Source organism: Pipistrellus hanaki (assembly GCF_964339955.1).
Source record: "Pipistrellus hanaki genome assembly, chromosome: 11".
NCBI lineage: Eukaryota > Metazoa > Chordata > Mammalia > Chiroptera > Vespertilionidae > Pipistrellus > Pipistrellus hanaki.
The window spans coordinates 26,519,053-26,620,570 of record NC_140513.1 but is presented as its reverse complement, the minus strand read 5'-3'; the positions used below and the strand labels follow the sequence as shown (position 1 = coordinate 26,620,570).

General features: G+C 48.4%; 5 protein-coding genes and 1 long non-coding RNA gene across 16 annotated transcripts; 3 read left to right on the top strand and 3 right to left on the bottom strand.

The window, feature by feature from the left end:
* The first annotated feature begins 15,410 nt into the window (after positions 1-15,410).
* On the top strand, positions 15,411-41,092 carry PHF24 (PHD finger protein 24). Of its 6 annotated transcripts, none has more exons than XR_014796312.1 (9): positions 15,725-16,130; positions 30,995-31,376; positions 32,252-32,437; positions 34,130-34,208; positions 34,484-34,689; positions 35,239-35,399; positions 35,655-35,750; positions 36,349-36,996; positions 37,260-41,092. XR_014796312.1 is itself a non-coding variant. In XM_084898847.1 (9 exons), exons 2-9 carry the CDS (start codon positions 30,999-31,001, stop codon positions 36,443-36,445), a joined length of 1,092 nt encoding a protein of 363 aa, XP_084754973.1. In that variant the 5' UTR covers positions 15,726-16,130; positions 30,995-30,998; the 3' UTR covers positions 36,446-41,092. The 6 variants fall into 6 exon arrangements, 5 of the variants coding, with proteins under 5 accessions (XP_084754972.1, XP_084754970.1, XP_084754973.1 ...); XM_084898847.1 differs by having other exon boundaries at positions 15,726-16,130; positions 30,995-31,046; positions 31,158-31,376; positions 36,349-41,092; XM_084898848.1 differs by lacking the exon at positions 15,725-16,130 and adding an exon at positions 20,748-20,928 and having other exon boundaries at positions 30,995-31,046; positions 31,158-31,376; positions 36,349-41,092.
* A 2,333-nt stretch (positions 41,093-43,425) lies between these two features.
* On the bottom strand, positions 43,426-47,430 carry LOC311629767. Its single transcript, XR_014796253.1, has 3 exons — positions 47,385-47,430; positions 46,268-46,413; positions 43,426-44,444 (listed from the first exon to the last, which is right to left on the bottom strand). It is a non-coding gene; the product is annotated as an uncharacterized lncRNA (long non-coding RNA).
* Positions 47,431-47,788: 358 nt separating this feature from the next.
* On the top strand, positions 47,789-56,647 carry DNAJB5 (DnaJ heat shock protein family (Hsp40) member B5). Of its 4 annotated transcripts, none has more exons than XM_084898839.1 (5): positions 47,789-47,912; positions 48,791-48,935; positions 51,223-51,467; positions 54,471-55,072; positions 55,224-56,647. In XM_084898839.1, exons 2-5 carry the CDS (start codon positions 48,868-48,870, stop codon positions 55,455-55,457), a joined length of 1,149 nt encoding a protein of 382 aa, XP_084754965.1. In that variant the 5' UTR covers positions 47,789-47,912; positions 48,791-48,867; the 3' UTR covers positions 55,458-56,647. The 4 variants fall into 4 exon arrangements, with proteins under 4 accessions (XP_084754965.1, XP_084754966.1, XP_084754967.1 ...); XM_084898840.1 differs by having other exon boundaries at positions 47,793-47,912; positions 48,794-48,935; XM_084898841.1 differs by lacking the exon at positions 48,791-48,935 and having other exon boundaries at positions 47,795-47,912.
* Positions 56,648-62,107: 5,460 nt separating this feature from the next.
* Positions 62,108-71,100, top strand: SPATA31G1 (SPATA31 subfamily G member 1). 2 transcript variants are annotated; one of them, XM_084898812.1, is made up of 2 exons: positions 62,108-63,015; positions 63,385-71,100. In XM_084898812.1, exons 1-2 carry the CDS (start codon positions 62,785-62,787, stop codon positions 66,532-66,534), a joined length of 3,381 nt encoding a protein of 1,126 aa, XP_084754938.1. In that variant the 5' UTR covers positions 62,108-62,784; the 3' UTR covers positions 66,535-71,100. The 2 variants fall into 2 exon arrangements, 1 of the variants encoding a protein (XP_084754938.1); XR_014796309.1 differs by lacking the exon at positions 62,108-63,015 and having other exon boundaries at positions 63,048-67,662; positions 67,693-71,100.
* A 1,538-nt stretch (positions 71,101-72,638) lies between these two features.
* Positions 72,639-89,259, bottom strand: VCP (valosin containing protein). The gene is made up of 17 exons (XM_084898817.1): positions 88,944-89,259; positions 84,073-84,184; positions 83,716-83,888; positions 82,486-82,628; positions 81,556-81,686; positions 80,914-81,045; positions 79,124-79,226; positions 78,350-78,483; positions 78,134-78,269; positions 77,451-77,563; positions 76,875-77,039; positions 76,659-76,781; positions 76,186-76,398; positions 75,696-76,004; positions 75,267-75,422; positions 73,468-73,622; positions 72,639-73,294 (listed from the first exon to the last, which is right to left on the bottom strand). Exons 1-17 carry the CDS (start codon positions 88,958-88,960, stop codon positions 73,189-73,191), a joined length of 2,421 nt encoding a protein of 806 aa, XP_084754943.1. The 5' UTR covers positions 88,961-89,259; the 3' UTR covers positions 72,639-73,188.
* Positions 89,260-90,343: 1,084 nt separating this feature from the next.
* Positions 90,344-97,287, bottom strand: FANCG (FA complementation group G). 2 transcript variants are annotated; one of them, XM_084898818.1, is made up of 14 exons: positions 96,780-97,285; positions 96,478-96,568; positions 95,417-95,548; positions 94,955-95,163; positions 93,963-94,098; positions 93,712-93,842; positions 93,465-93,611; positions 93,188-93,339; positions 92,589-92,655; positions 92,051-92,340; positions 91,845-91,891; positions 91,492-91,650; positions 90,946-91,069; positions 90,345-90,789 (listed from the first exon to the last, which is right to left on the bottom strand). In XM_084898818.1, the coding sequence occupies exons 1-14, from the start codon at positions 96,873-96,875 to the stop codon at positions 90,681-90,683; spliced, it is 1,890 nt and encodes a 629-aa protein (XP_084754944.1). In that variant the 5' UTR covers positions 96,876-97,285; the 3' UTR covers positions 90,345-90,680. The 2 variants fall into 2 exon arrangements, with proteins under 2 accessions (XP_084754945.1, XP_084754944.1); XM_084898819.1 differs by lacking the exon at positions 95,417-95,548 and having other exon boundaries at positions 90,344-90,789; positions 96,780-97,287.
* Between the last annotated feature and the right edge of the window lie 4,231 nt (positions 97,288-101,518).

Genomic DNA, 101,518 nt, shown 5'->3' with positions numbered 1-101,518 from the left:
AATCAAAACTATACTTATTTTTTTGTCAGGCTGGCAAAAAAGTATACTTTTTGGTGTGCTGCAGAATTTTAGCAATTAGTTTATGAAATGAAAACGGTTAAAAATTGCTGGTCTAGAGACTTCATCCAAACCCTAAGCCTAGGCTCTCAGCACCTGAGATGAGTGGTTTGTCTGTGCAGGTTTCTCAGTGTACTTACGCACTGCTGTTGCCTTAGGTCTGGGTCTCTTCCTGTTAGAGGATGGCCTGGTTGACTTTTCCTTTGATAAAACAGAAGGAATCCGAGAGTTTTCTCTGTAATGATTTAGCATCACTTGCTCCTTACTCTTCCAGGATTTTCCAGCAGAGGGGCAGAGTGTGGAGGCCTTCCTATTAAAGGTGCAGGAAGCCTGTGGACCCAATGTCCAGAATAAAGCATAAAGAGGGTTTTGTGACTAGTGCTCACCTGTAGAGCAGAACCAAGGGAATATCTCGGGAAAGGGGCTAGAAGGAAGCAGGAGAGACCCATACACATTTCCATAACGATCAAGTACATTGACTCCTGGTGTTTATCAAGATATCTAGTGATTGAGTACTGTTATTATTTTATGAAATCTTGCCATCATGGTACTGACATTGTAAGCAGGACAAACTCTTCAGACAGAATCAGGATATGGAAAGGAACTTCTCAGATGACATTTTTGACATCTTTTGTAATTGTATAATTATAACCTTAAAAATCTAAAAAACTGCCCTGGCTGGCATTGTTCAGTGGTTAGAGCATCAGCCTGTGCACCAAAGGGTCATGGGTTCGATTCCTAGTCAAGGGCATATACCTGGGTTGCGGGTTCACTCCCCACCCCACAGTGGGGGTGAGTGCAGAAGGCAACCAATCATACCAGTCATGTGTCTCTCTCACATCAATGTTTCTCTCCCCTCCCCCCCCTCTCTCCACTCTCCCCTCTCTCTTTCTCTTCCTCTCTCTCCCTCTATCTCTATCTCTCTCTCCCCCACCTTCCTCCTTCTGTCCCTTCCTTCCCCTCTTTCTGAAAGAGCAATGGAAAATATAGTCAGATGAGGACTACCAAAAATATATATATTAAAAGTGTTTGTAAATTCATTTCAGCGTCTGAAGAGTAAGGAATAATTTAGGAAACTGCATTCTAACTTAGATGCATCTAGGTAAGAACCCAGCCTGAGAAGACACTGGAAAAGACAGCAAAAGGCCAAATCCACTGTCTGTGGAACTCCGAATTACCTGGTGTCAGGGTTATCTTGGAAGGGACTCTCCCTTGCATCTCAATCCATGGCCCCAATAATATCCTAAACAGAAAGAAAAGTGTGGGTCTTTATGTTGGGATGGGAGGGCAGCTATTTCCCCAGAAATCACCTGAGGTTAAGAAGGCAATGGTGAGAACCTGGTCTCCTCTCTCCTCTGGAACCTTCTCTCCAGGCTCCTGACATGTCCCAGGGATATCATCCTGCTTCGGTCTACTATTCTTTACCTGCTCCTTTCAGCATGGCTCATCGTCCCCTCCCTTTATCTCATCCCTTCCAAGCAGGCCCTGGGCTAGGGGAGTTCAGGATGTCTTTCTGTGATATTGTCTCCCACTCCCGCCATCCCACTGAGCTGTCTGCAACTCCAAGCCATGCCCAGATATCGGGAAACTGAGCCTGTGCAACAAAGGGTCGTGGCTTTGATTCCTGAAGCAGCATGGAAAATGCTCGGTAAGTGGGTGCTGAGCAAACGATGTGCAAATACATGCGAAGGCAATTTAAAAGAAATGATATTGTGATGAAGTTATGAGTAACTTTTCTATTTTTAAATTTTTCAGTGTAGTGGCATTCTAGCTTTTTATATTAGTAAATACTATTTTCTTTTAAATATTTTATAAGTTCTTAAGTATATTTTAAATAAAACATGTGTATTTAAATACTTTTATAAAAAGTGAATAGCTTATATATACTTAATCTATTTCTAGAGAAAAATGCTGCTTTATATGAAAGTTCAGGGGGAAAAAATTCCCCACACATTTTCTAAATATGCCCTAATCATGCTTCTGTCCTCTCTATCTCAGCCTAACTCCCACTTAAGTGTAAGGCCCTCCGCCATGATAATGTGAGTCCTCCTCCTGCTGCCAGAATATAAGATTCATGAGAGCAGGACCTCCCTCCCTTATTGTTCACCAGTGCATCCCTAGCTCCAGGAACAATACCTGTAAGTGATGGTCACTCGGTAAATACTGCTGAATAAGTGGATGTACAGCTGCCTCTTTATCCAAAGACGGGAAGACTTAAAACAATGAAGTGGGTGCATATGTAACATGGGTCTTATTACAGTATAAATAATGGATAGCATTTATAAAGCATTTATTAAGTAAATATGCTAGGCACCACGCTAAGCATTTGATATGTAAAAATATGATATATTTTTATTTTTTAAAAACCTGTAGGAAACTGTATTGTAGAGGGGTTGGTCATTGCATCCCCACATATGATGTCCTTTATTATTTAGCAGAGCACTGAGCCATCTTCACAAATTACTCTTCATAATAAAATTATTGAGTAAGACAATGTTCCAGTTCTCGTTATTTGGCTCCTTAAAGCCACACAGTGAGTAAAAAGAGCTGCAATGAGGATTTTGATTCCTTAATTCTAGCATGCATCCAAAGCAGCTCAGATTTCCTCCCAGAGGACAAACACAAACATCTGTAATACTGCTGCCCGTGTCAGAAGGCTCTGGTGGGAGAGAGTTAATAAGTGATTACAGAATTCTTTGTAAACACAACGTGCTGTAGAAATACAAAACATCTATAGCAGTAATTAATCCTAATCACCATCTCTTTCTCTGTGTGCAGCTGTCTCTCAAAACTCACTTTGGGAGCTTAATCACCCCATCGCAACAAATAAAATAACCTCCCTCTATCTCAGACCCTGCTCAGAAACTGCCCCTCACTCCCCGCCAGCTGTTGAAGCTCTTTCTTTCCTCCGCCTATCCCCACTCCCCGTTGATTAACAAAGGCTAAATGCTAACATTAGTAAGAAAAAGTTCCGACCGAGCCTTTCGCCTTTCAAAATTCCCGAGCTTCAAATAAAATGGGCAAAAGGGAGAAGTGCATAGACAATTCAAAATAGAATTCCCTTCCCGCCACGTCACAGAAGGAAACCTTTTCTCCCTCTGAGCTCCAGTCATGCTCGTGTAATTATGCAGAAATACCAGGTTGACAAATTATTGTTTATTTAGCAATACGAGGCACATAATAAGCTCTGATGACAACGATCAAGTCAACATTCATTTATGTCTATGACTTCTTGAGTAATTGCAACAGAAACCATATGGCCCCCAAACTGGAAATATTTACTATCCGGCCCTTTATGCCAACCCCTGTTAGGCTGAGTGCTGAGTCCTGGGGCACTCCGATATAATAAGAAATATGAGATAATAAGAGCTTCGAAAAGGAGCCATTCATGATATGGGCAGAAAACCAAGGGAATGTTGTGTCTCCAAAGTCAAGTGAAAATTGTCCTTAAGATGGGAGGGAATGGCCAACAAGCAAGATGGGACCGAGAACTGAATGTGAGATTTCATTCCCGGTGGGTCATTGGGGCCCTTGGCAAGTGCATTCTTAGTAGGAATGAGTCTAATCGATGTGGTGGGTTCAAGAAAGAATGGGAAAAGAGGCCATGGAGACAAGTGAGAGTTTGCTACAAAGAAGAACAGAGAGAAAAAAGTCATTAACTGAAAAGCGTCCCAGAACACAGTGTGTTGGTTTTGTGGTTTTTGTTTTTTAGATGGTATACATAGCATGCTTATATGCCGGTGGGGATATGGGAATGATCCAGGAGAGATGAGAATGGTGGTACAGATGGAAGAGGAAAAGAGGTTGAATTATGATACAGCTACACTATGGAAGCTGCATCCCTAATCATAAGGGAGGGGGTTCCAGCAGTATGTGAAGTGGTTCCTTATGTCAAACATCCGGGATAAATAAAATCAAAACAATGGAAGGCCCTGCGGCAGGAAGCTTGCTGCAGGAAAGGTAGTGATCATCACCTAGTCGAGGCTCACCGAGGGCCAGGAAGGTTAGAACCTGGGTGAGCCACCGAGGCATGGGTGCATCCTGCAGGCTGAAAATGTCATGGCGCTCTCCAGATTAGTTTCCCTTTTGTTATCCTTTACTAATGGCTCATTCAGAGATCGCAGCTTTTTATAGAGAATCTCACAAAAACCCTATGTCCGCATGAGAATCAGAATGTTAACAAGAGTGTTGTCTCCTGGAGGCCAGTGTGTTGAAGGAAACTGTAATCAGGAAAAGGTGAAAGAATTCCACAGGCAGTACCTGCATGTGAAAGCACAGCCAGCCTTTGGTTTTCATTCCAGTGCCAAACCTTAGAAAGTTTGTGTTTTGTTTAATTAAGAGGAACCTGCCCTGGCTAGGTGACTCAGCTGGTTGAAGCATTACCCGGGATACCAAAAGGTTGCAGGTTCGATCCCCAGTTGGAGTGCGTACAGGAGGCAACTGATCAATATTTCTCTCTCACATTGATGTTTTTCTATCTCCCTTCCTCTCTCTCTCTCTAAAATTCAATTTAAAAAATCCTCGGGTGAGAATCAGAAAAGAAGAGGAAAGCTTACAAAACTAAGGAAGCGTTTGAATAAAGGAGAGATGTGTTCTAAGATAATGGGTATAATGGCATATGATTTCTCTTATAAAACAAACCGTGAACTTTCACGGTGTAACTCTCCAGGAAGACTCCTCGGGGAGGAAGGGGAAGCTCAGAAAAGCTGTCCCAACAATATCCCCTGAGTTTCTCCTTTCCCAGGGGAACTCTTACCTCAAGAACCATTACAGGCCTCAGGAGTGCAATGTTCTTCCTTTTATATTATGTTATAAGTATAGTGAAAACCTCTTCCTGCTTTTGCAGGGTAGAGACAAGACTAGAATATTCAGAAGCCTTTCCAGGAGACTAAGAGGAGAATGCAGGGAACAGAAACTGCAAGAGCAGAGAAACAGGAATATGAAATCTAGGCACAAGGGCTTTGAACCCAGATAATCCTGCTTTAAATTCTGGCTCTGCCCCTTACTGGCTGTGTAACCTTGTGCAGGTTAATCAATCTCTCTGAAGAGTCGTTTCTTCATCTGTAAAATGGGTGTATTTATACCTTTCTCTGTTAGTTCAGGTCCTCTGAGAAGGAGACGCCAAGATCAGATTTGCAAGAAACTGAGGGAAATGCCTGTGAAAGAAATCGGGGAGGGAGCCAGAGAAGGCTGAGATCGGTCAGACCCATGGGTCAGTCTGCACATGGACCCGTGAGAAGGGGAGAGGGAAAGAAGGAAGGCGTGATGGCAAGAGCCTTAGGCTGTCAGAAAGTTTCTGCAAAGCCAATGTAGGATCCTCAAGCCAAAACAGCAGCCAGAGGAGGCCTCTGTCTCACGGGAATGGGCCTCCCATGGTGTGCTGTCTCTGGCTGGAAACTGAGGGGAAACATGGTCTTGGAGGAAATTAAGTGTTGTGTCGTACTTAGAACACAGCAGCTGGGGGCATCCGCCAATTGTGCTCTTCACAGGAGCGTCTCTGAGAGGCACATCCTCCTGGTTATACACATCTTCTCCACAGGGTTTGGAGAGCAGCTCCTCCCGGGCTCCCAGGGGCCTCTCTTCCTGAGGAAGAGCCAGTTTAGTGGAATGAACCACAGCCCTCACGGCTACTGTTGATGTACAATTGGTACTCATCCTCGGCCTTCTCCAGTCTAACTTCCCCTCACTGCCGTCTATCATCTCGGCTGGTTTGAAGAGTGTAATAAATCACACTGTTAGTAATCATACCTTCTGAGACTGGAGTTGTTGCCTGTGTCTGTTCAAGGGGGAGAGGGAGAGGCCCAATTGCATCACAAAGACCCCACACTGCCGAAACCAGTTTGGCTTCGCTGTAAAGTGGGTCCCATGTTTTGATGCTGTGGTGTGTGAGAATCCCTGCCAGGCTGTGTTGGTATGTGACCATAAGTTATAGGCTCAGCAGCCCGAACAGGAGGTAGGGCTCCTGATGAGGAGGGCGTCTGTTGCCTAATGGCAGGAGGGATTCTATCACTTATATTACAATGTCTACCAAAACAGATCTATCAAAACAGCTCTTATTATGGAAAAGTAGGCCACTTCTGCAAGTTTTGAGCATTCAGAGGGGTCTTCAGAGCCAAAATCCTCTGAAGCATCTATCCATGTGTCCCTATCCCATGTCCCAGGTATTCCCAGCCAGGACCCTGGCCTTAGCATAACAAACCTGCTTTGACTGAGCTCTGCCATTCCATCAGATCATGTTTGCTGCTCAATTATGGCCTCTCTTCCACTTCAAAGTTTAAGTGCTGTCGTACTTAGACTGTTTATTAATAACGCTCTGATTCTCACATTCAGCTCAACCCCTGACATCCCAATTACATAAGCCTTTGCTCAAATTTGTCTGAATTGGGTTTCTGTCATTTGTAAGTAAAAGAGAACTTGGATATCTGAGGAGAGAATTGATTTGATGAATGGAGCTTGAGGTAATGGGAGAAAGATTTTAAAAGGAGTGAGTCAATGGCAGAATAAGAAAGCTTATACTGTATTTCCAAACTAACTTGTAATCACATAAAGTGCATAATAGTATACACCACCCCTACTATGCCCATGTAGCTATAGGTTTAAGAAAATATTATATAAAATACATAGCAATGCTTGTGAAATTTGTTCCAGCACTGAACAATTTTATAATCATGGGCAATATAAGAACTGACATTTATTAAATGCATACTGTATGCCAAACATTATACTAAGAGCTTTATATGCATTATTTTATTTAACCACTATTTCACAGAAGACTAAGATTCAGTGATATTATCATAAGAAACCATTGCCAAGGGTATATATCAACTTAATGCAATTTAGCATCCTGAATACAGATCGCTCTGACTCCAGAACCAATGTCCTCTACCAATGTATTTATATGACTTTTCTTGAGGTCAATTAGTGTCTAACACAAGCACTGACACATAGTAGGCACTCATTAACTATTTGTTGAAGTGCATGAATGAATAACTAAATCTTTATTCAGCTGGATTCAGTTCAAGAATGTTCACAGTTCAATATGCACTCTGCCTATTTTGTGCCATTTTACTTCCTAAATTGTTGGTTGGATATGTTCCCTTATCTATAATGCTATTGTCTTAGCTCAGGTTCTAATCATGTCTTAATTGGACTACTGTAATAATTCCCTAATTCAAACCTCAATCCCCTCTGCTCTAATCTCCACACAGCTTCCAGAATAATCTTTCTAAAATCAAATTAGGAAAAAACATCAAATTAGATCATACCACTCCCAAGGTTAAAGACTTCAGTGAGTACAAAACCTAAGCCTGGTATAACGGAAACCCCCGTGGGCTGGCTCCTGCTTACCTATTCTCCAGCCACATCACCCACCACTCCCCCACAGGTACCCACCTCACCAGGCTGCTGGACTCCTCACACATACACTCTCCAACTATCTACTCTCACTCACTCCTATGTTTTTTAAATGTTTATTGACCACTTGACTTGTGCCTGGCAATGTTCTAGGTACTGGTGATGGCATGATGAATAAAAAGACAAAAATACTTGCTCTCCTAGTGAATGAATTCTCTCCCTACTCGAATTCACCTTCAGCAGGCAGCCTTTCTTTAGTGCCTCCACAGAACTATAATAATATCTTTATGATACTCTATCACAACATGCGATAGCTGTGGATGTACTTGAATACAAGGGCAGATCTAGGTTTCATGAGACATCTAGGCTCGTGTCTGTTAGTGTGTGTGTGTGTGTGTGTGTGTGTGTGTGTGTGTGTGTACATTTTTAAGAAAAATCATTACTAATATAATATTCCTAAGCCCTTTCCAAGGTCTTGGAATGAGCCTGTGCAAGCCACTTCATGGCACATCCACTCCTATTTACCCATCTCCCTCTAGACTGTGAATTTTTCATTTCTATACCCCCACTCCACTTACACTCATGCAGCTCAGAGAGTCCTTTATCCCAAGTGTATTATCATTGCTTACTGCTTTCCCAGAGAGGCCGCTAAGTAACAAGAACCTTGCCTAGAAGCACATCGGCCTGTCTTATCTTAGGGGTGACAATGCCCTGGAGCTTGCTTTTGAGCTAGTGGACCACTAATTCTAACATTTCAATCCAATTCTTGCATGCTTTACTGGAAGTAGGAGTCCTCTCAAAGGACCACTCACTGCCTCTCCAGGGTCTTCCAGACACTTCAGTTAGTTCTCAGACAATCCCATAAGGCATAGGACCTCAGAAAGCAAATTAAAAACACGTATAAGAGTCTCCATAACAATCACCAAAGGATTTAAAAACTATTTACAATAGGGACTGTCACATGTACAGAGAACAGACCCACAGTCCAAACTTAGATAAAGTTTTTCTAGCTTCTTTACTCAGTTTACATAAGACGTTAAGGCTATCTAAGTCTGCAATCTTCCTGGTCCAAAATCATTTTGTCTGCTTCTTCTAGAAATATATATTCTATTGGTCCAAATATTTTTCTGAACTGCCCAAAATCAGAGAATCAAAAAAAAAATTAGAATAATGAGAAACTTAGAGTAAAATTAATAAAAAGATTCATATATGTATGTGTTTATCTATTATGTTCAAGTTATTGTGAGAAATCAAAGAAGAATAACATGATCCCAGATCTCAAAGAGCTTATAAACAAGTATTTCCATGGCCAGATTTATATTACCTATATTATCTGCCCCCTCTTTTCTATAGCTCTGAACATTTTATTTTTCTAGGGTTTTACTGAACATGAACCAAGTCTCATTAGTAACACACATGCTTCGGCACAAATTAGAAGTAATTGCAGAAAAAATAGCACACTTACCAACTATTCTCCTAAATGGGGAAGACATACTCCAACAGGGAAAATTGACTTTGTAATGTCTTAGAACCAGGCAACATATCCTAGAAATTAACTAAATTTCATTTGCTGGAAACTAAGCAACTGCGTTCCAAGGAATGACTAAGGGTTTCCATGGGCTACTATGGCCCCTGTTTAGAGGCAATACATAAATAAAATTAAAAATTAAAATTAAAAAATAAGGACATAAAAAGTAATAACCACCAAACATTTATGTTAGTACCTTTGAGTACTCACTAAATCTCAGATAGTGAGAGTAAAACATGGTCCTTGCCTTGAGAAATTCATAGTCTAGTAAGAAAGACAGAAATCCAGATAATGATACTACCGTGTTTCCCTGAAAATAAGACATCCTCCAAAAATAAGACCTACTTACAGGTTTCCTTCTGAGTGAAATATAAGGCATCCCCCCGAAAATAAGGCCCCCCTAGGCTCTGTCTCAGAATGCTATTGCTAAACATGAGAGATTTGGTCCACTGATTCTGAAAGAAATGGAGTCACAAGAAATTCACCAGGAAATTCAGGAATTGGATTGTTATGATGATGTTCCAGAAGATGATAACATGATTGTCATTGAATAAATGAGTAAATTCTTGATACTGTAGGATTCATAGTTTGTCTGGTTTGTGTTGACAACTACCGTACTACCATACCGTATACAGGTAATAAATTCCCTTTATTTTCATTTAAGAATAAATGTGTACTGTATTCTTCTTCATGGAAAAATAAGACATCCCCTGAAAATAAGACCTAGCGCATCTTTGGGAGCAAAAATTAATATAAGACACTGTCTTATTTTCGGGGAAACAGGCTACAAAATGTAGAAATGATCATAGGGACAAGCACGGGGTGGGGATGGGGTTAGTTATTTCCTTCACTAACCTACCTGGTGAAGGAAATAATATCTGGCCTGACTTTTAAAAAGAACATAGGGTTTAGAGAGCAAAGCTGTGAGGCAAGGTAAGGCAGGGTACGTATTACCAGTAAGGTTACCAATCAGTAAACAGAAAACAACTGTGACTGGTTTAATTACAAAAGGAGTTTATTAGAAAAGTACTGTGTAGCTCAGAGGATCCCTAGAAAGACTGAAGATCCAAGATTTAAAAAAAAAAACAGAAACAAAAGGATACTTCTCAGAGTAAAAAAGTCAAAATCACACGAGAGAACCAAACAAAGGACGGTGCTGCGGTGCAGTCACGGAGCCCCGGCTTCTCCAGCTGAACTGACCCGGCTATCACACGGGGCCCTGACATGCAGGTACTAGACAGTGAGTCCGGGACTGGACACTGGGTGCTCAGTGCAAGACAGTGGCTGCCCACTGGCACCCTTCAACACCCATAAAACTGGTGATTCCTAAGCCACAGGGGGGAGGTTCCGATGCTGACAGTTTAAAGAGGAGCACTATGGCAACATTCCAAGGAGATGAGAAGGCAAGAAAGAGAAAATGTACAAGTGCAAGCCTTTATTGAGGAAGAATGAGCCCAAGTCAATCACTTACGCTTTAAAGTTAAACTAGGAAAAAGACGAGCAAACTAAACCCAAAGCTAGCAGAAGAAAGTAAATAATAAAGAACAGAAAATAGAAATAAATGAAATAGAAAACAAGGAAGTAAATCAATGAAACCAAAAGTTGGTTCTTAGAAAAGAACAAAATGGACTAACCTTTAGCTAGACTCATCAAGGGGGGAAAAAGGAGAGAAGACATAAATTTTTTAAATATATATATATATTATTTATTTTTTACAGAGAGGAAGGGAGAGGGATAGAGAACTAGAAACATCGATGAGAGAGAAACATCGACCAGCTGCCTCCTGCACACCCCCCACTGGGGATGTGCCTGCAACCATTGCACATGCCCTTGACCGGAATCGAACCTGGGACCTTTCAGTCTGAAGACCTACGCTCTATCCACTGAGTCAAACCGGTTTCGGTGAGAAGACATAAATTATTAAAATAGAAATGAAAGAGGAGACTTCACTAGCAATCTTACAGAAATTAACAGGTTTTTAAAGAAATTATATAAACTTTATGCCAACTTATATAACATAATTAGGAAGATTTATATAACATAATTCTATAGAATTCCTAGGAAGACACAAATTACCAAAATTAACTCAAGAATAAATGGAAATAGACCCATAACCAGTAAAGAAGTTAAATCAGTCATTTAAAAGCCCTCTACACAATGGTAAGATATGTACACATATAATACCTTAATTTAAAAAAAAGGAAAAATAAAATAAAATAAAATAAATAAAAGCCCTCTGCAGATAAAAGCCCAGGTTCAGATAACTTAAATGGTGAGTTTTATCAAAAATTAAAGAATAAATAACATCAATCTTTCACAGAGGAAGAATCACTTCCCAACTCATTCTATTAAGTCAGTATCACTGGAATACAGACAAAGAAATATCCCTCACGAATATAATCACAAAAACCCTCAACAAGATAATAGGAAAATGAATCCAACGAAATATAAAAAGAAATAAACAACAAAATCAAGTGCTGGCAATGATGTGGAAAAAGGAACCTTTGTTCACCGGATGTATATTGGTGAAGCAATGGAAAACAGTATGAAGGGTCCTCAAAAAATTAAAAATTAAACTACAACATGACCCAATAATTGCACTTCTGGGTATTTATGTGAAGGAAATAAAAGTACTAACTCAAAAAGATATATTCACCCCCATTCTCATTGCAGCATTATTTACAATAATCAAATGCGGAAATAACCTTAAGAGTCCATTGGCAGATTAATAGATAAAGAAAATATATAAATTTAGCCATAAAAAAATGAAATCGTGCCATTGGCAACAACATGCATAGACCTTAAGGTCATTATGCTAAGTGAAATAAGTCACTTATATTCAAACTTCCAGTTAAAAAATAAATAAATCATGAGGACATAATGTACGGCATAGTGACTATAGTTAATAATACTGTATTGCATATTTGAAAGTTGCTAGAGAGTTAATCTTAAAAGTTCTCATCACAAGAAAAAAAAACTATGTAACTATATATGGTAGTGAATGTTAAAATAAATTTATTGTGGTGATTATTTTGGAATATATACAAATATCAAATTACTATGTTTTATACCTGAAACTAGCATGATGATGTTTCTCAGTTATACCTGAATAAAATTTTAAAAAATAAGGATCTTAGCCGAACTGGTTTGGCTCAGTGGATAGAGCGTCAGCCTGCAGACTGAAAGGTCCCGGGTTCGATTCCAGTCAAGGACATGTACCTTGGCTGCAGGTACATCCCCAGTAGGGGTGTGCAAGAGGCAGCTGATTGATGATTCTCTCTCATCGATGTTTCTAACTCTCTATCCCTCTCTCTTCCTCTTTGTAAAGAAAAAAAAATCAATTATATATATATATATATATATATATATATATATATATATATATATATATAAGGATCTTAAAATGGGGAGATTTTTCTGGGTTATCTGAGTGGTCCCAATGTAATCACAAGGGTCCTTATAAGAGACAAAAGCAGGCAGGTGAGTGAGAGAGATGTGACAATGGAAGAAAAGGTTAGAGTTATCTGATGAAAGATTTGATTAGCCATTGCTAGCTTTGAGGACAGAGGAGGGGGCCACAAGCCAAGAACACAGTGGCTTCTAGAAGCTAGGCAAAGAAGTGATTCTTCCCCAGAACCTCGCCCAGCGGATACTTGGATATTAGCCCTGTAAGACTCATTCTGGACTTCTGATCTTCAGAACTGTGAGATAAATTTGTGCTGTTTAAACCACTCTGTTGGTGTAAATTTGTTACAGCAGCAATAGGAAACTAATCATCACTGAGGAAGAACACACTTAAAAGCTCACTCAGATTATTGGCAGAACTCATTTCCTATGGCTGCAAGGCCGAAGCCCTGGATTCTTGCTAGCTATTGGCCAGAGGCTTTCTTGAGCTTCTAAAGGCTTCCTTAAACAGATAAAGAACATCTCTGAAAAACCTCTAGCTAACATACTTAATGTTAAAAAAAACTACATGCTCCCGGCTGGCATGCTCAGTGTAGAGCAATGGCCTGAGCACCGGAGGGTCAAGAGTTAGATTCTCAGTCAAGAGCGTGTAATTGGGTTTGATCTCTGGCCCTGGGCAGGGTGCATGTAGAGAGAGGCAACCAATCTATGTGTCTCTTCTCTCCCCCCTCCCCCCCCCCCCCCCCCGCCTCTCTCTCTCTCTTCCTTTCTTGCTTCCCTCCCTTCCACTCTTCCTAAAAATCAATGGAAAAAATACCCTCAAGTGAGGATTACAACAAAAATTTGTGCTTATTAACCTCTCCATACTCTGAACAATCCTTATAGTAAAAAGCTGTCTTTTCTGAACATGAGAACTTTGCATGGAATCTTTTTAAAAAGGAATTTAATAAATCTTATACTGTTAGTAACACTGTAATATCAACAAAAGTTAAATAATAATTACGCATTTTCCTTAACCCACACACCTCCCTTCATGAAGTGATCTGTCTCTCTCCTCCTTGGAACTTCCACTGCATTGCTTTCCTCTGTGGAACACGACTCATTTTCTGTTTTGCATTAGGTTCTCCGTGTTTCCCCTGTGAGATTACAGTTCCTCGAGGGAAAATGCTGTGTCTGACTTTTATTTGCATCCCTTCTGGTTCTCAGCACAATGCCTGGCATATTATCGGTGTACAATACACTTTTTTTTTTGAATGAAGAAAGAAATGAACCAACAGAGATTTCTATGGTGATATTATTACACCCTTGTCTTCCATAGAAGCCTAACACACAGCCTAGAAATAAATCACTCACTGAAAACAGTCCAGAGAATCTTATCTGTGAGAACTGTTGGCGTGATATAATTCTAAAGAATGTCAGGATCCTCCAGGTTATATGGAAAGCTGTCTGCTCTCTTGTGTTACTTTCACAAGCAAAAAAAAAAAAAAAGGGGGGGGGGGTGGAGGGGGGGAAGTGTAGTAGTTCCTGAAAAATATGTTCTAATTTTAGAACTTCATATATCCATGGCTAGCAGCCTTTCCTCTCACCGTGGTAGTACAGTAAAATGGTGGAGAGCTTGTAGTCTGAAGTCAGAATATCCGTTTTTCAATCTCACCTCCACCACATGGTAGCTATGTAACCTCAGGCAAGTTGTTTAACCCACCTGCGTCTCATTGTCATCACCAGCAAAATGGAGAAACTCACAGCACATACCCTCCAAGATATGGGGTGAAAATGAATGGCTGACATATTTAAAGGGTCCAGACTAGTACCTGGCACTTTGTTTAAAAATGATAGCAAAGCCTGGCTGGTGTGGCTCAGTGGTAGAAGTTTCCAGTGTACCTAAGGGTCATGGCTTTGATTTCTGATCTGGGTACATACCCAGATCACAGGTTCGATCCCAATCCGGGTGCATGTGGGAGGCAACCAATTGATGTTTCTCTCTCACATGGATTTTTTTTTTTCTTTCTCTCTCCCTCTCCCTCTCTTTCTAAAAATGAATAAAATACATCCTCTAGCACATGTGTCAAACACAAGGCCCGCGGGCCAAATCCAGCCCGCCAGGCCTTGCAATGTGGCCCGCACCGCGCTGTCATCACTGCACTCCGCTGTCAGTTTATGACATTGTCAGTTTATGACTGTTCAGTAAACCATTCGGCCCGAGATTTAGGCTGGATTTTAGATTTTGGCCCCTTCTCTGATTGAGTTCGACACCCCTAAGGCTAATATCAAATTATCCCCTTGACAGGGAGTTCGACAGAGGTGGGGCCTGCCTGCCAACTGCCCAAAGGGCCCCCCCTCCCACACCATTCCACGCACGGGGCCTCTAGTATTTAATCAAGAAAAAAAGAGCCCTAACTGGTTTGGCTCAGTGGATGGAGCATCGGCCTGAGAACTAAAGGGTCCTGGGTTCTATTTTAGTCAAGGGCACATGCCCAGACTTGATCCCCAGTAGGAGGAGTATAGGAGGCAACCGATCAATATTTCTCTCTCATCATTGATGTTTCTCTCACCCTCTCCCTTCCTCTCTGAAATCAATAAAAATGTATTTTGGGGGGAAAGTGATAGCAATAGGTAGTACCATATTTACCTTATATCCCTCATTGGTTAGTTCCATGTTGTTAAGGACAAAGCGGGCTGTTTTTTTGTCCTCTAGAACAGTGTGTAACAAATACTAGATGTTCAAAAAAAAAAATAGTGATGTGAATTGTATTTGAGATACAGAAGCTGAATGCACCAGAAAAATGAAAGTATGCATAAAATGCCCATGCACTTCATTCAGATAAAAGGGTTCTTGTCACAGTATTTACACGTCTTCAGCTATTTCTTTGGGACTAGTTGCCAGGTGCTCTGTGACCTGACCTTTTCCTCGCCCTCCCCAGAGCATGTAGCTTGGTGTAGGGCATGTTCCATGCGTTACAGAACCGCTGGCCTCCTGGCGAGCTGGCTGTTCAGACAGTCTGAGGGAAGAGGCTGCTGCAGCAAAAAAAAGTGGGTGACATGACAGACAGAACCGCGGTGCTGCTGCTGGAAACACGAAGGCCCCTGATTTAAGAAAAAAACGTCCCGGGAAGAGTGGGGCCAGCCAAGCGTTTGGGGACGCCCATTTGGACCTTGCAGGGAGCACCGCCGAGGTGAGCGCCCAGGCCGGGGTCGCAGGCCAGGATGCTGAGCGAGTAGCTTGGCGGGGGAGGCAGCGCCCGGCCAGAGGGTGCGGGGGGAGCCCCTCTCACTGCCCCAGCCAGGCGCGCGCCCCCCGGGCGCCCACAGCAGCCCGGGCCCCCGGCCCGACCCTCCCCGGGCGCCCCCTGCCGGAGGCCACTGACCTTGCCGCAGTCCCCGCGCCGCAGAGCCGGGCGCTGGCCGGGGCGCCCTGCACGGCCCCCCGGCGTCTCCCTCCGGAGCCGGGTCGCCGCGGAGCCGCGGGGGCCGCGCCGGGAGGCACCGGGGCGGGGCGGGCGGGCGCACCCGGGCCCGGGTGGCCTCGCGCGGGCGCAGGCGCCGCAGTCCCGCAGCCGCGCGGGGCGGGGGGCAGGGAGGTGGGTGTGCTCCCGGAGCGCCGCCGCCCCAGCCTGCGCTCCGCCCGCCGCCCGCTCCCGGCTGGGCCCCGGCACCCAGCGCCCTGCACCCGACGCCCTGCACCCAGCGCCCCGCGCCCAGCGCGCCGGCTTCCCCGCGGCCATGGGTGACGCGGGGCCAGCGGTGTAGTCCGCCACCCCGGACCGCGCCCCGCGCCCTGACAGTCCGGGTAAGCGGGGTCGGGGGCGGCGGGGGCCCCGGGGTACTCTGAGGTGCTGAGGGGTCCCCGTGCGGATGGATGGACCTGGCTGTCCGCTGCCTCCGCCTCCGGGAGAGTCCCAGGCGGGCGCGGCGGCGTGGGAGCTGTCCCCGGTGCGAGCGGAGACTCCCGGGCTCGCCCTGCGCCTGCTGCCCCGGGAGGCCCGTGGCGTGGTCCCCCGAGAGGAGAGCGCCTGGGTAGCTGCGGGAGGGCAGGGGCAGGCTCTGGAGCTGCCTCCGGAAGATGATTTGGGAACAGGGGAGACCCTCAGGGAGCCTCCGAAGCCTGCGGGGTGGCGGGTGGACCCCACAGAGGACCAGTCCTTCCAGGAGGACCTTAGGCTGAGCCCTGGAACTGTCTGGAAGGAACCTCTGTCTGGGAGGAGAGGGTCCTGCTGTGGGATCCAGGCCAGGAGTAACTTCCCCTATGCCCAGAGGACTTTGGCCTTGACCGCCATTCGGACGGATGTGCCCTAACCTGTGTCCCTCCGGTGGGCACCTCGTGGGGCTGCTGCCTCTGTCCATGGCCCCTCCTCAGGATTTTTGTTCTTGGTGGTAGCCCCAATGGCTGCAAGCCGGATTTCAGTGGAGGCAGGAACTTCTGTTAAGAGCACAAGGCTCAAGGAAGGGAAGGAGCAGGGAGGCCTCTCGGAAGCAGAGAAAGGAGATTTGGATCCCTGGCTTTGAGCAGGAGGAAGAAGTAAACTCAGGTGCAACAGCTGAGTCTGGCAGGTCCTGGCAGGAAAGTCCTTTGAGGGAGGGAAGAAAGGATGTGTAGGATTCCTGAGCACGGGGGTGCCAGTTCTACACCAGGGATGGTTCGCGTCTTATATAATCCTTACAGCAGCCTTGAAATGATCTCCTTTTAAACGTTAGGCACTTCAGACTCAGAGAGGGTTAGCAATTTGCCCAAAGCTTGGAATCATGAAATCTGTGTGGTGTTTTTTTTTGTTTTGGGGTGTGTGTGTGTGTGTGTGTGTTTTAGTTTATTTGGGGAAAAGTACCAAGGAGAGGCAGAAACAAGAATGCATGTTTTTAGACAAGTTGCATTAGGGCACCAGGCACGGGGCTTTGCGATTGTATGTGCTCAGTGAGTGTGATGATTAAATAAGAGGATGAGATTTTCATTGAGGGTGAGATTGCTGCGGGACTGCTTTCCACTGAATCTCCAGATTCCAGGGTGTGGCTTCCCTCCCTGGCAGCCTGGCTGTGCCGATGCCTCCGGCCGCTCTGGCCACCGTGATTGGGTTTGGAAGAGGCCTCTGGGTGTGGTCTCTGTCAGGACTCGCTCCTCAGAACTAGGGGATCCCTTCAGAGCAGGAGTGTCCTGAGACAACCCTCCCGGCTACAGAATCCGTGAAGGAGAGAACGGGGAGACAGGATCCTTTTTAGGAAGCACGACCTACTGTCTGGGGGCCATCTAACTACATGCTCCAGCAGACATCGGCCCACAGGCACCGCTCAGGACACTTGTGCCCCCGTAGTGCCTCAGCGTGAGGAGGAGGAGGGTGGGAAAGGTGCAGAACCTGGGAAAGCTTAACGTTGTCTGGGGGACGGCAAAGGGTCTGCATCGGACACAGTAATGCACCCTCATCTTGCCCCCTCAGCTGCGGCCGTGCTTTCATTCCACCTGAATCCTAAGGGTGTGAATTTGGGAATCGAGGATAGACTAGTTTATTGTCCAAAAATAAAATAAAATAATAAAATAAAATAAAATAAATGGAGTTGTGCGGAAGCTAAGCAATGGAATTCTCCGCAGAGCTGTTCCCCGAGAGCTTTTCTGTTCCCCTTCCTCGCCTCTTCCACTCGCCCCAACGTAGTGACATCTTCCTGTGACGGAAGTGGCTTCCTCGGGCCAGGGTTACACACGGTGAGAGGAGAGAGCAGGCCTGTGAGGAAACGGGACCACCTGTGTGCCCACTGTTAGCTTCTCTTTTTTCACTCGATGGCCGCCTGGAGCCTGGGTGTGGCACCTCCTGCACAGCTCCACGGAGTGAACGGACCAAGGTTTATCTCAGCACCTCCCCATTACGGAGCTCTTTGTTATCCCCTTTCAGCTCAAACCCCTCTCATCCGTTTAAGACACCAAAATAAACAGGGATCTATATTTTTTAAGGAAGTCAGAAGAAGCAAACCGGCCAATATGATCTTTGCTCCAATTCGGAGACTCGTCGTTAGAGTTTGATTTCTAACCTGGCCTTTTCCTTGAGGGATCTTGGCATCGCCCCCGCTCATAACCCTGGGAAGTGTGCTGGATGGCTGGATGTCTCCAGATGCTCCCCAAATACTGGACCGTGGGTACCACCTCCTAGGAATACTGTCTAACCGTCCCTTAATCACAACGTGAGCGTGCACATCAAATCATTCCAGATGGGCGTGAAGGATGTGATTAGGTTTGGAAGGCCCTTAATCTTCTCAAAGCAAAACAAAACAAAAAAAATGATCTTTACAAAGGGAAAGACAAGGGGGAGAGAATGGCTCGACCAATTTCACTCGAGTGTATACCCATGTCCTGGGCAGTCTTTAATCTTCCAAATCTTCTCTGACCACATTCTTCTGATTTTCTTCTTCCCACATTTGAAATCTCTTTGACAGTGCTTCCTTTTTCTCAGACACGAACAGCGGGACCTTCCCAGTCCATCTCCCCCTACACCCCGTATTCCCCGCCCTCCCCCCAGTACACTGGTTCCTAAGTGAATCATATTCATGCAAATAGTTTCCTTTCTTATAGCTACAGAATCCATGGCCTCCCAGTCCCACATGCTTTTCTCCAGGAGTGGTTTATTCATTGCTGATGGGACCTCATTCCCCACTCCGACCCTCCATCTTAATGACCAGCTCTGACAGGAATTATTTACCAGCTTTGGACCAAGAAACCAAGACCATCAGTGTCCAGCTGGAGACACGATTATTTTTTTTCCATTATAACCTCTCCCTTCCCCCCCTCCTCCCCTCCCAGCAATCCCCTCAGAGAACCACATACATTTACTAAGTGCCACCTACTCACCAGGCACTGCCCTGGAGGAGTGCTCATAGAACCAGTCTGCATTTCTTTGACCATTTACTATGAAGAGTAAGAAAAGTAGGGGGGAAGGTACAGCTTTTCAGGGGATCCACAGGAATCGGGATGGAGGATGCTTTTCCCAAGCATCACTGAAATGCAATCTTCTGTGCCTCCCCTGGTCCCCCTGCCACTGCCCTGCCCACGTGACTTTTGCTCCTATGCCTTGAGTAAACTGGCCACCCTCTTGACTTCTTACGATAATATGACAGTACCTTGTGTTCGAATAACATGTTACAGTTTACAAAGCCCTTTTATGTACATAACCTCTGGTTTGAGAAACGTTTTGTCTTACTGGGGTTTTCTCACTAAAATAACAGTGTGTAGGTTGGCTCGCTTGCTTGCTTTCCCTTTTCTTTCTTTTTTTTCTTCTACTTTTTATTTTATTTTATTTTATTTTTTAGTTCTAATCAGGCTTATGGGTCTCCCAGAGGGAAAAGGAAAAGCCCCAATGATTCACTACAGTCGCCTCTTAACCAGCTCTCAGGCGATAAAGAGGAGTTTCCTGCGGGGTGGTCAGCCCTGGGACTGATCAGAGCTGTCCTGCTTCCTGCCCTCAGAGAATCCACTTCTCTGGGGTTTCCTTTCTCCCGGGAAATCGACATTTATATCCTCTTTTAAACAAGCACGTGTAAGCCTCCTCTCTCACACCACTTCTTTAGGCTGTTCCTCATGTTTCCTTGCCTATTGCGATTCAGCACCCAGCTGGCTGCACACCATCTGAGCCGCGATGGAGTCCCCATATAGCTCCATGCCTTGGCACGTGCTTTTACCTCTTCCTGGAATGCTTCCCCCCCCCCCCCCTTATCCACTGGGGTAACTCCCACTCATTTTTCAAAATTTAGCTCAAGCAACACCTTTTTTTTTTTTTTTTTTTAATCCCATACTTATGCCCCCTACACACACACACACACACTGCACTCTCAGGCTGAGTGAGGTTCCATTTGTCATTCTCCCGGCAGTTCCGTGCTTGATTTGTGCCTGGCACATAGTAGGCTGCATTCATCAGATATCTGTAGACTCGACAAACAAGCAAGTTGTGGTGATTGTGGTGTAATAAGTGCCTGAAACGGGGCCGAATAGGTGTTTCAGGGCCCCCGTGCAAACGACAGGAAGGAGGGCCTCTCCATCTCCCTGAAAAGCCCTGCTGGCGAAGTGCAGTCACACCAGCCAATCCCTGATGGTGTGCTGCTCCTTAACTGCTGCTCTGCTTCTGTGGGAAGCCGGCACTGTAGCTCCTCCTGAAGACTCATCCCCGGCCCCCTGAGGCTAAAGATCATGCCATAATCCCGTCTCATGGATATTAGAGCCGCGTGGGCTTTCAGACAATATTAGACAACAGTAGGGCCTCCCCCACATCGCATTCTCTTGAGCTGAGTGCAGGAAGACAGTTTTGCTCATCCTTCAGCCCTTCTCCTTGGAAACCCCCAAAGAGCCTGTGCAGTTGGAGTGACGGTGCCTTCCCGGGCTGGCCGAAGCCGGCGCTGCTGTGCCAGATAAACATCGGCGAGCAGAGGAGGGCAGGGAGACCCCGTGAGGGTCCGTAAAACATGGAAACGAACAGTCTATAGGCTAGTGCCAGGCAACAGCATGGCTGAGTAGGAGCAAGAGCCCTGGGTGAGGCTCCGGATTCCTAAGGCAGCACCCAGTCGCTGGAGAGCAGCCAGACCATCTGGGGCTTGAAATTTCCCCCAACGACCATCAAAAGGTAAGGGGACTCTTTCTTGGCGTTTTTTTGTTTAAGGTCTCAAGGGAGATGTTAATGTCCGCCATGGGTTTAGAGTCTGTGCCATGCATTTTGCGTTTTTAGGCCCCGGTTCTGCTTGTATTTCAATATCCTTGTGGCTGGTCACCGTCTGTGTTAGGTATGTGGCTTTCTCGGAGGCTGTCTTTCAGGCACATGCTTCCTGGAGCCAGCTGTCAAACGCCTTGAAGTTTTCACCTTATGTGCCTGCAGATGCTGCTGGTGCTGAATGTCGCCAGCCAAAACCCAGCCCACACCAAGCCTGAGGGCTTCCGGCAGCTGCCCTCCGCGGGCCAGGCCACCGTGCGGGGGACCATTGCGTTTGGTAATAGGAGTCTCTCTCTTCTTAGCATTGTGGTTGGAGACACTGACTGAATTTCAACATTCTGTAGCTCTCTCCTATTGTCAACGAAATCACCCATAACTATTGTATGGTCACCCGTTCTCACCCCCAGTAGCCCTGACTCACTGGTTAGGGTGGTTCGCCTCTGGGGAAACAGAGAAGATGAGCTGAGCCGGTGACTGTGCAGTTTCCGAACTGGGTTTTGAAAATTTTGCCAGATTGGTCTCTCTGGCCAACTCTGAGGAAGAAAAAGGCGGCTAATTGCCGAAGCCAGTTTGGCTCAGCGGATAGAGCGTCCCAAGTTCAATTTCGGTAAAGGGCCTTGTACCTTGGTTGCAGGCGCATCCCCAGTAGGGGGTGTACAAGAGACAGCTGATCGATGATTCTCTCTCATCGATGTTTCTAACTCTCTATCCCTCTCTCTTCCTCTCTGTAAAAAAAAAAAAATTTTAATCAATAAAATATATTTTTTTAAAAAGGCGGCTAATACCAGGATCTCAAGTAAACTTACGTTGCCCAGTCATCTCTGCAACGTTACTTCGACCAGGATTTCTAGAACACCCACTCCCCGGAGAGCAGGGAGACCATATCGACTTTTCTCCCTCTCCGTGTCAGTGAGACACTAGGATTCCTTTTCCCACTCTGCGCAACCCGCTCCGATTGGTTTTCCTGTCCCTCAACTCAGAGGTTTTCTTTGTCTTGTTCCTGCCTAAGGAAGCCCTCATAACCATCCAAGCAATCAGTTTCAGTTGCTTTTGAGCCTTTTCCAAACAGCTGCCATTCCCATATCAAGAATCAGCTGAAGGCGAATAGAGTAGGTCTCAAGCCAAGAGACTCCTGCCCAGGAGGAAGGTTGTGGCCCGGGCTCATCACAGCTATAAATCTTTATGGCCTTCCCGTTTCTCTACCAGCTCTGGCTGTGGAGCAGCCGCTCGTCTCCCATCCCCCTCCACTCTGCCCTTATAAATAATCCCACTGCCGGTGTAGGCACGGGCTCTGTGGAGAATGGGTGTGTCTTGTGCACACACTCCAAGCTGCACACATATGTCTCACCACCTGACAAACACATCTAGACAGACTTCTCTTCCCCGAAGAAAGATTCTGGTTGTCATCTATTTTCGTTTCCTCCAGATCATACAGTCAGACAGCCCTATTCTACCTTCCGCCTTCTTATCCTTCTGACATTCATGCCACCTGCTCCTGCCCCTGGGGGCTTTTCCAAGCTTTCCCTGGATACCACACATTCTCTGACAGTCATAGCATTCTTAGGACAATGTCTTTTTATCCCTCTCATCCTTGTTAGGAAGGCAGAAAACCCCAGTTATACCAATCAGCCAAACAAGTAACCATTAGGTATAATTTATGGACTCTTTGTAACTTGATTTCCTTTTAACTCTCTCCTCTTCCTAGGATTTCTTCCAGCTCAGGAGAGGCCAGGGTTTTCTCACCAGGTGTTTGCTTTTTGCCATCGCTAATCACTACCACTTGTTTCTCTGAAAATGAGACCTGACGTGGTTAATTTCTCAAACACTGATGGTACACATCGTGAATATTTCAGCACATTTTTGCTTTTAGTCAGGGTGTCTTTGGTATATAGGTTTGAGCCTCTCCATGAAGCATTAAGGATAATAGCCTCAGTTTTGAAGCCTAATTTTGTTGTGTCCTCACAATTTATATCAAAATTAAGCCATGTCAATTCAAATGACTTGGTATCTTGTTTGGATTTTGATGGTTTTCTTTTTAATGGTTCTGCTCTGTGTCATCTGTGTTATGGGCCCAGAAAATTGAACCGTCGCAGGTAAAATGAAGAGCAGCACACCAAGATTCTGTGGTCAGGACTGGAAAGTCCCTTTTTATTTGTTTTTATGTTTGTTAGTTTTGCTGGGGGATGTCATCTTCAGTCTTCATTGAAATTACTTTAAGGACAAACCCAGCATTATTGCAATATCATGATAAACAACTGAGGTGGCTTAATAGTGATTTGTGTTATCCTGACAGAAAATAATGGTTGTAGCAAGATTACATGGTGTGGGGGGACATCGGTGGTTAGTTTGCTGATTCTAGTACATTGTTAATGAGTCCGTTCACGTTCAGAGTAACCCTTCTAACTGGCTAGTCTTTGCTCAGAACTCGTATTACACATTATCCGAAAAAGCCAGCAAGAACCAAAAGCATATCATTGATTTTCCTCCAATAAATCAGTCTTGGAAACGAGTTGCATATGGTTATCCCAGGATTCCAAATAAGTGCTTTTGAACTTTTTTTTTTTCCAACCCATGTCTTCTTGCTGATAAATATAAATGTGATGACTGCTCCCTAAACTTCTGATGCTACTTCTGGCAGGGGCTTCCCAAACTATTTAGGGAGCTACCTTCTATGTATCCCCAACAACCAAGAAGATACTGTGAATATCTGCTGTGTTATAGAGCATGTTTCAAAAGAAGGGGGGTAATGGCTTTTAATGTTTGTTTTCCAAACAAATATTATAATCGGTGTGCTTTTCCAGTTCACTCATTTATCCCCCTCCTCTGGGAGTTTCCCTCTCTCTCTCTCTCTCTCTCTCTCTCTCTCTCTCTCTCTCTCTCTCCTCTTTAATGTTTTGAGAGAGAGAGAGAGAAAGAGAGAGAGAGAGAGAGAGAGAGAGAGAGAGAGAGAGAGAGAGGCACTGAACCTGCAACCTGGCATGTGCCCTGACCAGGAATCGAACCAGCAACCTTTCAGTTCATAGGAGGACGCTCAACCAGCTGAGTCACACTGGCCAGGGCACCTGGGGTTTCTTATAGACACCTCCCACCTGACCAGTTTGCCACGTAAGAATCATTGCTCTAGACTGGATTCCTGTTGAGTTTGTTTCCACCTTTAAATAACTGTAAACAATGCCCTAATAAATATTATTTTAAATATGTCTAAAGGGCAGAAGATCAGCCTTTCATAGAGTAGGGTTTTCCTCAAAGAGTAATATCAGCAGCTGTCCACCTCTGCTAGACCTTCCAACCACATAGATTCTTAAGACAAGCTTGAGAATTCTGTTCTTATATCACTTTAGCCAAGGGGAAAGTTACCTTATACCTTCACAATGTTGTCCTTGTCTTTTATAGGTAACCGTCTTTAAATCAAAAGACAAAAGTGTAGCGTAGCCTTGGCTTGTGTTTCTCAGTAGTTGGAGCATTGGCCCACAGACCACAGGGCTACGGGTTCAATTACTGGTCAAGGGCATGTACCTGGGTTGTAGGTTTGATCCCCGGCCCCAGCTGGGGAGCATGTGGGAGGCAACCAATCAGTGTATCTCCCTCACATGCTCTCTCGCTCTCACTCTCTCTCCTTCCTCCCTTCCACTCTCTCTAAAAAACAATGGAAAAAGTATGCTTGGATGAGGATTAACAACAACAAAAAGTGTAGTCCTCTATAATAAAAAATGTAAAACGATCCTAAGGCTGTGTTTTTTCAAATTGCAGGTCCAGACCCATTAGCAAGTCATGAAATAATTTTAGAGAGACACTATCAGGGTTATTTTAATGAAATAGGATAGAGGAGATAGAAAACCTCAGAGAACATATAGTAAAAGAAGGATTGTTTCACAAAAGTTTGGGTTCCGTTTCAGATCTATGAACATGTGTTTGTAACTGTGTGTGTTCAGAAATATTAACTATATTTCTTACTATGGGTCAACAGTTACAAATTTTGAAAAACATACCACCAAAGGTTTCTGAGGAAAACATTGTGCCCTTGGAAATAGTAACTGATCACGAGGAAGGTCTACAGTGAAGGTTGCGTGTCGTTTTGCACTGTCCCTCTTGGCGAGGCGAGCCGGTTCCTGCTCTTCTCTCTGCGGTTGGGACTTGCTTTCCCACCTAACTGTAGAGCACGGCTGTGCTTGTGAGGGGACCATAGGCCCTTCCTCTTCAAGAACCCCCTGGGTCCCTGGCCTCCTCAAAAGCTCTAACATATACACCTGCGCCTTCCTCTCCACCCAACCCTGACCTCACCCCGGCTAGTTACCCTCATTAGGTCACATTTTAAAGAATTGAAACCTATACAATTTCATTAACCAATGTCACCCCAATAAATTCAATAAAAATTATTTTTAAAAATAAGTCAGACATAACAAAACTTGTTGGGAGGATCCAAGATGGCTGCTCGGGTATACACCTAGCCGCAGCAGCTCACAACAATTTCAAGGGTATACAACTAAAATGTAGAGTGGACATTGCCCAGAGCTACAGGTAGTCGACTGACTGAAAACTCTACAATAGGAAGGAGGGAGAAAACCAGAAGGAAAATCAGAGGAGCTGAAGGAAAGCCTAAGGTACGGAGACATGCTGCGCGCTCGCACGCACGCTCGCGCGGAGAGGACGCAGCCGGAGAGGAGGAGAGGGCTGGGTGCTGCCTGGCGTTCCCTAGCAGGAAGGAAATAGAACCCCCAGCCTGGGCTGAACCCCCGAACCGGCAGCGCTGAGCCCCAAGTTATGTGCCAGACCCTGGGGACCCAGGCTCCGGCAGGGGGAGACAATCCCGGGGGACGGCGAAATGCGGGGCCCCCGGAGTCGCGCGCACATGGCACGCAGAGGACTGAATGTTGACTCTGATGCTGGATTACCCTAGCCGGAAGAAACAAAGCCTCCGGCGGCAGCTCTGAGCCTCAGTCCGGACCGCCCCGAACTCCAGGTCTGGGCCAGTCCCTGGGGACCCAGGCTCGGGCAGGGGGAGCTGTGAGGTGGAGTCCTGGGAGCGCGGCGAAAGGCCGAGCCCCCGGAGTCGCGCACACTGTGCGCAGAGGACAGTCTGTTGACTCTGATCCTGGACTCCCCTAGTGGGAGGGAGAAAGAAAGCTCCAGACTGGAGGAACGCCACGAGGAGCAGGAGCCCCTGCCGGACACCGGCCAGCCGGGCGCCAGCAAGGAGCCGGGCGACGGGGCCCCCAGTGGGGGGGGTGCCCCTGAGCCTTCGACTGCTGAGCGCTGGCAACGGAGCCAAGGACGGGGGCTGCTTTCTGGGAGGCGCCGACCCTGGTAACAGGCTGGAGCAGCGCGGGAGCCCACGGAGAACAAAGGGGTGCCACAGGCCAACCTGCTGAGCTCCCAGGACAAGGAGGAAGAAACCAAAGAAGTTCTCAATGTGAAGAAATCAAGTGAGAGCAAATGATAGTAAAATTACTTAAGAAAGAATACAAAGAAGATCTTGAAAAATCAAAGACTAAGTCAGAACTCAACGCACCAGCCAACATTGCAACATAAATGCGTTTTGTTTTGTTTTTTAAAAAGAAAAAAAAGAGGAGAAAAAAGGGACAGAATGTTGGAACAGCGGCGACCAGGCCTAGAGTGGCCAGGCACAAGGCAGTGGCAGCTGGGCCCGGAGCAGCAGTGGCCAGGCCCTAGAGCAGCAGCAGCCAGAACAAGAGCATCAACGGCCAGCACTGGAGCAGCCAGACCTGGGGCAGTGGCAGCCAGGCCTGAGGCAGAGGCGGCCAAGCCCAGGGTGGCCAGTCCAGGAACACCCAGACACGGAGTGGCTGGGCCCGGAGAAGCCCGGTCCAGAGCAGCCGGGTTGGGAGCAGCCAGGCCCAGAACAGCAGTAGCCAAGCACGGAGCATCCAGGCTGGGAGCGGCCAGGCTCGGAGCAGCCGGGTCGGGTGCGGCCAGGCCCGGAGCAGCAGCGGCCAGGCTGGGAGCGGCCAGGCCCGGAGCAGCTGGGTCTGGTGTGGCCAGGCCTGGAGCAGCGGCTGCCAGGCTAGGAGCGGCCAGGCCCGGAGCAGCAGCTGCCAGGCTGGGAGCAGCCAGGTCCGGAGCAGCCGGGTCTGGTGTGGCCAGGCCCGGAGCAGCGGCTGCCAGGCTGGGAGCGGCCAGGCCCAGAGCAACAGCTGCCAGGCTGGGAGCGGCCAGGCCCGGAGCAGCTGGGTCTGGTGCGGCCAGGCCCGGAGCAGCGACTGCCAGGCTGGGAGCGGCCAGGCCCCGAGCAGCCGGGTCTGGTGCGGCCAGGCCCGGAGCAGCAGCTGCCAGGCTGGGAGCGGCCAGGCCCGGAGCAGCCGGGTCTGGTGCGGCCAGGCCAGGAGCAGCGGCTGCCAGGCTGGGAGCGGCCAGGCCCGAAGCAGCGGCTGACAGGCTGGGAGCGGCCAGGCCCGGAGCGGCCGGGACCGGAGCAACCGGTCCCAGAGCAGCCGGGTCGGGTGCGGCCAGGCCTGTAGCAGCAACAGCCAAGTCCAGAGCAACTAGGTCGGGAGCGGCAGTGACCAGACCCGGAGCAGCTGGTTGTGGAACGAACCAGAGCAACAGAGGCCAGGCCCGGAGCAGCCAGGCCCGAAACAGCTTGCTCCTCGCCTGTACCTGCCCACGGCTGCCTCTCAGACATGGCTGGAAACTTTTGCGGGAACTTGAGGGTCTGCTGAATCAAGTGATGAAGGCTTAGATCTGGATGTGTTGAGTTAGTATAGCGCTGGGGTGTTGATCTGGGAGTGCCTTGGGTGGGGCCTGGATGAGGCTGGTTGACCTATTTGAAAATGTCTTTTGTGTGAAGTGTATCATTGGGCATGTGGAGGTATTATTGATATGAGAAAATGCTAAGTAACAGATTTACTATCTGAAAAGGGATTTACTATCGGGGAAAGGGAGGGAGGAAGAGACTGAACATAAACTGTGCACCTATGGATGAGGACAATGGGGGATGGGGAGGGGGCAGAGGGTGGGGTGGGAACCTGGTGGAGGGGGGAAGAAATGAGGAACCTTTGTAATAATATGAACAATAAAGATTGATTTAAAAAAATAAAATAAAATAAAAAATAAAAAATAAAAATACTTGCTTAAAAAAATAAAAATAAAAATAAAAATAAGTCAGACAGAGAAAGACTGAATGAAATACTGTATAATCTCACTAATATGTGGAATCTAAAGACATTGAACTCATAGAAACAGGGGCTGCGGGATAGGAGAAATGGGGAGATGCTGGCCAAAGGGTAGAAACATTCAGTTACAAGATGAGTAAGTTCCAGGACCTAAGGTACAGCATGATGACATTAGTTAACAATGTTGTATTATATACTTGAAAGTTGCAATAAGAGTTCAACTTTTATGTTCTCACCATAAGAACAATGTAATAGTTATGTGAGGTAAAATATTTAAGTAACATTATTATGGTAAAGCTTCACAATCCTATATAATAAAAGGCTAATGTGCAAATAGACTGAATGGCGGAACAACAAACTGGTCACTATGATGTGCACTGACCACCAGGGGGTGGATGGCTGGATGGTGGAGCAGGTTGGGGGGGGGGGCCCTCCAGACCAAGGTGAGCCTCTGGTGGTTACTGAAAATTCTTTGCTCCCACTCACCATGGTTCTGCCTGGCACTTGCATCTGCTGCCGGCGCTAGCCCTGCTTGCACCCTCTGCTGGTGCCCAGTGCCAGCCCCAATCACTTGGTGCCATCAGCAGTGTTAGCTGCGACTGCCGGTCCCAATTTCCCCTCAGGGCTTCTCCACCTCCTCCTGCTCCTGAGGGGCGATTGGGGCCAGCAACCACCTCTCGCACCTGCTGGCAGTGCCAGAGCCACTTCTTGAACTCACTGTCAGCACCAGCCCCACTCACACCCGAACCTGGCACTGGAGCCGTCGCTTGCACCCACTGCTGGTGCTGGGTGCCAGTTCCGATTGCTCACCACCAGCCTGATCGCCCCTGAGGGCTTCTCCACCTCCCCCTGCTCCTGAGGACGATCAGCAGCTGCCACTCACACCTACTGAGGGCACCGGCCTTCAGTGGGTATGGGCAGACCAGCACCTCAGCGCATGGGAGCAGTGGCAGAAGTGCGGCTGCTGGCAGAGAGGGGACTGGGGCCATGGCAGGAGGTGCTGGGTAGGGGCTTGGAGGATGGACCGAGACCTGCCTCTGTGCCCACAGCAGCCTTGTGGCCCAGTTCCTTTCAAGGTGCTTGACTTCGTGCACTGGGCCCCTAGTGTGTGTGTGTGTGTGTGTGTGTGTATCAATCTAATCATCACATTGTACACCTTAAACTTATACAATGTGGGAATTAAATATAAACTGCCCTCTCTCTCTTTACCCTTGACCAGTTAGTTATTTTATTCCTAAGTTTCTCCAATTCTATTTACATGGTATCAAATACACTTATTCATTATCATTCCTGCTGCCATCATTTCAATTTAAACCTTCTACATCTTGCCTGGACTATTATCATAGCCTTCTAATTGGCTCTAACCTTTCTCCAAACCCTCTGTCACCTTTTCCCACAAACAAAGGGTAACTTCCAACCCATCCTTCAGGATCCATGCTGACTCCCAGAAGTGTGGTCTCACCTTCGTTTAAGCACTTCAGAACCTTGTCTTATTCTTCTTTGAGTTTTGATATTAAGTAGCTTGAGTGGTAAGACTCTTCTCCTGTATTCTATTTCCTATGATGAGTGGTTAGTGCCTTGCACAAAGTACTATTCAAAAAGCCTTGATTATAATGGACAGAGCAGGGCTAAAATGGACTCTGCTCCACTTTAAGTAGAACAAGCATTCCCCCGCTGAATCCCACAAAGGCCCCTCAGGCTTGGAAATGGCAAACAGCTTTGCAATGCACTCTCACTTTCCAGTGCCACGCTCTGCAGAGGAAGAGCAGGGATGACGTTACTTTTTAACCTGTCCAGGAAATGACCTTTCTTGAAAGATTCAGAAAAATCAAAGCAGAAAATGTGGGAATGACATTAATGAAGCCTTACAAAGGTGAGAAGCACCTTAGAGCTTGTCATGGGCCAGTTGTCTGTTGTTGGGTCAGCTGAAAGGTAAACGAACCCTTAAAGAGGCACAGCTACTAATTAGGGGGCAAAGGAGAGTTTGTGACTTTGACCACATGGTAGTGTTTTCTGACTACCTATTCAGGAGTCCTCTGGAAATAGGAGTTTATTTGATGTGGCTTATCCCTGGATGGGTTGTACACAGCTCTTATCGGAGGGACTTCCCCTCACTCAGAAGGCTGAAATATGTGGCTTTAGTCTTACATTAAGCCTTGTGGGGCAGAAGAGACTTGGGCTCGGAGGTCTCCAACTGTCTCAAGGTAGCAGAGGCCTGGGATCCCTGAACCTAATTGGCTTTGGGACAGGAAGGATGATAGAATACCATCCTGCTTTCCAGTCTACTCAGCACAGGTAAGCCCATGAACTAATGTTATCTTCAGGGCAGCCCCATGAAGTGTGGTGAGCAGACAGCCTTCATTTCATAGATGGGGGGAAAAAACAAAACAAAAAACAAGTCACAAGACCAGTCAGAAGTAGAACCAAGGTCTTCTGACTCCTGAACAATTGCTCTCTCCACCCCACCGATACTGAGTTTAAAACAGAAAGAAACTGCAGTGGCATGTGTTACACAGTGGTTAGAACATCAGTCCACATACTAAGGGTCACAGGTTCAATTCTCGATCAAGGGCGCATCCCTGGGTTGCAGGTCTAATCCCCACACAGTCAGAGCATGTGCAGGAGGCAACAAATTGATGTCTCTCTCACATCAATGTTTCTCTCCTTCCCTCCCTTCCACTCTCTCTAAGGGAGAGAGAGAGAGAGAGAGAGAGAGAGAGAGAGAGAGAGAGAGAGAGAGAGAGAGAGAGACTATTTAATAACACTTGCCACTTAGGTAAATGCTTGACACTGATTGGCTCAGCATGGTCAGCCATTCGCTGAGCCCGGGCCCCTCTGCTCTTTGCTCCCAGAGCCATGGGGGTGTTGATGTCCAAGCGGCAGACGGTGGAGCAGGTGCAGAAGGTGAGCCTGGCAGTGTCTGCTTTCAAGGATGGGCTGCGGGACAGGCCTCCCATCCAACGCACAGGTGAGCTCCCGGGGTCCCACCATGACACTGCGGAGGGCTCTGTCCAGGAGGTGCAGGAGGAGAAAGAAGCAGAGGCAAGCACCTCGGCGCTCCAAGAAGAGAGCAGCGTCAACCGCGCGGCCTGGGAGAGGCTCCGAGACGGGCGTGGAGTGGAGCCTGAGGAGTTTGAGAGGAACAACCGTTTCACCCCTCCTGCCTTCATCCGCCCCACCCGGAAGCTGGACGATGACAAGCCTCCAGATATCTGCTTGGAACCCAGAGAGCCTGTGAGTGTCCAGTTTTGGGAAAATGCACCAAGTGTTAGAGCTTCTGAGGATCAGGAAGCAGGACAGGGAGGCCTTGGGTAATGGTTAACGTGAGACTCAAAGCCAGAAAGATGGAGTTGACTCTAGAGCGATCTTTGAGTTTCTTCCACAAGAATGAAATTGTTAGTTACATTCCGGATTAGTCTCAGTGAGAGACCTGGGGCAGTGGGTGACAAGGAATGATACGATGGCAGGTCTTCTGTCAGCCTTCCCACCTGCGGGATAGCGCTGCCCCGAGTAGGGAGCATTTGGAAGTGAGTGAGGTAGGGAGAATTTGGGGAGGTCACAATGACTGTGGGAGTTGCTAGTGGTATTTGGTGCCCAGAAAACCAGAATGCTAAGTGTCCTGCAAGGCCTAGGACAATCTCTCACAACAGAGTATTCTTTCCAAAAATGGTAGTAGCATTCCTGTTCAGAAACATGGCCACACAGGCCTGAGCAGCTGGGAGAGCCTGCTGGTTCTTGTCCTCCAGAGACAAGATGACAAATACTGCCTCCAGCTGTTCCTCTAGGCCAGTGGTCGGTAAACTGCGGCTTGCGAGCCACATGCGGCTCTTTGGCCCCTTGAGTGTGGCTCTTCCACAAAATATCACATGCGGGCACGCACGTACAGTGCGATGAAAACTTCGTGGCCCATGCCCAGAAGTCGGTTTTCGGTTCTCAAAAGAAACGTCAATCGTTGTACTGTTGACATTTGGCTCTGTTGACTAATGAGTTTGCCGACCCCTGCTCTAGACTGCTCCAGGGAGACAGCCCTATGGGAGTAGCTCTGGGCTTGGTGGCCGGAGGATCTTGCTGCACATCCCTGTTCATTCCTGCCTTCTTTCCTTCCCCAGGTCGTCAATGATGAGATGTGTGACGTCTGTGAGGTCTGGACGGCCGAGAGCCTCTTCCCATGCAGGGTCTGCACCAGGGTTTTTCATGACGGCTGCCTGCGCCGCATGGGCTACATCCAAGGAGACGGTGCAGCAGAAGTGACGGAGATGGCACACACGGAAACAGGCTGGAGCTGCCACTACTGTGTGAGCCTGGACCGCAGGGGCCGGGGCTGCTGCTCCTCAAGGACATGGCACTTTTTCTGGAGGCCCGGGCTTAGAACACTGGTTTCTAGGCAGTGACCTAGGAGTTCCCAATCCTGTCCCCGAGGAGAGCTAGGACCGGATCTCTCTACCTCAGGACTGTTGACATTCGGGCCACAATAATTCTTTGTTGTGGGGGCTGTGTGCATCGTAAGATTTTTAGCAACATCCCTGGCCTCCCCCGGCCACCATCTAAACACTAATGATTCTCAAATCTGTGTGTCCAAACCTAAATGTTCTCTGTCTCTTGGACTTATAGTCATCTCCGTGCTTTCCATGTACTTCATATTCAACATGCCCCGCCCCATGAACTTACCTTTCTCCCAAAACCTGTTCTCCTCCCATTTCTTACCTCTGTGAATACCACTTCACCCTACCCCCCAGGCACCCACCCCAACTTCCTTCTCTCTTTCATTCCTCACATCTAGTAAGTCAACAGGTCCTACTGGTTCGACTTCCTAATACCTCTCAGCTCTCCATTCTCATGCTTTCGTTTAGCCGCTCATCTTTCCTTATCTCCACTATTGCAACAGCCACCTCATTGCTCTCCGTGCCTCTGGACTTGGCCCCTCTCATCCACTTCCCACACTGCAGTCAAAAGTCTCCCCGTGGTACTCCACACTTCAAAACCCTTCAGTGACCCCCCTTTGCTCTCAGAATAAAGCCAGATTCGAGGGGTTCCATTAGGGGCAGTTGAGGCACTTCGTAGCCAGGCTTCTGCCTCTCTCCCCTCCGTTTTATCATTCCTTCCTGTGCTCCCCACACACATATTCTATGCTCCAGCCACAGTGCACAGCTCACAGTGTTACACACCACTGTGCCCGGCATGTACAACGTGCTCAGTAAGTGTTTATTGAGAGAACGGTTCGAGTTGTTTATGAAATCCACAAATGAATACTTATGAAATGTCTGCCTTCTATTCTTTGCTGGTATTTTAGGGGAGAGGGGAAATAACCTACTAGGAAGAATCTTTGATATTTTGAAGACTGTAATACTGTAAATGAATGTTAACAACATAACACATCAGTGCTCGTTTGAAATTAAAACTTCTATGGCACCACACACACACACACACACACACAAAAAAAAAAAAAACAACAACCCACCTCATTTGATTTTTAGGAACTTTGTCATAATGGCATCTCTTTCAAAACCACTGTGGAGTGATACAACCCATTAGGATCAGTTACAGTTAAAGTTATTTTAAGCTAAAACACTCTTGAGCGCAATCTAACACAGACGCCAGTACCCTAAAATGGATAAAGATGGAGCTTCCCTAGTGGATGGGCCAGGGATTCACAACTCCACCCACTTTCTAGTCCACTTTCTCCCTAGCAACAGCTTCCCGAGGCACTTCCGAAGGATCTCCGAAAATAATTTTCAGAAACTGTGTTTAGGGACTCGGGTCTGGGGTCCGGATTCCTGGGTTCTGGGGAGACCCTGCCCCACGGTTGAGCAACTCGAAGCCAGCCTTCCCCCTTTCTCCTCGATTGTGACTGAGAGACTCGTTTACATGAGCTCAGAACTGCCTTTCCGCGGGAATGCTGTTCCCATTTCTCTGGGTCTTTGGCCTTTCTTTCTTACTGGCCTATGTGGACACTGACTCAGCTCTTTCTTTTCTTCTTTTCTTCTCAGAACAATCTCAACTTGCTGCTAACCGAGGAGGAAATGTATAGCCTCACAGAGACCTTTCAGCAGTGCAAAGTCATCCCTGGTAAGGCCGGAGGGCGCTGCTGGGCGGAGCGGGGCCGGGCTGGTTTCTCCATCATCCTTTCCAGGAGGAGAGGAATGTCGTGGCATTTGGGGGTTCAAGGGTAAATAGGTCTCTGTTCCCACACCTGACCACAGCCTGAGTCGTTCTAGTGATGGGAGATAAAGACGCCACAAGAGCTGTGGATACAGGGGCTCCAGAGGGTACCCTAGAGGCGAATGGAGGTGCCCCCTAGGAGGGAGGAGCGGGCATGGCGAGCGTGTGGTGCCTCCCCACAGATTGCTCTCTGACGCGGGCGGACTTCCTGCGCTACCGTCACCAAGCAGCAAAGCGGGGGGACAGCAACAGGGCCTTAAGCGGGGAGCAGGAGGAGCAGGCGGCCCGCCAGTTTGCAGCCCTGGACCCTGACCATCAAGGACACATAGAGTGGCCTGACTTCCTGTCCCATGAGTCCCTCCTGCTTCTGCAGCAATTGCGTCCCCAGGTAAGGGCCAGCCGAGGTGGATGTCTGTGGGATGCTGGGTGGCAGCCTCCAGGGAAGCTTGCTGGGCAGGTTGGGGGGACACTCTCTGGGTAGGGACCAGTGCCAGAAAAGGGCTCAGGTTCCCTCCGGCGGCAGGCGACCCAGTGCCTAGGCTGAGGAGACGGCCCAAGGAAGACTGGGCTGCACTGGACCCCACTGCGAAGGTTGGTGTTCCCAGAAAGGCTCTGGGCTGCCGCAGAGGGAGGTTGCAGAGGTGGTGATGGAGGTAACATTCTCGGTGGCTTGACAGTTTACAACACATGTGTCAAACACAAGGCCCGCGGGCCAAATCCAGCCCGCCAGGCCTTGCAATGTGGCCCGCACCGCGCTGTCATCACTGCACTCCGCTGTCAGTTTATGACATTGTCAGTTTATGACTGTTCAGTAAACCATTCGGCCCGCGATTTAGGCTGGATTTTAGATTTTGGCCCCTTCTCTGATTGAGTTCGACACCCCTAGTTTACAAGCTATTTTCACCTCCAAGATCTTAACTTGTCTCTTCTTCCTCAGAACTCTCTGCTGAGGCTTCTGACAGTCAAGGAGCGGGAGCGAGCCCGGGCCACCTTCCTGGCCTGGGGCAGCGGGAGCGCCATCAGCGAGGCCGAGTGCCACCGTGCACAGCACTCGTGGTTCCACAAACAGCTCCCACAGGCTCCTTCCTCCAGTGTCAGGTCCGCTCCCTACCAGCCCCTGCCCCCACCTTTCCCACCTAAATGGCCATGAAGAGGAAATGCACCTCCCGTTTCTCCTGCCAACAGCCAGGAGAGCACCCTCCTGTGTGCAGCCAGAGGATTGGCCAAGGCATCGGGCAGTCTGTACTCCAACGTGCCGCCCCCGATCAGAAAGCCTAGACATGCACATGGGCTCACAGAGTGTGGGAGGGGCCAGGCTTTTCACTCCTAACTACATGCCCTTATGCCCGACAGCATCAGCCATGTGGGTCCCATAGCGGGCAGCAGCCCGGCCAGCGGCAGCAGCAAGAGTCAGGACAAGGCGCTGATGCCCACAGAGCATGAGTCCAGGTGAGTGGGATCTCCTCAACCAGCTGTGTACTCCCCCAACCGCCCAACACACACAAATGAGAGAGGGTATTGCCGAAACCGGTCTGGCTCAGTGGATAGAGCATCGGCCTGTGGACTGAAGGGTCCCGGGTTCGATTCCGATCAAGGGCATGTGTCTTGGTTGCGGGCACATCCCCAGTGGGGGACGTGCAAGAGGCAGCTAATTGATGACTCTCTCTCATAGATGTTTCTAACTCTCTGTCCCTCTCTCTTCCTCTCTGTAAATAAATAAATAAATAAATATATATATATATATATATATATATATATATATATATATATATATATTTAAAGAGAGGGTATTACCCATTGTCACCCCCAAACAGCAAGTGTCGACCCTAGAAACCAGGTTCCAGGAGTGCACATTTGACCACAGATCCTTAGGGCCTGCCAGCTGGTCTGTCAGCTTGGAAGCGCAGCTGGCCATAACCATGTCAGGCACAATCCAGGGCTCCTGCAGTTCTGTCCAACTCAAGCCGCACTGACACTGGGATGGGGTCCCATGAGCCTCCGGGCTCTGCAGCCAGCCTCACCAACCTGCCCTTTGATTCTATTCTAGATCTGTGGACTGGCCTACCTTCCTGCGGGAGAATGTCATCTACATCTTGGCTGCCCGCCCGAACAGCGCAGCCATTCACCTGAAACCCCCGGGATAGCATGGGGCGGAGAAGCCGGATTCTGGGACAGTGGCGTTCTCTCCTTTTCCCTTCTCCCTTTCCCCCCACCAACCTCTGGTACTGAGACTCAGGAGGACGGAGCACTGCCAACATCTCAGTTTGTCGCCAAGCTTGATGGCACCGAAATCACCATTCCCCCTCACAACAGAGGCAGGAAATCCACTGCTGCCGGGAGAAGCCCTGGGAGCTGTCTGTGGCAGCACCCAGTCCTGGACACACACACCCACCTCCACATGGCCCACCACTGCACATGTATATACCCGCACACTCACCCCTTGCGGCCCATGCCTTCAGAGACCTGGTTCTTTTGGCTTAAAAGGACCAACGTTCCTTTGAGAACCCACTGGTATAGATGAGGGATCTTGACTCACCCCATCCTATCGGCCAGTTCCAATTCCAATAGATAAGACGCTGGCCAAGCGATTCTTACTAAGGGGCATATCAGACTCACATGCTGTCCTGGAGATGCTGACACAGGTTCCCTTTCCCCCACTGAAAATCCCTCCTGTGCTGAGCCACTGTTCTCGTAGGTATGTGCTGTGTCCCTCAGGGTTGTTGGGGTGGGAAATGGTTAAAAACCACCACTGCACTTCAGCACATGGTTTACTTAAATTCCAATTCCCGGTAACAGAGAAGGTAACTAGTCAGTGGGGCCCTAATTAGAAAAGGGAGGCAGCCCCTCCCAGGGACCCAGAAGTCTAGGCACTTCTCAGCCAGGCCATCCAAGTCCTTTGAAAGTCCTTGGAAGAACTGTCCAAAATCAAGGTGAGCCATCCTGGCTCTTGTTTTTCAGCTGCGATCTCATGGCCCAGAGCCCCAGGGGCCTGAATGGAATAAGTATGATGGCAGGAGTCACAGCTCTCAGTGTTAGATGCTTCACCAAGTCAGCCACCACGGAGACCTGAAGCCTGAGCTCCAGTGAGGACAGGGTCTGGATGGAAGAGGCGAAGACTCATGCTTTTCCGTCCTTCCAGCTCAGCTCAACTGTAGGCCTAGAAAAGTGTGCCATTGTCTGGAGGACAAAGCCAGCCTCTTCCACAGACCAAGAAAGAACAGCTCCGCAGAAACTCTGAGGAGGGACTTCTTTCAACCACCCTGACAAAGAGGATAAGAGGCTGGATCTAAGAAGAGGATTTGCATCTCAGCTCTCTTAAGCAGACAAAATTCCAGCAAAGCCTCACAGCGGATTCCGCTTTCTCTTCTCCCCATCACTGAGATGTGGCCTGAGTTGCTACTTCTCCCCACTGTTTGCTACATGTTCTTCTCCACCAGGGTAAGGCCTGGGCCTAGAATGGGAGACCTTTGGGGACAAGCAGAGGCTGCCACAAGGCCACCAAGCCTGGCCTCCAAGCCCCAGCAACCTTCCTCGGTTCTCAAGTCAGTGCATGTTGCGGGTCAGCCCTGGTCCTTGGGATCAGGTTTCTGTTTTCAACCTAAGGACAGGTTTGGCCAGATCTGACTACCAAGAGTTATTTGAGAGGTGGGGTGGCTCTATATGCAGAAGCTAACATATCTCTATTGCTCCAGTAATTTGTACCAAATTAGGTGTTTACAAAAGCAGCAGCAGACAGCTCAGTGTTGAGATGCTTAGAGGACAGAGGGGAGCTACAACCAGGTATGGCATATGGTCTCCTGCAGAAACTGCCTGACCTGGAAGCAGGGTGAGAAGCTTCTGGGGTTGGATTATTTAGATCTAAAATGAGACAGATAGAAGATGAGACTGGGTTCATGTACATGACCCTGGAAAATTTAAAACCCACAGCTTTTTTAAAAAAATATATTGATTTTTCTTGTTGTTAACCCTCGCCCAAGGATATTTTTTTCCATTGATTTTTAGAATAGGAGAGGGGGAGAGAGAGAGAGAAAAACAAAACAAAACAAAACAAAAAAACAAAAAACACTGATGTAAGAGAGACTTGTTGATTGGTTGACACCCAAACACGCTCTGACTGGGCCCAGAGATTGAACCTGCAACCTAGGTACCTGCCCTTGACTGGGAATTACACCCAAACCCTTCAGTGCGCAGGCCATGCTCTCAGCCCTGAACGGACACCCTGGCCAGGTCCAAAACCCACAGGTTTTTGTAAATATTCCTTACCCGTTCTCTCAGGACTGACCAGGAGGAGGGCTCATTATTCAGTTCAGCCAAAAGGAAGAAAAGGAAGAGGAAGCACATGCCTCGGGCTAACGGACTGCCCCTGAAGCAGCCGGGCCTAAGAAGATTAAAGCACATTAAGCACAGGGCCTCCTGCTTACTCTCCTGGCAAATCACTTCCTACATCCGTGGCCTTGGGCTGCTTGATCTCGTGGACAGGGCATTTTGAGGAAAGACAAGCTCTGGGCTTTGAGAACGGAACAGCTTTTTTTTCCCCTCCTGCCTCATCCTCAGTCACAGGGACTAGAAGTCTACCCTCTTGTTCCCTGGCCTTTACAGGTCAAGGTGATGCCTGTCTCTCTGGAGGTGCAGCTTCTAGCTTTCTGTGGGTGAGTGTGAGAGACCATGGGCCCGGTCAGGCTAGCGGGCCCCGGAGTTCTTCCACAACAGGATCACCTCTCCCTAATCCAGGACAGCAGGCTTCCTTGGTAGGGGAATGCTGCAGAGGGCCCAGGAACACTGCCCCAGTCAAAAATGGAGTCCCCAGTCCATAGGAATCCCAGGAAGCAGAAAAGCATAGAAAAGCAACCAGCTTCTTCTCTGGAGGCATCTAGTGTTTCACCAAAGGAGAGGTTCCACAGTCCTCCCCGTCCAGTGTTGCAGAAGCCCCACCCAGCCCCTGTTCAGGATCCCCCTCTGTAGTGTCCTAATCCATGGAGCCCTCTTATAAACCTAGTGAACTCAGTTCTCTTTCCTTTTCAAACCCTTGCATCACTGTGACTGTCTGAAATTCTGCCAAGCACAAAAAAAAGTACTGTCTGACTCTAATAAGGATAAGAGAAAACGTTTCAGTCTTTTCTTGGCAGCCCCAAACCGAGATCAGTGCTTTTCCCAAGAACTCCCACCCCACCCCCCAACCTAGAGAAGCTGGAGTTACAGATATGCTCCTCTGAAAACCACCTGCCCTAAGCCTGTTTATCACCCAACAGTCCCGTTCCCCAGGCTCAAATTTAAGGACAGGGACCTCTGGATGACACAACGGAGCTGCAGCCACAGAGGGTCAGCTGAGACAGTAGCTATGGCCACATAGTGTCTCTAGGCCTGCTCTGCGGCTTCCTGTGCTAAGACCAGCCTTCCCCAACAGATCCAGGCCCTACACGTTTGAGCGATGACCGCTTTGGATCCCAGGGATGAAGCAGTTCCCTCACTCCTAGGTACTGACCCACTCTCAAGTGCTCTTCTTCCTCTGAGGACAGCCGCAGCCAAAGCCATGAGCACATTGCCTCTTCCTGCCCTCAGCCCAAGTGGCTGGGCCTGCAGGGCTGACACTGGCCTTTCTGGCCCTGGTGCTCCCTTGTGGGATGTCACCCTGGCCTTGTTTGAGTGGCCAACTCTGGGGGTTCCCCCATTCCTATCACCAATATGGAAAGCACAGAATCAAACTGCCTGGGAAGAGGACATCTCACGAGCGGGGGGTAAGCCCAGGATTGTGCCTGGGCCTCTGAGGCCAAAGCACAACCTCGACCACTGCAGGTCTCACAGCTTTAGTAAGAGTGATGCCAGGAAGCCCTAAAGCTGAAGGGAAGCTCAGCAGAAGCTGTCTGGCAGGGCCCCAGACCAGCCCTGACCACTCCACGGCCACGAGGAACCTCCAGATAGGACTGGAAGCAGGCTCTAGTGTGGTGTCCTCTTCCCACCAGCAGAGAAAAGGCACTCTAAGGCAGAACAACCTGGATGCCACAATTTCAGGACACCTGTAACCATATCCCGTTCACCCCTCTATTACAATGGAATAAAATTGCTACTATCTCCATGCCATTTAGTTTGCATTTGCCCAGGATCTCTCTCTGGGATCTTGCCTGCAGCCTGGACAAGAGAGATCTCCCTGAGTGGACGATACTAATGCACATGCCTGGACTGGCCACTTTCCCTGCTGTTGCTTTCCTGCTGCCATTGCTTTTGGCAACCTTGAAAGGAAAAAAAAACCCAAAAACTAACAAAAACAGCTTATAGAGTTTCCACCAGACCCAATGAGCACTAAGGAAAACCTTGTTCCCTCTGGGCCACATGCCCCGATGACCCAGACCATAGAGACCGCGAAAGGTCTGGTCTGGGCCACATAGAAGCCCAATCACAGTGTGTACAGAATGGGTTGGTGTGGCCACGGATATGAACAAGTTATAAGTACCAAGGCCTTTCCATAGCTGGTGAAACATGGGCCTTCAATCTCAGCCTCCTTTAAGAGATGGCCGATGCTCTGTCTCCCAGCCAAGTTCAGGCTTGTGAGTGAGGTGGGTTCTGAGAGCACTCAAGTAACAATGGGGGATCCTATGTCCTGTGGTCCTTCGTGCCCTTCCTACGTGCTTCTCTGAGGAAGGTGATTGGCAGGAGCTGAGGAGAACATCCCCAAGCCCTGTCTCCGCATCATCCCAGCTGCATGCTCCTCCCCACGCTCAGCTTTCACTCTAGAAGGAGCTGATGCTCCAGGGGGTGAACACCGTGGAAATCATAATAAAGAGATTGTGATGCTGTGTCAGCTTCCTGTTTCCTATTGTTTGGGGCATCTGGTGAGTTTCTGTGTGATTTTCTGTCATTGGCCAATTCCTGAGTCTGAGTATGAGACAGGAGCGGCTATGGCCTTCAAGAACACAATACACCACGGCTCTCTTTCTAAAGCTCTCTTGGCACTGACCTTCCCAAGAAATAGGTGATGTGTGGGAGTGGGAGGAGGCAAGGGTTCCATCACCAACACAGCGGGGACAGGGAGGCATTGAAGAGGCCCGAGTTTTGGGAGAAACTGAAAGAGGTAAGTCTGCTTTGTACTGCCCCACCCTTCCCATCAAGGCCCCATTACAAACACTTTCCTCTTCCCAGTTCCTTCTGAGCCACAAGTAGGGAAGCTAGTTGGCTGTGTTTCCTCCTGGTCTTCTGGGCCCTCCTTGGTCTGAGAGTTTCTTACCCATTTTTGCGAGTTGTTTTAAGGCGACATAATAGGTCTGGTTAACTGCAGTCTGGAGAAACTTTCAGAGGACTATGGAATCCCCACTCATCTCTCTACCCAGTAAGGAACACAACCAGTACCTGTAGCAGGAAAGCATCTCTAGTCTGTGGCTCAGAGGCAGATTCTCTACCTCCAAGCCAAATACAAATAATTGTTAACGTTTTTATGCACTGGGAAGTTCTATGCACTGGTATTCAGTACTTTGCATAAAGTAATCCATCTTCATAACAACCCTATGATATCTGTATTACAGATAAGAAAAGTGAGGGACAGTGATGCTGAAAGTTTCTCAAGGTTATACCATCACAGCTAGGAAGCAGGGGAACCAGGTAGTCTGGCCTCAGTACCCATGTTCTTAACCTGCCCACAATTCCAGGCATAGCTGGCGATACAGCCAATGGCCTCTGTCTAAAGTACACCTCACAGAAACAGCTGCTGTGTGGTCCAGCACCTCCCCTTTCTACCTACTGGGAATAGGCATATGCAAGTAGCCAGGCCGACAGCCATGTCACAGGATTTTTTTTTACCATCTGCACAATTCAACCCATTCACTCACAGGGTTCCCATACTCTCCTCCCTGGAGTTTCCCATGGAGGTCCGTCCAGCTCAGAGACAGCTTAATGACATCTCAGAAGTCCCTTCTCCTTTCTCCAGGCTCAGGGAAGCAAAGCATTGGGACAGGAAAAGGCATAAAAGCTGGGCCTCTGTGGACACACAAATGACAAGATTTCCCTACCCTCCCTCTGGCTGAGTCCTGACTGGAACTTCAAACCCTCAGAACCCTCCTACCAACCGCCACATGTTTCCAGGGCTGGCTGGAGCCTTGGTTCAGCCACACTCCCACCCACCCTGGCCTGCATTGGCTCTAGTGCACTCTCTTTTATCTCTAGGGAAAGCCATCCCCCCCCAGGGAAACAGCAGCTGCTACATTTGCTAAACATGGAGCAATGTGGTCTCTGTCCCACCCCACCCAAAGAGTTACTTGAAGTTTGACATCGCTAAACCTGTTCCCTCATCTGTAAAAATCTAGAAAATGGTCTCTTTTCTGTCTGCCTCCTAGGCTGATAGTTGAATGAAGATATAATGAGTTGGATAAGAGGATAGAGCTCTATACACTGCAAGGCACTGAGAGAGCAGCATGGATTTCTGGCCCCATCTGAAGGCCATGTGTCTATCATTTTCCTACCCACCCACAGGCAGGGCTGGGGGTGTGGCCATGGCCTCTGTCCACAGTGCTGAAGTCACAGCCAATCAAGCTGGTAATCTTCAGTCCCTCTCTCTCTCTCTTTTTTTTCCCTTTTGTAGTGTACTAATTTATTTATAAATAAATTTACAGTCTTACATTTTAACATTTATCAAAAACAAAAATAGAGAACACTTCACAAATTTGTGTGTCATCCTTACACAGGGGCCATGCTAATCTCTGCATCGTCTCAATTTTAGTATATGTGCTGCCAAAGAGAGCACTTCAGTTCATCCTTGTCCTACCTTTATGTAGGCATCAAGGTGAGATTTCCAAGCCCAGGGATTGCCCCGAAACTCAAAACATATTGCCAAAATGGTTTTTATTTCATTTATTTCAAGTACCTCTGTTTTTAGAGTAAATATAACACTCCTTTCAAAATTATAACCGGTACAAATGGGTCAGATGTAATTTGGAGGCTCAGAGAGAAAAGATATTGCAGTCTGCATTGGTTTGGGTGAACAGTATGAAGTGGCTACAAAAAGACTGATATAACATGAGGCCACATGGAACAAAGTTCTGAGTCAGAGGAGAGAGCAGGCTGGCCTATTTGTACACTGCACTGGCATGGGGGGGGGGGGGGGGCGGGGATCTAAAAGCTAAATCAGGCTGCACAAACTGAAGCCCAGGCAGGGGAGCATAATCTTAGTGCCTGGAGTGGAGCAAAGCAGAAGAGGAACCCAGGAAGGCCTGAGGGGTGTTCAGCCTGGAGAAGAGTGGATGTGAGGGATGCAGAGGCTGATGATACCTGGCAGTTGGGACTTATAAGGGCAACGTGACCTTGAGCTAAGGTCTAAGAGCTAAGACCAAAAATGGAGTAGAGGCAGATTTCTGCTCAATGGGACTAAAAGCTAACTGTATATCAAGGAAGGCAATGAAGCTATAAGCATATCAAAGAAGTGTTGAGCTGGGGAGGGTGCCTCACCAGGTATTCAGTACTCTTGAGACCTATGAGGCCAATAAATGGTTAAGTATCTTCTGGTGAGAGCCCAGCTGAGCTGTAGGGAGATCCATGCTTGTACAAACCTACATGACCCCCAAAGCATCAGCATAAGTTGGGGACTTTAATTTATTTAGTTCAACCTTTTAGACCAACTGTTGTGCCTACAGCTCAGGGTCCTGACCTGAGATAAATGATCAAAAGTTCTGGGAACCTTGCCTCCAGGGCCTGATGTTGCACGCCCTCTGCTGGTCATTCCTTGCATTGTCCTCTCACCCAAGGCAAGACACAACCCCTTGAACTTTATGGTACTGGTCAGTGTAGGTTTAGAACATGCAAGGAGATGCCAGGCAAGTACCAGGGAGTTAATGGCTGGTCATTGTTCAATCAGAGTACAGGATCAGAACTGAATCCTCAGATGAATTCGAAAATCTATCTAGATAAGGGCTCATCCAAGTCTAGGAAGAGAGCTGAGACTGAGACAGGGTTTGGCATACTGTCTGGTTCAGGATTAAGACGAAGGCCAGAATTAGGACTCAGTGTGGGACTGAAGTCTAGACTCAGGCGTCAGCATGAGGTATGTGTCCAGGTGAGATGCTATGAGTCTGACCTCAGGAAGAAGTCGGTCTGCATCCCAGGTAATGGGATCAATGTAGCATTCCTGTTCCAGGTGGAAGCATCCGGTGATAAGCACGAGCTCTGGAAAATGCAAGCACAGATATTGCCAGGGGATAAATATAAGGTATGGGGGAACAGAATGAGGTAGTCACTAATCTCTAAAGACCCCTTATAACTTAAAGATAGTAATGGGCAGGCGAGAGCCCCCTTTCTCCTCACAAGGTAAATCTCCGTTTCTAGTTCCTGTTAAAGCCCCTGACCAGCCCTAGTCCTGTCACATACAAATCATGAGTACAATCTGGGGACAGGAGAAGTCAAAGGGCTAGTCCTGTCACGGCAGAGAGCTGGCAGCTGTGGGGGTAGTCTTCTTTTCTCCCAGGGTTCTGTTTCTACTGGCAACAGTGCCTGGCAGCCTCCCACACCCAGACCTTAGCAACCAAGGGAGCCCCTGGCAACTGCTGCCATGGTAACAAGACAGAGAACTGAGCATGGGATGGAGGGGGAGCACTTCCTCTGAAGCTTTTAGGGTATGTGCAAGATAGGGGGTCCCCCCTCCCATACACAGTCTGGGGCGGAACATGTGCTCCTGTCTACCTCCCCATTGGCACCCACCCCCACCTGTGCCCCCACGTTTCCGGTTCCTTCAGGGTGAGGAAACGAGGGACACCAAGGATTATGACATCCCCACAGGCAGGGAGGGTAAATGGAGTGTTTGGAACTGACAAGATCACAGACGCATGCAGACTCAATGTCAGTGTGTCAACAGCCATGACACCTCACTTCATCCACTCTTTGTCTTCTAGACACAGGCTTACACAGTCATTTAATCACACGTGCACACTAACACACGTGCACACTAACACCCACATCAAAGAACACAGAATCAGGATCACTACCACACAAAACTAATCACACACACACACATACACACTCTTACTCACACGTCACATTATAGATATAACAGTACAAATAATTCCAAATTAGACAACCATTCACAAATGCACTCACACACCCAGATATCTGTGAACCTTCAGGCTAGCAGTTAATTTTGTGAGGATTAACTGTATTCCAGGCTCAGAACTAGGTGCATCATGTGTTACCTTAATTAACCCTCACAATAATCCTCTGAGGTACTGCTGTTGTCCATCCCCATTTTACAAAGAAGGAAATGAGGCACAGATGTAGCAAGTAACCTCATGAGGTTGACCATCAGTCTCCAGAGCTTCCATTTTCCTACCCTAGGCCTCACCCTGATTCCTCACACAACACGCTGGACACACCAGGGGCAATGGGACAGAGGGCAGCGATAGGGAACCCAGCAGACAACAGAGTCTGTGCCACCAACACCAGGAAGCACCGCCCTGAACCCTCAGAGTGCTCAGCCTACACGTCAGCATTCACAAGGACCAGGTGAAGGGCGGGTGGCGACATTTTCTGCCTCCGTGTTGGCACAGGCAAGGCTGGAGGAGGCAAATACACAACTGGAACAGGAGAAAACAGCCACTCACCAACCAGGCCCCCAGGAGTCGGAACTTAGGGGAGTGAGAGCCTCCAGATCTAAGGAGACTGCACCAGTCCTGGCTCCCTTACCCTATTTTGCCCATCTCCATGTCACACTATCCCATTCCCTCTTCACCCCACCTCCCCTCCCCGCCTCACTCTTCCTCACTCCATCTCTCCCACCCCTTTGCTGCTCACCCCATCTCCCCTCCCTTCTATTCCTTGTTCCCCACTTCCCCTTCTCACCTTCTCATCTTCAACCGTATCTCCCCTCCCCACCTTTCCTCACCCCACACACCCTGTCTTCCTGTCCTTCTCTCCTTATCCCCCAAACCCACCTCCTCTGCATCCCCCCACTTCCTTCCCTTTCTTGAGACCTCACACTTCTTCACCTGGATACCCACAGTGAGCACAGAAAGAAGACAGGGGGTGGAGACTGTGCAGTACCCCTAGGCTGCTCTGCTCTGTAGCCTAGGTACTGATGCTCTATACGCCTCAGCTTCCAGCTCTATCCAGTTTGCACGACCTCATGGGTGTCCAAACTCTGTCTCTGAAAAAAAATGGCCAAGAAAGAGAGGTGAGAGCGTCTACCCTGGCCCTTCCTTTGTCCTCAAACCCTCCAAGAATTCCTTCTCCCTCTTCACCCAGAGGTTACCTCCTCCCATCCCCCCCGCCCCCCACCCCCCCACCTCCACCCGCTTCTCGGTAGCACAGATGGGCCTGGGAGACAGTGACGTGGGCGCCAGGCACCGTGTCTGCTCAAGCGTCGGCTTCCGCTGGTGACCGCCCCCGCAGCCCTGCCTGCTCTGAACAGCGGGGACACCGGGTTGAGATTTAATGGGGGAAGGGGGGTGGGGTGGGACTGAAATGTAAGATTCTGAGGGTGTTAATAAAGGAGATCATGTGGAGCTCAGATGAAGGGCTAAGGCGGGGGGTGAGGATGGGAGAGATCATAGGAGCAGAAAGAATTAAGAATAGGATAAGCCGGAAGATCTTGAGGGGGAAGACTAGAGATCATATGGGGTCAAGAAGAGGGAAAAGTAAAGGATTTGGGGTGTAGCATGTAGGAATTCAAAGGGAAGGTGGGATGAAAGATCAGAGAGAGAAGTTTAATGGAGACGGTGGGCTGCTCATGCAGGAAGCAGCTAGGATGTGGGGATTATGGAGAAGGAAAAGGGGACTCAGAAGGGGAATTGGAGAGGCGCTACACGTGGGGAGAACCCCCAGATGACAAGGGAGAGCAGAGGGCACTTAAACTCTGCGTTGTCTCCGGGGCCTGCTTTGAAAGGTCACGTCAGGTAAAGCTAAATCAGGTCAGGTCAAAGACAGATCACGGTTGGATAAATTAAAAAACAAAAACAAAAACAAAAAAACAGGTTAAGAAGGGGTGACCTTTTGACTCTCCTCCAGAGACTACACCTCCCAGAGTGCACTCTTCTCTCTCCTACCCTCCTAAATGGGGAGAGGGAAAGTGCCCGGAGGCACCGCCAGCTGGTGGGCGCCCTTTTCCTTTAAGGCTACCTTTGGCATTGCACGGGTTCCAGAAGGTTCTCCCGGGATTCCAGCTGTGGCCAGCACGCCCCAAACCGGAGATGGGACTAATATAGGGGCGCACCCCCCCTCGGCCTGAGCCCCCACAGACCAACCAATAAGATCAAAGGGCGCGCGGGGCGGCCACCCTCTGGCCCCTTCGCCAATGACGGGGAGGGAGGCGTGGGTGACTGATCCCCGGGTGCACCAATCAGACCCCCGCCAATCGCGGCCGGGAGTGGGTGCGCGCGTGGCCGGGTGACAGGGATGGAGAATGGGCGGCTCTCGCCGAGCCACTCGTAGAAAACCGACCAATCACAACAGAGCTTGGCGTTGAGTGACGGGCAGGCGGCGCAATGGGAGGCGTGGGGGCGGAGCCGTGGGGGCGGGTCCCCGGGCCCGCTGTCTGCGGCCGCCGGGCAGGCGACTCCTGTCCCGAGCGGAGGCTGCGGAGCCGGAGCCGGGGGAGGGGGCAGCGGCTGTCAGACGGACCGCGGAGGCGCCCGCCGCTCCTCACCGGTGAGGGCGCCGACCTAGGACGCGGGGACCCCGGGAGGGTGGGCGTCGCGGAGTCAGGGGGCCTCGGGGACCGGGGGTTGGGACCATACTGAGGGCCCATCGGCTCTCCTGCCCGTAGGGTGGCGGGGACTCGGGCTCTGCAAGGGGCTCGTGGTCCGCGACCCCCTCCCAGGGCACGGCCAGCGTCTGGGCCGGGGGAGGGTCGGGCCAGGCCGGGTCGGATTGGGTTGGGTTCCGCCGGGAGGAGGCGTTTCTGAGCCGGCCCAGCCACCCAGCGCCGGTGACATCACCGACCCCCTCCCCTCTCCCCGTTCCCTGCTCGCCGCGCCTTTTGTCCCGGCTCCCGGCGGGGCTCGCCTCTGCCCCGCCCCTCCCCGCGCCTCTGCGAGGGAGGAGACTCCCTGCCAGTGACTTCATTGAGCAGGTTCTTGGGGATTGGATTGGGGTCGGGTCCTCCCCATAGATAGAGAGGCAGGGGAACTTGGTGCTTCTCAGGCCCTCGCTGACAATCACACCTGCCACAGGTACACACGCTGCCACACACACACACACACACACACACACACACACTCACACACGCTCTCACTGCCAGCCTTACTGTCACACTGTCACACAGCCATTCACAACCAGCCAGGCATTGCCGCCGCACCTAAGAGCAGGTGGCCCCTGGACCCCATCCCTTCCCGCTCCACGCCTGGGCTTCAGGTCCAGCTCCTGTTGCACCGGACAGGCCTTGCTGGGTAAGTGCCTCTGAGAACCTGAGGAGGTGACTGCCTGCCGGAGCTGCAGCCGTCCACGCAGGCTCCCGAGGGGCGAGCAGAGGCGAGGGGCTGGGCCGGGCATGTTTAAGCGCACGGTGCTCTCCTGCCCACCCCCAGCAGCAGCCCCACTGCAGGCCCGAGGAGCTTTCCGGAGCTTCCCACACTCCTGGGGAGAAGACTTCTTAGCCAGCTTGATGTTTAAAATTCAGCTGGAGCCCTTAAAACTTCGAGCGTGGACGCTGAATGGGTTTGTAAAGTTTCGGTAAGTCCCTCCGGAGAATGGCACCCGTGCCCATGCCAAGTCAAATTCTCCACCTCACGTCCCCCTTCCATTGCCTACCCGCCTCCTCCATTTCATCCTCATCTCATTCCCGTTACATATAAGTGCCTTCTGCCTCACCCCTACATGTGAGTGAAGTGTACCCCTTCCCATTCATCTCAAACCCTTCAGGCATCCATTTCTTTCCCACAAACATCTCCGGTATGTTAATTCTCCACATCTCTCTCTCAACACACGGGTCACCCCATTTTGAACCTCAGCCACTTCCATTTGTCACCCTTCACCCACCCTTTCCATCAGTACTTTGTGTTCTGTATCAGCCGCCTCCCCTCCCTGGACCAGTCCCCCTGGCCATTTCTCCTCATTTTCCATTCCTGCCTCAGCATTAGCCTCCTCTTTATTCTTCTCCATCAAAGACAGTGCCATGCCACGGGGCTCCTTTGTCATTCCAACGCGTGGCTTTTCGGTAGGGGGAGGGAGGGAGAAAAGGGCAGTTCTTGAAAGAGAACACCCTGTGTCTGTGGAGGCAAGAGAATTATAGATCTAGAACAGCTAGCAGGTGGGTGCCAGGGAAGAAGCTGGCCAGATGAAGAGGTAATACAGGGACATCAAGAGGATGGTGGGAGAACTGGCAAGTCTTTCATTTGCCCTCTGCCTAGAGGCTGCTGTAGTTCTCGGGGGGCACCCTGGTGGTGTGCTAGGATTCCTTCCCAGCCCCGGGGGAAAGAAGGTGTGGGCCAAGGCAGAGAGAGCAGACCACCCCCAGCTCCCGCTCAGAAGGCTTTGACTGCTGCTTCCGAAAATGGCTGCCCTCCCCCAGCTGCTCTTTCTTCTCTGCCTCCTCCAACCCCCGCCTCCCCCACCAGCCGTGACATACTGATAGGGGGAAGGAGGGGAGAACCCATCTTTGGGGAGCCTTCTCTTTGTCAGAGTGAGGTGACTCCCAGAACCATGAGTCAACCCAGCCACCTGCAACAGGCCCTGTGGGGGGCAGGAGCTAGGGCCATGGTCCCTACCTACCTGGAGTCTTGAGGCCTCCTCTTACGAATTATAGATAGCCCTCACTCCTGCCAGGAAACCCTGAACCCCTCGCTGAAAAACCCTGTGCCCACAGAGGCAGAAAAGCAGCCTTAGCTGTCGCTGCCAGCCCAGGGCATTGCTAGAAAGACTCTGGTTCTCCGGGCTTTGGTAGGGGTTGGCCAGATCTCAGTAGTGCGGGAGAAGGGCTTCTGGCCATTCTCCCAAAAAGCTTTAGATACAGGAACGTTCCCTTCCCTGCATATTCACCACAGAGACATTGGTGGAGGGGGGTTAGCATGGAAGGACTGGGGGCTTATGCTTCTCCCTCATATCACAAATGCCCCTGCATCCAGCCTAGAAGGGACTATCAGAGGGGTGTGGGCCTGGCACTGGGCCAGATCCTAAACCACTGGGCAGGTGAGGAAATGGTGGCTAGTGCCCAATTGCCTCCTAACAACTAAGGTTTAAAAAGGCCCTACCACCAGGATGCTTTTGTTCACTAACTTTCGAACAGACATGTCTTCACACACAGTTCTGAGTGTGGACACTGGGAAACGAGTAAAGGGAACAGTTGCCCTGATTGGGGGAAGGACAGTGATCAACCCCCTCCTCATGAGGGAGTTAGAAGTGGCCGTTTCCAAAGGGCTGTGAGTCATCCTCTGATCTGAGTCACACGGGGACCAAGAGCAGGGGGGCCTGGGGTCTCCCATGCAGAGAGAACTCCAGGCCCCCACACCCTGACTCAGCCTGGCTGGCCAGAACAGCTGGCTGGAGATCGAGGCCTGTCCCCAGGCCTTAGGCCGCTGCCCCAGCTGCCCTCAGCCTGGGCACCATGCCTGAGGCATGGCGTAGGAGACCACGATTCTCAGGTGACCTCACTCCGAACACTGATCTTCACCAGCTTCTGTGCGTGGCTCTGCCAGTCCATGGTGCCACCTCACTCAGCAGGTCCTTTCGGGGGTCCTCAGTCCGGCCCAAGGATGTGGGCCTTAGCCTAGCTCCAAGAAGTGGGGCCAGAGCCCCCCGCCTGCTGCCGGGAAAACCAAGGGACTGGGGAAAGAATCACAGAATCCTAGAATGCCGAAGCTGGAAGAGATCAACTAGTCCCAGACCTTTGTTTTTACTGATGGGGAGACAGAGGCCCACAGGAAAGTCACGCGGTGACTTTTAGGGATTGCAGGATCGTCAGGAGCAGGGCTGGGGCAGCAGGGAACAGAGGCACCAAGGATCGGCCCTGGGTTTCTTTCAGAAACAAGGAGACCAGTGCCGGCCCAGTGGCTGTGATGGGAAAGGATTATTACAAGATTCTTGGGATCCCATCGGGAGCCAATGAGGATGAGATCAAGAAAGCCTATCGGAAGATGGCCTTGAAGTACCACCCAGACAAGAACAAAGAACCCAACGCTGAGGAGAAGTTTAAGGAGATTGCAGAGGCCTATGATGTGCTGAGTGACCCTAAGAAGCGAGGCCTCTATGACCAGTATGGGGAGGAAGGTAAGAGAGTGGCGCTCCAGCCTGACGTCGGGCCCCTGTCCTGGTCTGGGGTCCTCGGTGGCCTGTTTCTCATAACCGGGGGCTGGAGGCTGAGGAGGGGGGAGGGGGGAGGTGCGTGTTCCTCACGCTGACACCCAGAGGAAAGAAGAGACCACCCCCTTCCCAGCCTCAGCTTCCCATAGTCCCCCCCGCCCCCTCTGCCCCTCTCCCTGCTTAAGTTCAGGCCTTAGTGAGGTCTGAAGCTAGAACCAGGGCCTTCCCCCTCCCTCTGTCCCCTCCCAGCCCTTATTAGTCCTGCCTGAAGTCCCCGCTGCTCCATTGGCTGACGAGGACGGTTAGGGAAAGGGAGTGTATGGCTCTCAGAGCATTTACATCCATCAGCATAAAAGTCTGACCCTTCAGCAGCCTGGGAATTAGCCACTGGAGCACTGAGCTAGCGATTGGGTTGTTCTTTCTCCGCCCGCTCCCTGCCCACTTCGGGCCATCAGAATAGAGGTGCGGCTTCGCCTCCCGGAGGAAGTGGCAGGGATCCAAGGGTGGAAGGGAAACTGCTGCTGGCATATTGGCCCCTCCCGGGGGTAGCTGGTGGCCACGCACAGGGTGGCAGGAAAGGCCCAAATAAAGCCTCTGAGAGGGCGGCCCCTCCCCGCACATCCCACGGGCATGATGTAGCAGCTAATTCTGGGCCTGCCCCTCAGGGCTGCCTGCCACCCGCCAGCCACAGGCACCTGTCAGGCTATATTAAGAGACATAGTCACAGCCGAGGACTCTCCTTCCCCGGAGAAGCTGTCCTTCCTCCCTGACTACGTGCACCTTTCTTTTACATTCTCCCGTGACTCTCCTCACGGTAGCCTCACATTAGATAGGCTAGCCATGTGCACTGTGCCTGATACAGAGTTCCTCTCCTCCTCCTAGCTTTGTGTCCCATGCCATTATCTTCTGGCACCCCAGTCCTCCCAGCCCCCTCTCTTACGTCTCCATGCCACTAGTTCCTTCCGTTTTTTACCCAGCTCACCTACCAACTCCCAGATTCACCAGGCGCCTTCTGGGTTCCCCAGTCCTCTCTCAGCTAAGAATGTGTTTTTTCTCTGGGATGGAGGAATGGGAGAAGTAGAGGCGGGGAAAGTGGGTCTCCTTGCAGACACTATGCCACCATGTGACCTTTTTGGGAATTGCACTCATTCCTCCACCTGCCTCACCTTTGTTTAGGAAGAAGGTGAGAGCTGGAAACTTAACCCTTCTGCCTGACCCAGCCTAAGTGAAGGGCAGAGCTCGGCCCCTAGGCCCAGACCCTGGTTTCTAAAGCAGATCTGCATCCCGGGAGGATGCAGCACAGCCTTAAGGAGACAGCCAGAGCCTGGGGAGGGAAAAGCAGCCTTGGAAATGGGGGTTATATTTCTGTCCGCCCTGCCTCCTCCCCAGCAACCAGACAGAACAGTTGTGCACAAAGACTCTGTACTCAGCCCTGGCTGGGGACAAGTTGTTCCAGCTTGAAAAGGGGGTGGTTAGTGGTACATCAGGAATCCCCACAGAGAAATTACCCCTTCCTGTTGTCATTAGTCCAACCTCCCTCTTTCGCTGAGCTGTGCCACGCTTCTTGAACTCACCTGATAATCACACCGCCACAGAAGGAAAGAACAGACCCCGCGTCTTTAGGAAGAGGTGAAAAGGCAGCTGCCACAAGTCTCTGAGCTGCCTGCCACTTGGCCTCTCTCATGAAATCCAAATCTAATAAGAGGCTAATTTAGGCTCTGGCTTCCATAGCCAATTGAAATTCTAGATAAAAGAGTTTTAAGAAAAAGAGTCCCTTCCCATAGCTTGGACTCCACCCTAAGTCTACATGTTATAGATCACTTCTCTATAATCCCCACCTCGATCCTTCCTCTGTGCCCTACTATCCCCATCCTCACCACTGCCACCCCCCATTAAGGCCGCCTCCTTAGACAGGACCTAACGCCAGCAAGAGCAGCTGGGGTCCCCACCCACCACGTGCCAGCTCATTCATTCATTTTGGCTGCTCTGACATTAAGTGTGAGGGGGTAAGGCTGAGTGTTACATAACTCCAGGGAGCTCCATTCCCATGGTAGCCTATGACTGTCCAATGTGTGAATGGCACCCCCCGGAGTTGTGCAATACTGTGAGCCCTGACTGTGGGAACCAAGCATTTGAAAACTTTTTCTAAAGAAGTCGCTCCTCGTCTCCAAGCGGATGAGCTTTCCTGCTCTTGGGGAGCCCTCCTTATTTCCCATGTGGTCTGAGTCAGGGAAAGAAGAAACTGCTAGAAGCAGAGTAAGAGTGGGCTTCCTCCTGGACCGGATCCCTACTTTATTTGGGACAGGTCACTTGCTAGCCTCTGTGTCATCAAATCTTTCCCACTTGCCTCATGCTCTGTGTGTCTTTGGAGATAAGCAAAAATCTCAGAGCCAGATATGACTTGTAACGTGACCCAGGCCAGCCACTCAGAGCTCGGAGACATCTTTGGGGCATGGGTACACCGGAGAGATTACAGGACTGGAAGTCACATCCTCCAAAGACTTCCACTCTGAGCTTTTCCACCCACCGGGAAACTCGGCCTCTTTGAACCTCTGATGTGCTTTATTAAAAATATAATTAAGAGTAACATTTATTCTTGCCAGAGAACTTTCTTACTGCATTAGGCCAGCCCTCTCTCTGGGAGTTAAAGATTTCGTCTTTCTCTAGGCCAGTGTTTCCCAAACTTTTGACATATGTGTACCCCTTCTATAATTTCCGTAACGCCGAGTACCCCTCGTACTCATGAGAACGTAGAATTAGGCACAGCTAAGCACGGTACAGTGCACATCCCCACCAAACTCCGGTGCAACGCGTACCCCCACCAAACTCTTCCTGTGCCCCTGGGGGTGCGCGTACTACACTTTGGGAAACACTGCTCTAGGTCCATGAGTTGGGAGCTAGAGAGCAGGGAGAGGAGACCGGGGTGGGGCCCAGACCAGCCACACTGTCCCTAACTTCTCCTCCCTCCAGGCCTGAAGACCGGCGGTGGTTCGTCAGGTGGCTCCAGTGGCTCCTTTCACTACACCTTTCACGGGGACCCCCATGCCACCTTTGCCTCCTTCTTTGGTGGCTCCAACCCCTTCGATATCTTCTTTGCCAGCAGTCGCTCCACTCGACCCTTCAGTGGTTTTGATCCAGATGACATGGATGTGGATGATGACGAGGACCCATTTGGCGCCTTCGGCCGCTTTGGCTTCAATGGGCTGAGCAGGGGCCCGAGGCGAGCCCCCGAACCGCTGTACCCTCGGCGCAAGGTGCAGGACCCACCTGTGGTGCATGAGCTGAGGGTGTCCCTGGAGGAGATCTACCACGGCTCCACCAAGCGCATGAAGATCACCAGGCGGCGCCTCAACCCCGACGGGAGAACGGTGCGCACCGAGGACAAGATCCTGCACATCGTTATCAAGCGCGGCTGGAAGGAGGGCACCAAGATCACCTTCCCCAAAGAGGGCGATGCCACCCCCGACAACATCCCTGCCGACATAGTCTTTGTGCTCAAGGACAAGCCCCACGCACACTTCCGCCGAGATGGTACCAACGTGCTCTACTGTGCCCTGATCAGCCTCAAGGAGGTGCGGCCTGGGTCAGGCTGTGTGTGTGTGTGTGATGAGGGGGGTGGGGGTGGGGGGATGACAGGGACATCCTTTTCCTGTTTTAATCGTTGTCTCTCTTCCCAGTCACTCTGCCCCACCTTTCCCTCACTGTCTGCCTCCTTCCCCCCAGGCACTGTGTGGCTGTACCGTGAACATTCCCACCATCGATGGCCGCGTGATCCCTTTGCCCTGCAACGATGTCATCAAGCCAGGCACCGTGAAGAGACTCCGTGGGGAGGGCCTCCCCTTCCCCAAGGTGCCCACCCAACGGGGAGACCTCATTGTGGAATTCAAGGTCCGCTTCCCAGACAGATTAGCACCACAGACACGGCAGATCCTGAAGCAGCACCTGCCCTGCTCCTAGGCTCTGCCCCAGCCAGCCCGGCGGCCGCCACAGCAATACCCCCACTCGCCCCGCCCAATGTGCACCCAACTCCATATCCACTGGACACTGGCAACTTTTTTTAAATGCAAAAAAAAAAAAAAAAAAAAGCCACTGGTTTTCAGGAAAATGTTCCTGCCCCTGACCCCTTTCACAGCTGGGCTGCCTTGGGGGGGTGGGAGGGAGGTGGGGAGAGCTAGCCCAGACCAGGGGTCAGTTTCCATGTCACTTGCTTTGAATCCAGTTCCCACTCCAGTGGCTGGAGAGTGACCTGAGTGCTACTTGAAGACATAGAGGTCCCTGTCCATGCCTGTACATAGCACTCCCTCCTTCCCCTCTCAGCTCTGCTGACGCCCCGCTTCTCCCTTCCCTTTGGCTTCCGCCTGCGGGGGAGGAAGAGGACAGAAAGGACACTGCTTTCCCGCTCCAGCCCCACCTCCCGGTCCGCAGTGTCCGAGGCTATCACACACACATTCGCACACACAAAGCACTCGCCTAGAGCTGCCCGTGCCTCTCCCGGGTTGAGATAGAACGGGAACGCCCAGAACCAGGCCACTGAGCACGGGACACTTCATTCGGGGCAGGGAGGTGAACGGGGCCCTCAGCAGCCGCCCGGGCAGCTCCCCTGCCCGGACCCCACAGAGCTGGCAGTTCTGTCCTCCCTTTTGCTCTCAGGAGTGTCCAAGGATGGAGGGAGGGGAAGGGGGGCTGCTGCATTAGAGTTAAAGGGGGGGGGGGGGGGGCGGCCAGGATCCATCTCCCAGCCTTCATCAGGAAGGGAAAGGGCTTTGGGGTCAGGTGGCAGCTATTCCCCAGCAAGAGATTCAGGGTCACAGGTTTCTCCCCACACCTCTGAACTCAGGGCCTAGCCACCCCAAAACTTCCAAGTCCCATTTTTGTGATATGTGTAACTACTTATTTCTTACCCTTCATGGAGGCTGTGTGGGAAATTTCCAGCCCTTTGATGCCTGTGTGACTCCACCCCACTCCCAGAGTTGTGAAAGATCCAATACAGCGCAGAATCTAGGGTAAGACTCCTTCAGCAAGGTCCTGGGGTGGGGTCCTTAGGTTTTCTCACTATGACAAGCCCCTGAATGTTTTTATAGTAGTTTTTTTTTTTTGTATTTTTTGTAATGACAGTATTATGAAAAAAATAAAATATTTTAAAAATATGGCATCTGAGCCCCAGCCAGGTGGCTCAGTTGGTTGGAGCATCATCCTGTACACCAAAAAGGTTGTGGGTTCGATTCCTGGTCAGGGCACATACCTAGATTGCGGTTCCATCCCTAGTTAATTGCATAAGAGAGACTCGATCTCTAATCGGAGCACTTATGAGAGGCAACTATCCTCCTGATGTTTCTCTCTTTCTCTCCCTCTCCCTTTCTTTCTCTCTCAAATCAATAAACACATCCTCAGGGACGGATATCTATACATACAAAAGGCTAAGATGCAAAGTGTCCCCTCAGGAATTGGACCAGGAGACGGGGAGTTCGATCGCTTGAACCAGGGGGTGGTGTGGAACATGGCGGGCGACCAGCGATGGTGCTAAGGGAGCGAGAGAAGGAGGAGGTGGGGAGGCAGGGAACCTGATCAGCCCTGATGACCGGCCTGGCCTAGGGACCCTACCTGTGCATGAATTTCGTGCACCAGGCCTCTAGTATATATAATCACCTGACCAGAAGCAATGAACCTGGGCTGGCGGTGGGTGTGCCGTGCCAATATGAACCTTCCTCTGGGGCTCTGGTCCCCTTTGAGAAGCCAAACAGGACTTCAGAATAAGGTGAAGCTGATTCCTTCTTTCCTCTAAGCCCAGACTCCCAGGATTTCTAAAACATACACTCCACACAACAAAGACAGAAGATACCACTCACTATAAGAAGAAACAAATCTATTTGGAAAGAATAAATATGCTTTTTTTTAAATGAGAAACAGAGACTATCCTCTTTGAAGGCTGTGCTATCATGAGAATAAAAAGATTTTCTCTACATGAACTAGAATTTTCCTTTGAGAGAAATTTCCCTCTTAGGAGGAGATGGAAGAGGACTTTCTGGAGGACTAGAAAAGACATATCCCCACAGAAAGAGCCTGGGGCAGTGAGGAGGAGAGCCGGAGGTACCTGGGATCTTTGGTCCATGCTGGGGGGGGGTCTGGCTGGGAACACAGGCTTCGTGGGAGGCATGGACATCATAGCTGATCCTCAAATCTCCTAATTTTCCAGCGATGTGTGTCCTGGTGCCTGAGCCACCTGTCCTGCTGAGAGAGCTCTGGTCCTCAGGGCCTGTGTGCAGTGCTGACTGCAGGGTGCACCTGTCCCTTTCCTTGGATCTTGGTAGAGAGGAGCCCTCTAGTCAAAGGGCTCTGCCCAGGCCTAGACTTTGTCCTGGTGCTGATTTTCCTCTGCACCTAAGCCCTGATTCTCCCCTAGGATCCAGCCCATGATGATCATGCCCCACTGGGCTTCAGTGTCCCCACTGCCATGAAGACAGCTAGCTCTACCTTCACCTAGTCCTGGGCTCCACACAGAAACTGACACTGAATAGGCTTTTCACCAGGACCTTCCTGGCCTTGCCTTTTCCCCTGGGACAATGCCTCACTGAGCAGCGAGGGAAGACCCTAGAGGAGCTGGCTTCATTGTGTTGGAAACGGTCCCCCCAGGTTAGGGCTGTGAGAGTAGCTCTGGTTTGTCTTCAGTGCTCTGCAATAGACGTGTTTCAGCAAGCGACTCTAAAATAGCCCTAGAAGAATGAAAACATATAAAAGTATATACATCACCCAGCAAAGACTGGAAGACGCATCGGTTCCAATGATTTAATAAAACCTCTGTCCAGTCATTAACTGACCACTAAGCTAATCAAGCAGTGGCCATACACAACAGACAATATAGACTTCACAGAATTACTTCAGAGAAATCACTATGCAAACAACAGTAACAACAAACTCTAGAAAATCTAAATTCTAGAGTTGCCACATTATTAAAAATGTAAAATTTTCACACACAAAAAAGTACAAGATAGGTAAAGAAATAAAATATTTTTAAAAATGAGTAAGATTGGCACACACACACACATACATGGGGAGAAAAACAGCAATCAATTAAGTGACCGCGAAGAAGCCCAGACATTGAACTTACTAGACAAAAACTTCAAACCAGCTATTCAAAATATGTTCCAAAAAGTAAAGAAAAGTACGTCTAAAAAATACTAAGGGGCCCTGGCTAGTGTGGCTCAGTTGGTTGGACATTGTCCCATGCACTGAAAGGTACATGCCTGGGTTGTGGGCTCAATCCCCGGTCAGGACATCCAGGAGTTTCGCTCTGGCATTGATATTTCTCCCTTCTCCCTTCTTATCTCTCTACCAGGATGACAGTAAGGATGGGGAAGAGAAACAGATTTGAGAAACAGCTGAGGAAATTAGCAAAAGTTGGTGACTGGGAAAGATGAAGAGCGAGCAGTGTAGATGGCCACTGTGTTTCTTGCTTGGATGACTAAATGATACTAATAACTTTGAGGGATACAACAGGAAGAGCAAATTGGGTCAAAGAAAGAAAAATGACCTAAGTTATGAAGATGTTAGGCCTGAGGTACCTGTGGAAAAAGGAGCTCAGGGATGTTTAGCAAGAACTGGGATTTATGAGACAAGCTCATGGAAGTCAGTGCTGAAATAAGTAACCACATAAATAGCTACCGCACTGCCTCAGAGATCCTACTTTGGAGAGTAACACAGTCATTAAAAATTATGTTAGGAAGAGTTTATAGTGTGTAGAAAAGGTTTATGCTAAAATATTAACTGCTGTTGCCGAGACCAGTTTGGCTCAATGGATAGAGCGTCGGCTTGGGGACTGAAAGGTCCTGGGTTCGATTCCGGTCAAGGGCATGTACCTTGGTTGTGGGCATATCCCCAGTAGGGGGTGTGCAAGAGGCGGCTGATCGATGACTCTCTCTCATTGATGTTTCTAGCTCTCTATCTCTCTCCCTTCCTCTCTGTACAAAATCAATAAAATATATTAATAAAATAATAAAATAAAATAAAATATTAACTGCTTTCCTACCTTACAAAAACCTGTTCATTTAAGCAATGTAAAAATTTGAATAGTGATGTCTGGAAAGAAATACATAAAAATGCTATGGAAATTATTTTGACTTTGGAAGTTTATGGGACTCCTCCTTGGACTTTCTCATATCTTCTAAATTCAGTATATACGTTCATCATGGGAAAAGCTATTTAAAACAGTAATATTTCCTCCTATTTGTGTGGGACTTGGCTAGTGTTTCTATCAGACACAGGACCTGACACATAGTAGCCTGCCAATAAATGCAGTAAAATACCAATGCCTGAGACTCGAAGGCAACTGCTTTGAATTTCCCTCCCTTCTAGAAGGCTGGGGCCTGTCCTGTCCGCTAGAATGCCCTTCACCACAGTGGACCTCCACTCGGTCAGGAGCCTGCTTCTGCCCATCAGGACTCAGCCTCACCCCTGCCCACTGACACTGCCCTGAGGGGGCTAGGCTGGCCTCCCACCCATCATTCCCACGGCACCCCCACCCTCACCCCCACCCTCACAGCTCCTTCCAACTGCTCTGAAACAACTCTCCCAGGTCAAAACCGGTTTGGCTCAGTGGATAGAGCGTCAGCCTACGGACTGAAAGGTCCCAGGTTCGATTCCGGTCAGGGGCATGTACCTTGGTTGCGGGCACATCCCCAGTAGGGGGTGTGCAAGAGGCAGCTGGTCGATGTTTCTCTCTCATCGATGTTTCTAACTCTCTATCCCTCTCCCTTCCTAAATCAATAAATATTTTTTAAAAAGAGAAAAGAAACAACTCTCCCAGACTGTGGGCATGATCATCCCTTCCGTGGGAGCTGGCTTGGCAGGCAGAGTCTGAGACACTGACCCCTCCAGAGGGCGGTTCTGGGAATCTCACTGCCCGCTGACCAGTCGCTGCATTCTCAGGTACTGGCAGGGGACAAGTCCGTGTCCGAGCGGCAAGTGGAGGTGGGCCACTGGCCAGGCCCTTAACTCAGCGTCCTTTTGGAGAAGGATAGAGGAGGAAAGGGGGGAGGAGGAAGGGAAGAAGGGAGAAGGGAAGGGACAGGGAGGCGGAGGGAAAGGGAGTTGAGCAGCAAAGGGGGCTGAGGCCAGACATCAAAGCTCAGAAGCTCTGCCGTGGATCCTGGGCGCAGCCAGCCTATCCACAGCCCCCGCCAACCGAGGTGGGGGAGTCCCACAGCAGGAAGGGCCCTGGGGCATCTGAAAAGTCCCATCAAAATCTCAGCTGAGCTTAACTGCCCACCTCTGGTACCAAGGAAGCAAAGGAGGCTGCTTTGGGCGTCCAGAGGTGCTGCCTCCTGAGTTAGCCACCTGGAAGCCAGAGGAAGATTCCCGCTGCAGGCCCCAGCTCGCAACCAAAATCTCGCCCATTTCTCATTCATTCGCCCAGAAGTTACTGATACTAAACACCAGATGCTGGAGTTAAGGCAGGGTACTGGGTAGACAAGGTCCCAGCCCTCAGATAATTAAGACACATCAGCTACAATCTAGTGTGGAAAGTACTGGTGGGGGCGGAGAGGATAAGGGCACCCAGCCCAGCTTGGCAGGGTGAGGGGTGGGGGGTGGAGGGTGGGGGTTAAGGAAGGCCTCCCAGAGAGACAGCTTTCATTGTAGCAGGAAATGGTTTCTGATTCCTCTGCTAAGTGGAGGTCTGGCACATCAGCTTGGGGGTGGGGAGGTTGAGGGGGAGTTGCGAGGAAAAGAGAAGTTGACAAAAGTGAAAAAGGCTTGAGTTGATTTTTTAGTAGAAAGTGTTTTTTTAAGGAATGATGTAAGCACCCCAGGCAGGGAGCTTTTCCTCTTTTGATTAACAATGTATTCCAAATACTGAGACCAGTTCCTAGCACACATCAGGCACTTAATAAATGGAATTCATGAATAAATGCTTTTCAAGTGATGCTTGGAGCTAATCATTAATTGCAGACTGTGAGTTTATAGGGGGCACCAACTCACTCGTGTGATTTTATCCGCCACTTCTTGCAGGGCAGGTCTGGCCGAGGTAGAGTTGGGATTTTGCCAGGTAGAAATGATGAAAGGAGAATGAGTTGAGAAGAGCCTGGGAGGTTGACTATGAAGTCTATTGTGGAGAAGGAGGAAATGAAAGCAAGAGGCTGCTGACAGACAGGGAGAAAGTGGAAGGATCAATGGAATGGATGTCCTGACAAGGTTGGAGAATTGTCATCTTTAGGACAAATCAGAAGATGGGATGTCAGACTGAAAGGCAAAGCAGTTCCTAATGATGAGGCTTCAGATGTGACCACAGCTGGATTGGAGCAGAGGTAAAGGACTCTGAGATGGAAAGGTCTAGGAATTGAGAGTCTACCCTGTTTCCCCGAAAATAAGACAGTGTCTTATATTAGTTTTTGCTCCCAAAGATGCGCTGGGTCTTATTTTCAGGGGATGTCTTATTTTTCCATGAAGAAGAATACGGTACACATTTATTGTTAAATGAAAATAAAGGAAATTTATTATCTGTATACAGTGAGGTAGTATGGTAGTTGTCAACACAAACCAGACAAACTGTGAATTCTACAGTATCAAGAATTTACTCATTTATTCAATGACAATCATGTCATCATCTTCTGGAACATCATCATAACAATCCAATTCCTGAATTTCCTGGTGAATTCCTTGTGACTCCATTTCTTTCAGAACCAGTGGACCAAATCTCTCATGTTTAGCCTAGGGGGGCCTTATTTTCGGGGGGGATGCCTTATATTTCACTCAGAAGGAAACCTGTAAGTAGGTCTTATTTTTGGAGGATGTCTTATTTTTGGGGAAACACGGTAGATCATTGAATGGTCTATCCACACAGATGTTTGGGTCACCCATAGATCTCCTCTTCAAGATCCCTGCTCTGGGCCCCACCCAGACTCTTCCCCAACCTTCAGAGGACCTGCATTCATACTTCAAGTTATGCCATAAATCATAAAAGTATAATGATATAGCTCTGGGCCAGAAACCAAAATGGGGAAGTTAGGGAGGACTATAGTGGATATCTGTTTTGTTTTCTTTGTTTTATACCAGCATGCATACACCTTTCTGGAAAAAGTAGAACCACAATGATGGAAGCATAATTCTGACCATGGCAATCAAGACAAAAGAGGCTCGCCCAGGTTTCAGTGTGAAGAATGAATTGTTTCATGGACACATTTTTTTTTACCTTAAGTTCAGAGAGAAGGCTGTTAGGCATGTGGGGGTTGGGGGTTCTTTGTTCTGTGACACAGCGATGACATCAAGATAAACTGCCACTAGGCTGAGGAAAATGGACTGGTTGCTGGAGGGCCTGCTTGGGGCTACGGGGGACAAGGAGCTTCTCTGGGGACGGCTGACCCGTTCCCTCGCCTGCAGACACTGTGGCAGCAGTTGCCTCCAAAGTACAGGGAATATCGTGATACTGTTCCTATTCATGGTTTGGCAGATCCAGAGGTGGTGGCATCTTGGGAACTGGCACAATCTTCAGCCCTGGTGCTCTGGAGACATGATGCAAGGCAAGGTGGGTGACAGATGTGCAGAGGTCTAAAGAACTATTGACGCCACATCTGAATTTTGGTGAGGAATCATTGACATGGATGTGAGCCCAAATAAGTGCCTATAAGCCTTAAATGTGAGGCAGGGTGACTGACCACTGACACTAGATTTGAAGCAAGATCAGTAATGACTTACCCTAGATGTAGGATTATGTAAGAAATGCTGGTCTCCACCAGTGCGCTGGGTAATGGCCATTAACACTGGATGGGTAAGTGCCTGTTGGTCACAGCTGTGTGATCAGTTGAGTAACTGTTCATTCTGGATGTGGAAGAGAGACGGAGAGCTTCATGATACACCTTTTGACTCCGAAAAGTATTTTTTCTCCATTTCCCAGGGCCTATCACTTCTATACCACGTGGCATTCCTTGGTCATCTGTGGAAGCAGAAGTCAGAGGAGGAAGAGGAGGAAGAAGAGGAAGAAGAGGAAAAGAAAGAGGAAGAGGAGGAGGAGGAGAAAGAGGAGGCAGAATCTCTGGATCTATTGAAGCCATATTTTCTTTCCAAAGAAGCTCCTATTGGACAGCAAGCCAGCACAGCTCCATCCCAACCATCCTGTGACACTGAGAGCCTCCACCAGACCACAGAGACAACAGAGCCAGAACTCAGACAGACCCCAAGCCCTCCTAGGTCATTCCCCACCTTTGAGATTCTGACCAACCTACCTGTGAGGCAGAAGACCACAGCAGGGAGTGGTCTACAGCAGAGAAAAAGCCAGCTCTTCTGGGGGCTCCCTTCTCTGCACAGTGAGTCCTTGGAGGCCATCATCCTGAGCTCAGGTGGCCCCTCTCCCTGGAAGTTACCTGTTGGTCCTTCTGTCTGCTTCAACAAGTCTTCTTTCCCGCCTAAGTCCAACCTGCTGTTTCCCCAGTATCGCTCCCCAACCCAACTTCCTACCCCTGAAGTCCATACTACAAAAGATCTGGAAGAGATGGCCCCTAATCCTCAGCAATTTCCCTCTCCACTTTCCCCCTTTGTCCCTTCACTACCCCTCCACCTGAAGTCCTTCCCCATAGACCACAAAGGAGTACAATCTGGTGCTCAGGCACATACAGAGTGGCTTCTGTGGCAGAGAGCGACCCCTCGGGTCTCTGAGGATCAAGCCCTGCACCCACAGCCTGAACTCCAAAGAACCAGACCCTCCAAGTTTTCCCCCTTATCTGAGCTCTGGTGGGGAAGGCCATGGGATCCTGGCTTCCCACAACACATTCCAGATCCACTCTCTGCCTCTCTGCTGTCTCCCTCTAACTTTCTGGGAGTCATGACAAGGTTTGAGGCTCCATGGAGGACCATGGTGCAAAAGGAGGATCCCAAGGCCTCTGAGACAGCAGTGCTAGTTTCCAGCCCAACCCCAGCCTCTCTGCCAGAACTCCAGGGAGTCAGCCCTATAGGAGGCCTGTATGGATCTGAGGACCACTGGGAAAACAGAAGGCAAAACGAGAATCCTCAGATTTCTAAGCCTCCAATCCTGGTCCCTTTCCAAGCTGTAGCCCCCATAACAGAGCCTCAAGGAACTGGACCCCTGGAAGTTCCTCCTGGCTGCGAGTCTCAGTGGAGAACCACAGGACATAAAAAGAGTCCTCAAGCCGCTCAGCTCCCATTGCCAGCACCTTTCCAATCTGATTCTCTGTCAGAACCCCAGAAAGTCAGCTCTGTGGGACCACCTATATCTAAGGACTTCTGGGGAACCATAGAATACACACAGAAGCCTCTGGCCTCTGGGTATCTAATGCCAGCCCCCTGTCCTCCCTCAGACCCCCAGCAAGAACTCCAGAGAGGCAATCCCCTGGGAGATTTATCTGGAGACACGCCTCACTGGAAATGCAGAGGAAATCCACAAGCTTTTGAGCCCCCAGCCTTGGACCTCAATCCAGGATTCCATGGTACTAGCCCTGCAGGTATCCCATCAGGATCTGAGACTCTGTGGAAAGGCATGCAGAAGACAGAACATCTTTGGGTCTCTGAAGACTCAGTTTCATCTCCTAGCCTTCCGTCAGCCTGTCTGCTGGAGTCTCTAGGAATGGGCCCCCAGGGAGTCCTACCCAAGCCCAAGGCTTTGTGGGAGACTATGAGGCAGGTGGAGAACCTCAAGACCTCTGAGTCTACAGCCCCTTCATGGGGGGGCATGAAGCAGAAAAAAATCTGTTGTGCTCCTGTGTCCCCATTCTGGGACCCTGGCCCACATCCAAATTCTATGTCCAAGTCTCACTTGGGTGAGCCTATAAGAGACCAAGGCAGCTCTAAGCCTGAGGGGGAAGCATTGGAACATAAAGAGAACAGCTGGGCCACTGAGCAACCCGCCCTATCTCCCAACACACGCTCTGCTCCTCTAACAGGTCCACACACTGACCCTGAGTTTGTGTGGGGGAATGTGCAACAAAGAGAGACCCCCCAAGACCCCAGCCCTCCAACAGTGGACTCCCTGCAACCAATAAACTGGCCTCCCACCCTAGCTGAAGCTCTGAAGACTGAGTCCAGCCAGCCATGTCTACCCAAAGAAGACCTGTTCCCAGGAGCTAAGGCAGGGATTCCACACTCCCAGAGAGAGGCTGTCCTAGAGACATCCACCCATTCTGGGATCCCGGCCTGGCACTGGAGTAGAGAATTAGAACTCAGGCTGAAGAAACAACAGCTGAGCCCTGCTTCCAGATCTCCTGGTCCAAGTCAATCATTTGGCAGCTCCCCTGCCCTGAGCTCCACAACTCCTGGCACTCGGAGACTCTCTTCCTGCTCTTCACAGCAGACTTATCCCCCCAGTCTGTGCTCCCAGGCTTCACGCTGTCAAGCCTCACAAGTTGAGAGCACAGTGACTCAGCCTGTCCAGGTCTCCCACTGTTATCACTCCCACTCCTCTTCCCATCCTCAGCCACAAGGGTCTGGTAGAGCAGAACAAAGGTTTCAGAGAGAGGAAAGAATGAAGGCAAAGACTTTGGCCCAGGGCTCACTTCAGGGACAATCTGTTCTCGTGGAGGCTGATGAGAACTGCCCAGGCTTGAGAGGGCCCTCAAACCCCGAGGTTCCAGCCTCAGGCAACAGACGGAACAAGGCTTCAGTCCTATCTTCAGCCAAAGAGAGAGAGAACCCCAGGAAACCCAAATCAGGAGACCACCGAGGAGGGGATGCAAGATCGGGGTCATTCACAGTTACAGGAAAGAGCCATCCAGCCCAGGCCAGACTTTTCCAAAGATCTCAGCACAGGAGCCAGAGCTCTCTCCACACTGCTCTCCCCCAGCAGCTTCACTCCAAGGCTGCAGGTCCCCAAGATAAGCGAGGAGCAGAGCTGAGAGCTGCTGCTATCCTGATCCCTCGGCACTGTAAGCACTGCTGCCCTTGGGCCCAAGTAGAGAAACATCTCTCTCCCGCTGCACCTCAGCCTCCCCTTACCAGGGGTCTCCAAAGGATATTCACCAAGCTTCTGGGTACCCATGGACCCCTGCCCACCAAGTCCAGTCAGCATGAGAAAAAAGCCGATAGTATTGGCACCTGAGGGCTGGGGAGACAAGCAGAGGAAATCCTAATAAACTAGCTAAATTAGACAAATCCCACTCATGATTTCTTTGGAGTCTGGGGTACTGGGAATGTCAGTTCCCTATTAACTTCTCCAGCAACTATATTCCCTCAGAATCGGGTCCCTAAAATAGGGAGCTCAGGATTCTGCATGCTTAACTTTCTTTTCAAGCCCTTCACAGATAGATGATCCATCTGGGATCCACACACCCCTACTCTATAGGGTGAAGCTGAAAGGCCAGGGAGCACAGTCCAGTGCTGCCCTTGAGAACTTCACAGCAAGTGAACAGAAGGAAAAACACATCTCTTCATATAAGCACAATTGGTCTTGGTCTAGGCCAGTGGTCGGGAAACTGTGGCTCGAGAGCCACATACGGCTCTTTGGCCCCTTCCTTGAGTTTTTAGCAAAGGCCAGCTTAGGAGTACCCTAATTAATAACAATGTTATCTACCTATATATTTTAAGTTTAAAAATTTTGGCTCTCAAGAGAAATTTCAATCATTGTACTGTTGATATTTGGCTCTGTTGACTAATGAGTTTGCCGACCACTGGTCTAGGCAGACCCAGGGTATGGCTGGGTATGGTCCCCTTCTCCACATATCTTTCCACCTCTTCTCAGCCCACTACTCATATTCTCTCTGGGTCAACTCAAAACCGTTCATTCCCATGGCTACAAAAACAAGTGCCTTTCATGTTTAATGGCCATTTGGATTTCTTCTAGAATTGCCTATTCATATCCTTTACCCATTTTCCACTGCTGCACTACTTGTTGGATATTGTATTAGTTTTTTGCTGCTGCCATAACAAATTACCACAAAACATAAATTTACTTTGTCAGAAAAATAAAATCAAGGGGTTGACAGGGGGTGCATTCTTTTTTCTTTTTTTAAAAATATATTTTATTGACTTTTTACAGAGAGGAAGAGAGAGGGATAGAGAGTGAGAAACATCGATGAGAGAGAATCATTGATCAGCTGCCTCACCCCCTACTGGGGATGTGCCCACAACCAAGGTACATGCCCTTGACCAGAATCGAACCTGGGACCTTTCAGTCTGCAGGCCAACGCTCTATCCACTGAGCCAAACTGGTTTTGGTTTCGGCGACAGGGTTGCATTCTTTTCTGTAGGCACAGAGCAGGACTCATTCCTTGTCTTTCCTGGGTTCTAGAGGGAGCCGTGGCTACTAGGCCTCTTTCTCTATCTTCAAAGCTACCAAAGGCAAGTTCTCATATCCTACCAATCTGCTCTCTACTGCTTCCCTCTTCCACTTGTAAGGACATTTATAAATACTTGGTCCCACCTGGATAATCCAAGATACTGTTCCCATCTTAGGCAGTTGGTTAGCAACATTCTTATTTCCCTTTTCCATGTAAAACAGTATAATCACAGGTTGCAGGGATTAGGACATTGGACATCTTAGGAAAGTCATTATCCTGCCTACCACAACCTATTATGTATATCACAGTTATTTTCTCCCAATCTGTGGCTTATTTTCTAATTTTAAGGTGATTTTTACTCTACCAAAGTTCAAAATTTTATATAATCATATCTAACAACATTCCCCTTCAGTGGCTTCTAAAATATTTTTTTCTGGTACTTTTATATATCAACTAGTGGCCCGGTACATGAAATTCATGCACTTGGGGAGGGGTGTGTGTGTCCTAGCCTGGCCTGTGTTCTGTCACAGTGCAGGAGCCCCATGATCCATTGCTCCAAAGAGGTAGGCCCTGCCCACTCATTTGGGACTTCTCAATGGATTGTCCCAAAGAGGTAAGCTGGGCCGTGGTGGAGGCCTGCGACCTCTGCATGCCTCAGGACCCCTGGCACAGGTGCGTGGAGGCCCCAGATGCAGCCCCGCCCGTTCCCAATGCAGCAAGTCCCTGCCCACCAAGTCCCCACCCACCAGCGCCTGATGCGCGCACAGCCTCCAGCTGATCAGTCATTACACATGAGGGTGCCCCGACCATTTGCATGTTACCTTTTTATCAGTATAGATAGTATAGAGGACCAGTACATGAAATTTGTGTTCAGGTAAGGTCTCTAGGCCTGGCTGGCAATCAAGGTAGATTGGGGCCTTCTTTCCCCCAGCTGCCGACTGTGGCTCTCATTCATTTCTCACCACCCCCTGGTGGTCACCATGTCATAACAAGCAGTCTAACTCCCAAGGGGACAATTTGCACATTAGCCTTTTATTATATAGGACTAGAGGCCTGATGCACGAATTCATGCACAGGTGGGGGGGCCTATGGGGACCAGGCCCCAGCTTGCAGCCCCAGCTTGTGCCCCCTGCCTGACACCTCATCATCACCCCCTCACCTGCTCCACCATCCTGCCATGGACCTGCTCTGGTCAGGGTCCAATGTGGCCAGCAACACTTCCTCTGTTGCCCAATGCTGGTGCTCTGCCCCCAACACGCGTCATGTTCCACGCCGACCCTGATGGTCAGCACATGTCATAGAGGTCGAACTCCCAGTTGAACAATTTGCACATTAGGATTTTATTATATAGGATGTTAGGTTAACCTAATTTTTGAGTATGGTAGGCAAAAATTTAACTCTCCCACCTACCTCCCACAAAATAGATGTCCAATTTTACCAGTATAATTAAAAATATATAGAATTCCTTGCCTGGCCACTGTGGTTCAGTGGTTGAGTCAACCTATGAATCAAATCAGGTCACAATTTGATTTCAGGTCAGGGCACTTGCTCAGGTTGCAGGCTCGATTCTCAGTGTGGGATGTGCAGGAGGCAGCCAATCAATTCTCTCATCACTGATGTTTCTCTCTCTCCCTCTCTAAAATCAATAACATTAAAAAAACTATATAAAAGGAAAAGGTGATTGTTTAAAAAAAGATATAAAGCAGGATGATCTCATTTTGATTTTAAAACACCACATGTATAGACATACACATTTACACAAGTGCACAGAAAAGACTGAAAAATAGCAACTAAAGATGGTGGTCTCTGATTATTGGGAATATTCATTTTTAAAAACATGCTTATATTTTTCTAAATTTCTACAATGCACATTACTGCTTCTATAAAAAATAGGTTATTTTGAAAGTGAATTGTCTAGCCGAAACCAGTTTGGCTCAGTGGTAGAGCGTCGGTCTGCGGACTGAAGGGTCCCGGGTTCGATTCTGGTCGGGGGCATGTGCCTTGGTTGAGGGCACGTCCCCCGTGGGGGGTGTGCAAGAGGCAGCTGGTCGATGTTTCTCTCTCATCGATGTTTCTGGCTCTCTATCTCCCTTCCTCTCTGTAAAGAATCAATAAAATATATTTAAAAAAAAAAAAAAAGGAAAAAAAAGAAAGTGAATTGTTTATGCTATACACATGGTTAGTTGTAAGGTCAATTTTGTTTTTTTGCCACAAGAAAAAAAAATCCTCTTAGCACTGAAATCTGACTCATTTCCCTGTCCAAACCCCCCAGATATCTTTGGACTAAAGTACATTCCGGCATGAGTCTTCATGTGATTTCTGACCCCTTCAAATTCACTCCAGGACTCCCTTGCTAGCCAACCTGTTTCTTCTGTATTCTCTACCCTCTTGCTAATTGCTCTCCTGCATTTCTCCATTTCAAGTCTCCCACCTTCCTTTATTTAATGCCCAGTTCAGACTACCTTTCCTATCTTGGTTTGGTTTACCCCTTCTTGTAGCCATATAACAATGTGTACCTTGTTGATAGCACTTGCTTCCTGATAGTATGGCAATGAAGTCTTTCAAAGAGATTCTATAATCAAGTCCACATTCCCAAACCTGCATTCTTTCCATTCTACAATATTCCCTTTACTCTGTATATTTGGTTCAGAAAAACAGCCAGTCAGAAGGTACATATTATTCCTCTGTCTCCTCTCACTGTCACTATTCTATTCCAAAGCTTTATTTATAACCCAAACGTGAGGGCCTGAGTCCAAAACTCACCACCTGCTGGCTAAGGGTGGAACTGAAAGTCCTTTCTTTTTCCCCACCTATTGCCGCCACCACCACCACCCCCACACTCCCGAGTCACAAAGACAATGCAATTCTGAATTTTTACTTGACACAGGGATGTTTAATGACTCTATGCATCTCTAGATAGCTTTATGAAAAATCCAAGTCCTACATTCTTGTCTTTTTAAGGACTCGGTAGGGTGGGCAAGAGTAACAAAACATTTAATGTTTGCCATACTTCACAAGAATAATTGGCAGACCAAATTAATGACTGACAGGAGAGTGTTCCTGATGGGTATCGTGTAACCACTAGACTCACAGCAATTTGTAGGATCAATATCTTGGATCCAAATATATCTCAAGATGTTATAGTTTCATCTATGGCATACTGTTGGTTCTCTGTGATGTATTTGATGCCATATTCTTAGTCAAAGACCCATCTTTTAATCATAGCACTTACCCTATGGGAAGAAGTGATTAGTTAAGATTATATTCCAATTTCTTTCTGGGAACACTGCAAGGAAAAAGACAGACTGCTGATACAAATTACCTCTTGGTTTAAGTATGCAGGCTTCTGCAGATGAAAGGTGACAAATAGTCCCTCAATGCTGCTTTTTTTTTTTTTTTTAAATACATTTTATTGACTTTTTAGAGAGGAAGAGAGGGGGATAGAGTTAGAAATACCAATGAGAGTCAGCGATCAGCTGCCTCCTGCACACCCCTGACTGGGGATGTGCCCGCAACCAAGGCACATGCCCTTGACCGAAATCAAACCTGGGACCCTTCAGTCCACAGGCCGACGCTCTATCCACTGAGCCAAGCCGGTCTCGGCTCCTCACTGCTTCTTACAGTTTACAAAGCAGTCAATCATTGTATCAGAAAGCTACACTGCTATAAGCTCAAGTACCAGCACTAGAAACAGGTCTGATCTTGATTTCCCCTGAAGTATCTAGAGCCCAGCTGGCATAGCTCAGTGGTTGAGCATTAGCTATGAACTAGATAACGATTCAATTCTGGTCAGGATACATGCCCGGTTGAAGGCTCGATCTCCAGTATGGGGCATGTAGGAGGCAGCTAATCAATGATTCACTTTCATCATTGATGTTTCTTTCCCTTCCTCTCTGAAATCAATAAAAATATATTTAAAAATAAGAATCTAACAATAAAGATTTATATTAAAAAAATCTATAGAGTTCCAACTATATTCCATATAGACACACTGTGTGACAAATGAAAACAATCGTTTCAACAAATTTCTACTATCTCTACATATTTCGTGGGAAAATATCACTTGCCTTCTGTTATGCTCCCATAGCTTAATGCAGAGGTACTTATAATCTTTCCCTGTCTTTAGCCCTAAAGATAGGCTGTCAGCCTAGGGGTAAGATAGAGTGTTATTATGTTGGTGAAGATTTTCTGTTTAGACCAGATGAGAGCCTGGTATAAGTACTAGGACAATCAACACAAATTTGACTGTGAATAATTTTCTCTGCACCATAATCTTTTTTGGGTAAGGCATTATGGTACTGACCCTAGAAGCACTAAATGATTTATGATGGTAACTGCTGAAGAGTACACTCTACCTGGATAAAACTATTCAAGCAATCTGAAAAACAGAGCAGGGGAGGATGTTTAATTTAGGAAAAAACACACCCAATACTATTATTTTGTCTTAGAAAAAGCTATTTTTTTTTTTTTTTATAATACAAGTTACATAAAATAAAGGTGGACACAATTGTAAGTGATCCTCAACCAGAGCATGAATGTTTGGGATTTTTTGATGCACCAAAAGAATATCCACCTTGAGACAGAGATTCTATCTTTTTGCAATCTTAAGGTTTTTGGAGGGAACCCCAATCCAGTCTTTGGTGAGGAAAGGGGCCTCTGCAGACCTAGCCTTACCATCCACCTCAAATGGAGGTAAAGGATGCCACACTGCCCACATCTGAAACTCCATCAGGCTATCCTCCATCTACATGGTCCTGTCCAGTGGTGCTGAGGACACTGGGGCTGGGCGGCAGTATCACTGATGTTAATCGGGAGGGGAAGAGAGCAGTCTTATGGATTTTACATTGGAGGAAGAATGCCTCGGCCGTGAGGGGCAGCCCAAGGCCCTCCCCAGGAAAAGAAACAGGCACGGGGCCAGGACTCAGGCTCCATTTTGATCCAACGTTTATTATCCTTTTACAACATGTCATTTTTGGTTTAGAAACTGCTTGTGATTAGTTTTCCAACATTAACTCAAAAGCATGTAAAATAAAATCAACCTACTCTCTATATAAACACCCAGCAACTGTGGCCCTTCATCCTCCTGCCCAGGGTGGGTAGGGGGAAGAAGGGAGGGCTCAAGAAGCACTGAGTGAAGTGCAGTTGCTTTACTGTGTGGAGTAGTGCCTTGGTTCACACCCACACAGGATCCCTGCACTGCCCCAAATCACAAGAGAAATGATGCAGGCCCAAGGCCCAATTCTCTGTTGGTAATTCACTCTGCCTCCCAAATGAAAATCGCTTTTATTTTATCGCTTTTGTTTTGTGGTTTTTTTTTCAACAGAAACCCCTGTCCAGAGTCTGACTGTAGCTAAACTGTTCAGACTGAGGAATGGAACAGGCCGCAGGCGCACCCCTGGTCCCTCCTGGGCAAGCGCCCCCACCCTCAGGGAACAAGGTCCAGCCAGGCCAGCTCGAAGCACAGTGGCCACCGTCACTTAGCCGTAGAGGTCATCATCATTGTCTTCTGTGTATACACTGCCACCTGTGCCGCCTCCACTGCCCTGACTGGGGCCAGCTCCACCCTGGTTTCCTGAAGGGAATCTGTGCACAAAAGCAAAACAAAACAAAACAAATTTTTTTTTTTTTTAAAGATAGGGGTTAGGACAGTGCCTATATAGGATTTTCACAACTACCCCTCTAGCCTCCTTAAGACTCCCACAAAATTGGTTGTGTAGTTCCACAAGGCAATTTAAGCATTGCCCACTGTCGCCTACCTGAAACTGCCAAAGCCCCGACTCTGCTGAAGGGTCTGAGCAAACATCTCATATTTTCGAATATCATTGTCACTGACAGAACGGCGGGCAAAGCGCATGGCCTCCTCAAAGTGATCTCGGCGTATCTCAGGCACTGGATCATCTTCTTCTACCTCCTGTAGGGTTGGTAAACACAGACCGCCAGGGATAGTTAAGACTCAGGCTAGATCCCTTCCCTGGGCTTCTTGCCCCTCAGTCTTCCTGCCTCTCCAATTCAACCTAAGCAAGTCACCAAGACAATCTTAATACAACTGAATCACTGCTCTGCTTAAAAACCTGTCAGTGCATTCTGAAACAGGCAAAGCTAGAGGGACAGAAATCACATCAGTGGCTGCCAGGGACTTAGGGTAGTAAAAAAAAAAAAAAGAAACTGGTTGCCCTGGCTGGTGTGGGTCAGTGGTGAGAGCATTGACCCGTGGATCAAAGGGTCACAGGTTTGCTATCCAGTAAAAGACAGGTACCTGGTTTGCAGGCTCAATCCCAATACATGTGTGTCTCTTCCCTCTCCCTCCCTCCCTAAAAATGAATGGAAAAAATATCCTCAAGTGAGGATTAACCACACCCCAAAAATAAATTATTAAAAAGAGTAACTGACTAAAATGGTCCAAGGGAACTTTTTGGGATGACAGAAATTTCTATCTCTACTATAGTAATAGCTACAGCCCTTATACACATTTGTCAAAAAAGTATGTAAACAGATTTTTACTATATGAGGATTATGCCTCAGTAAGTCCAAGTTTTAGAAAGAAAATATAGCTAGTTTGGATCAGTGGTTAAAGTGTCAGCCAGCAGAATGAAGGGTTCCAGTCAAGGGCTCACACCTCAGTTGCAGACTGGATCCAAGGCTCCAGTAAGGGCGGGTGCAGGAGGCAACCAACTGATGTGTTTCTCTCACATCAATGTTTCTCTTTGTCTCTCCCCCTCCTTTCCACTCTCTCTCTAAAAATCAATGGAAAAAATATTCTTGGGTGAGGATTAATGGATAAGACAAATATCAAGGCCTCTCAGTGTTTACCACATCTGAATTACACCTTACCTAGTGGCCTCACTTTCAGTAACATATACCCTCTTAAAATTACCCAGGTTTTCCCAAGTTTTGTAATCCTACTTAGCAGCAATTATTTGGGCTTATTTCTTTATTCAAATTGTACTCTCCCTCAAAAACCCAGCTCAAATCCTATCTTTTCCACTGAGAAGCCACTCCAATTGCTGTGAGTTATAAGACTGCTCCTTGCCCTAGCAGGTTTGGCTCAGTAAATAAAGGTCAGCCTGTGGACTAAAAGGTCCCGGGTTTGATTCTGGTCAAGAGCATAAACTCAGCAGGCTCAATCCCAGTACGGGGCGTGCAGGAGGCAGCCAATCATTGATTCTCTCTCATCATTGATGTTTCTATTTCTTCCTCTTCCTTCTGCTCTTGGATTAGTTTCTCAGTTTTTAAGTTTTAAGTTTTTATGGGAGACAAGAGGGATGTCACAGATCCCCTCCAAAAGGTAGAGAAAGTGTCCATCTATCCATCCATTTATAATTCCAGATTGAAGTTAACCCTCAGCTACTCTTTCTTTTCTTTCTTCTTTTTTAGGGCAGTGGTCGCCAACCGGTGGTCTGAAAGGTTGGCGACCGTTGGTTTAAGGAAACCTTTGGAGCAGCGATTACCAATTAGTGGTCTGCGGGCCACTTGTGGTCTGTGAGGTCCGAGTGGTTGGGGCATGGTGAGGATTATCCCCCAGACTGGCACATCGGGGGAAAGAGTACAAACTCACCATGGCTGACGGGTTGGTCTGTCTCTCACGGTCTCGCCGTATCTCACTCTCGATGGATTCACGGATGGCCAGCTTACAGGCACGTTGACATATCTCTGTCAGGTCAGCTCCAGAGAAGCCATTAGTCATCTTAGCCAGGAACTCCAAATCCACATCCTAAAAGTAGAGTAGCTTAGCATTTAGTCTCTCCTCCCATGATACACAAACACGATCTTTGAGCCATTCCAGCACTCCCAATTCCAATCTGTCCCATCTTTCACCACTGTTTATTCCCAATTCTAGATTCTCCTAACATCCTCAAATCTTCCATCTTCCCTTTACAACCCTAATCCTAGAAATCCCAATGAAATCTTGTCTGGAAACCAAACCGCACCCCACACTAGCCTGAGGACTCATAGATGTCCCCATGGCCCATGATCTTGCACCTGCCTTGGCAACTGGAGACTTGCGCAGGTTGGCCTTCAGGATGGCAACACGGGACTTCTCATCGGGCAGCGGGATATAGATGAGTTGATCAAGGCGGCCAGGTCGCAGGATGGCAGGATCAATGATGTCAGGCCGGTTGGTCGCACCAATGATAAAAACGTTCTTTTTTGTGGACATACCATCCATTTCTGTCAGGATCTGGTTAATAACTCGGTCAGCAGCTCCACCACCATCTCCAATGTTACCACCACGGGCCTTGGCAATTGAATCCAGCTCATCAAAGAACAGTACACAGGGGGCAGCTTGGCGGGCCTATGGGAGGGACAGATGGACTCAAGCATTAGTACACTGGTCTCAGACCTGAGAAGGAAAATAGAGACCTTCATTGTTCCAACTGAGCTACCAGAATGAGATGTTTTTAACTCTTCCAAAGAAAACAGCCTCTACTTCTATCAAGCAAGAGAATAAAATAGCCCAACTGCTTGTAGCTCACCTTGTCAAAGATTTCTCTGACATTGGCCTCAGACTCCCCAAACCACATGGTGAGCAGCTCAGGACCCTTGATGGAGATGAAGTTAGCCTGGCATTCATTAGCAATGGCTTTGGCCAGTAAGGTTTTCCCACAGCCAGGAGGTCCATAGAACAGTACTCCCTTGGAGGGTGTCATGCCAAACTTGAGGAATTTGTCTGGGTGCTCCACAGGATACTAAAAGGAAAAAGAAAGAGTGTTCAGGGATACCTCCGCAGTTTGAAAGAAACCTAACCAAACAGAAGCCTACCCCTACCATTACCTGGTTAAAGAACCTGTTTCCCTAGCAGGCTCCTTTAGTGCCTCAGACTTGAGAATAGCAGATTCCTTAATTAAACTCTCACAATTCCTGCAATGAATATGCCAACACCCCAAAACCAGCCAGTTCAATTACAAAGTATTCAAGCAATGATTCACCCTGAACCAAGATACCCTACCTGGACCAGTTCCTGAAGCTCACGTTTCACATCCTCCAGGCCTCCAATGTCCTCCCAGGTTACCTGTGGCACCTCCACCACAGTCTCCCGCAATGCGGACGGGTTGCTCTGGCTCAAGGCCCACTAAAAAAAGAGAAGCAAAATTGGAAATGAAATTTGCAAGAGAAGGCATGAAAGTGCACACATGTGAACCTAAGATGGCAGTGCAGTACTTACCCGGAAGTCATCCATTGTAACTGCCAGGGAGTTCATGACCTCAGCATCAATGGTTTCATCCTCTAGGTCAATAAGGTCCATCTTCTTGCGGATTGCTTGCAGAGCGGCCTCCGAGCACAAAGCTGCTAAGTCAGCACCCACGTGCCCATGAGTCTCATTGGCTACCTGCAGAGAGAAATTCTACTTACTATATTTTCTCTAAGACCTGGTTGCTTTAAAGGGTCAAAGACAACAGAATCTTAGTCAGTCCCTTCCCCTAATTCCTATTTCTGGGTCCTCCCAATTACTAGAACCCACACTAGCAGTCCTTTCACAGGATAGATATAAATATTCAAACCTGAACTTGGGGCCTGGAAATAAAGCTGCCCTTAAAATTTGGTTTGCTCTAATACAACGTCAATCAACAAACATGCCAACTCGTTTCCTGGATTCAATCTCAAATCACTTCCTTTTCTCTGCCCCAAAATCAAAATCAGTCTCCTCACACATCTTAAGTTTATATTCCTAGACAGTTCCCTTCAACTGCCTGGAAATAGATATCTTAAAACTCCTGGTCAGCTCTCATCACTACTCCACCTGTTCCAGGTCCACATCATCCGCCAGCTTCATGTTCTTGGTATGGATCTGAAGAATTTCCAAACGTCCTGTAGCATCAGGGATTCCAATATCTACCTCCCTGTCAAAGCGACCTGTGGGACAATGTGTGAATATACACAGGGCTTATTTCTGGTCCAAAAGGAAGAAGGGATAGGCCTAACGTGACCAACCATCCTAGTTTACACCCAGGACTGTTCTGATGTTAGCAATCAAAACGCCCGTGTCCCACGTCCTGAGAAACCTTTCAGTTTCAGGCATTCCAGGATGGCTCACCCCAGACAGGGCATGAAGTAAGGGAGAGGGCAGCCAGGCCCTTTCACTACAAAAAGCTTCAAGAAATGAGCAGGATTAGATGATTTAGATAAATGACAGATGTGGGATTAAAAAGATTAAACAAAGCCCGGCTCAGTGGTTGAGCAATGACCTATGAACTAGGAGGTCATAAGTTCGATTCCTAGTCTGGGCACATGCCTGAGTTTTGAACTTAGTAGTGGTGGCCTACAGAAAGGAGTTGATCAATGATTCTCTTTCATCATTGATGTTTCTCCCTTCCTCTCTGATAGCAATAAAAAATATATTTTAAAAATAAGAAAAAAAAAGCCAAGTAGAGTTATGATCTCCCTATGAGCAAGGACAGTTTAAAGAAAATTTGGGTTCCTTACCAAATCGCCGTAGGGCTGGGTCAATGCTGTTAGGTCTGTTAGTTGCTGCCATGACGATCACATGTGCTCTCTGCTTAAGACCATCCATAAGGGTCAACAATTGTGATACAATGCGCCGTTCCACCTCCCCATGGGTCTGTCAGGACAGGATATCTGGTCAGAAGTGAAATCAAGACCTTTCAACCCCTCCACAAATCCCCTGAGTTAAAGCCCTACTTTTTCTCTTTTGGGAGCAATAGCATCCAGCTCATCAATGAAGATAATAGCAGGAGCATTCTTCTCAGCCTCCTCAAAGGCTTTACGAAGGTTGCTCTCAGACTCACCAGCCAACTTGCTCATAATCTCAGGACCTGAAAGGATTCAGAATAAAGTCAATGACAAACTATATCCTTCCTCATTCCCAAATGAAAGCAGATATGTTGTTTGCTAAGATGACTAGAAACAGGTCCTGGGTGAGAAGATGGTAGATAACCTCTGCCTACTTTTTCACACTCTATGAGCCACTATCCGAGGATAATCAACAGGCCAGACTGGAGAGAAACCAAGGGAACTAGTGCACTTATCTCATAGTTGAGATGAAAGTGTGAAGATGACAGAAGATGCTCTGGGACCTCTGGCCAGAGCAGGAGAAGCAGCACACCAGTTGGACCTCTAACAGCTAAATAGCATTCTTAAGATCCAGTTGACCTTCCCCCAAATCGCTAAAGTAAATAAGCATAGACTTTTTGATTTCCATCCTAACTTGCTCCCTCTAAATGTTTCCAGCCTGTCTATAATCTTCCTCAAAGAGGGATAGATTGGGGCAGAAGAGGAAAATATCTTCCCTTGCTGCTTATTTGTCTATAATGTACCTCAGCAGGAAAAAAAAAGCTAAGTGTACATAAGAGCATGTGTGCAAATGAATGTGCCATGATTTATCCAGCTCAGGAGACTGGGTCGTGCCAAGCTCAGAATTCCGTCTAGCCAAACTCAGTGAACCGGGTTTCCTACCATTGATCAAAAAGAAGAAGGCCCCCGTCTCATTTGCCACAGCTCGAGCAATCAGAGTCTTCCCGGTCCCAGGAGGTCCATAGAGCAGGATTCCCCGAGGAGGCTGAGGACCAGTACAGAGAATATAATTAGGTTCTGACGCCCACTTTCTCCCAACCCCATCCAGCCTAACATGGCTTAAGTAGGGTTTTGCTGAGGCTGAGGATCACAGCTCAACCTTGACACCAGTAAAATTGAGTCCTTAGCCATAGCTGCTGGAAAGACAGCTTCTTTCAGGTCACACTCACTCTCCTTATCAGCAGGGAAAATACTGATAGAAGGCTGACATCTATGATTATAACTTGCACTAGAGACGTGGTATACAAAATTTGTGCAAGGGGTGGGGGTTCCCCTCAGCCCAGCCTGCACACTCTCCAAACTGGGACCCCTTGGGGGCAGTCAAGACATCCCTCTCACAATCCGGGACTAACCACCTCTGCCTGTTGGCCTGATCTCTCTCACACACACACACACACACACACACACACACACACACACACACACACACCCGCTTGCTCCCCTGCCTGCCTGATCATCCATAACCACCTCTACATCGGCCCCCACCACCATGGCTTTGTCCGGAAGGAAGTCAGACTTCCAGAAGATGCCTGGTCAATCCAGTAGAATTAGCATATTACCCTTTTATTAGCATAAATAGGAAATAAAGGGTGGAGAAAACCAAGAAACTACTGCAATTGAGTCTAAAGATCCTGGCATTAGACAAAAGCAAGAGACCATTAGGCCAAGAACTTGACTTTAGATAGACCAAGATTTTTTAAATTACTGGTAGCTTACTCAAAAGTGTTGCCAGCCGGGACCGGTTTGGCTCAATGGATAGAACGTCGGCTTGGGGACTGAAGGGCCCCGGGTTCGATTCCGGTCAAGGGCATGTATCTTGGTTGCGGGCATATCCCCAGTAGGGGATGTGCAAGAGGCAGCTGATCGATGACTCTCTCTCACTGATGTTTCTAACTCTCTATCTCCCTTCCTCTCTGTACAAAAATAAATAAAATATATTTTAAAAAATAAAATAAATAAATAAAAAATAAATAAAAATAAAATAAAAAAAAGTGTTGCCAGAGCCAGGCCAGCGTGGCTCAGTGGTTGAGTGTGGATCTATGAACTAGGAGGTCACAGTTTGATTCCTTGTTAAGCATATGCCTGGGTTATGGCTCGATCCCCAGTGTGGGGTGTGTAGGAGACAGCCAATCAACGATTCTCTCATTATTAATATTTCTATCTCTTTCTCCCTTCCTCTCTGAAATAAATAAAAATACATTTTCAAGAAAAAGTGTTGCCAGAGACTCAATCACTTCAGTAATCACAACCCTTCAGGGTTTATTATGTTAGAATGCTTTTCCTTACCACCAATCCCAAGTCTTCCTCTTTGAAGCTGTCCTTTCTGTGGCCTCATCCACAAGCAATACATGGATAAGTGCCCACACAGAAGATAAAGTTATTTATACGATGCATACTAAGGGAAGGGGTAATAATTTCATCTTCAGTATGTCCTATGACATGGAAATGGTTCGAAAGTTCCATTCCAGACCAGCAGTTCTCAAATGTTTTAGACTCAGGACCTTAACACTGCAAATTTCCTTAACTTCTGCTTCTACTGGGTAGCACTCTACTAGACCAGTTAGCACACTATGGTGAGATTTGTTTCTATAGGGTTCATAAGAATAGCTTTTACATCTTCAGTTACTTTATATATATTAATCACCACCCTAGACCGAGTCCCAGATGCTCACCTTCACACCAATTGCCTTAAATAGGGCAGGATGTCTTAAGGGCAGCTCCACCATCTCTTTTATCTGAGCCAGCTGTTTCCTGCAGCCACCAATGTCATCATAGCCTACTTCATTCAAGGACTCTTCCTCATCCTGAATATCGAGGAGACAAAGGAGAAGGCAGGGATATTATTATCAGCAAAAGCAGAGTTTTTTCAAATCCTTCCACAATCTGGTGTGGGAAAACCTGCTATAATTGAAGATTCTCCTCTAATGGGACTATGCCTCAAAGAACAACTCAAAATCCCCAGGCAAAGATTTCTAGCACAGCTTTTCCCTCTCACACTGTCCTCAGTCTACTGGGAAGGGCTCCCCTAAGACGTGAAGCTAGAAATTCTGGTAAATGGAAATTGCAGCTCAATCACCAGCATTACTTGTTCAAAATATAGTCTGACTACCTAGATCCTTTTGGTTCAAACTAGATTTTTTAAATTACTGGTATCAGATACTTCTAAGAAACACCTAAGCCCAGAAGTGAGTAACTGGGAGGTTCCCACCTCTGCAAGAAGCTTAGTTCCAAAGAGCACCCTGCTTGATAACCATCACATGACTGTCCCTCTGAGTATCATGAAGTCCAGTATTGGGATCAGAAAGAGGACTCACCTCTCGTTTGATCGGCTCCCCTTCACAGTGGATCACTGTGTCTGGAGCAACAATGCAGTAAGGGCTAGGATCTGTCTCCACTACTTTGAACTCCACAGCACGCATTCCACCCCGGACAAGGAAAATGTCTCCTGTGAGAACAATCAGCATGAGGGCAGTTAGAGGTGTCAGCTATAAGACTAAGGGAGAATTATTCATCAAAAACTGGAGTCCAGAATGCCAAATTCACTGGATATTGTCTCCCCATTCTCCCAACCCCCATGATTCTGTTAAACATCAGGCAAGAGGAGAAAAGCTAACCTGTGAAGTGTCCTTCTGACTCTCAAGAGGGACAGTGAACAATTTGATATGCCAGAAGCCCATAAGGTTTTGACTTCTGGGGTTTAGGCAACCCAAGCTTTTATAACACCCACCAATGGTAGAGCTGTGCTAAACATTAAATACTCTGGACTGTGACACAGCCAAAATGGCCCAGAGATTTAAGAAAAGACAGTTTACTCTCCTGGAGCAGGGACTGTAAATGGAGTAACAGGGGAGTGGGAAGGAAGGCAGAGGGAAGGAGAAAGTACACATGTATACACACACTAGTAGCTCTGTGCACGAATCCGTGCACCAGTAACTCTCTGCGGGGCCTGGCCACTCCAAGCCCACTACCCAGAGGCTCTCCTTGGCCCAGAGGCCCATCTGCGACGAAGCAAGCATTCCGCCAGGCTGCTCACACTGCCCACTCTCAACAGCTGTGCCCCTAGGGCTGGGAGACTCCAGTGGGGCTAAGAGGCCTGGGCACCACCATCATGATGGAGTATGGTTAATTTGCATATTACCCTTTTATTAGATAGGAGGATACGAGACTGAGACAGATGTTCTAAGGTTGACTAGTATCACCACAAACAGCTATCCTTAAGCTCAGTCTCTAAAATTGTCTCTCACCTTTCCGGATAGGTCGATAAGCTTCCAGGAAGTATGGCTTAAGGTATACCTCAAAGAGATTGCCAGTGATACCTTCCACCGTGTCATCGATGGGTAGCACGTGGATGCGTTTGCCATACTTCACATCAGGGCATGGCTGGATGCTGAGGATGACAAGCAGACTCCACATTACCAACCACACTGCAGCCCCAAGCACTGGGTGTCCGAAAGGGCCTGGCACAGAGAGCTGATGGCGAGTGAAAGAGAAAAGGCAGGGATGGCTTTAGGTGAAGAGAGGCAGGATAGAGTGGGAATGAGGACAAAGGATCAGCCAAGCAGAACTAAGAAAGTTCACACTCAGGAAAGGGTAGAAGCCATTAGCGGGGCTGCCCGCCCCAATCAGTGAACTAAAAGGAAGACCCACACATCTGGAACCCCTACAAAGTAGACAGGAGAGATAGTCTTCAGTGAGAGAGATCCAAGGATGACCCATTCTGGGTATTGGTGACCCAATATTGAAAAGGGAGGTCTTAGCCTGTTAAGTGTCAGGGTCAGAGAAACAGAAATGAAAAAATAATCTCAAGATAGGTCAGAGCACCTTGAGAAAAGTGACTAAGCCTCTCCAGGAAATCTACACGAAACCTAGAAATCTTAAAAAAGAATCAGAAGTCTGATATTCATGGCCAGTTAACAGGTGGTTGGGTAGCAGTAGCTAAATATGACTCCACCATGAGAAAAGCTTTTTGCCTAAAGTTAAGTCCAAAATCACTGATGGCAGCTATCCTGGGTTTAGCTCAAACTATGCTTCTCTCCTAGATTAATTTGGATCCTTAAAAAGACCTGCTAGGAGTTCAACTTCCACACCCATTCTCCCACCTTATCTAAGCCCTAACACAAATCATTAATCTAACACAGTAGTGAGATTATTTGGCAGGTACACACTCTCAAATGGCATCCTAACCCAGGGTCTAAGATGTGATAAGTTATACCTCTTATAGAAAATAATAAAAGAAAAAAGGCATTAAGAAAGTCATAGAAATGCCAATTTGTCCCAACAGTCAAGCAGAAGCAGATTTTAAAGTCCCTGGAAGGCAAAACCAAAGCCTAAAACCAGCTCTGATACATAAATCTTTCCATGGTTAGGAGGTTTCTGATACCAGCAGCTGCCAAGGCCTTCATAGGGGTCCAGCCTATAAGACAGGCTATCTCTGGCCTCCCATCCCTGAGGGGTCAAGAACCCCACACACACACCTGATAACATCCCCTAGGCGTACGCGAAGGTTATTCCGAACAACTCTATTCATTCGAATCTTCTCATCAGAACATGTGTCATCAGAAAGCACAATGCACACAGCTTCCCGCCTCTTCTTTCCTTTCAGCAACACTGTATCACCTCGGAACAACTGCAGCTCATCCATCTTGGGCTGAGGAAACAAGGTTAAGGCCTTTGGGTCACTGGGCCAGGGGGTAAGCAGCAGCCCTGGAGGTTGGGATTCCCAGTAAACCCCCTCTATTTGTGGTCACTGCAAGAAAAATGAGAAAAGAATCCTGGGAAAAACCCTCAGGTTAAGTGAAATAAGGAAAGACTGGACAGTGGACCTAACCTACCTGGGACAAGGACACCACACTGTTGTCCTCATTGATGGCTTCATCGACAATTAACCGATTGGGACGATTCTTTTGTTTAAGAATGGCTGTTGATAAGTCATCACCTTTTGAACTAGAAAGAGAAAATGAAGTCAGTCTCAATACATACTCCAGCCCCGGGGACCCCACCAATTTCTAAAACTTACACTTGAAAAGAAACAGTGAGTAGATGAAGTGGAAGTTCAGCCAAGGTCGAGTAATACCTAGCACATATTTGAATTCCCAGTCCAGTAGCTCTTGGATGCTAGTATGCTAGCTATAAAGCCCAAGGGACAAAAAACTATGGCCTGGGGGGGTGGAGGGTAAGAGATCAACCAAAGGACTTGTATGCATAACCAGTGGACACAAACACTAGGACGGTGAGGGCATGTGCTGGGGGGTGGAGGTGGCCGGGGAGAGGCCAATGGGGAGAAAAAGGAGACATATGTAATACTATATGCAACACTTTAAACAATAAAGAATTAAAAACAAACAAAAAAACAACTATGACCTAAAAAGGTGAAATACAAGTGGAGATTAAATACAATTACAGAAATGAAAACAGTCTTAGGATAGAATAGTGGTTAAGAGGAAGGTGCTGCAGTCAGACCTGCTGGGCCTGAATTCCAACCCTGCCATTACTTAACTTTGATCTTGGCCAAGTTATTTAACCTCTTTGGAAGTTGATTTCCTAATCTGTGAAATGGGAATATAGTAGTATCTACCTCAGGATTATTGTTCTAAGTGAGATAATGAATGCAAAATGTTCAACACAATGCTTCACGTAATATTAATGGTCACTACGATTAATTAGCACTTTAAAACAAAGCACAGCCTTTTCTTTGCTAACTCTTTTTTTTTTTGGTAAGAGAACATTTATAAAATCACAGAGCTAGAAAAAGTAATTTCTGTAAGAAACGGGTTTAGGAAATAAATTATAAAAGAAGGGCCCTTGAAGAGTTGGGAGTGAGGAAGCTAATGGTATCGCTTCTGAAGGCAAAGGGAGAGAGAAGGGAAAGGGAAAGGCAAAGGGAAAAGAATGAAGTGAGCTAGACAACTTCCTTAGGATTCAGTGAGGTCCCAAGTACCACCAAGCAAGGCTAGGGACAAGGAATCAAAATTAGCACTACCCTCCTTTACTGGCTAAATCTGCTGAGTGCCAGAGCTTTCTATATACCACAGAAATGTCAAACTTAAATACCATCATAAAACAAAACAAAACAAAACAGGAACAGATAACCTTCAGAAAGAGGGTTAAGCTCAAACGGTAATCTCGGCAAGACACACAACTCCATGGAGTTGGTTTAAAAGTCAAAACCACCAGCTAGAGTGACTCAGTGGGTTGAATGTCATCCTGTGCACCAAAAGATTGCCTGTTCCAACTCCCAGCGAGGGCACATACCTGGGTTGCTGGTTCTATCCCTGGTTGGGGCACCTATGGGAGGCAACTGATTGATGCTTCTCTCACACTGATGTTTCTCCCTCCTTCTCACCAAGTCCTCAGGTGAAGATTTATTTAAAAAAAAAAAAAAAAAAAAAAAGTCGAAACTGGTTTGGCTCAGTGGATAGAGCATCGGCCTGCAGGCTGAAAGGTCCCAGGTTCGATTCCGGTCAAGGGCATGTACCATGGTTACGGGTACATCTCCAATAGGGGGTGTGCAAGAGGCAGCTGATCGATGACTCTCCCTCATCAATGTTTATAACTCTCTATCCCTCTCCTTCCTCTCTGTAAAAAAATCAATAAAATATATTTTAAAAAATAAAAAATAAATAAATAAAATTTTTTAAAAAGTCAAAACCAAGAAATGCTGCGACTTGGAGCAAATCCAAATCCCTTTCACCCAAATAAGGTTGCTTGAGTCTAAACCACTTTAAATTGTCCAGTTTCATGCTGGTTGGTGTTGCTCAGTGGTTAGAGTGTGGTGGACCTGTGCACACAAAGGCAGTCAAGGGCACACACTGGGTTGCAGGTTCAACTCCTTCCCCAGTTTGGACACATGTAGGAAGCAAATAAGCAATGTGATTTGTTTCACTTTTAGATGTTTCAGTTTCTCTCTCCACTTCCCCCCTCTCTTAAAAAAAAAAAAAAAAATCAATGGAAAAATACCCTTGGATGAGGATAAACAAAAAATAATAAACTGTCCAGTTTCAATTATTTCGTGGACACCAATTTTTTACCTAGCTTATCTCCAGCCTTTACTAGCTCAATCTGGTGGGCTCTCCCCCTTTGAAAACTACCTCTTCTTAGTAAGGCTCAAGAAAACATGTGCCTCACTAATAGGGAAACTAGATAATGGAGGAAGTGAAGAAATACATTAAAAAGAATTATCTTCCAAGAGTTATTCAACAAATTAATGAGCATATGTATTATATGCCAGGCACTGTTCTGGAATCCAGGGACTTATCAGTCAACAAAATAAAACAAAATAGTATTCCTATTAGAAATGTTTTCACAACTTGCAAGAAAAGAGATGCTTATGCTCCACAATTCCTGCTGTGGAGTTATGGGGTTTTTATATATTTTGGTCCTGATATACCCAAAAGAAATACAAATCCCGTTCTCTAATAAAATTGAAAATTTTCTGATCCCCTTACACAAGTTCCATCCTTAATCATCACCTTTAAACTAGTTTCCAAGAGTGGAGTTTCCTAGGCTTAAACTTGCCTCCCCAAACTCAAAAGTGTGGCACTTTGGGCATAAGCTGCAGAGTAGACAAGTTTTCCCAATGCTAATCAATATCCTGGAGGGCAACCATGATCAATGTGACATCTGAGGGTAATTTAAACCCATCAATTCTCCCTCTTCCTCAGACTTCAAAATATCCTCCAGCCGAAACAGGTTTGGCTCAGTGGTAGAGCGTCGGTCTGCGGGCTGAAAGGTTCCAGGTTCGATTCCGGTCAAGGGCATATACATTGGTTGTGGGCACATCCCCGGTGGGGGGTGTGCAGGAGGCAGCTGGTCAATGTTTCTCTCTCATCAACATTTCTAGCTCTCTATCCCTCTCTCCTCCTCTCTGTAAAAAAATCAATAAAATATATTTTTTAAAAAAATATCCTCCAAGGGCTGCCCATCTTCCTGCTTAACCTATAGAACTGGTACTGGGGGGGGGGGGGGGGGGGGTTGCCTCTAATCATCAGTTTGTGTTTTAACCCCAAGGCTACATTCTAAACCCAGACACTGGAGATGAGGTATATTCTTCCCTTAGCAGAGGTGGGGAACATCCGGCCTGAGGGCTGTAAGGCCCAAGAAATCTTTTGGTCGGGAACGCCCAGGGCTTTTGACCAAATATAGCAGGCTAATCTTTCAGTTGGTAATTTTGTATTACCCAGAAATATTATACACATCCAAATAGCTGTTGACAGAAAAAAGGTTCCCCACCTGAGTTAAGATAAAGACTTTAATCCCACATCTATCTACTGATAAAAAGGTAGGCAGGTCGAAAAGAGAGAATTCAGCCTGAACATCACCCAACAGCAGTCTGGAGGCTCTTTGGAGACACCTCCTATTGTCTTCTGCACGAGTGAGGTCCCTTCCAGAATCCCAAAGGCCCACGGGGGACTTGGAGGGAGAGTTCAGGGAAGATCAACAAGATGATGACCTAGAGATTAGAAACCATCGATGCTGCCAGGTTCCAATAATTTTGAACTTTTAGTTTTAGTTTTGAAAACGAAAGACTGACTGGGTAACGTAAATTGTAAGTATTAATGAGTGGACCTTTTAAATAGATGACTGAGAAATACTTTACCTAGATTCAGAAACTTGAAAATAAAGGAACACACCAAAAACAAAAAATCTCTTTTGAGTCAGGAAGGTGATTTGCATAGAGGAGTTGCCATAGGATGGCTGTGTCTCCTCCCTTCCCCCCAGAAGGTAAAGCTCTGGATTCTAAATTCAGTGGACAGAGGGGCCAGATTTTATCTGATGCTTTCCTCAGGGTGGAGGGCCCAGGACTGCTCAACATAGCAATTTTTTTGGGGGGGGGAGCGGAGGGGGAAGAGAGCAGAAACCGTGTGTTTTGGGAGAGTTAGAGCAACTCTAACCTACACACCACGAAGGCCGAAATCCAGGGAGGCCCAGGAAGTACGAACTCCTATTCGAAGGATAGAGCGAGAACTAAAATAGTAAAGAAAGGCAAAGTCCCTTCCTCCCCACGCCTATTACATGGCACCAAGGAAGACGGACGAAAGCTTTCTCATGTGGACGAGGCCGGGGCGGAACGCAGGGCCCACTCTCCCGCATGCTCAGGCGGCCGCACAGGATGCTCCCGGCCCGGGCGGCCTCGCTCCAGCGGCGCCGGCCGAGAGCCTCCCGAGCTCGCCGGGCCGCCCCCGCCACGGCCTCCCCCGCCTCCGGCTCCGGCTCCGAAGGCCTTCCCCGGCCCAAGGCCCACGCCCACAGGGCCCAGTGAGGGCGTTGGGGCCTGCTCTCTCCCGGAACCACAGGCCTTCGGCGGCTGGTAGGCCGAGTCGGAGGGGGAGGCGCGGGGGCTCCAGGCCTCAGGGCTCGGCGCCGGCAGTGCGGGCCGGCAGCCCTCACTAGGCCCGCATGGCCGTTCCAAGCGAGACAATCAGGCCGGCCGGGCCTGCATGACACAGCACGATCCGGCCCAGGCCCCGACCCGGGCCCAGCGCAAAGCCCGCCTAGGGGGCGCACGGGTGCGCTGCCTGGCCCCGCCGGCCCTTCCTTCGCTCCCGTCCTCTCGCTCGTCTCCTTCCTTCCATGGCTCCCTCTTTCCCGGTCTCCACAGCGCTTAGACGCGCCCACGGCCAGGTCCACCCGGGCCTACCCAGCGCCGGGGGGCCCCCCTGTGCGCGCACCCGCGGCGGGCGGGCGGGCGCGCGCACACACTCACTCAGCTCCGGAGGCCATGGCGCGAGCCTCTCCCGGCCGGCGGCGGTGGCAGCCCAAGGGTAACGGCTACGAGGGGCGGCAGTAGACCGTCTGGACCCGGGCTCGGCTCTCCCGGGCGGGGTGGCGAGCAGCGGCGACAAACCCGCAGGCGGCCTCCCAGTCGCTTCCTCCCAGCGGCACCCGTGAGGCGAGCGGGCAGGAGACGTTGGCTCCTGATCCGCGCGAGGCAGCGGCTGCGATGACTCAAACGACGGCTACAGACGCTGCGCTGAGACTGAGCCGAGAAGAGCCGAATCATCGGAAGAAGAGGTACTCTCGCTTCAGCCAATCAGCGCCTGCACTAGGGCCTACCGCCCGCCTCTCGGCGCCTCTCCCCAGCAACCCACGGGCCAGAGCCAATCAGAAAATTCGCTTTAGCCTGGCTCCCGCCTCAAGTATGCATCGCCACGTCAATTGGCCGCAGCACTACGCTTCCTCGACGGATTGGTAGTCTTAGCCAATCAACGAGAGGAATGGGACCAGATCGACTGGCGGAAGGAGGGTTCAATCTCTTGGAGGCGGTCTCTCCCACTTGGCTCCAGCTCATTGGCTCCTGAGTTTATCCTGCTGGAAAAACCTGGCACAATGGATTGAATCCTTTTATTACTGTAGTATTAACCTACACATCTATCTTCTTCCAAAATGAGGATTCACCCTCATCCTCACCCCTCTCTCTGCTCCTTCAAAATGCTAGCTCAGATCACTTCTACTCTGGACCCTTTTGAACTAGCACTGCAGCTCTCAATCCACTCTATTTTAGTCATTGCAGAGGGTTAACGCTGGTCCCACAAGACTTTACAGTTCTTAGGGGCTTGGAGGTACATTCTTCCTCTTACCACTGATGATTTGAGGATGGAGGGCACCCAAGTCCAGAGAGAGGTTGAAAGGCTACCAAAGAACACACCAGATCAAGAGAGCCCAAAGCAACAAGAAAATTGCATGGGCCCAAAATGCCAGCTAGTCTTGACTATATTCAACAGGCAGCTTTGGTAGCTTGTTAACTTGATTCATCCTTCAGACACATTTGACTGAGACAGTCAACTCTCAAATTCATAGAATTTGGAATTAAGAAAGGGATGGGAAGTCAATCTGAGAGACTCAGGTTTGCTTGTCTCTCCCCTCCAAGAATCAAATACCTGCCCTTGTCATGGAAAGCCTGCCTAGATCACCATGCAGACCCACCTCCAATCATTCTGTGAACTCACACAGGATTTGGGGCTTGGGCCTTTGCTTTTAGGCAATAGAAAGAGCTAAAGTCTGCTTTCTGAATAAGGATTCCTCTAGCATTCCTTTAGCCCTTTCTTCTACCCCAGACCTCAAGTCATAAGGTAGATGATGTTGGGAGATGGCACCTTAAACAACCAGCACTCAAGTGAACCAGACAGCTGTGTATGTAGTATATGTAACAGGCAGACAAGAGATAGATATGAGATTTTACTCAACACAAGCAAAGGGGAAACAGGGGAAAAGGTGCTTTGAGCAAAGTCAATGCCTTGTTGGGGGGAGGGGCATCTCTGGAACCAGATGGCAATAACTAGGTCAAAATTTTTTTCAGGAATATCACCAACCTTTCAAAAGCTGGACTTATATGGGAATGGTCAGCTCCAAACACATTCCCCAAGAAGGGTAAAGCAGAAAGCCCTCCCCACAGAAAGATGGCCCACTAGGACCGCAGCTCAGATTCTTCTAAACTTGGCAACTACTGGTTACAAGGCTCCAGCAGAGATGTCCGAAAATCTTCAAGAAGGGTTTCATGGTCAGGAGGACGAATCCAGCTCAAACAGGTTTCAAGGTACAGGGGGAGAGACCTGTAGAGCAAAAAGGGTGATGTCTAAGAGAAAAGTGTAGGCAGAAGGTTGGGCAGACACTCCCTCCCTTTCATTCACCACCCCACACCCCAATAGGCCCAAGGATTCCAGGATACCAGCTGCTCCTACACCCAAGCCAGCAGGCCTCAACCTCACCATGTAGCGTTCTCCTGTGGCAACTTAGTTTGGGCCTCCAGCTTCCGCCAAAGAGCAGTGGCCTCATCCCTCCGATCCAGTCTCCTCAGAGTCTGAAGCAGGTGAAGTGAAGCATCTCCATTTCCTGTGGTCCCACCCCAGAAGACAGAATCTTAGAACGTGACCCAGTCTTAGGCATCATTTTATAAAAGGCAAAACTGAGGCATAAAGCAGGAAACTGTCTTGCCTACAGTCACATACTAAACATGAGATTATTCCCAATCATTCCTACCCCTAAGCACTGCCTGGCCAGGATAAAGGGCTCAACTAATTCTGCTCCTGCCCAACACACTCCAGACACCATCACTGCCTTTGTGTCTGAGGACATTGGGAAGACTGGGGAACTCTTAGAGAATTTCATACACACTTGTGTGTGTCCTGTGTACGTCTGTGTATATCCCTAGTTATATACAGCACAATCCCATTCACCCCTCCTATCTGGGAACATCACTCAGGACCTCCCTCATGTGCATCTATGCATAGCTGACATCATGCAAATATACATACCTGGACACACCTGCACACCGAGGAGGAAGTCCTGTAGTGCTTTGGTATCCTGGCCACTGGCCACCCATTCCAGTCCACGACTCATCAGGGCAGCTGCCCGAAGCTGTTGTAATGCCTCGTCTGACATACACCACCCCTGTTCACAGTTGGAAGCAGGCCCTGGGGATCCCCAAAGTCAAGAAGTGTGTTACCAGCCACAAAGTTACTAACTAAACCCCAAGCCCCCTCCATCTCTTCTTGTGTCCGGAATCCCTTTCTCTTACATCTCCTGTTGGGCTGGGACACGTGTAGAGGGAACTGAAATCCACTACCACCACTTCCAGGAGGGAAGAGGAAAACTGAATCTAAATCACCTTGTTCTTTATCCTTAGGTATGCACCGGAAGAGCAGCTCAAGGCACCTGAAGTGGGACATAGAACAGGCGTGAAGAGGAGTCAAGCTCAGAAACTCTGGGGTGAATAGATAAGAATGGAGCTCACCAATTCAGGTCCCAATGAGAAAATCATCCCTCCACACTTCCCGTAGGGCCCCCCCCACCCGGTTGGCTTCCTGGGCTCACCGGCTAAATTCACTAATTGCTTGTTTCGGGTCTCCTAGTTGCACCCAGGCTTGTCCCTGAAGCAAGTAGGCGGCAGAGACCCAGGGTGGGCAGTGTGGTGACTCCTTGGTTCCTTTTCTGGCATCTTTCCACAGCCAGGGCATTTTTGGAAGCAGAGATGATGTACGGCGCAGCAGCTCCTCACATACGGTTAAAGCATCCTGAGCTTGGCCTGCCTGGATCAGTGCTGCTGCTGCCTCCAAGAATATCTCAGGCATGCACAGCCCTTGAGGGCAGGGGAGTCGAGAAAACTGGGGTGGAGAGAAAGATGCAGTGAGCACCACCCCCAACCTCTGGTACCAGATGGAAACCACCCATTGCTTGCTGCCTTGGATCCCCTGTTCTGGGAATCTTGACTGATCTGGCCCCTTTACTCCCTAGACTTGACAGACAAAACAGCAGAGGAAAAAAAACAGAAAACAGCAATCCTGCTCTATTCCAAAGGAGACTCCAACTCTTTCCCCACCCCAACTGTAGAGAACCTTGAAGACATACCCACCTTTGGCTCCCAGCCATCCAACAACAGGGCCAGTAGGTCCAAGTAATGCTCGGCAGCATCCTCTGTCCTGAGGAGTCACAGCCCATGAGCCTCACATTAGATCCTTGCAGGGACCTCCAAGGACTCCTAGCTAAGGAAGGATGCCCAAGGGTCCTGGGGAGTGGGTGGTCTTGTGGCTCCAACCTTGGCTAAGTATGGATATACCCTACTTACACGATGGATTTGGGAGGAGACTTCAGAGTTTTAAAGATACAGGTTAGTACACAGACAGCAGAGGGGTGGGGGCATATGCTGGGGAGGCGAGTGCGCAGGGAGAGGTCAATGGGGGAAAAAGGAGACTATGTAAAGCGTTCAACAATAAAGAATTTTAAAAAGATAAACCTGTACAAATTAAAAAAAAATAATAACAGTATACAGGTTAGTGTCTGGGAGAAGAGTTCAGGTCCAGTGGCAAGGCAGGATGTTGAGGAGTGGGGACCTAGGTCCTGCCACTGATCCATCCATCCCTCTCACTCACAAGAACAGAAAGAGAGGTAGCAGAAGTGGGGAGAGGAGCTTGTGGAGAGAAGTGGAGAGAAGTGAGCAAGGCAGGACCTCACCTTCCCGCCTGCAGACATCGGCTTGCTAGCAGGTGTTTGACCTGGCTCAGTGTGCCACAGCGGAGGGGGGAGGCAGGGTCAGGTTGTGGGAGTAGCAGCTCTACCTCAATAAGAAAACGGGGGGCTTCAGAGCTAGGAGTGACACTCAGGGCCTAAAAGAGACAGAATAAGAAAGTATATCTATAACCTTTCAGAGCCATGCTTCCTTCCGCTTGACTAAATGCCTCACACAGGCACCCCAGCACGCCCCATATCCTCCACTGGGACGGCTCCTTACCTCAACCAGAAGCTCCAGACTCTCCAGCTCTGCTGCTGTGTTCCCCAGTTGCTGATACAGCCTAGAGGCCTCCAGAAGCGGGGGACCACAGATTAATCCCCCCTTCAGGGCTGTAATCAAGTGTAGCATAGCTCTCTGTGGGTTTCCCTAGAGGGGAGAGAAGACGCAAGCCTCAGCCACGCTCACAAAGAAAAAAGCTGTCCGCAACACCCAGGGTTTCCCCACACCACCCTAGCACTTTCTTTACCATCTTTCGGAGACAGGTCCCCAGCGCTGTGTACACCTGGACCAGCACAGCCCGTGGGCAGAGACCTGAGGCTGCTTCATGCAGGCTGCTCAGTGCCCTGGGCAGGTTTCCTGCGATCAGCTCCTGGAGGCCTGAGAGCCATCAGGGTGTGAGTTAAATAGATTTATGTATAGAACATGATAGGAAAGTCATGAGGCTAGAGACCCCTTAAGATGGGGAATGGGGAGGAAGGAATGAGTCAGACTGCTGACCTTGGCGGTAGGCAAATGCTGTCAGAAGAACATCCCTCAAGCCTTGGGCATCCTGCAGGGTCAGTGGGTCATCTGGTTCCTTAGCTGGGGGGCTCCAAGTTTTTAGATGGAGCAGCAGATCCTCAGAGGACCCATTCTGGGAGAGAAGGACAAAGAGGACCCACGTCTATAACTATTTCTCTTTCTGTTTCAGTCTACCCTGGCTGGACCTTGAATTCAAGGGTCCTTCTGATCCCCGTTCCCCCCAATTCTAAGAGACAGCTGTGGGGAAAGGATAAAAGGAGGAAGAAAAACCAATGACCATCCACTCTAGAGAACCTCCTCACTCAGGATAAGCCCATGAGGACACAGGACAAGGACCATGTTTGAGCTATTGCTGAAAAGACAGACTGGGAAGTGACTTCTGCAAGGACACGAGAACCCTACCACCACTCAAGATTATTAAGTGTGGTTTGTTTTTTATTGACTTTTTTAGAAAAAGAGGAAGGGAAAGAGAGAGAAGCATCGATATGTTTTTTCCGCCCATTTATGCATTTATTGGCTGACTCTTGCATGTGCCCTGACTGAGGAATAAACCCACAACCTTGGTGCATCAGGATACTGCTCCAACTGAGCTATCTTGCAGGACATAAGCTACTTTTACTATTTATTTATTAATATATTTTTATTGATTTTTTACAGAGAGGAAGGGAGAGGAATAGAGAGTTAGAAACATCGATGAGAGAGAATCATCGATCAGTTGCCTCTTGCACACCCCCCACTGGGGATGTGCCCTTAACCGGAATCAAACCTGGGACCTTTCAGTCCGCAGGCCGACCCTCTATCCACTAAGCCAAACCGGTTTCGGCCACATAAGCTACTTTTAAAATCCTCCAATGAGCAACCAACCAGAGCAAGGTCACCTAAGATTCCTTGAGAGACCCCAGCAGCCTTTCCAGCACAAAATGATCCTACTACAGCTGGGAGGAGGGAAAAGTCACTTCCCAAATTACCTGGCTGCCATTCAGGGTCTGCAGCAGCAGGGTCAGGTCCCCAAGACGGTCCGTGCTCAGCCAAAGGGCGGCCTGCAGGCCAGCCAGGTGGTGCAGGGCAGGGAGCAGCTCCGGCGGAAGGGAGGCAGCATGGAGGACGGAGTTCCACAGGCCCCTGAGCCCGAGCCCACGTTCTAGCTTGGGCCCCACCTGTTTCTGGGTCTCCAGCACTACAGAGTACACACACACACACACACACACACACACACAGCTGAGATAGGACCTCATCTCTGGCTTTCTCTTTGTTACAGTAGTCCAGAGACCACAAAGGTGCTCCTGGTCCGAGGAGCACATGGAGGATGGGGAAAGGGCATCTCTTTTCACAGAGGTGGCACATTATGTTGCTCCTCCCACCCCCCCTTGCAAGGACTTAAACTCAGACTGAGGCTGGCAGGAGCCCGGGAGACATTCTCTGGCCCTCACCTCTCTCCAGGCCCCTTTGGATATCCCGTGCCTGGTCCTCAGTGAAGCCCTGGGCCAGGCTGGCCCTCAGGGTCATGAAGTTGCAGATGACCGTCAGTTCCAAGGGGAGAACAAGAACAGCTGCAGGGAGTCCTAGAGCAACAGATGCTGGTCTCACGGGCTGTCCCCCTCATAAAAGAGTCCCTAAACACCCCACCTCAACCAAATGGCCTCAATAAAGAATGCTCCCTTTAGCCGAAACCGGTTTGGTTCAGTGGTAGAGCGTTGTTCTGCGGACTGAAAGGTCCCAGGTTCGATTCCCGTCAAGGGCGTGTACCTTCGTTGCGGGCACATCCCTGGTAGGGGGTGTGCAAGAGGCAACTGGTCGATGTTTCTCTCTCATCGACGTTTCTAGCTCTCTATCTCTCTCCCTTCCTCTCTGTAAAAAATCAATAAAATATATTAAAAAAAAAAAAAAAAAAAAAAAAAAGCTGGGACTGGTTTGGCTCAGTGGATAGAGCCTGCGGACTGAAGGGTCCCGGGTTCGATTCCAGTCAGGGGCATGTACCTTGGTTGTGGGCACATCCCCAGTAGGGGGTGTGCAAGAGGCAGCTCATCGATGATTCTCATCGATGTTTCTAACTCTCTGTCCCTCTCTGTTCCTCTCTGTGAAAAATAAATAAAATATATTTTAAAAAAAAAGAATGCACTCTTTAAAAAAGGAAAAATTCTTTGGACAGAGTTTGGAAAGGGCAAAAAGTTCTCCAGATTAAACCATTCTGGGAACCACATCTTCAAATGCTGTTGTGAGTGTGTGTGTGTGTGTGTGTGTGGCCAGGAGATTCGCTTGTACAAAGAAGATCCACTCCCTGTGTGTGCCTTGAACAGCCCCCCACCCCCACCCCACCCCCTATCCTGAATAATTGCCTCAATCCCAGAAATGAAGAGGTCTCTGGCTGTGGAGGGGCAGGAGTGAGTGTGTGTGTGGATGTGTGTGGATGTGTGTGTGTGTGTGTGTGTGTGTTGGGGGAGAGGGGTAAAGGGAGTTTTGAACTGACCATCCTGGAGAGGACCCTGCTTACCCTGCAGACTGTGGAGGAGTCCTCTGAGCCCTTCCAGCGCATCTTGAGCCAACTTCTGTCGCCTGGGTGACAGGCCCAAGTCCTCAGCCACCTGCCAAACATGGGGTATAGTAGAGTCACTAAGAATAAGCTATTTCCTCTACCCCCGCAGCAGTGGCAAGGGATGTCATTCTCCAGTCATTTCTGGCTTTAGGAGGAAGTCAAGCTCAGCCCCCCGCCCCCCAATGGCTGGGGTTAAGTCCACAAGCAAACTCTTTCTGGTATTTTGGGGCTGCAACGCGAGATCCAAGCAACCACGTTACCTTGGCCTGTCGAACTAGCTGGTCGTTCTTCTCCCTCCACAGGTCCAGGCAGTTGGCTTGTGGCCCTGAGGAGCCCAGAGGGGCCTGATGGGACATGGCTGGGCCCGGAGACCTGGAGGGGGCTGCGGAAGGGCAAGCCGATCCCCACGGCAGCCCCCTCCCTCGGGGGCGGGGCCGCGCGCGCTCTCTGCGCCGGGCTCGCACCCTCGCCGCCTCTAGTTGGCCGGGCCGGCCAGACTCTCAGCTGCTGTTGGTCGTCTTGGAGGCACACTCCCCCGCGGGAAACTCGAAAAATAAACGATTCCCCACAGGCCGGGGAGGAAGGCAGAGGCGTGTCTCAGAGAGGAGTTCCACCGCTCGCCGTTCCACCAGCTGGACCCTCGCGCCGAGGCCTTAAGAAGTCGAAATTGAAATCAGAGCCCGCGGGAGCGCTTCCCTCGCAGCCACACTTCCAGGTTCGCCGGTTTCCCCTCCCGCGGCGGACGGCAGGCCGCGCGGTGCATTCTGGGAATTGTAGTCCCGCCGAGAGAAGCCGGAGAAGAAAGCGTCTCCAAAAGGAACGGGCTGGAGACCAAGGCCCTGGGTAACCGGGCCATCCTTTTTCTGTTCACCATGAAGCATCAACACTCTCGTCACCGCTGGCTCAACCGCCTGCAGTCTGACTGCGGGCAGCGCGCCCTGGCCCTGTGTTTGTACAGCCTGCACTGCTGCTCACAGGTATAGTACCGGCCCAAATCCTTCCAGCAAATGGAGCCGGGAGACTTGAACACCTGTATGCAACAATCAAAAAACCATCTGCGACCATTAACACACATAAATGGGAGGTTGGACTTCATTAAAATGAAAAAACTCTTATGTTACAAAGACACCATCAAGAAAATTCAGCCACAGCCTGGCCTGCATGGCTCAATGGTTGAGCTTCTATCTGTAAACCAGAAGGTCTGAGTTGTGGGCTCCATCCCCAGTGTGGGGCATGCAGGAGGCAACTGATCAATGATTCTTTCAGATCATAGATATCTCTCTCTCTCTACCTCCCTTCCTCCCTCCCTTTCTGAAATCAATCAAAATATACACCGAGTGGCCAGATAATTATGATTCATAATAATCTGGCCACTCGGTGTATATTTATATATATATTAGAATTTGTGCATGGGTGGGGTCAGGCCAGCCTGGCCAGGGGGAGAGGACATGGGCGTTGGTCCACGGGTCTGCTGGTCAAACTCCTCATTAAGGGGACAATTTGCATATTAGCCTTTTATTATATAGGATATACAGAGTGGCCAGATTATTATGCGTTCAGAGATCATAATAATCTGGCCACTCAGAATAAAACAAGGTGAAAAACCACCATTCTCCAGCGCATTATCCTAATCCATTGAGATTCTGCTTCCTGGCAATTGTTGACAGTTTGGCTCAAATAAACTCACAAAAATTCTGTACAGGTTTGAATGTTTTTACATGAACAAAATCCTCCTAAGAGAAATGAAAAGACTTGTATGCAAATGCTCATAGAAGTTTATTTTGTTGTTGTAAATCCTCACTGAGGATATATTTTTTCCCCATTGATTTTCAGAGTGGAAGGGAGGAAGAGAGACACAGAGAGAAACATCGATTCTGTAAGAGAGACACATCGATTGTTGCCTCCCAGACAGGATGGAACCTTCAACCAAAGTACATGCTGCAATCTGACCCTTCAGTCCTCAGCCAGGGCACTTATAGCAGTTTTTAAAAACACATTCACAATAGCTTTTAAAAACTGGATATAATCCAAATGTCCATTAGATCATAGCTATGCAATGGAATATATGACTCAGCAATAACTAGGGGCAAAAAGTGATAATGCACCAACAGGGATGAATCTCACAACCTTATTCTAAGGCAAAGAAGCCAAACCAAAAGACCACATATTGCATTCCATTAATATGAAATGTCCAGAAAAGATAAATTATAAGGACAAAAAGAGTGGGATTGGGGATTGATTGTAAACAAAGGCAGGGAATTTGTGGAAGTGAGGAAAATTTTCTAAAACTAAATTGTAGCACTTGATAATAGTTTCTTACATATGATATGAAGAGAACGTGGCAAAAGAACATCAAATGAACATCTTAAAAATTTTATTTTTGTGTGCTATATAATAGATTACTTAGCAGTATAACTAAGTAAGGCTGTCAGTCTCCTTCAGACAAATGAACAAACAAAACTCAAAAATTTTGTGCTTCAGAGGACACTGTCAAGAAAATGAAAATAACCAATGTACGAAAAATTCTGGGGGGGAGGGCATATATGGGCATTGGGGGGGGGGGCAATGGAAAGATATATACACATATAATACCTTAATAAAAAAATAAAAAAATTAAATTAAATGATAAAAAAAAGAAAGGAGGGGCAATGTTAAAATATGTACACAGATAATAATTTAATTTAAAAAATATTTTTTTAAAAAAAGAAAGAAAATAAAAAGAGCCCTGACTGGTTTGGCTCAGTGGATAGAGCATCAGCCTGCGAATTGAAAGGTCCCAGGTTCAATTCCAGTCAAGGGCATGTACCTTGGTTGCAGGCACATCCCCAGTAGGGGTTGTGCAGGAGGCAGCTGATTGATGTTTCTAACCCTCTATCCCTCTCCCTTCCTCTCTGTAAAAAAATCAATAAAATATTTTTAAAAAGAAAATGAAAAGATGACCCACAGAATGGATATTTTCAAATCATATATGTGATAAAGGACTTATATCTAGAATATGTAAGCAATGCTTATAACTCAATGATAAAAAGAAAAACCAATTCTGGAGGCGGCGCGGGCAGTCCAGCGGGTTCAATTAAAAAAAGAAAAAAAGGCCGAAACCGGTTTGGCTTAGTGGTAGAGCGTCGGTCTGCGGACTGAAAGGTCCCGGGTTCGATTCCGGTCAAGGGCATGTACGTTGGCTGCGGGCACATCCCCAGGTGGGGGATGTGCAGGAGGCAGCTAGTCGATGTTTCTCTCTCATCGATGTTTCTGGCTCTCTATCTCCCTCCCTTCCTCTCTGTAAAAAATCAATAAAATATTAAAAAAAAAAAAAAAGAAATAAAGAAAAAAAGAAAAGCCAATTAAAAAACAAGGATCTACTCGGCCTGCGTGGCTCACCTCTGAACCAGGTCAATTCCCCTGGTTGTGGGCTCAATCCCCAGTGTGGGGCATGTGGGAGGCAGTGATCAATAATTCTCTCATCATTGATATTTTTTCTCTTCTTCTCTGAAATCAGATATATACATGAAGGGCCTGTGGAGCTTGAGAGAGTGGAAGCAGGTAACCTGCCTGGGGCAGGGTGTGGGAGGGAAAGCAAGGGGCTTGCTCCAGGGAGGGAGAGAGTGCACTGGGTCCTCCATCCTACGGGTTTTAAGGATGATATTAGGGGAGGTCCTCTTAGGCACCTGGGGCTTTCCATCTGGTGGCTTTCTGTACCTGGCTCCTTGTCCTTGTTCTGTCATTAACTGCCTGCTACTATAAGACCCCCTGCCTTTCCCTAAGGGAAGATCTGAATTGTACACTTTTATTTTTTTCAATATATTTTTATTGATTTCAGAGAGGAAGCAAGAGGGAGAGATAGAAACATCAATGATGAGAATCACTGATTGGCTGCCTCCTGCATGTTCCCTACTGAGGATTGAGCCCCCAACACGGGCCAGTGTCCTTGACTGAATCAAACCTGGGACCCTTCAGTCCGCAAGCTGACGCTCTATCTACTGAGCCAAACTGACTAGGGCCAGGCTGTGTACTTTTAAATAGTTAATTTTATGTTATGTGAATTTTATCTGAATTTTAAGAGAAAATTGGTACTATATAGATGCATCTTGAAAATATTATGCTTAATGGAAGAAGCTAGTCACAAAAGGTCATACATTTTTATGAAACGTCCAGAATAGTGGTCACCTAAGGCTGGTGGTGTTGGGGGGAGGCAAGGAGGGTAATAGGAAAAAAGTATCTAGTTTTTTTGTAAAGCTCTTTTTAAAAAATAAACACAATGGATTGGTGTGGAATGGGCTCTTTGATGTCAAGTAAAAGGCAGGGATACAAATTTTTAATAGTATAAATCAATGTGCTAACAGGTCTTTCTCTAAAAGAATCTTGTAGATATTTCGAGTGAAGTGGAAACAGTGGTTGGCAGACCAGATTATCTTTAGGCTCCAGGGTGGGGGCTCCCTACAAAGAAAAAGCAGGAGGCGGATGTACCTAAAGTCCTTCCCCTGCTCACTAAATGATGCCTGGGAGTTGTGTCCACCAGAACGAGGGACTTTTTCCAATTCATCTTATAGGCTAGTTGGGACCTAACTTCTCCCCTGGCGTTATTAACTCTATCCCTGCCGGGATCTAATGTCCTATCCTCTAATTGCGCGCAACAGTACACACTTTCATCATCTTCCTATTTGACCTTTATAGCACTAAGGACTGCTGGCCATTAATAAGTAGGACTCTTCTTTTAGCTACCACAGCAGTGAATGCCTTTACTGCACAAACACTGCCACTCAGTTTCTCTTCTTCCCTTGTGAGGTAAAGGTAGATGTCACCCCACAATTTTAACATCCATTCTTCTTTCAGTGGTTTTATCTCATCCTGTCCTGAGTACTCAGAAACCTCAAACCCCAGGTCTGACCCTTCTCCTCAGAGCCTGTTCCTCACTCTTTTTTTTTTTTTTTGAGTTCCACGTGAGAGCATTTCTTTTTTTCCTAGAAAATAACTATTAAGCACAGTAAAAACCAACTTGAAT

What these genes read in the sequence shown, in the direction of transcription:
- VCP (XM_084898817.1), bottom strand. An exon ending in TTGCTCCCAAAAGAGAAAAA is followed by an intron (nt 78,270 to 78,349) that starts GTAGGGCTTTAA and finishes CTGTCCTGACAG; the next exon opens with ACCCATGGGGAGGTGGAACG. An exon ending in ATGATGTGGACCTGGAACAG is followed by an intron (nt 77,040 to 77,450) that starts GTGGAGTAGTGA and finishes TTCTCTCTGCAG; the next exon opens with GTAGCCAATGAGACTCATGG.
- PHF24 (XM_084898846.1), top strand. Translation starts at nt 30,999, where the DNA reads ATGGGGGTGTTGATGTCCAAGCGGCAGACGGTGGAGCAGGTGCAGAAG. An exon ending in GCTGGAGCTGCCACTACTGT is followed by an intron (nt 32,438 to 34,129) that starts GTGAGCCTGGAC and finishes TTTTCTTCTCAG; the next exon opens with AACAATCTCAACTTGCTGCT. An exon ending in TGCAGCAATTGCGTCCCCAG is followed by an intron (nt 34,690 to 35,238) that starts GTAAGGGCCAGC and finishes CTTCTTCCTCAG; the next exon opens with AACTCTCTGCTGAGGCTTCT.
- DNAJB5 (XM_084898838.1), top strand. Translation starts at nt 48,754, where the DNA reads ATGTTTAAGCGCACGGTGCTCTCCTGCCCACCCCCAGCAGCAGCCCCA. An exon ending in TGACCAGTATGGGGAGGAAG is followed by an intron (nt 51,468 to 54,470) that starts GTAAGAGAGTGG and finishes TCCTCCCTCCAG; the next exon opens with GCCTGAAGACCGGCGGTGGT. An exon ending in CCCTGATCAGCCTCAAGGAG is followed by an intron (nt 55,073 to 55,223) that starts GTGCGGCCTGGG and finishes CCTTCCCCCCAG; the next exon opens with GCACTGTGTGGCTGTACCGT.
- FANCG (XM_084898818.1), bottom strand. Translation starts at nt 96,875, where the DNA reads ATGTCCCATCAGGCCCCTCTGGGCTCCTCAGGGCCACAAGCCAACTGC. An exon ending in AGCTAGTTCGACAGGCCAAG is followed by an intron (nt 96,569 to 96,779) that starts GTAACGTGGTTG and finishes CATGTTTGGCAG; the next exon opens with GTGGCTGAGGACTTGGGCCT. An exon ending in CGGTGTGCAGGTGTGTCCAG is followed by an intron (nt 91,070 to 91,491) that starts GTATGTATATTT and finishes GTGGGACCACAG; the next exon opens with GAAATGGAGATGCTTCACTT.
- SPATA31G1 (XM_084898812.1), top strand. Translation starts at nt 62,785, where the DNA reads ATGGACTGGTTGCTGGAGGGCCTGCTTGGGGCTACGGGGGACAAGGAG. An exon ending in GAGACATGATGCAAGGCAAG is followed by an intron (nt 63,016 to 63,384) that starts GTGGGTGACAGA and finishes TCCATTTCCCAG; the next exon opens with GGCCTATCACTTCTATACCA.